The sequence below is a fragment of the Mixophyes fleayi genome, chromosome 1, assembly GCF_038048845.1.
Source record: "Mixophyes fleayi isolate aMixFle1 chromosome 1, aMixFle1.hap1, whole genome shotgun sequence".
Classification (NCBI taxonomy): Eukaryota; Metazoa; Chordata; class Amphibia; order Anura; family Limnodynastidae; genus Mixophyes; species Mixophyes fleayi.
The window spans coordinates 357031922-357174905 of NC_134402.1; the positions used below are offsets into that span (position 1 = coordinate 357031922).

At 40.7% G+C, this 142984-nt stretch overlaps 4 protein-coding genes across 17 annotated transcripts in view; 2 read left to right on the top strand and 2 right to left on the bottom strand.

The window, feature by feature from the left end:
• Window positions 1–8736: 8736 nt before the first annotated feature.
• On the bottom strand, window positions 8737–31019 carry TMEM120B (transmembrane protein 120B). The gene is made up of 12 exons (XM_075178090.1): window positions 30786–31019; window positions 26134–26252; window positions 22577–22693; window positions 21394–21453; window positions 20357–20452; window positions 17912–18001; window positions 15509–15574; window positions 13795–13856; window positions 12325–12417; window positions 11945–12009; window positions 11082–11150; window positions 8737–9454 (listed from the first exon to the last, which is right to left on the bottom strand). The coding sequence occupies exons 1-12, from the start codon at window positions 30846–30848 to the stop codon at window positions 9344–9346; spliced, it is 1011 nt and encodes a 336-aa protein (XP_075034191.1). The 5' UTR covers window positions 30849–31019; the 3' UTR covers window positions 8737–9343.
• MORN3 (MORN repeat containing 3) lies at window positions 30893–80563 on the top strand. 5 transcript variants are annotated; one of them, XM_075178155.1, is made up of 7 exons: window positions 30893–30969; window positions 34386–35073; window positions 65226–65381; window positions 69391–69548; window positions 71225–71384; window positions 75285–75469; window positions 79911–80563. In XM_075178155.1, the coding sequence occupies exons 3-7, from the start codon at window positions 65237–65239 to the stop codon at window positions 79977–79979; spliced, it is 717 nt and encodes a 238-aa protein (XP_075034256.1). In that variant the 5' UTR covers window positions 30893–30969; window positions 34386–35073; window positions 65226–65236; the 3' UTR covers window positions 79980–80563. The 5 variants fall into 5 exon arrangements, with proteins under 5 accessions (XP_075034256.1, XP_075034241.1, XP_075034266.1 ...); XM_075178140.1 differs by having other exon boundaries at window positions 30930–31166; XM_075178165.1 differs by having other exon boundaries at window positions 30938–30973.
• On the bottom strand, window positions 80476–97478 carry LOC142095215 (calcium release-activated calcium channel protein 1-like). Of its 3 annotated transcripts, none has more exons than XM_075178101.1 (2): window positions 97078–97478; window positions 80476–83946 (listed from the first exon to the last, which is right to left on the bottom strand). In XM_075178101.1, exons 1-2 carry the CDS (start codon window positions 97309–97311, stop codon window positions 83392–83394), a joined length of 789 nt encoding a protein of 262 aa, XP_075034202.1. In that variant the 5' UTR covers window positions 97312–97478; the 3' UTR covers window positions 80476–83391. The 3 variants fall into 3 exon arrangements, with proteins under 3 accessions (XP_075034202.1, XP_075034220.1, XP_075034211.1); XM_075178119.1 differs by lacking the exon at window positions 97078–97478 and adding an exon at window positions 96986–97053; XM_075178110.1 differs by lacking the exon at window positions 97078–97478 and adding an exon at window positions 96648–96976.
• Window positions 97479–108388: 10910 nt separating this feature from the next.
• Window positions 108389–142984, top strand: part of KDM2B (lysine demethylase 2B) — a 114905-nt gene continuing 80309 nt past the window's right edge. For 2 of the 8 annotated variants that reach the window (XM_075178178.1, XM_075178187.1), the window contains exons 1-7: window positions 108389–108685; window positions 109667–109811; window positions 111797–111875; window positions 115500–115546; window positions 122460–122638; window positions 124374–124480; window positions 138557–138650. In XM_075178178.1, coding sequence (XP_075034279.1) covers window positions 108503–108685; window positions 109667–109811; window positions 111797–111875; window positions 115500–115546; window positions 122460–122638; window positions 124374–124480; window positions 138557–138650 — 834 coding nt within the window. In that variant the 5' untranslated portion in view covers window positions 108389–108502. Of the gene's footprint in view, window positions 108774–108932; window positions 108957–109666; window positions 109812–110064; window positions 110183–111163; window positions 111181–111796; window positions 111876–115499; window positions 115547–122459; window positions 122639–124373; window positions 124481–134204; window positions 134293–138556; window positions 138651–142984 lie in introns of those variants that run through there. The other 6 variants (XM_075178197.1, XM_075178205.1, XM_075178213.1 and 3 more) reach the window with 5 other exon arrangements.

Here is a 142984-nt window from a genome sequence, read left to right on the forward strand (position 1 = left end):
CATGTGTCATGAGATCATTCAGAGAACATGCACAGAAGATTTGGGGACCACTATTTTAACTTGGAAGCACATCAAGCATAAAGTATAGGTATAATTGGTTCAAGGACGGAATTTTAAAATCTTCCTAATTTTTCATTTATTGTAAAACACATTGAAACATTATTTTAATTCATATGCAGAGTACTGACAGTGGTGTTAAAACAAACCAAAAAAGTGAATGATCTCATATTTATTGTAAATGGGCTTTTTATTAATAAAACTGGATAAATATTTCATGCTGGGATTTCCTTGAGAGCATGTGAACTATTTCTTATAGGTATAGTGAATAAGCTGTGCATAAGGAACACTATATAAATCTACATACATTGTGATTAGCTGATTGTGTGGTTCAGACAAACAGTGCAGCACTGATATGGGGCAAATCCTTTACAATTAAAATGTTACATTTGTTAGTTCATAATACAAACTCTTATCATGGCCTATGCAGATCAGGCCTGAGTCATTGAGGAAAGTAAGGCAAATAAAAGTAGTAGAGCTTCTCCTGGACAAACCATGTTACAATGCAAGGGGTGCAAATTAGTTTATTATTTTGCACAGAAGTTAAATACTGGCTGTTTTTCATCTAGCACACATATACTTGATATTATTATTATTAATTTTTATTTATAGGGCGCCACAAGGTGTCCGTAGCGCCGTACAGGGACAAACGAGTTACAGTACAAGGTGAGACAGTACAGTAAACAGTAAGCACAGTAACTCAGTAAGCTCAATGCACAGCTAGAGAGGGCAGGGGAAGGGGGAGGGAGGATCCGCAAACAACGGAGCCCAAGAAGGAGGGCGTGGGAGACAGGGAGACCACCAGAGGGGACGGGGGAAGGAGCGCGTGGGAGGAGGTAATAAGGGGGGAAGAGAGGCGACGGTCAGAGGCAGAACGGAGAGGGTGGGATGGAGTGTGAATAGAGAGGATAGAGATGTAGGGCGCAGTGGAGTTGGTGAGGGCCTTGTATGTGAGTGTGAGGAGTTTAAAGAGGATTCTGAAGGGGAATGGGAGCCAGTGAAGGGCTAGGTAGAGGGGGGAGACAGAAGAGGAGCGGCGAGAAAGGAAAATAAGTCTAGCAGCAGCGTTAAGAACAGATAGAAGGGGAGCGAGATGAGAGTGGGGGAGGCCAGTGAGGAGGATAGCTTTATTGTTACACTGAAATTTAAAGTTGGTCTAGGACATGTCCTATCCCAACTACAAATCTGTCCCCATATTTTAAATTTACCTCCCCCTCCAATGCAACATGGGTTTGCCCAGGTGCAAAGTTACCCCTTTTTATGCTTTGCTCTCCTTAATGACTCAGACCCATCATATCTTCTGCTCGCAACAATAGCAGACCAATGTCTGTCATCCTTCCCTGCTTTCTCAAGGTAAGTGGAAACGGGAGTTTATGGTGTCTGATTATAATGTCTCTGCTCTTGCTAGTAACTAATAAAGAAGATAATTTTTACTTGCTGTACAGGGCCTGATTAAGGGTTCAGGCCACCTTGGGCTAATTTGCTCATAGTGCCCCTTCACCTTCCATGACAGGATAATAGGCCATAGGCTAAAATGAACTTGTCCTTAATTTAAAATCCAGCTTCCTTCACATTCCCCCTACCAATGTTTATGTTCTGGTGTTTTTTCGAAACTCTGCTCCACTTGTAAAAGGATCACGGCAATCTTTGACATTTTCTGTACATTAAAATGAGAACTGTGTAGTAGAACGGAGGCATGAACGAGAGCTGCTGAAGATGTGACTGGGGAGGGGGTTGTCACACCTGCGCCTGTTGCCATCCTTGTCTCTCCTACTCACTTATCCTCATGCTCATTGTCTTCATCCTTTAAAGTAAAAAGACATGAAAGAAATACGTAGTATGGTTATAATCTTAATGTATTTCCATGGTAGAGAACAACTATTTTCTTATAGTTTAAAATTAATTTCCGTTTTTATAGCTCTGGTCCACAATTTTTCACCACCAAAATTTTTTGCACCACCCCAAAAGCCTCACACCCTAGGGCTGCAGCCTAGTCAGCCTCTTGCTTATCTGGCCTTGTCACTGTAAAATCTATTTCTTTGAGTACATTGTAAATTCCCACTTCGACCACTGCCATGGTTGTAAAGTGCTGGTAGGAAGTGAAGTGATTGGGCTTAGGCGGTCTCCAGAATCTTTAGGGATTTAGGTAGTGTGAAATTAATTTTAAATGCATTTCAACACTGATGCAAGGCTACCCCTTAAACGTTCCATAATGTCTCTTGTGTTTCTTCACCTCTTCTTTGTGTATCCCTTCTCCATACCATATCTTTTTCCTTTGTCTGACCACGCTCCCCATATGCCCATATCATCATTTATTTATATAGCGCCAGCAAATTCCGTAGCGCTTTACAATTGGGAACAAACATTGATAAGACAATACTGGGTAATACATACAGACAGAGAGGTAAGAGAACCCTGCTCGCAAGCTTACAATCTATATCTTCATCCTAAGTAACCCCCTTGCACCCTTTCCACCTGTTTCCAATGAGAGAAGCTGATGGTTACATTTTAAGAAAGGTTAAAGCCCATTTGAAGTAATCATTTATATAAAAATCAACACTTTAATTTCTACCAAAGTCTAAAATATATTGATGCAGAAAAAAAACTTTGTTGTACAGTATTGGTGTGTGCCACAGGTACATCTAATTATGAGACTCACTTACCCACCTGCTTTATGTAAGTTTAAGCAGTAGCCATTTGACTGCATAAATATAGCCACTATAATCACATTTGTGGCTCTGTAGGAAAAGTATTGAAAATCACATATACATATTTGCCAAGTAGCATGTATTAATTAGGAAAATAATCTCTTCTGCAATTTTTAATACATTTACTCCTGTCTCTCTAACGTGTAGCGCAGTAGGGTGTTTTACTGCCTAATATTTGAATTCCCCACACATTGCTGAATTGCAGAGAATCTGTCCTACAAGATGTACAGATGACACTGTGCGTTGCATCTGAAAATACGGTAGATGGTGTCAGGTAAAAGTGAAGATGGTGAAGTTTAAAATTAAAAGAAATTTGTGGGCACTTGGGAGAGCAGCAACAAGATACATAGGGGCATATTCAATTAGCTTTTGGATTTGCGGTAACGCGCGTTGCTGCGAAAAGTGCACGTTCTTGCGGGTATTACGGTACCGCATTAACGTTATTGCGGTACCGTGTATTATGTTTTGCGGCTGTTCTGGCGCGTTACCGCGAATCCAAAAGCTAATTGAATATGCCCCATAATGTCTAATATCGACCTATCCAACGATCGCCCAATCCTTACAATGTAGGACTCCTCATCTAGACGATATAATATCTCTAAGCACCCCGTGCCAGTCATTCCCCCGTTCAATTCTCTAGAATTCCTGCCGGATTCACTACCCTCAGTGGTTTCTGTCTGGCACATTTGGGGTGGCTGCTACCTAAGGGATTTATCACGTGCCACCCTCTTCCCACAATTCACTGGCATTCAATTGGTCCTAGGTATCTCAACTAAATCCTTTAACCAGTATCTCTAGATACGCTATTTCCATACTTCTGTCAAATTGCGCCTCACTGCGCAACCGCTCACCCCTATTGAGGTGCTGTGACTGCGCAATTCTGGCTCGAAGTTAAGAACCTAATTCAATACCTGATCCAAATTGAGGTCCCGTTCAATCCTAAATTTTCTTTCTTGCCCCTCGGATTTCCCGCTGTGACTCGTCACCAATAGAAACATGCACGTCCCCTAATCTCAGCTGCCACCTGCCAAATGACCATGGATTGGAAACGAACTGTGCCCCCCTCCCTCCCGGCTCTCATCAGCTGCACTGGGCATGTCCACCGTATGGAATTTATGATGCGCATCATTGATTCCTCCAAATTTTTCAATAAAATATGGGACCTTTGGTTGTCCTTTCAATACCGTTCTCCCTTCCTCTAACAAGATGTGTGCTATTGTCCTCTGAATATACCTAACATCCCGCCCCTTCCTTTTACCCTCCCTACACAATCTAAGCTATGCTGCCTACTATCCTCCTATTCTTTCTCATCTCTTTCTCTCCCCTAATTCTCTTTTTCTTTCAGCTTTTTTACTTTTTCATCTCCTCTCATTAATACCTTTAAAAACTATGGTCTATTCAATTTGTTTAACCTCTTCTCACACTTGAAAATTCAGTACATGTTGCTCCTACTGCCTTCGCAGCTGTTTACTTGTTGTAACATTATTTTGTTATCTTGCCTATGACCTTGAATAAACAAATATTTAAATATCTATAGTATCTAATAGTCCTAAATATCACAAAATAGGGGCATTAGAACCACCTGCTGCCAATATACCTCAAATTGATATAATAAATCCTCAGCAGTCCTACAACTTGACTGCTCCCTGGCAATGAAATCAGCAGTTCTCTTTGTATTCCTTATAGCACTAAGTATTCTATGAACTGCAGTGTAACCCGTACCCTGAACTACTGTAATCTATATTTGCAACAAGTTAACAAACAAAACAGGGGCAGAGGATGTATGGATGTTGTATATGCAGGGCCGCACTGGGACTCAAAATCAGCCCTGCCATTTAAAGCATACAGGCCCACGTGTTGTGGGCTCCATGCACTATAGTGTTGAACACTGACGCAGTACAACATGATGTAGTATAAGTGTAATGTAATGTTTAACCCTAAACATTACATTGTTAGCAGTCCCATTACATCAATAAATACCATGACAATACATTATTAGTACCCAAATTACAGCAATAAATAACCCATCACACACACTACAGCAATACCCTCTCCTACTTATTAGCAATACTAAGCCCCAAACACTACAACATTGCCACCACCACGCCACCCCATACTATAGCAATACCACCAACTATACAGGTGCCACTATAGGAAACCAATGTTTTGCTTTTTTTCAAATCTCACACAAAATAGCAACAACAGAATACTTACACACATATAATTAACTGGTAAATGGACTACAACCTGCAAGAGACCAGAAACCTCCATTCAGGTTGAGTGAAGTCTTTGCATTGGGGACATTGTCCCAACTTCTCCCATGTAGGCCCAGGCAGCAGGGGGCTGACTATGACTGGGAATCACTCTCCCCTTACCTTGCACACATGTCTCCAATGCCAGTCCTGGGGCCCTATAGCACAGGGATCCCAATCACTGTCCATGGTGGCAGTGTGTTATAGTAACATAAACAAAAATAATTTCAATATTTAAAATGCCTGCCTAGGGCAGCCAGAGAATATCAATTAACTCTGGCAGATACTTTGAAGAAAAAACCAAAACAATAAAAAACAAAACACTTAAGGTCCAGATAGGATACGAGAGTATAGAGGAGGAGTTTGGATATTTTAAAGCAAAATTTAAAGTGCTGAGCTTCTATAATCCAGTGTTCTCTACAGTATGTAAGAGAAATAAAAATGTAGGTGGAACACTTCTTCAAGAATCCCAAAGGGTCCATAGACAAGCGCATTGAAAAACAAAGCCTATTAAAATAATACACAAAACCTTGTACTTATTCTTACTTTAAGAAGTTAAAAGCATGTTCTCAAATCCTTTCTGCAGCATAGTATGCTATGTAGTTAATGATAGTTCCCATAGTACACCATTTTATCAGGTGTCAATGCTTGTCAGAAAATGTATTTGGCGTTAAATGTTACATTATTCATCAGAGATAAAGAGCATTTATCAAGTTTGTGCATTGAATGTGTAATATTAATGCCTGGGTGTACGAACCCTAAAATGTGATATGTTATGACCTAATGTAGAGGTTTTGTGTTTTTGAGCACACAAATCTATTAGAGAGTGTTCACATTGGCTTTTTCTCTGCATTGCTATTGTTGTACTACAAAACACACATTGGGTAAACTACCAAACCCAACACATTAAATGGACTGCAGTTATGCAACATTCATCTGAACAAACTGCAAAGATATTATTCTTGCCCAGCTTTAAATGGCTGGCGTTAAACATTGTAATAAAACATTGTATTTTGGGTAAATAGGGTCATGGTGGATGGGATAGAAATATGTATGCCTCTGTTATAATAACAGACATCATATTCTTCCCAGTACACAACTATACAATAGGATACATTCCCTAAACCCTGCTATTCATAACTACTGACCAGCATCTTCTATCCAACAGAATGAAAGTTGTCACTAATTCAGCCGTTATGCAGGAGTTAAATTATCGGTGGGTCAAAGACCCAGGAGTTAAACTTTAACATATGCAAATATGTTGCTCTCTTCCAAGAACAGAAGCAGGTTAAAAAGTGTATTTATGGCTTCCTGTCATACTGAACCACTACACTATTTTCGTTTACATACTTGTGACTTATTAAAATGAACATCCAAACGGCCCCAATAAAAGTGTCCATTTACAGTGCATGATTAGGGACTTTGGGACGGATTCATAAAAGAAAATAAGTAAAAAAAAAAAAAAATATGAGCAAGTTGTCTCCTGGATAAAACCATGTTACAGTGCAAGTGATCAGTTATTTTGCACAAAAGTTAAATACTGGCTGTTTTTTATGTAGCACACAAATACTTGATAGCTTTATGTTTACACTGAAATTTACAGTTGATCTAGGACATGTCCTAACTCAACTATAAATCCACCCCCACATTTTAAATTTACCACTCCCCCCCTCCATGATATCCTCTATAGCCGTAGGCATCAAGGAGGTCTAAAACTACCTCTTTTTTAGTGCTATTACCAGGCATCTATGCTCACCAGACTTCTGGAGTGGACTAGATTGGCGAAGAGCAACCAGTGGATCTTCATAGAGGGCCATGGGTTGCACACCTCAATAAATTTAGTACCATGGCTCCTGAACCTGTCAAAAATGGACCATTATACTATTGGTCCCACGCTAGTTTGTTGGTTGGGAATAAGGACAAGCAAAAATATTTCCACTATCCTCTCCCCATTGACCCCTTTCTTAGACAACCCAGATTTTCCTCTGGGGCTCCAGTCCAGACAGTTCTCTACATGGGTCAATGGAGGCATCTAAAGGTTAGGTAATCTGGTCAAATATTGCAAAATCTGCAAGTTTTCTGCACTCTAGTCCAAGTCCTCTCTCTCCTCCAAGTGAGTACTAGCGATACTTACAACTCCATTCTTTCATCTTAAAAAAAAAAAAAAAAAAAAAAAAGCGTGCTACCTGGGATTAAGAGCCAACTCACAGCCCTTGAAACCTTTTGTACCCTTGCGGATACGTCTAAACACACCATCTATAAAATAATTATAGGAGATAAATTTACTCATAAACCTTGTTTCACAGAGACTTTCGAGAGGGATTTACAAGACATTGTTGGACCTATCCAGTAGCTGAAAGCAGACGTGGCCACTTACACCTGATCCCATAATAAATTGGAAAACCAATATAAGATTTTACCCCGGTGGTACAGGTGTCCCGAGCTGTTAAATAAATTCTCTCCGAGAGCATTCCGCTTCTGTTGGAGATGGTAGTCATGTGGGTTCACAGCTGCACATATGGTGGACTTGTCCCAGGATCTTCCCCTACTGGAGTGAAATAATTCACCTCTCCAAAACCATCACAGGGGCGGATGTGCCGACTGATCCTCGTTTCTATCTTTGTTGAACTTTCCCATTTTGCCATTTAAAAAAATCTCCTCTTAAAACATGCAGCTAAGTCTTTGATTCCCCTTTCCTCCCACCATGAACGAGCGTTTTAAACGCACTGACTTTTATATATCTATGGATGACATATCCCTCTATGCGTCTGACCAATCATCTGAATATTCCTCGACCTGGTAGAATTGGCTGGAATTTAAAGAATCCAACGATTATCTATCCAGATTTGCCTTCTTTCCCCTACACAGTCAACACATTAGTCCTAAACAATACTCTAATGACCCTGCAACACTCTCTTTGCTTACGGTATTCATCCTCTGTTAATGTTCCTTTACCTAAAAGTACAGTGCAGTCGAACGCTGTCTGGCTACCTGGATTACCTCCTTTCATCTTAATCTGTTCTCTGCCCCCCTTCTTATTCCTTTCTCTTTATACCCTTGTCTGTCTGTATTAAAATAAATATATATCTTTCTCAAAGCGACTGCCATCACCAAACTTTAGTCATAATAACTGCTAAATGAGAGCCCATCACTGGTCCAGACGAGACTCACATTTTTTCACCATCCCATTAATTGTACATACTGTAAAGAGACATTCTTCATCCTATTAGAGGATATCCTCATGTTCATGGTATATTTACTTACAGAAATATAATTTATATGTAAATGTAAAGGAAATTATGCCATTAAGCTCTTATGTACACAAAGGATGTGAAGGATACTATGTCTACAGTTGATATGAATTGGAAGAGGTAAAAGTGATAAAATGTGTATACACTGCCACCACTTTCTAGTGCCCAGAGTGCAAAGAATAGTTTTCACCCCAACTTTACATCAATATATATATAAGACTTTGGCGTAAATTGGTCAGCTTAACATATATTGCAATATGTGGAACGAACATTCCCTGTTTTTACTATAGAACAGTACTTGGTACAGCATTAATTATGTGTTTGGAGAGTACAGAGTATCCCTGTTTTCATTATATATATATATATCTATCAACATGTTAACATAAAGCTATGTAGTATTTTTTGTTGTCAGCTGCTAACATGTAAACCACTTTATGTTTCAGCCAATACCACTGCACTAGTCAAAGGTTATTTTACATATTAATCTGCTTTATACTTTTGATTCATAAAACAGTGTAGTTAAAGTTTATTTTGCATCCTTTCCAGATATAACCATACATTTTCAATATCATGAACATGTATTGGATCTCAATGTAAACATTGTATTGATCATACAACCTATCAAAAGGCAAATTCCCTTTTCACATTATCTTTGTCAAGTATTCAAAATGCAAATTGCTTCAACAAAAGAAAAAAAACAAAACAAACAAAACCATAATGCAGATCTGCCTGCAAGGGCTGTTACAGGCAGGATTATTAGTCACTTGAAGGACTTTATAAAGACGGTCTGTCCAGATGCCGTGGTGTGCAGACTGGATTTCACAATTGTCAGTTATATGCAGCAAATACGCACATTGAAACCTTCAAGTGGTTCGAAGTGTGAGCAAATCATTGCGTTTGCCGCTTGTGGCATGTAAAGTGTTACACTCCTGTAAAAGCTTAGGTGTTTCTCTCCCAGAGAGAAGTAGGGAGCAGCATGTGAGGATTGCTTTCCTGTAGACGTGGCTTTCCATGATTTATTGTAGTGTAATTCATTGGCTATGTAACAGTCAACAAGTCCGGGGTCTAGTCATCATCAAGGCTTCTTCTTGTTCTTGTTTTTCTGAAACTTTGTGTGGACCACCTTTAAGGTCGTCAGGAAGTTACCCAGGAACAGTACCAGGAAAGTGAGGGCCAGCACAAACACCTACGGGATTTGTAAACAGAAACAATATTTAGCACACTTTTTGTTGTTTTCTTTTAAAATCGGAGAACAATGTACAAAATGACTCCGGTCGTGTACATTTTATTACGACATAACGGATCTTTGAGAGACTGTTAGAAATTACATAAAGATAATAAATAAATATAAAAAAAAGTAATGTTATGGTGAGTGTCACAAGAGAACTTTTAATAATACTGTATTTTTCCAGCCATTAAAAAAAAAAAAAAAAAAAAATGCTCAGAAATTTTAATAGCATCTTCCTTTTTTCTGCAGGCAGGGGGTAAGGAGGCTGGGCCTAATGCAGTCATTGTACTGCAGTCATTAAACCCCTCCTAAGTCAGTCACTAACAGGACATCACTGTGGGGAACAGGAAAGTCTAAGCGTTACTAATTAGTATCCGATTAATGTTAAATAAAAAAAAAGTTATCAGTTACAAACATGTATAGGAAAGAAAGAAACTGCATTTGTGATAGTTTAAACAAAACAAAAAACACAGAGGTAAGTTATTTATCTATATAGTGAAGTTGATACAAATAACAAATATTTGTACAACCAATATAATGGGGCGTATTCAATTGTGGGCGTTAACGCTGAAAAACGAGCGCTCGAAAAATATTACCATTTAAACGGTAATATTGCGCACGAAAAGCGTTAATACGGTAGTTTACTCACGGAATTTGAGCTAGCAGCTCAGGGAGCAGCGAGCTGAAATTCCGCGAGTAATTACCGTATTAACGCTAAGATTTTTCGAGCGCTCGTTTGTTAGCGTTAACGCTAACAATTGAATACGCCCCAATGAGTTTGATTAAAAATGGGTAGAAAGGGAGTGATGGGAGAGAGGTCTAATGTTCTTCCTGCGGTCTGAAGCACCGAGTCCCACACTGAAGGGGTGTATGGATAGAGAGATAGAGAGATAGAGATAGAAACCATGCAAAACAATTTGAAACAAGACATAAAACAATATTCATTAAAAAATATTTGTGCACCAAAGTGAACAACACAAAACAAGAATCTGATTAGGAGACAACAGTTCAATTGTGAGCTGTGATCGTATAATGAATCTATAATACCCGCTAGGTAATAAGCCCACTCACCACAAAAAGCCAATTTATATAGGGAATAATGTAAGTTACATCTGGATGTAGGTTTCACTCCATACAGCTGTAACAGCAAGGTGTCATCCTAGTGTGTTTGTTCTACCTAGGTGTGCCCACAGTACTCTCACACGCTGCTTCTGGGGCCTCAGACATACTCCACCCCTGACAAACTCACAAGACGCCAGATTTGCAGCAGCATAAGGAGAGATGATTCACAAAGCTCGGTGTTAAACGATTGTGCCTCTTCTGGAGGAAATCTGTGTGATGAATCACAGTCCTCGCCTCTTCCATCAAGTCAATAGACTCCCAAGTGATCTTCAGTTTGTATTACATGACAAACATTGAATCACAAATTATTTGAAGTACAACAAATAATTTTTTTTATAGCGCTACTTAAGAGTCTTTACAAATGTAATAATTTGTAAAAATAAATAATTCAGGAATGCGACAGGTTATAAAAAGATTAGTTTTCTGACACATTCTGTACAAAACATTAAGGTTTATACAATACCTGCCACTCCCTGCAAGCTTCATGTCTAGACAGTTCAAGAAGTGTGATAGAATTATACAACTGCCAAAACTAGGAGAGAGAGAGATAGAGAGAGGATTACAAATAGACACCGCTATAAATGTCATTATATCATGTACACACAACCTGGATAATCACGGGGTGAGGGGAAATAATAATAATAATGTGTTTCTGTGATGGTGCTGCATCCTTCTGCCCTAAATAAAGTATTGTCCTATCAAAGTCAGTAAACCTATTTGCTAACATTTTTGTACATGATATAAATACTGTATATCCCAGTTATGTCCAACAACCTGCCACTTTGTGAAAGGTGAATTTATGAGCATAACGGGCTCCATCAATAGATTGTTTTTTTCTATGTATTTGTCTAATGTAAAATATTAGGGATGGCTATATAAAAATATTCTTGTTATATAACGTTACCTAGTTTCTATGACCGCGCTAGCATGCCTGCAGATTTTACAATTGGGTACAGCTGCCACTGTTTGACTTCTCTTCCCCAGAATCCCTTTATCTCCTTCCTAAGCTCTTTTGTCAAACTTATTGATGTATGACAATCTTCTCAAAATGCATCAACATGTGACCTAGTTGCAAGGGTTATGTGATCATTTGGGTCTGGAAAGTGCTGAGAATATGACAGAGCTAAGGATAGCAGACAACGCAGGTAATACCTTCATCATGTACAGAAAAAAAAATAAAAAAAATTATTTATGGGTAATACAAGTTTATTTTGTGAATAACCCATATTTCAGCTGCTAAACAACCAGTACTAGTTATAAGTATCTTGTCTTTTCAATAAAGTCATTATTTAAAAAAACAAAACAAAGACAAAACAAGCAACTTACATGGCCAAAAAAGAGGGAGGGGAGTAAAAATGTGAGTCCTCGCCACATCCAAGACTGAAAACCCTCTAGAAAATGAGTAAGACCAGCCATAAATATTCAACTCCAGAATACACTACATTTGCTACTGTGCTCTAAGGCTGAAGAAACTGTAGTTATGAAGCAAAGCACATGGGGGCGCTGCATTTCTGGTGAACGGATTAGCTACATCAATTATTAGTGGGACTTGTAATCTCAAAACTATGCTTTAACATTTAAGCCATACATTACATGGAACTGCAAACCACAATCCAACCTCCTTTTCCATACTATATTTCTTATACTGGAACCTAAATGTACAGGCCTATAGTATATGTTAGCACTCCAAGAGTCCATGTACTTACCCACTGTAAGGTCTAAATGATTCCTCTCTCCTAATGCACGTAATCTGTATAGGCAACCACTTTGATAATAATATTGAAGAAACTGTACACAGCCTATAGACAAAACAGAAGCAATTAGATTTTTATTTAAAACAAAACATTTTCATAATTATTTATTTTTGTCCATACTCAGAGAGCAAGAAATGACCAGGAGTTGTAAAATACGTTAATTGTCTGGATTTCTGCTAAATGAAAGATATTCTTATAACAATCATCCGCTACCATGGAAAGAAATGGAAATAGAAGATTATATTCAACTGCTAATTTGCTCAAACTGAAATATAAAGGAGCTAGCTATGTACTAACAAAGTGCAAATGTGCAGTTATCCATAGCAGGCAATCAGCATTAAGGGCACACTTAAATCATAATGGAAAGATTAAAAAAAAAAAAAAAAAAATGCAAGTTGTATAAACATTTGCACATAAAGGCTTTTATTATATTTTCTATAACAGTCAGCTATAAATAGCAACTAAACTGCCCCTTAGAAGCACCATCATTGTTTTCGTTGTCTTTCCAGATAAAGCCTTCTACTATGCATGTGCTAAAATCTGCAGCCCTCACTGTTACCTGCACCACATCCCTTCTCAACTGCATGTATTAGTAATTACTTCTTTATTAGACATTGGAAAGCAGAGGAGGTAACAGAAGGGACTAGCAGAACCAGTAAATAGGTCTCTATCCAAAGATCCAACATACCAGACAGACAGAATTTTCACATTTACTTTCCCTTAAAAAAACTCAAAGAAATTTGCATTTTGCTCCCTGTAATGTAGAATATATCCAGTGCAAGTTAAACAATGAAACAACAAGCCTGATAGCGGTGTGTTACTACTACACATTTGTGTAGAGGCAATAATACAGGTGCAGGAGGAGTGTGTAACATTTATAACACCAATGAAGCATTTTTCAGAATTGATACCAGAGAATTACGACCACATTTTGGAAAAACAAAGTCTATAAAAGTTGTAATAGACAATGTTTTCCGAAGACACTGGGAATAGACTACTGTTCCCTGCTTGTCTAACTATTCCTCGTGAGCCGACTGGGAATTCTCTGGTTTGGATTACAAAGGGTGTTCAGTTTAAGGTTCAAAGTGTGTGTGTGTGTGTGTGTGTGTGTGTGTGTGTGTGTGTGTGTGTGTGTGTGTGTGTGTGTGGGCTTTTCAATGTGCTGAAATCTGTAAGTGTTATGTGAAACTCTTTTCTATACTTAAACAGGAAGTTACAGCCACAGATGTCGTCATGAGAGCATCAAATTATGCTTGAAATTTAATGTCAAATAGAAAAATTAGTGCCAATGATAGATCAAATACACTTTATTATGCTCTACTTTTAAGAGCATTTAATAACGCATTAAAGCATCTAAACAGTGGTCAGATGTGAATAAGCACTTAGATTTGGAGAATAGAGTGTTAGTGTAGTTATACTTACTTTGATATATTGAAAATGCAAGAAACTGATTTCGGAACATCTGATACACGAGCCCATTGGGCCTATATGGATAAGAGATAAACATATTAATAAAATACCAATCTCAATAAGCCAGTGCACTCCATACGGTCACATTTAAGATGTTACTCTATAACATGTAAACATTTGTATTGTTATTCACTCATGTTGGGAATTCTGTATTTATTTTGCATTATTATTATGCAGTTATTTTAGATGAACAATGATGATAATTACTCTTCCATGATTTAGACAGTAGGCTGTAAGCTGTCACCAGCAAGGCCTTCTCTACTCTCCATTTTACTTATAGCCTCTCCTTTGTCAACCTTGGATGTACTTGTTTGAATGGTTATACAGACTGTCCAGCGCTAGAGTTTTGTTTCCCGATATCTTTGAGAGAGCTGAGAACTGCTGGATCTCACCAAATTTTAATATAACATTTTAGTCCTGTTTGTCCCCCCAAATTACAATACTTTAAGCGGCTTGATTTTCCTTTCAAATAACAAGACAAAAAGTATTTGAGTATTTTCCTAATCAAAAGAGGAGAATCTGTGTACCAAAGAAAGTTGTCCTCACGTTGTTTTGCTTCAAAAGGGACTAAACACATGTATAGTTTTCTGGATTGGCTGTATCACACATACGTGAAGATGAATATCCTGTCTAGACTGCTGTATCTCTGCCGAACACTGCACGTCAGAGTCCCAGCTGTAGTCCCCTCTTCTCTTAAACAGTGGCTATGGCTTTTATCTGGGCTGGGAAGAAAACCCCACACTCAACATTGCATCCTTTGGAGACCCTTAGGAGCAGGTTGACTGGGCATTCCTAATTTCTGCAAATACTACCGCGCCGCCCACCTTGCCAATGTGTGCATTGGCACTCCCCTCCGAATTCCAGAGTCAGGGTTGCCAGAGTACAAAACTTTGGGCCCCCATCCCCATTAACGCATTGCTTTGCCCACGACCCAGAAACCTCCCTTCATCCGATGTCATCCATCTGGCTATATGGTCCAGCTGCAACATAGACCTACAAACTATCCCCACCCCCCCTCCCTCTGCTATAATTCCCATATGGGGCATTCCAACCTTGACTCCAAGTCTCTTACCCCAAATGACCATGACGTGGTCCAAGACATGTTTCCGGTTCACTATTGACTTCCTGAGGTCAGGAGTATTTCCCCAGTTCTCAGACATAAGTAATTGGCTTGACCTTTCAAAGGGACAGTTCCATCAATACCTGTAGATCATCTACCAACGTGTCCAAAATTGTATCACCAGTAGGCCTCTCGCCACAGTTATAAATCTGTCTCTGCACTGTCAGCTTACTCCTTTCTTATCTATCCCAGTCTGGCTCAGAGTAAAACTTTCGTGTTGTATTTTATTACCATTGTCAATTCCCTTTGTTTCTCTATTAAATATTGTTGACATTTCTTCAAATTGCCTGTGCCACCTTTGATGAACACTTTAATAAAAAAAAATGACAGCAGCGGTTTTGGAATAACTTTGCACTCTAACTCATAATTAATATATAATGGGTAATTTTGAAATGACAACATTATTGTAAGGACCACCAATATTGTAACAGAGGGTTACTCAACACTTTTGTATAATGTGCTACTCTGTTATTACCAAGTAGCCTTTACAAACATACATTTTTGAGAAAGTGATTCTATTGCCAAATTTAAGAGGGTTGCACTTACCACGTTAGCATCACCCCAGAAAGAAACGTGGATACATAATGGTGTGAAACCCACCATCCTTTTATTCTGTGTAGAAAAAGAAAAACAAGCAATGTTGGAAAATGAAAGACCACTCCAGCACCACCAAGACAGATTTACTAGAATATCAATTATAATGTTAACAGGTAATATCTGCTATTGTAATCAAATAGGTAACAAAATACAAAACAACAAGCATAGACTAATACCATGGAAATAAGTACATTTAATGTAGTACAAGTATGTAATATGGTATAGAATCTATATAAGGACAGTAAAAAAAAATCCACATATAAAGTAATATTTTGCCTAAATATAGTGAAAAGACACAATGTTAAAATGCATTTATTTCCCAATATGTTGGATGGGGGTCCCTCAAAATAGGGAATGTACATGTTTGAAGTTATGGTACTTTACACGCACACTACGGCATGTTAATTATTATTTGTTACGCTTTGTATCTAAATTTGGAATTCAGATTAGATACATACTTATGTATTCTCACAATCTTGGGTAATACTTATGGATTAAAATGTTGATGTCTTTGATCTAACAACTGATTGGTTTCCCTATATTATATCACTGCAGCTTTACGGCTTGAAAGCCCCACTGTGAACCAATTCACTCCTCTGGCCTCCACTGCCACGTTTACGCCAACCACTGCCACGTTTACGCCAACCACTGCCACTACTCTTCCTTCTCAACCATGTTGTGGGTTGAACTCTCTCCCATCTTCTCATGGATGTTCCAGCGCTAACTAAGTCTCAAACATGTAGAAATCTGAGCTTATCACCTGCAGTGTAGCTGGTGAGCAGAAGTTATAGGTAATGAGAACAGGAGGGAAGAGGGCTCTGCTCACTAGAGCTTACAATCAAAAGGGAAAGGGTCAGACAAAACTGTTACCACATGAGGGTGAGCCAATATAAGGGGATCTGAGGGCAAGGAGCAAAAGTAGGAGATGGAGAATGAAAAAGGTGAGGTGAGCTGCATAGTGGAATGGTTAAGCGAAGGAATGGTAGGTTTTTCTAAACAGGTGGGTTTTAAATGACCATTATACAGGCTAGGGGATAGTCTGATAGAACGAGGGGGGGTCGTTCCAGTGGCGGGGAGCAGCGCGGGATGAATCTTGGTGGTTACCAGAGCGAAGGAAAGCAGTCAGTCATTGGCCGGCCGCAGAGAGTAGGAGGCAGTATTTATGGAGATGAGGTTGGAGATGTAGGGAGCAGTACAGTTTGACAGGGCCTTGTGCCTTTAGATTGTAAGCTCTTAAAAGCAGAGCCCTCCATACAATTTGTTCTCCAATCCATGCCTTTTCTGTTCCTTACGTATGTTTTTGTTTAACCCACTCTTCAGCTCTGCAGAGTATTGTGGCAACCTACAAATGACCAAATAGTGTGCATAGCTTTCTTGATTGAATGTGATGTGAGAGGGCTCCTAATATAGCAGTCAGCCTGCAAAACACAGGTCTGAGAATACCAACTTTTCTCAGCCCCTGTAGTAGGGCGACTAACAGCACACACTTTCAATATCCTATCTTGAGCATAGAAGGTGCTAATTAATTTACCTCCAAGTCTGCTCGTGGACCTGTAAAACACACATTAGTATCTGTCACTGTGGACTGATGTGGAGATAAATGTCCCCTTACCAAGCGTAAGTAACAGCTGATTGTAAGCCAACAGCTCAGTGCCTAAGCTTGCTCTCCAAGATATCAAATGTGGTTTATACATAGATGAGCTCTCTAAACAAACTGACCCTTACATGCTTCAAGATACAAAGCTTCTCAGAGCAATGAATACATCATTAGACAATGATAATGCTGTCTTCTGTGTTTTCTGTCCAACATTCTTGAAGTACAAGTAAACAACAGGTATATTAAACAGGCCTTTAATAGTGACACACAAAGATAAGTGAAAGTCTCCCAGCTTACACATCACTGTTTCAGGGACAAAACACAAACTGTGTTTGTGTTGGAATAAATTATTTGTACGTGCTTTTGGAATCTTGCATTAGCTAAATCTGTGAAGGAGTTTTGGATGTGGTCTATATTTGCCTGCACCAGGGGAATGTGTGTTGCAATACAGAAGTACACTATAGTTTTCTACATAGCATCAGGAACCAGAGTGTCATTTACCAACATTTCTCACAGATGGAAATCTGCATTAAACTACAGCAAGTGCTCCACAATTATGTGTCTAGTGCAAGTTAGATAAAGAAAAGAGATGTGAAAATCTCTGCTAAACCATAGCAAGCAATTAGACCTTTGAGCAATGTTAGTAAATTACCTGAAGGAGAAAGGAGTTCTAGTGACATTTTGGCCATAAACCAATAAAAGATCTTCTTGCTTTACATACATTGAACACATTCTGCTGCAGTTGAAATACTTACCTTGATCCATTGCTAATGAGTATACTTTCTCTGATGGTCAGTGTGCAGTAATACCAGACCAGCAAGAAGTTAAATACTTCATCAGTCACTCTAGGAAAGAAACGTAAAGTCCATGAGTAAATATTATATGACGTGGAGTGAACAGAGGGAGAAGGCGACCAGAAATTATAAACCTACAAACTGAGGGGCATCATCCACCAAGTGAGCAGCAGGAGGCTGCAATTTGCCTTCATATCTGATAAGAACATAATGTAGAATCTGACATATAGACAAGAACCATTCAGCTTCACTTCACCACTTCATATAAGTACTCAGCCCAACTCAAACACACTTGTACTATACATAGCGTCATCTTTCTTCCTCCCCTTCTATTCAATAAGAGCATTTGTACATTTCCAAGGCAGAGTTGTTTATCACTATTTCCCTTTGGTATGACACAAGTCAGCTCTGTGGAGAGAAACGTATCCAATACAGAGCCGAGCGGAGTTGTAATGGGTTTGGTAAACAAAGGAAAACCAACACACAACAGCAAGACATAGAGGTAAAAAGTTACAGGAGGCCATGTGTAAAGCAATAAAGTAAAATTATCTGAAATATGAACACGCCATGTCATACGGGTGAGGTATTGCCGGCTGACAGGTTCATACCTGCCTAAATACATTCCTGGGTGTAAATGTGTTTCACCCAAAAGATCTGATTTTTAGTGGTGTATATAAAAGCAAATAACTGCCCTGAGGAGCACTGTGGCACCTTACAAATCTGTGATAACAATAACTGAAAGTAAAGCAACAATCCTTATTACCCAGGAATCACAACCCTAGAACAGCAGTTATTGATTGACCACAAAATCTTGCCGTTAGGCCTATGTGAAATAACATGGCCCTGTTACGCCATCAACCTCATCCACATTGTGGTGCTTGTCCATGGAAGACATCACTCAAAGACAAATGGGCACTTATGCATTAAAACTAATTTGTTATTTGAGGTCTTGAGTGGAGAATCCCTGTAAAAGCTTTTGCTGTAAGGGGATTCTGGGAATCTAGCAATGTAACGCACTTCCTATCACTTCTTGAAAATCTAAGTGTCAGCCCTGAATTCCAAAGCCTTAAGGCTCAGCTAAACTTAGAATATTAATCTATTATTCCTTCCCGTATTCACAAATATGTCAAAGTCTTCATAGCTTTACAGAGCTGGCAATATTTGACATTCTACAGCATTTACATTTGTCAAGCAACAAAGTAAAAGATATGGCTCTATGCCATCAGACAAACAGGTAGCCAAGAGTGGCTAAATGCAGTGGCAATGGACTCGTCAACACAAAGCATTCTGGGCATAGGAAATGATCGCCTATCTAAAATATCTTCTTTTCGGAAGAAACTCCTGCACATATTACATATATACTGGTTATTAATAACTCATTAATATTTAACTTACTTAGTTTAGGTTTAGTGGATCATAAAAAAAAAAATAAAAAAAAAAAATGCAAATTTTAAACAGAACAAACAAAAAAGTATAAAAACAAGTGGTCATACAATAAACATCATAACTTCTGCTACATTCCTTATTTAGAAGATATTCCCCCCCCCCCAGTTGCAAATTATTTTATAGGTGTGCTACTTCTGGCATGCTGTTATTGCTTAGTAATACTATACAAGTTTTATGTCACACCACTATCTACTGCTCTGTGACTATGCGGCTCAGACGACCCATTCGGACACGTTATACCACAAGTACATCTCTACTGATCTATAATATCATATGAAACTCTCATGTGCCACCCTATAATGTGCCGTGGCATCACAGGATGCTCTATGCCATGCTAAACTGCTCTGTTAAAGTATATAAATCTGGTGTGTGATCAAATTTTACACTGATTAAAAGTTATAATTTACATTTATTTAAGGTAGGTAAAGGTAGATAGGTTTTTCAGGTTTGTACATTATGAATTACTTTGCAGTGCCAAATCATCTGAGCCCAAAAGCTTTTAGGCCCAGACCTACATGTGGAGCCCAGGTTACTGCAGGGGATGGTGCACCGTTAACATTAAGTGGACAATCTTTGCCATTGTGTACAAGGTATGTTTGGGGTTTCCACTTGTCAGACATTGGATAAGAGCCATCAATATAGAACACCAGTGTACTTGGGAGATTATGGTATTTTTAAATGTAAACTAATTTCAATACTATAATCACATACAGTATATATTGCATTTAGTTTTTTCTTTACTTGTTCATTTATCACTGTATCTAACATTTCATTCTCATACTCTGTCAATTAAAAGCCATTTCTTTCTACATTGGCCTGGCTCATCACCTTGGGATTCTGGGCATTCTGACGTATGAGTGCGCAAACAGGTAATCAATCATTTAATTTACAAACTCAAATCCAAATACACCTTATAATTACATTAGTTCAAGTTTAGACAGAACAGAAAAAAAAACTCACCTGTAATGAAGAACAAACCTACAGGCTATAGCTCCAAACAACAAGATTATAGTCAAATAAAGCTTGAATTTTTCATATTCGTCCTTGTAAGCAAACCTGAAAATAGAACAAAAGAACGTGTGACGACTATTTTGCAGGTGGAGCCTGTATAGGTTGGGAGAGATTTAAATGTCAATTGCTGCCACTTCGAGCAGTGACAAGTGCTATTTTTTTGAAGATGCAAATCTGAGTACATTTAAAATGTATGAACATAAATATAGGATGTATTGCTTTTGACTGTATAATATGTAATCTTATGCTTGTTTTTTTTTTTTTTACTGCTGTAAGAGGCGGAAGCTCTGGGATTTTCCAATAGGCTACCACCACATAGCTAGCCGCTTATATTCCTAAGAATTTTCTCATATTTCACAATGCCCAGTGTCATCAACCACCACCACTGGTTACAGCTTTAAGCTGAAAGCTCAGCTGTAGCACTGGAAGCACAGCTTACTGGATGGATTTGTGGGCGGCTCTGATTCAAACCCTTTGTTTTTACCCATTGTAAAGGAAATATTTACAGATGAAAGCAAAATTCTAAGATAATAGAAAGATTTAGCTTCAACCATAGCTCTCCAGTCAATTTATGGTTAATAATGCTCTTGCTGTACAATAGTTTGGGTGTGCGATCCATTAGAAAGGCATGGGTATGACAACTGTTAGAGGGTAGGCAAAGAAGGAATAGACAACTCCCTAAATCTGATCATATCCTGGACAGAGGGATAGTACAATTAGTCAAATAACTTTTTGTATTCAGAGTGCCTTTAAATAATACTTGCCAAATAAAGTTTATATTAATGAAAGGAAGAATTGACAAAATCTACATATTATAGACCAATCTGTGCGAGAACAGAGGTGTTTCTATTCAACACGATAGTGGAATATGGATAACATTGTTATCATAGTGAAGGAGAAACAAGTGGTGGAGAATTATTAGTAGACTCTGCAGATAAGCCAAAATAGCAACGTTGAATTTGTCCTTCATTAAAATGCATACTTACTTTGCTTGGTTACTAAGGAGAGTGACATTCACATTCCCAAGTACCAGGTTTAAATATAAACTAAAAGAGGAGACAAAATGTTCATGTTAGAGACTTTCAGGTCACAAGTCTTTCTACTGATAGTTGTTCTCATATAACAAAACAGTAGCAGATAGCCATAGAATACATCAAAATATATTATACATAAAACTACCAGCTGATAGTCACTAAAACTGTATATCTAACAAATACTGCATGATTACATTTAGTGAGAACACTGAAGCGGACTCAGAGTGAATGTCTTTATGCTGAAGCCGCTAACTGGGATGCGCACTCTTCAAGAGACTGATGGCACAGCAGCGAGACGCTCTTAAATACCAGCAGTGGAGCTTATATTTTGCTTTCCTAGGAGACACTGGACGTACCCCTCACTGCTTAATAACCGCTATCGATATCGTTCCTGCAAAATTATATGATTAATTTGTGTCAAGCGTATTTTAGCATTGCATGCAGTATTTGTGATATATACAATTTTATTGAACACCAGCTGGTAGGTTGTGTATACTATATTTTGATGTAGTTATGTATTTTAATACATTAGTAAACTAAACTTTCCAAGATAAAGGGGACCTTTTTTTTTTTTGTTACATATATTATTTACGCGATAAATGCAGCCAGTTTTTTCGTTTCCTTTTTGTATATGATAATTGGAGTCTACAGTGTCTCTCTCTGGAAGCTGCAATCACTTGAATATATCAACATTCCATCCATTTATAGCGCTTGGGTGTGTTTTGACTTGGTTAAAACATTTATTAATTTTGAGCTATCCATAAATCTTATCTACTAAAACTTTGGTGTATAAAATTGTACAAAGTTCAGTATAGATCAGCTTATCTAATCCTGATTTTTCTTTGGCCTGCAACACCTGAAAATTACACAGCAGAACTTATTTTCCACAATCATTTTAAACCTTACATTAAATAAATTACTGCACTTAAATGACTAAACTGTAATCAAAGAACTTACTGCAAAGGATCGAACAGAATGCCCTAAAATACCCAGCATACCTTAACACTGCTGAAGTTGTCCTACATCACATGCAAATGTTGGAATCAATTGTTCTTTGGGGAGATAATATTTTACATTCCTAGAAGTTTGCAATCAAAGTATATGACTAAAAGGATAACAAGGATGTCAAACTTACCCATTTTTCTTTGGCAAATAGGCCTCCATGTCAAAAAACGCATTGTGCCTCTCTTTAAAGGTGCCATCTATCTGTTGGATGAGGTCCGTCTCTCCAAGGCTTGCAGACTGTTTATGCCTTGATGGGAAAAGTAAAAAACACACCATGCTAAAAACAGAGGCATATGAAATATAATACACCAGGCTGCAGAAGCGGGGAAACTAACAATTCAGTAATGAAATAAGCTGACATGCAAGATGTTGTATAATCAAACAGCACCAGTTCAACTGTTCCAATTTACCATAAAGCATAAATACATTTATCTATATAGATAAAGGAGACTCCTCCTGGGTATTGCCCTTAAATATGTGTAAAGTAAAAGGGGAACTTTCACACATAAGAAACTTGTTTCATGATAATCACCGTCATGTGTCATTAAAAATAATATAATGTGCCTTTCTTCAAAATCAATTCCATGTTCTGTGCACACTAACAGGGACAATCTACACATCATACAACCTAGGGTCCAAACCACACAATCCAGAACATGGGAAAGGGAAGAAGTTTTTGCATAAACCTTAGACCAGAAACATGGAGCATACAACCAAATCATATGGTATCACAGAGTGCATCTTTTAACTGAAGATTTGACAACTTAAGTGCATGACTGTGGAGAGATTAATCTGCTACAGTACTTTCTGTACTAGAGACAATTATGTATTCTCAGATAACAGCAGCTGTGACCTTTCTGTAAGCTGTAATTGTATGAGAACAGGTATGTACATGTAGAATTAATGCTCCAGAGAACACAAGTATCAACATGTGCAGGAGAGATAGAGGTACACACCGGCCTTCACAGATCTCCGTTATCTAGCTGTGTAAATCACATGTAGAATTTACTAATATTCAAATGTGCATGGTGTCAGTATTGAGTAGGAATATAATATTTCAGCAGTTTTATAATCTTGGTAACAATTCATAAAAGCTTCTAAATGTTGAACCACTATTTAATTTCTTACTGCCTATTGAAAATGGGGCTAAATACAGTTATTTCACTGCAATAGATGCCGACACTTTGTGTAACAATCAATCTTTTTAAGCTGTGTATGTGAAGGGATCATGCAGTTTCTAATTAATGAACACAACTCCTTTCAGTTCATACAGTGGTGCGCTGATAAGCACCGCAAAGCGAAACCATATACACTATATGGACAAAAGTATTTGACCACACCTGTTAATTATTGAATTGAGGTGTTTCAATCAGATCTGTTGCCAGAGGTGTATAAAATCAAGCACCTAGCTATGCAGTCTCCATTTGCAAACATTTGTGATACAAAATGGGTCGTACTGAAGAGCTCCGTGACTTCAAGCGTGGTACTGTGATAGGATGCTACCTTTGCAATAAGACGGTTCGTGAAATTTCAACCCTGCTGGATATTCCACTGTCAACTGTAAGTGATATTATTAGAAAGTGGAAGCGTTTAGGAACAACTACTCGGCCACGACGTGGAAGACCACGTAAAATCCCAGAACAGGGTCAAAAACTGCAAAGGCGCACGGTGCGTAAAAGTTGCCAACGCACTGCTGATTCCAGAGGTGAAGAGTTCCAAACTTCTACTGGCATTAATGTAAGCAGAAAAACTGTGCAGCAGGAGCTTAATTGAATGGGTTTCCATGGACGAGCCGCTGCATGCAAGCCTCACATCACCAAGACCAATGCAAAGCGTCAGATGGAGTGGTGTAAAGCACACTGAGTGGAAACGTGTTCTCTATTTGGCCAGATGGGTGACTCTGGGTTTGGCAGATGCCAGGAGAATGTTACCTACCCAACAGCATTATGCCAACTGGGAAGATTGGTAGAGGAGGGATAATGGTATGGGGCCTATTTTTCAGGGTTCGGACTATGCCCCTCACATCACCAAGACCAATGCCAAGCATTGGATGGACTCTCGTCATCAATGGGACTCTCCAATTCAGTGGATTCCTAATGAATTCATAAAAAGCATGTCAAACATGCCAGTACTTAATGCATTTTTACTTGTTTTTCATGTGCTGCGCAGGAATCCTTCACTGAATTGAATGGAGTTCTGGCCTAGACTTTTCTTCCTTCTACATTGCATACAGAGGAACCTGTAACTCGCCTTCTACATAACAGCAGGATTAAACATCCAACGTTTTAAATAACATTAAGTCATGTGTAGAAAATAGAGATAGCATTCCAACATTCCGAATGCACCCCCCCCCCCCTCCAGTCAGGAAATCATTGACTGAGAAGTTAGAAGTTTATATTATACAAAAGTACATTTTACAAAGACATAATGAAACGTTACTTCTCAAAACTACAAGTAGAGCTTTTGTTGCATAAAACAAGAGATCTCCCATGGTCAGAGGTACAAATCAATAACTTGTGGAAAAAGGCAAGACTAAGCATCAATTCTGACTGTGCCTATGACAATTTAGTCATTTAGTGGTAAACTCTTCCATTAAGGTGAACTGATGCTATTGCATTCAACTTATAGGATTTGGTTTTCTCCCTTTTAAAAAAAATAAATACATTTGTGTACATAAAGAGGAACACGTTATCGCATGATTTCCTCTAAATTAACATAAGGAAATAAATACTGATATGTACAATATATGGCCAAAAGTATGTGGACAACCCTACTAATTGGTGTGTTTGGCCAGTTCAGCCACACCAATTGCTGAGATTAATTGGAACGCAGAACCAGGCCTTATAGTCCAACATCAGTGCCTACATCACTAATGCTCGTGTCTGAATGGATGCAAATCCCCAAAGCCATGTTCCAATATCTAGTGATATAACAGCCCCCACTCTTCTGGGAAGATGTAACAGCAGGGGGTGGGGGTGGACAACCTCATATTAATGTCCATGTTTTTGGAATGTGATGTTCAAATGTCCACATACTTTTGTAGGGTCATCATGTGCTAGGTTTCAATTAAACATAGCACATTACAGAGTATCAGAGGGGCAGGAGAGCTGCATTTCATGACCTTATCTTTTGATAAATAGTATTCGACCTGCAAGCACAAGGTTGTAAAATAAATGCAGCCCTCATTGTGTAAATACTTAAACAGCACTGATATAGTATACATTGCATCATATCAGCTATATAACTCATGTAGACATTAAACCACAGCAGCAAGCTAGGGGCATGAGGACAAATCATGGACCCATTAGCATGTCCATGGATATTCCCTACCACTAAATCACTTATTTAACCTCCCTCCGTTGCAGGTACCTGCCTGTCTTAACCCTTTCTGTACTGCCAAACTGACGACAGCACAAAGGCAGCTCTCCCTTGTGGAGATGGAAACTCTGGCAAGAAAAACAAGTTCTATGGAAATCATCTAAATTGTCAAGAGTGAAGTCAGAGGGGTAAGTAAACATGGGTAGATCATTATGAACCGTCACCTCCAGTAATCAAGGTTGTAATGGTTTGACAGCCTACATTTTTTGCAATCCCCAAATATCCACATGTTCAAAATAATTACATCCACTTTATATTTTGTGCAGCCCATTTCCTTAATTTCCCAGAAAAATAAGGTAAAAAGATTACTTTTTCAAGCTGCATTTTAAATCCGCTAGACGCCGCTTATGCTTGTGTATATAACCGCTACACACGCTTTGGAGTGTGTTCAGTTCTTCCAGCTTCTGTTTGTATACTTTGTGTGTTTCCTAGTAAAGAGATACAAAAGAGAGAGATTGCAAATTAGTCAATTGCGCTACAAATTCAATTTAAAAGACTTACATACAGCTAACTATATAGGCCATTTAATTTTGTGATTACATTTTTTTAATTATTTTTTTTTTCAGTGTTGCCAGAACTTTCATAAATCTTACTGTTCCTCTTGCAGCTTCTTATTGCTTCTGTGGCCCTGACCATACACACATAGATGAACATATGGGGGTAAATGTATCAAGCTGAGAGTTTTCCGGCGGGTTTGAAAAACCAATCAGATTCTAGCTGTCATTTATTTAGTGCATTCTACAAAATGACAGCTAGAATCTGATTGGTTGCTATAGGCAACATCTCCACTTTTCAAACCCGCCGGCAAACTCTCAGCTTGATACATTTACCCCCTGGTGTTACTTTTTTTGCTTTACTATATTAGCGCCTTTACAATAAATGGCCCTTATCCAGGCAAACACCATTTGTTAACTACATAGTTCACAAGATAGTATGAAGTAAAACAGGAAAAAATACACTGTCATAGGACCTGGCGATTAAGTGCGGATACCACTGAACTAGCTAAAGATTTTATTTTTTTTATTTTCCTTTGCAAATATGTTACCTTTTAATTACTTTTCTTTTGTGCAGGATATTAGTTACCCGTCTTTTGCTTTGTGGCAAAGAAAAAGGCTGAGGTTTTTTTTTTGTCTCACATTATATATACTGCAGACAGCAATAAAATTAGACAACAGGGTGTTCTTGATTTAACCAGGAATAAATTACCAGTGAGTTACTGTTCAGAAAAGACAGGACACCAACGTCTTTTCTCTTCAGGGCTTTACAAGCAGACAAACAGGATCTGCATTCTTACAGTACAAGAAGAAAGAATGCTCAGGTCACAATGTAGAAGTGCTGCTTGCAACTGCAATCTCCACATACAGCTCCATGTTATCTGTAACCTTGATCTCTCTCCCCTGTGTTACTCAACCTGTATGTGGGACAGTGATCCAGCTCCTTGATGCTTTGTCAAACAATTTCACCTCCCAATGGGGTAGATCCTGTGTACATATTTGCAGAGCAAAGCTTTCAATTATGGAAAATTCCACTCCATTGTCTTGCGCACTAACAGCAGCATCTAAACACAAGCAATAGGCAGAGGCCTGGATTATCCGACTGCTTGTGTATCCCAAACCCTCTTAATACCTCCCCCTGCATCATTACCTTTTTGCCACCCAAAAAATTTCTATTATGACGTTGAAAAGATACAAGTAAAAAAAACAAAACACAAACACAAAGAAATGAGAAGCAGGCAATATACAGATATGGTATAAGTCAAATGTATTCAAGACGTCGAGAGACAAACTAAGCCTGACTAAGGTAGGAATATGTGGTCAGATCAGGTCTCAAATAGACAACGTTATTTTAATAGAGTAAATATTTAAAAAATAAAAAAAAGTAACACTTGTGACTCTAAAATATTATCTTCAGTAGCTATTTAACAAAAATAGACAGATTATCATAGCTAGAACCAATAAAAATGAATGTGTACTTCAGATAACCAAGTCCCTTTACACAATGCAAATATTTGTCTCTGGTTTAGTGAGAGTCCCCCTCCCCAAGTTACATCAGTCATCATGGTAAAAAAAAAAAAAACCAGGGAGGGGGATGTGGGTGAAATATTAATGATAGAACATCCAAATCTGGAGATGTAGATGGGATGACAAGTTGGGTGGAGTTGAATTCCTGCTGCTTTGGGTCCTCCTGAAGAGATTGACTGAAATATTTAGGGATTCTAAAATTTTACAGGTACAGTACTTGAAGGGTGGGGCACAACATGGAGCCGGGGATGTCGAAATGTGGACAAAACCTTTGAACACTTTTAATAGTTTATGTCATCGGTTATATGGAAGAAAATTGTTTAAACTGGCAATTATATATACACATTTGGGGTTTTTTAGCTAAATGTTGGTCATCACACCCTTCAAGCCTGTTTTTAATATCTGTGCTGCAGACACTAGCTACATGTCAACTATGAATACGGCCAATAACCATACTTATAAATAGGTCATTAAAACATAGAATTTGACAACACAAAATAAAAATCTGCTGGTCCATCTAGCCTGACCCTTTGTTTATATTTGGATTTTTCCCTTAACATTTTCTAAAATATAAAGAATAACAACCATGTTTATCCACTGTATTCATGAATTCTTTAAAGCGGCAATTTCATAAAAAAAAAAAAGTTGCTTTTGTTTTGTTTTTAAGATAATTCACTGTGGCAAGCTGTAAGAAGAATGTTGGTAGGTAACATTTTCCATTGGCTTGTTTCTTCAGGTCACTATTAATGATTTATAATTCTGCTCAGTGGCATGGACTACCATGGCAACCACAGACACATGATGTATGAAGTAGAGAGTCTGTGGAACGCCCTCTTTGTGGTGTTTGATCTGTGCAATGTAAGATATCCTCCCCCCGCCCCCCCCCCCCCGACGCCATCACATGATATGCTGAGAGCCCGAGTCTGTGGGCCATATTTTGTACCCTCCAAAGACATTTTGAAAAGGAGATAATGATTTGTATGGCAGCTAATAAAAATGACTCTCAGATGCATGCTTAAAAAACTTGCTATTGAAAATAAGTATCCTATGCTGGACTGCTGTTTTAACTGTATGAGTCATTACCACAACTGCTGGGGGATTGTTTCTGTATTCTGTCCCACATGCATTAGTATACATGTTTATGCATTAAAGATTTTACACTTTAGTCCATTATGCTATTTTCTCTAAATCACTACATATATTTTTTTTTCCTTGTGTGATATCAACCGTGTTATGACTCTTTATCAATCTATGTTTTTGTAGCAAGAGCAAATATATTGGTAAACTTTATATGAATGTTCCTTAAAAACCAACGCAGCTCTATGGAGACAGAAAATAATTTATAAGTTACTCAATGAATGTTTGTTCTCCATCCAAATTAGAGAAAAGAAATAAATGACCAAGTTAGCAGAAATTGATGTTTCAGCAGATTTTTAGACCTACTTTTCATAGTACTTAATGGGGTTGTCCACCTTAAAAATAAAAATGAATAATATATCCATCGCACGCACTAAGTAAGGGCGTGCGGTTTGAAAACACACCTGGGGCTGTAGCAGCAAGACTTTTTTTTTTTTTTTTATGTAAAGGTAGATATCTCCTTTAAAGTTAAAGGGGCAAGCATTTCCATCATAAGAGGGGTAATCCAGATGTTCAGCATCATAAAATCTTCATCACTGGTACCATGCAATTTATAGCTCTAGATGTTGCAATTAACAACTCTCTGTGCCATTTTCTTACTCCTCTCAATAAAACAGCTACTTCCATCAGCCCCACACACTGGACTGCTTACCTCAGTTCAAGTCCCCCATTTCTTCTTTTCTCCCGTCACCTACTGCCTAAACAATTTCTGATGTCATCTCTTATAATTAGAGTTCAAATGTCTACTTCAGTGTTCAGTAGGAAAACTTGTGAATTACAGGGAATAATACACCATTTAAAAGAAAGTACTATGGACTTTAAATGTTACCTCAGAAATCCATGACCTGCATAAATGCAGTCAGCCTGCGGCCTTGGGACTTTACATGGTCAGAGAACTGCTCGGTTACATCATTTACAATAGGGATTACATTACCCCCTATCACGTGCATGAATAGGTGTCTCCTACATGGACTTTTATAATGGCTGTTTTTAAATCCCATTATCATAGTCACCTTTTATTATTATAGAGGTTAGCCAGTTCTGCTCACTCATTGACAGCAGCTCTTAGTTTGACATTTTCCTGGGTACTTGTTTTATATATGTACTTTAGAACATTCTATTGTTGGTGCATCCTGAAGACGCATTTACCATACAGATCTCTATAACAGGACTCCTACTTCTGTTCCCCATATGGGGACACCACTTCAAATACGGGGGTAAAATGCTCGTTTATCAGTCAGTGTGTAGGAATTATAGGACCATTTGCTCCATGGACTCCACTAATAGACCTATAAGAGGCTCCCCACGTCCCACTGCTAATCATATAGCTGTAAAGTACCTTTATATAGGTGTATTTCACCAGCAAAGGCTGCATGCTTCCTTAGTAGACCAGAGGGACTGAAATAGTTGGGGGGGGGGGGACGCATAAAATCCCCCAGAAAGCATAACATTGGAAATGTGATCCCAGAATGTATTAGGATGAATAACATCTTCATTTACAGAAGTCACATGTGAAGGGGATGATTGCTAGGTACATTAACACTGCAAAATCTTATCTCCGCAGTATACAAACGGGATGGAAAAATTGTGCATGCACCAAGACACACAGGTACTACAAGGAGGGAGACTAGCATACAGCTCATTGCAATAGCCAGCCTGATATGCGACAGCATGATACTGTACAACAGAACAAAAGAACCGCATTATACCCAATCTCCCGGCATTATGCAGTAAGGACCATGGCTCAGAGCTAGGGAGGTCTACCTTCCGGGCATGTACACGTTATAACCGGCTCTGTCATACCTGCAGCTGCTTGAATTCCTTTTCCAGCTCTTCCCATTCTTCCTGGCACTTGTGCAAGGACATGTTGGAGCTCTAGACCGGCGTCCGCAGCCACGCTCGCAGCTGACGTCACCACCACAACTCCAGGACACAGCGAGGCGGAGCCAGCGCATGCGTAGTGCCCTCAGCCCGGCTGATCAGCGAGGTGGGTGAGTGGTCAGTGACTGCACGATAGCGGCTAAATCCCCTTCAGCTTAGGTACCTTCACATGTCACGATGACATCACAGGGCAGCGGTCACATGGTACACAGTGTGGGCGGCTGCTGGAATTCTATGGTAGTCAGTGCAGGAGCTGCAGCATTTCTTCTGTTCCTGGAGTCCCCCGTCCCCCATGTGGAAAAAGTAAGAGGAAGGGTTAATGTAATGGGGAGTTAGTGTGTGTGAGTCAAACTTGTGTGATTGAATCTGCAAGGCATAGGGGAACATGTGTGACTGAAGCTGCAGGGCATATGGGAACATGTGTGACTGAAGCTGCAGGGCAGAGGGGAACATGTGTGACTGAAGCTGCAGGGCATAGGGGAACATGTGTGACTGAAGCTGCAGGGCATAGGGGAACATGTGTGACTGAAGCTGCAGGGCAGAGGGGAACATGTGTGACTGAAGCTGCAGGGCATAGGGGAACATGTGTGACTGTAGCTGCAGGGCATAGGGGAACATGTGTGACTGAAGCTGCAGGGCAGAGAGGGGCATGTGTGACTGAAGCTGCAGGGCAGAGAGGGGCATGTGTGACTGAAGCTGCAGGGCAGAGAGGGGCATGTGTGACTGAAGCTGCAGGGCAGAGAGGGGCATGTGTGACAAACTGCAGGGCAGAGAGGGGCATGTGTGACAAACTGCAGGGCAGAGAGGGGCATGTGTGACTGAAGCTGCATGGCAGAGAGGGGCATGTGTGACTGAAGGTGCTGGGCAGAGAGGGGGAATGTGTGACTGAAGCTGCAGGGCAGAGAGGGGCATGTGTGACAAACTGCAGGGCAGAGAGGGGCATGTGTGACTGAAGTTGCAGGGCAGAGGGGAGCATGTGTGACTGAAGCTGCAGGGCAGAGAGGGGCATGTGTGACTGAAGCTGCAGGGCAGAGAGGGGCATGTGTGACTGAAGCTGCAGGGCAGAGAGGGGCATGTGTGACTGAAGCTGCAGGGCAGAGAGGGGCATGTGTTACTGAAGCTGCAGGGCAGAGAGGGGCATGTGTGACTGAAGCTGCAGGGCAGAGAGGGGCATGTGTGACTGAAGCTGCAGGGCAGAGGGGAGCATGTGTAACTGAAGCTGCAGGGCAGAGAGGGGAATGTGTGACTGAAGCTGCAGGGCAGAGGGGAGCATGTGTGACTAAAGCTGCAGGGCAGAGGGGGCATGTGTGATGGAAGCTGCAGGGCAGAGAGGGGCATGTGTGATGGAAGCTGCAGGGCAGAGAGGGGCATGTGTGATGGAAGCTGCAGGGCAGAGAGGGGCATGTGTGATGGAAGCTGCAGGGCAGAGAGGGGCATGTGTGATGGAAGCTGCAGGGCAGAGAGGGGCATGTGTGATGGAAGCTGCAGGGCAGAGAGGGGCATGTGTGATGGAAGCTGCAGGGCAGAGAGGGGCATGTGTGATGGAAGCTGCAGGGCAGAGAGGGGCATGTGTGATGGAAGCTGCAGGGCAGAGAGGGGCATGTGTGATGGAAGCTGCAGGGCAGAGAGGGGCATGTGTGATGGAAGCTGCAGGGCAGAGAGGGGCATGTGTGATGGAATCTGCAGGGCAGAGAGGGGCATGTGTGATGGAATCTGCAGGGCAGAGAGGGGCATGTGTGATGGAAGCTGCAGGGCAGAGAGGGGCATGTGTGATGGAAGCTGCAGGGCAGAGAGGGGCATGTGTGATGGAAGCTGCAGGGCAGAGAGGGGCATGTGTTACTGAAGCTGCAGGGCAGAGAGGGGCATGTGTGACTGAAGCTGCAGGGCAGAGGGGAGCATGTGTAACTGAAGCTGCAGGGCAGAGAGGGGAATGTGTGACTGAAGCTGCAGGGCAGAGGGGAGCATGTGTGACTAAAGCTGCAGGGCAGAGGGGGCATGTGTGATGGAAGCTGCAGGGCAGAGAGGGGCATGTGTGATGGAAGCTGCAGGGCAGAGAGGGGCATGTGTGATGGAAGCTGCAGGGCAGAGAGGGGCATGTGTGATGGAAGCTGCAGGGCAGAGAGGGGCATGTGTGATGGAAGCTGCAGGGCAGAGAGGGGCATGTGTGATGGAAGCTGCAGGGCAGAGAGGGGCATGTGTGATGGAAGCTGCAGGGCAGAGAGGGGCATGTGTGATGGAAGCTGCAGGGCAGAGAGGGGCATGTGTGATGGAAGCTGCAGGGCAGAGAGGGGCATGTGTGATGGAAGCTGCAGGGCAGAGAGGGGCATGTGTGATGGAAGCTGCAGGGCAGAGAGGGGCATGTGTGATGGAAGCTGCAGGGCAGAGAGGGGCATGTGTGATGGAAGCTGCAGGGCAGAGAGGGGCATGTGTGATGGAAGCTGCAGGGCAGAGAGGGGCATGTGTGATGGAAGCTGCAGGGCAGAGAGGGGCATGTGTGATGGAAGCTGCAGGGCAGAGAGGGGCATGTGTGATGGAAGCTGCAGGGCAGAGAGGGGCATGTGTGATGGAAGCTGCAGGGCAGAGAGGGGCATGTGTGATGGAAGCTGCAGGGCAGAGAGGGGCATGTGTGATGGAAGCTGCAGGGCAGAGAGGGGCATGTGTGATGGAAGCTGCAGGGCAGAGAGGGGCATGTGTGATGGAAGTTGCAGACAGATTGGGGTATGTGTGATGGAAGCTGCAGGGCAGAGAGGGGCATGTGTGATGGAAGCTGCATGGTAGAGAGGGGCATGCGAGATCGAAGCTGCATGGCAGAGAGGGGCATCCGGGATTGAAGCAGCAGGGCATAGGGGAGGCATGTGTAAAGGTGCTGGGCAGAGAGACGGGCATGTGTGAGTAAAGTATGTGGGCAGAGAGATGGGCATGTGTGAGTAAAGCATGTGGGCAGAGAGGGGGGCGTGTGAGTAAAGCATGTGGGCAGAGAGGGGGGCATGTGGGGGAGAAGCCTCTTCCTCACACTGCCCCTCCTCAACCAACAATACCCTGGCAACACTCACCAGCTTTTCTCTGATATTCCCCATGACACATGCTCATTATCTTTTCCCTCACAGGCCCCCTGCCCACAACTGTGTCTCACTGTTGCCCACCAGCTTTTCTCTCACATGCCCTGCTGCCTCAATCCCAATACCTCTCTTACTTTAAAATGAAAAGAGGCACTTTATAGTTGAAAGAGGAGTAGAGCCTTACCAGCAAAGGAAGATAATAATGCAGAGACGGTTATTGCCATAGGTGTTGTGGTTTTGGTTTTTTTTTTAGAAATACTGTATCTAGTCACATTTTACTCAGATGATATTATCATTAGAGGCCATGAATATAATTGCTTTTGTCACAACACCGTACATAAAAGACTTTTCTCAATTATCTCACAAAAATAACAATGCATCCAGTTTTCTACGCACTTTTTTTTAGGTGGCATACTTCAGCTTTCTCACTTATCCATAACTTTTACATTTTGATGTTTTTCAGGCATTCATTGTGGGACACCAGGAACCATTGGAGGATTGTTTTGGGACTAGGCGAGAGGACAATTTAAGACATACTAGAAGTTCACTGACACTCCTCCTGCTCTATACCCCTCTCCTGTTAGGCCTTCTTTAGATTAATTGCCCAGTGTGGCAGGGCATCTTTTTTATTACTGGAGTGGTCTCCAAAGTCTGCGACTTTAGTGTCACAGCACAGGTGACTGTAACGCTCTGAGCAGGAGATCGGAGGTAATGAGGTGGTGCTTACGCTAATGCCCCCACTCACAATGCTGGTTTCCTCTGCTGGACCTGGCCATAGTCGCTACAGAGGTACCCAGGCAGTGATTGCAGGAATGGCAGGCTCTGTAGGACGGCATAACTTTCCCACCACAATGCTGGAAGATAGGTTTAGCAAGTTGCTGTGGGCCACAGGAATGGGTACCTCGTAAAGTTGGGGCAGGCTTCATGTTTCCTTAAGGGGCCTAGGTCAGGTGGGGGATACTGGGTATATGCTAGGCACTGGACTGGTGGATGGTGCGTCCTTTTGAACAGCTACCAATGCATTTCTGGGGGGAGGTGCTTCTTTCCCTTCTCTGAACTTTCTCTCCAGTGGTCTGTCACTCCACCTGTGCAGTCACCAGAACAGCAGCCATCTTGGATCAACAGCACTCCTTTCCTCTGTTCCTCTTAAGGTAATAGGGTTTTTGCATTTTACCAAGTGGTTAGTCCCAAAGATTTATTGGGCTGTAGGGCTGACTTGTAGGCTCACTTTTTTTGTGTGTGATTGTGTGCTGCTTCTGTCTGTTCTTGTATTTTTTCTTCTATCTGTGCTTATGTCAGATTGGGGGTTGATCCTCCAGGGCTATGGCTGGGATAACTTATATGACGAAGTTTAGCCATCTCTATGGCTTAGATTGCTCAGCTGGTCATTTCCCTTTGGCTCTTCAGGGAGACTGGCTTTTTCGGTGTCTGTATTGTTGGGCCAAGGTCCTGCAGCCTGTTGTTGTTTTTTTCCATTTTGAAGATGATGTTGGAATGTTGGAAGTGTAAGTGCAGGAGGGTGGTGACACTCCAACCTGAGAATGAGCCAGACTTAAACTTAACAATGGCCTTAAACCACCTAAGGTAACAGTGGTGTTAATGAACTCTACTGTGGCAAGATGTTGTCATCAGCCTCATCCTCACACATTATTAATTCATCACCGCTGGAATCCACCATTACAGAAGTCTCAGCATTTTGAAGTATATGGCGGGAAAGGCCTTCCTCGTGGAACTTGAAGTTCATTTTTATGAACATCATCTTATCCATAACTTTTACATTTTGATGTTTTTCAGGCATGTCCAGATATTTTATGGGCCACAGACAACATCTCCTACACGTCCCTGTCATTTTTTAAAAAGCTCTGCACCACCAAGTTTATTGTGTGAGAAAAACAGGGAATGTGATGGAATTTACCCAGCTGTAATGCTCTGACAATATTGGTGGCATTATCAGAAATGACATATCCTGAGGAGAGTCCACGCGGGATAAGCCATGTTGCAATGACATCCCTTAGTTTTTGTAACAGATTGTCAGCTGTATGCCTGTTAGTGAAGCTGGTGATGCACAGAGTAACCTGCCTCTTGACAAATGTGACGTACTTGGGTACATGCTGCTGTTCCTGCTGGTGAAGACGAAACACCAACCCAGTGGGCTGTCACAGTCATATAATCATTAGTTTGCCCAGTTCTGCTTGTCCACATATCTATGGTTAAGTGTACAGTTGGTAGAATGGCATTTTGCAGCCCAATAATAAAATTTTTACGAACCTTCCGGTAGAGGTGAGGAATAGATTTTCTACTGAAATGGTGTCGTGATGGAATTTGGTAACGGGGACACGACCTCAAGTAATTGTCTAAAACCAGCTGCATCAATAGTGGATATTGGACGCAGATTTAATACAAGCATAGTCGCATGGCGTCTGTGATCCTCTTTGCAAATGGGTGACAGCTTTCATACTTGCTACCTCTTGCAAAGGATTGTTTAATAGTCAATTGTTGTAAACTACTAGTAGTCTTCTTCTTGGTCTGCTTCTGGGATGAAGATTCACCCCCAGCAGCAGCAGCAGCAGCAGTGGGACTAACGCTTAAGAATTCTTCAGAGGAATCAAGAATAGTGCAGGAGTCATCTAGCCTTACCAATTTGGATGCAGGACTAACTCCTATCGCTACTGAGGATATTGATGAAGACTGTTGTTGGTGTAGATTGCAGGCATCGGGATGTAGGTGAGAGAAGGGTCCTAGCTACTGAGGGATTGCTTGTTGTTACTTTTTTACCATAACTTTCTGATTTTCCCAACAACTTGCCATGAACTCCCGTCAAATGAAGTAACATGGATTAGGGTCCTAGATGGTTAAGGTCCCTCCCTCGACTTACTGTGGCTTTACATACACTAGAAATGGCTAGACAACTGTTGTCAGGATTTCGATAGAAATAATTCCACACATAAGACCAAAAAAGCCACTTATGTCCAGGCATGACAATGGCCTTCTTGTTATCACTTGCCAGAACTTTTTCCACTGGTGCAGGACTCGCACAAACAACATTATCCTCATCAACATTTTCATTAGCTTCTGGTCAGCTACACAAATATCCCACTCATCCTGTTGCAATATCAAAGTGGCATCCTCACTTGGTGTATCACCGGCTACACTCGGCCTGTTTAGGCACACATCAGCAGAAATGCTGAAAGGGTCCTTCTTTATGGGTACACTATCAGAATGGTCACAATTACACATAGCACTTGTGGATGGACTCTCCTCAGGGATTGGTGTAATTTCTGATTCTGAGCATACATTTTCCTCTAATGCCTTACTGTTTTCTTCCAGCTTGGCTTTTACATGTAAAAGTATTTGGGCACCACTTTTGGAGTCCGAATTACTTGGTATTGCTTGGTCAAGAGTAGATATTTGTTTCCCGGACTTAAAAAGAGTATGTACTTTTTTCATAGGCTTTACCAGATGACTTACAGGGATTACTATCATCCGGACTGGTGGCAGCAGCTGCTTGCTGCTCCTGCTCTTCTGTGTACTGCTGTGAATCCATTTGGATAACACTGTACACTTTTTGGCGCAAATTCAGAAAAAAAAGCCTGCTAGTATTTGTATTTCAGCAATGACAATTGGCAACGCAGCTCTCCTTTTTGTGTTACCTATATAACATAGTAGAATTGGACTGCAGAATTACACCAACCCTGCCAGCAGCACTAGTATTTGTATTTTTCTGCAGTGAGATTTAACACTGGAGCTATGGAGCTCTCCTGAATGTCACTGGTTACTTTCTTCAACACTGCTACCACCCTCCTCTTTCTAACTGCCCAACTGCTCTACACTCTATGCTACCCCTTCTGTATCCCTCTCTCAAATGGTGCTAAATTGCCGTGGAGGGCGGTATTTGTAGATTCCAAAACTCCCGAGATCCGACGACGTCACAATGACGTTTTGCCTCGTTTTCTAATGCGAAAAAGCGCGAAAGTACCGAGCCCGCTCGGCTCGGTACTTGGATCCCCTAAGTTCGGGTGTATTCGGTTTCCAAGGAACCGAGCCTGAGCATCTCTAGCTGTTACATATTACAGACAGCTGAACTTTGTAATATACTGTATATTTGAATATTTTGTAATAAATACATAATGTGATGTAAACAAAACCTACTGAAAGCAGCCATTTTGTATATTTGAGAGGTAAGGATTGTAATAAACTAGTTATTTCTTTAACCATTAAAATTACTGCATCTTTATTGTTGTCAAAGTCAGCAAATTGGATAAAGTCATTTCAATTAATATCGAGCAAACTTGGTTGTCTTTGTCTGAAAAGATGCGTAGAGCACGCTACGGCGTGGAAGGGCGTACGCAACACGTGCCAATAACAGTTTTTACACATTTACACAAATACGCACATTTGTAAATAGTACACATTAATTGTAGTTGCAACCCATAGTTATTTATATCGAAATATAGTAGTATTCATGTTTAATATTATAAGTTATATGCATGTTAGTAAAACATATTGTTCAGGTTGAAGGAAATGTTTCATGTCTGGTATCATTTTAATCTCCTATTCATCAGCAGTTGTCCTGTTCCTTCACCGAAGAGATCGCATACTCTAGTTAGTGATGTTCGGGAATAAACCTTTAAAGTGATACTGATTATAAAATTCTAATAGACTAGTTGAGACTGGATTCTTGGCTGGAAAGTCGGAGCACATCCCCTGGAGAGATGACACCCACCTTTGGATATTTTGGTTTGAACTAGCCTATGATCTGCAACACCCTGGACCCTCCTGAAACCTGGACCAATAGAAGCAAGCCACGTCATCTGCATTGTTCAACTGTATTCTTGACTGCATATAAGCAGGAGCTTTTCATCTAGTGGGCAGTCATCTTTGACCACATACTTCAGACCTGAATGACTGTTCACTGGATCCAGAGCACCTGCTATAAGTAACGGCTGTACTTATTATTATTTCGCTTGAATTATTCTGCTACCTTTTGAGAATAAATATTTGTGCGTTGGAAACAAATCGAGATTCGACAGTCGTTATTGGATAGCGATAAAAGGTGCATAACATTGTTTTGCCTGCTTTACTTTCTCAAAAACATCTCAATTTTTACTATATCAAGGCTATACTTTACCTGTAATTGCTATGCTAACCAAGGTTTTCCCCCTAGCAATGGAGGATCCAGGAGGGGCTAACTAATGCAGGCAGCTGGCCGGACCAGCACTCTCATGGGGGTATATTAAACTGCAGCTTTGAAAAAGTGGATGTGTTGTCTATAGCAACCAATCAGATTCTAGATATCATTTATTTAATACATTCTACAAAATGACAGCTAGATTCTGATTGGTTGCTATATGCAACTTCTCCACTTTTCAAACCTGCCGGAAACTAGCAGCTTGATACATTTGCCCCTTGTTAGAAGTTTGAGTAGAAATAAGAGATTGGAAGTATTCTTAACAAAGTACACTGTTTACAATGCATTTTGGTAGGAGTAGTAAATAATATATTTGAGGAAGTCATCATATGTATGAAACTTTCGCTAATGACATTCTACTCTGCTGGAGAGTTTTTGAAAGCCCTGCATTCAGTATATGTGCCACAGCTGAGGTCATGGTCGACTCTGGGAAGAAAGAGTACCTGTAGCCACTTAATATATATTAATATATATCAAAGGCTGTATATTACCGATTTGAAAAGTGTGTGTATATACTTTATTAAACATGTTTATCATGCTCTCTTTCACCCCTCTGGCACAGGTTGCCAGTTTAGGGGGAGGTGCACCTTTAGTTTAGCGGAAGAGATTTGTGATACAGTCTTGGCAGAAATGCACTATTTACAAAGTGATGTCACAGCAACTCAAATGACTGCAGTCTCAGCTTTTTGGCCTACATCATAACCCATCAGAACACTGTCCTAAAGATGTGGGATGAGCTTCAGCTATCTGTAGAGAAATGGTTAGCTAATACTTTACTTTTTAACAGAGCTTCAATAGAATGATAGCATGGAAGGGTGAAGATCTGCCACATGTGAGGAATTGGTTAAGTCCTCATGGAGTCTGGTAGTGCCACCCCTTCTTATATAACGGCGCGATTATGTCTTTTATAAGGCATGACAACCCAGTCTAAGAGGTATGCGGGACAGCTGTCGTCAATATTTCTGTTCGCACCAACACATTTAAATATGGGTATCTGGGGAAAAACAAGCAACTATAATAACCATACGGTCCAATATTCAGCTTTACAAAAGGCTCGTAGATGATATATTGATCATTTGGAATGGTGGTGAGGACGGATTTTATGCTTTTGTATCCGTTATTTATATTAGTGATTGGAATTTGAAATTTACTTCCCAATACGGGAAGATCTTATTTTTTAGTTTTAAATAGAAAAGACCAACCTATAATGCCTATGAGAGAGGCCTTTTGGGTATATAGTCTTTCCTGTTTACTTTTCATTTTCCACTTATTCTCTATAATTTGTTACATTTATTCAGAATCATGTCTTGATTCTCTCGTTTGCTTAGATTTCTGCATACAGTTCTCAATACATCTCTATTTTTGAGTTTTTCTATATGTATATTGGAGCCCTTATTGTTAGAATCTGGAAAGTTACTATGATATTACAACCTCTGCTGCTACCATTTGCACTGATCAATGTAGTTATGTATTATTTGGGGGAGATTGAATTGCTGGCGAGTGGTGCGTGAACATCACAGCGATGTCCTGTTGCGCACTCTGCCAGCCATGGCGGCAGGAATCGCCTCTCATTTTTCTGTGCACCTCTATGGACGAGAGAAGATTCCTTCCTTAACATCGGCGCAATATGTCTCCATGGACATTCCAGAGACACAATACGCTGAATTTAATCTTCTTTAAAGTATCTTTATATCCTTTTTGTCTTAATTATATTAACCTAGGTTGTTTCATGCCTGCACCACTCACATACACATTTTTATATAATCATTATCTTTTCTATACATCCCAAATAATCTGTTAACGTGTTAGATTCAAAATTTAACATTTATTAGTAACATTTAATAATATGCATTCTGATATTTTCAATTATTTTAAGTATCAAGGAGACTATATTTTAAGTTGTTTATATTTAATATTATACGTGAATATATTTGACATTTTTACAGCTGGTGATTACTGAATGACACCAATGAATTGGATGCTATGAGTTTAAATATCTCTACTGAGCCTCTGCCATTCAACCTGCTAACCTGTTCCACTGCAGAGAAACACGTTAAGGATGAAAATCACTGGGACAGCACATATCTAAAATTTGAGAAGTGGAAAAGTGGATTTTTAATTTGCTGGAGACGAGAACTCATTGTCGTATGGCATTAGCTTCATAGCTAATATACCAGAGGGACATTTGATTGTTCCAAATGTTAAATATCACCCGAGTACTGATTTTAGGAATACTCCTGTCCTTCTAACATCTTCTATCACACTGGGTTTTGTATTCCTGATTTATGTTATTTATATCCATAATATTATTATTTCTATGCTTCCATACATATGCTAGCCTTGGTTGTGGGAGTTTATTGGTGGCTCATTGAAGTCATTGATCACATGATTGTTAACCATACATAATCAGTGTATAGTGGCTGCAAGTCAGTGTTGGCTGCATAGGCAGTGTTTTAGTTCAAAGTGTGTAAATTACAAGTAGATTAGGATTAATATAGCATTATTCAGAGTTATACCACAGTTCAACAGGTGAAAAAAAAGAATACTCTACTTGATACCACTGCTACAGGAGGACAATACCCAACACTACTGGGATTGCTGTTACCCTCCACCTCAAGAACCTGCCTTGGACACTCCTTACTAATCTGCTAGCATTGGGGATAAGACCATGTCTGATTTAATAAACCACTTGCAATCCTTTGTCTCTCATCTATATTATCAGTCCATTGTCCAATCTGTTCATCTGTATTACCATGTTTTACCTACACTATGCTAACTGCTTTCCATATCTATCAATACTGCACCATCTTCCTCTTCACGCTCCCATTCTTCCTCTCTTCCTCATCTCCAAGCCCAATATCCTCGCTACTTCAACCTACTCTATCACTTCCACCGACCCTCCTGACAATTCCATTTGTGTAGCCTCCACCTCCTCTGCTTCCCACCTGGATTGCTAATTGTAATGTCCCTTTAGTTCCTATTGTTTCTCCTCTTTCACCTCCCTCTAGAATGTAAGCTCTCACGGGCAGGCGACTCTACCCAATGTCTCGTGTGCATCTAGTCTGTCTTTCTCGTTTGTCCCTGTCATGTCTGATGCTGAACTGTTTCTGTATGTCATGCGATTTGTTCTGTTAACTAAATACATGCATTTATTATTCTGCTCTCTACCCATGTACTTGTTATTTCTGTTTTCATGTACGTCATAATTGTACTGTTATGTCAGGCGCTACGGAATCTGTGACACCATATAAATAGATAATAATATGCTCATGATGATTTTATATTAACTACTCTGCTTTTTTTAAATAATTACCTGCTTGATTCATACACATAATTTTAAATACTGTGCAACATTATATGTATCAATTGATTTCTGTGATAATTTTTCAATATAGGAGAATAGCGCTGCTTTATTTCCTTTTTTTAATCAGTATTCTTCAGTTTAGTTTTACACAGTAATACATATGTTACAACCCAGGTAATATATACCTATACACATATAAATCAAGTTTATTGCAACAGCTGTCTGCAATACTCAAGCTGACGTTTAGACGGCTGGAAGAACAACATACCATTCTCAAACTTCACTAGACTGTTGTGCAACTGTGTAAGTAGGAAGTATTTCAAAGACAATTGAAGAATACAAAGAGACATTTGAACAACAAGAACATCCTGCACAAATACTTAATAGCTTTGTTAGAGCGAGAAATTTTAGATCGGTTGCCCTCCTGAATTGTAGAGATTGAGAAACAGATGTTGTTGAAACATATTCTTGACAGATTAGTACATAGTTTATTAGAAACCTATTTTAGTTTTGTGCAGCCAGTACACTCTGACTTTAACAAACACTATTATTCAAACATATAATGTAAAGACGGTGGTGAATGTTGGTTGTTCGCAAAATGATTTTATGTGATATGGCTTCAATTTTGATGTTTTTTTTTTTATTTCTGCAATAAAATGAGTGGTAAGAATAGGACCACATGTGTTACTTTTACAGCTTACTTTTAGATATGTCACTGCTGAACAAGTAATTTTCTATCTTGTGAGATTGGTCTAATGGTATAGTCCTCTGATGTGGACTCACTAGGAGGTCTGTTCCTACCATAATACCAGCTTTGATAATTTCTTACAATGTGATATCTTTAACGATTTTATCAACGATTAAAAAAATAAAAAGTCCTGACCAGCAGCCGATTCATGTGCAGACACTAAACACATTTTACATGATTTACCTTCAGATCTGTGCTCTTCATCTGTCATAATCATTGGGTGAAAAGATCCTGACTCTGCACACGCCATAGAGATCTATGGACACTGCTGGTCACGAGTGCATACACAGTGCAGAATTGGAACAACATCGTTCCATCGTTGAACAAGATTTTTCATTCGGTTTAAAAATCCTATGAAATGATACGATGAGCTTTGAAACAATAGTTGTTCATCGTTTGAGTGTACACACTTGATACGATATCAGGCCGATCGGTTGTTTATTGTTTAATTGGCTGAAAACACTGTAGTATGTACCCAGTTTTAGTCTGCAGCGGTTTTCTGTGTATTCCATCATGAGGGGCTGACAACCAGTGACTGGAGGCTGTTGTCAGGAACAACATAACGGAGAACTATAGTTGCCAAATGGTTTTAATTATCAGGAACAGTCCCAGATTTTAACTATTTGTCCTTGAACGTGTTGTACGCATATGTCAGTCTAGATCAGTGTTTGATAACCCGTGACACTCCAGGTGTTGTGAAACTACAAGTCCCAGCATGCTTTGCCAATATATAGCAGCTTATTGCTGGAAGGATATGCTGGGACTTGTAGTTTCACAACACCTGGAGTGTCACAGGTTAGCCAACACTGGTCTAGATAGTAGTGCTATTAATGTGATCTGTTCGGCAACGAATTATCCATTAAATTACTTTAAAGCTTGGCAAGTACAGCTTGCACTTTTTTCAAAGAACTCCCAATTTCCTCTAAACATGGCCAACCGTATTTGTTCTTCACAATGGTTTCTGTGTTAATATACAGAACCTTTGGGGGGCGTGGCTTGGACACCACGCTGGTAAGACGTGTTTGGACTGAGCTCCTCTGCCAAATTGCTAAAAACCCGGCTCCACTGAGAAATTTTAGGCAACTCACACCTTTGTTGGCATCGGAGGCACAACAAGAACCCCTGGCACCGTAAGGGATCTGCTCCGGGCACGCAGCTTGGTTGTACGCCCGAAACATCGGAGTGTGGCCTGGCCACACGTGGTAAGGCGGCTGCCTCTTCAGCGCCCTTGTGTCAGAGATTATCTGAGAGATCCTCGCGGAGACCAGCCGTGGCAAGATCGCTTTGGCCAGACTGACGGAAGGAGATAGCGGGAGACCCGGGGCATCCATCGGCTGCACGCTCACCCGCCGGGCACGTTGGATCATACCTGACCGTGCAAAGCGGCCCGGAAGATGCGGACTTGAAGGGGATCCCTTGGAGTCGGTTGGGCAGTGAGTACACGTGTATACTGGCCCCTTGTCAGCCCGTCCGGGCGTTGTTTACCGAGACCCTGCACAGCGCTGAAACCCAGCAAGTGACAGTCTCAGAGCGCCTATTCTATTCTAAACGAAGTTTAGCACTATTCCCTGCTATCGATTGTGCTACAGATCTGCTGCCTTCAGCTGCTCAGCCACATCTACCCTGCTCTACCTCTCCATGACCCACCTCACTCTGTACAGAAATTGTTAAAAAATTATCACCTCGGGGGCGTGGCCTGGCAGCCAAAATGGACGGTCACACTTCCTAACGTCTCCTGCCACAACAAGAAGGAAAGCGCTTAAATTTTGTCTCTGACAAAGCTAATCTGACCAAAAGCCGCTCATCCGGTCTTGAGACACTAAGGGCTTCTGCCCGACACCTTTATCGGGACACCACACTAGTCCCGCTGCCCGCACTTAGCTTTTGGCGCGAACCGCGCAACTCTCATTGACCCTGCAGCTCGCAATGGCGGTGCGGCTGTAACCGCCGACGGAACACACACACAGTGCCAGCATCGTTTCCCCTTGGATACACCAGCTGGGGCTGGAGCACAGTAGTGCCCGCTAAGTGCTCTTATCCCCACTCACTGACCCTCCGTGAACGGCATCACCACCCCACCCCCTCTCCCGCTCTTACCCCCGCAGCTGAGATGCAACTGAGACCCTCACCAGCAGCCCTGTGCTAGCGCTGACACCAGGGGGACATTCAGGCAGCTCACTGACAGCAGCGCTTAAGACACGGACACCACCAGCAACAACTCACCTGATTTGTCAGTCGGTGTCCGGCAGAACAGCCCGGCGTTTCACTGCTGGCTCCCTTCAGTAGATCCCCGTCTTGACTGGGCTGGGACTCCCTCCTGCGTGAAATTCTGGCTGTTCCGTGCAGTGAACTGTGAGTCAACAACCTGATTGCACAGACTAGATCGAATACAAACTTCCAGTGTGGGAAACTACTGCCACCCTGTGGCCGTTCAAGCAAACTACACCGTCCTTATATCCTAATATATTTTCAACTGTATTATTAATAACAGTTACATGCTGGTGTGCTAAGTATTGCTGCTACATCTCAGCAGTCAGAAATCCGATGTAAACCCTCACCTGGTCTCGGAGCCTGAGGGGTCAACTGCTGCCCCATTGTGTCGTTTCTGTGCCACTACACCTGTAACATAAAATCAACCTCCCCCATTGGAGACCACAGTTTCTACGTGCACCCAAATATATTGACTGTCCTTGTGAGATCTAATCCTGACGGATGTGGTGACCAGTCGTATCCTCAGAGTGCCCTCTTGGAGTCAATCCCCATACGAGCAAAACGCTCTCTACCATTATTATTGCCCGTGACCGGTTGATTATTATTCGAAACCAGCCTTTCAAGTGCCTTGATTCGTCTGTTCATCATTACACCCACGGCTAGTATGTGAACTTTACTATGCTGCCCGATCCCGGGTAGGACCCCTCTCAACTGAACCGAGTTCGGTGTGCACCCTCCTCTCCCTCTCCCTCTCTTTACCTGACCTTGGCCTTGTTATCCCATCCAACGGCCAGATCGGCTCGCCTGAGGGCACCATGGCTTCCAAACCAAAGAAAGTGACAGCAGGAACCTCTGCAAATTTCTTTGGATCAAAAGCAAAGCCCCCCTCTCCACAAGCTGATCGCCAGGGGGCGTCGGGATCTTCATCGTCTGAAGTTGAACTTGACCCTCAGATTCAAGCGGTAATGACCAGTCTCTTGGAGGGGGTGAAAACTACTTTCTATCAGGAAATGACAAAAGTGGTCAGCGAGCTCAGAACAGAGTTGAACGCGCTGGGAAACAGGACAGACGCCCTAGAATCAAAAACTGACGACATTTGCCGATCCAACACTGCAACTGATAAGGAACTCTCCCGCCTCCGTGACGAAGTTGAAATCTTGAAAGAGAAGCAAGAGGATTCTGAGAACCGATCTCGCCGTAATAATGTCCGCATCAGAAATGTGCCTGAGGAAATCGGTAACGCAGACCTTCAAGCCTTCCTCATGGCCCTCTTTCTTCACCTCCTCCCGGACATCTCTGAGACTGACTGTCTTTTGGATCGGGCTCACCGTGCCCTGAGAGCCAAACCCCCAAACAGCCAACCTCCTCGGGATATCATTGTCCGTCTACATTATTTCCGGACCAGAGATCGTATTCTTTCCGCTACCAGGGACCGACCAGTAATTACATTTCGGGACATGGACATCCAGCTATTCCAGGACTTGGCTCCTTCCACGATACAAAAGCGGAGGGATCTTCAGCCAGTCACAAGGATTCTTCGACAACACAACCTCCGCTACCGCTGGTGCTTCCCTTTCCAGCTTCAAGTATTTGCTGACAACTCCTCCCACTTTGTCAAATCGCTGGAACAGGGTCAGAGCCTCTTGGATAAGCTGGGCATTCTTCCCGAGCCGTCAGCCCCTCAGGCTACTCCTTCCCAGACCCAGCGCCCGGCGCTTCCTCAGCCTGATTGGTCCCGGTCTTCGAGACGACGTCCGCGGGATGCAGATCCTCCCTGATTTGTCTATTGTTGTACTAATGGTCCTATCTGTGTCTGTTTTTGTTTTCTTCCTGTTTTAACTCTCCCTTGTTTTTAGGGGGACTTTCATCGTCAGTTGGTAGCGGTTACTACCCTACACTCTCAAGTAGTTTACATAATATGTTTTATTGCTTTTTGTTTTGGTGGTTGCTCTTTTTCTTGTTTCTACCAATAGTTCTATTGCTGGCCTCCAGACCCCTCATGCTTCTTCTCTTTGTGTAATATTATGGCTGTTTGTAATATGGCCTTTTCCCTGCTGTTGGAGGGGGGAGCAGCTTGCCTTTCCCGTGTCCCTTCCTCCTCCCTCTCCCCTCTTTCCTACCCTCCCTTCCCTCCCCCCTCCACTTCCCTAACCCCCTCCCCCTTTTTTTTTTTTTTTTTTTCTTCCTTAAACTGTTATAAATATTTACTGTACAAGTTTTATTTACCTTGCACACCGTTCCATGGTTTGATTTTGAATTTTTCAATTAATGTACTCTATTTGTGGGTCTCCCGAGGCTCTGGCAGCTGTCGATGCCGTGCGAGCCTAAGGACCACCCCCCGTGCACCCTTTGACATTGTTAATTTTACTGCGCTCTAGCTTATAATAATGTCTTTGAATCCGCTTAGGATTCCTTTTACTCAGGGTTTTCGCCCAATTGGGCTTCTTCTTTTTCTATCTCTTTTCTCTTCTTCTTGTGACTTTGATCCACTCTCTAATTGGCTCTTCAAACTTCTGTTCCACCCACAAACTAACAGGTTTTGTTCCCTATCTAACTGTTTAGACCTATTTCCAGACTTTGGCTCCTCGCGACTGCCATGGCTTTGAAGATTTTTTCCGTCAACGTGAATGGCCTCAACTCTCCTCATAAACGTACGATTCTCTTGGGTGCCTGTAGGAGAGAAAACGCAGACATTGTTCTTCTTCAGGAGACTCATCTCACAGGTGCCCATACTCGGCTCCAGGGTAAGCAATTTTCCCAGACCTTTTTTGCCTCAGCAGACTGCAAGAAACGGGGCGTTGCTGTTTTAATCCATAGTAAAGTCCCCTTTCTTCACTCCAAGACCCATGCTGACCCAGAAGGCCGCTTTCTTTTGGTGAGCGGCACTCTCCGGTCTACTCCCGTCACTCTGGTCTCAGTTTATGCCCCGAATCAGAGGCAAAAGCCTTTCTTTACAAAGCTCTTTAAGCAAGTTGAGCGGTTGGCGCAGGGCCATGTTATCATGGGAGGTGACTTTAACGTTACTCTCGACCCGGCTCTCGATAGGTCTCCCCCCTCCTCTCCTCGGCGGGGTATTTCCTCCTCCTCTGAATCCGCCACCTTGTCCACACTCCTTATACACCATCATTTATATGACTCCTGGAGACTATGTAACTCAGACGCCAAGGATTATACTCACTTCTCAGCCCCACATCAACTATACACGCGCATAGATATGTTACACATCTCACACTCACTCACTCATCATGTGACGCGGGCAGACATTACCCCCCTCTCTTGGACAGACCATTCGGGTGTTTCCCTCGTACTAGATCTCCTCAAACCGCCCCCCCAGCGCAGTAGATGGCGCCTAGACGACGCACTTTTACTTAATAGATCTATCTGCCTAGACATTAAGACCTCCATTACCAATTACTTTCAGGAAAATTCAACCCCTGATGTTGCCCCCGGAATTGTTTGGGAGGCTCACAAGGCTACCATCCGAGGCCAATTAATTAGTCAGTCAGCTGCAGCTAGAAAGAAAGCAGCTGAGGAAATCTTATCCCTGGAAAGTGGGTTAGCTTCACTCCTTACTCAGCATCAATCTCACCACGACCCGACCCTACTTCCCAAGATTGCGTCAATGAAGGGCCAACTAAATACCATCCTCTCCCGTAGAGCAGCTGTCACGATGCAGAAGCTCCAACAACGGTATTATGATAAGGCGGATAAAGCTGATTCCGTATTAGCTAGAAAGCTCCGGAAAAAAATAGCCTTGCAACATATTGATAAAATTCGACAGTCTCCTTCTCGAGATGTAACTTATGACCCAACAGGGATAGTTAGAGAATTCAGGGACTTCTATTCTTCCCTCTATAACCTCGATGCTCCCTCCCCTCGTCGGGACCCCCAGCCTCCCACCCTGTCCGATTTACCTTTTATCTACACCCATCCCTAAAATTACTACCACACAACAATCTGTCCTGAATGAAGACATTACTCTTATCGGAGGTATTGACAGCAGTTAAGTCCCTGAAATATACAGAACCTTTTTTTTATTCTGGATTTAATTCTGTATACCAATTAACATCACAAAATGATAAGTGGCTTTGACAAATTTATTAAAACGCTAGACTTGATATTTGATAGCACAGACTCTGGTCAAACTAACTGCCATCAACCACTTCCCATAGTCATGGAATGGCCGTACCTTGTGTTGTACCTTGTGTCTGCGGGTAAGCTTCAGTCATTCTCCACCATTTGGACATTGATTTGTACATCTCTCGCTAGAATTTTCTGTAGAAGATAAAGGAGTATCTCTATGGGGCGCAAGCAAAAGTGACGGAAAAGTTTCACTAAAAAAAAAAGATTTTTTTTTTTTTTTTTTTTTTTGAGAATTGAATCTGTACCTAAGTGTGACAACATTTTGTATCACTACTGTATGTATTTTTTTTTCTCTTAAATTAATTTTAACTTTTATGAGTAATTGTAGTTATACTAATATGACAATGCACATAAACAATCAAATTATCAATAAAAACGCTAACATTTGTCAGTGTAGACTACGAAATAAAAGAAAAAGTTATTCCCTTTGAAACTAGCACTTCTACGCATGAAATGTAGTCATCATGGGCACTAAGACAATTAAAGTATAAAGTTCCATGCTCATTAAAGTATACCTCCTGTTCCACCCACAAATGCTCAAATGACTGTAAAACTAATTTTTTTGTTAAGCCCCAACCCTTTTGCAGCCCACTAATCCCGGATGTTCCCCTAAAATCAGGACAGTTGGGAGGTATGTTAATGGGTTAATCAGAGCTAGCAAATAGACAGGCAGGTCAGGTGCTTTCATCATACACACACTTAATACAAAACAGATACATATTACTAAAATAAGTGAGCCAGTAGTTTATCTAATAACTGTGCATACAGCATTGTGAAGAGCCATCCATAGTAAATGTCCTATCTGGTGCAAACACACAATCACATTGCAGTTTATACTCACTGTTTAATGTATTCTGTTTTGATGTGTCAAATAGTCTCTGTAGTCACTGACCCTAGTTCAGGAGAGATGTGTGGTCTGAGCATGATCAACGGAAAGGTCTGATGATTTGCTTAGGTCACTGACTGTGGGGCAGATCTAACATGGACTGACATCATTTTATGGGAAGGAAAATGAAACTGAACCTAAAAATAACAAACATTAACTAATTTAAGTAAGATAATTAATATAGTACAACTTTATTTAAGGGTTTAGATAATTTTGTATACCTTCCAAAATTTAGAATACTGAAATCAGGACAAATAAGCCCCTCCCCATTCCAATCAAACCCCACCCACTAATGAGTAAAATTACATAAAACACCACCCACTTTTTGTTAAGTCCCGTCCATTTTGCGGACCATGAAAAGGGACAGTTGGGAGATATGATTTTGAGCGCATCATGAAGTGGCACCACAGAAGCAACACAAAGGAGACAGAACCTCAGATAATGTTTTAAGAAAGCAGATTATTAACATGGATGGAGGAAAAGTCCTTCTTTCCCCCTTCCCCTTCTATGATCATCATCTGGTTTGCTAAAAACATTGTCATCATTGATTTAAACTGCATGTGTGCACATACCAAACGGCCAAACATCAAACTCCCATCTACATATGTGTATAACCCCCAAGCAGAGGCTGGCAAATTGTAGCCTGGAGGCGAGACTTGGCTCAGCAGAATATTAGGAACATTTTACAGGGAAAAAACCCAGCCCTAGGTAGCGGTAAAAGGATCCCGGGGTTACCCCTAAATGCGCACTCTATCCTCCTATTCTGTTCTCAGATACTCGTTACGCAATTTTATGCACTTTTCCTTAAACAGTGCTGCCTTACTCAGTCTTTTAACCACACTAAATAACACTTAAGCTTTACAGAATTATTTATCCAATAACCACTGTATCTCAGCAGTACTTTTCAGTATATATTCGTTATAAATAACCAATACTCACAACATATGTATGTATTCAAATCAAAGTATTTTACTGTTAACACAGAAAACCCTGCATTCACAGTTCACACATATATCATAACATTGTTCAACATAACATAGTATATCAATATAAAATTAACCCTAGGTTCACCACCGTTATTCCTGATCCTTGCACTATTTTCTTTACCTATGTATCTTGAATAAGAATTAGTAGTTAAATCAATATTATAAATATCACATATATCAAACAATAGCTACACAGTTATATGTATATAAATAGTTAAATCAACATTACAAACACCTACGGCTTTATAGATATATATTATCAATGATTCTTATCTAATCCTTGTACCCTGGATCCAATACTTTGTCTGCAGTGTAGGGAACGTTCCTGTAGTATAGAAACATTTTCTGTATCGTAGTATATATTTTCTGTAGTGTATTGTTTCCCTATAAAATAGTGTATGCCTATAGTACTGTAGTGTATCTTTTCTGTAGTGCAGTGCTAGTTGTCCAGGGGCATGTAGGCAGTAGAGAGAGCGAGGGGGAGTCCTGGGTTTGGCTTTTATAGTCCAGACTCGGAAACTCCCAGCCTCCCCAGTGGCAACATGTGTGTGTGTGTGGTGATTTGCCACACACACGTGGACATTGTGTGTCATCACCCCTGACGTCTCTCCCTAACTGTGTACATGCCAACTTGAGTCGGCACACACAGTGGGGTTCTGTTACGTAGAAACATTACAACTGCCCGCGATGTGCTCGGGCGTGACGAACGCACGTACACACATACATGGTTGCACTGCAACTGCGCATGCGCCGTCGGCACAAATGCAGTGCAGCCATGTTTGTACTGCGCATGCTCGAGTTGCGCATGCATAGTTGAACTATGTATGTGCGTACGAGCGCTCATCATGCGCGTGTGCACACTGTGGGCCCCCCTTCAGAGTAGCCCACTATGGGACATGTCGAGCAGATGTCCTCCTGCTCCCCAACCCTGCCAGCCCCTGCCCCCAAGTCACATTCTGAAATATCAAGTCCCCTAACTAATTTATCTACTCTACCCTGGGTATGAACCAGAAATGATTGTCCAACACTGATGTCCATGTTTCTCATTGAATAACCCTTTCATATGTGACACAATCATATTCATGTCTTCTCAGGCAATCCTTTATTATTATAAACTCCAAATAAACATTCCAATGTCTTCTATTGTCTGATAGAGCTGTGCAGTTCTACACAATGCGCTGTAATGTCTTTATAGATGCACTCACATCGGTTGTGCTGTTTGTTTTACATACATGACTTCAGCACAGATAAAGGAAATCTTATCCTGGCACATTCATTCACACCGTCTAAAAATATACAATCATGTTATTAGATATGACAGGTCTGCGTTCTCTAATCACTTTTTTTAGCCGGGTAATTTTCCACTGAAAACAAGACTGAATTGCACATGAAACATACTTATTGCTAAGTATTGCAGTATAATAACCATACTTTGTTATAAGGCAGTGCACTGTATTTTTAACATTTATATTGTTTTAGTTTAATGCTCACTCGTTGTGACTAAAATACACCCACTATATTATAGACTAATCATTCTCTTTGTGAGCAGCTACAGCAGAAGTGTTACATGCCCTCGGCATACTAATAGAATATAAATATAGCTACCGGTTATTTTTTAAAATGATTATTTATCTTTCCACATTATAACGACAGTCATCATCAAATTGATAATGATTACCATATGTACCACATGATATGCATTTCATGTAGTATGCTAGGTTGCACTTATTTTTACATACGTGTAACTCTGCACACACTGGTAAAGGCATCTTTTTATGGGACACAATTTATGTCTACATTTTTATATAAATTGCTTCCAATCCAGACCCTGTGTCAGCAAGAGCAAGGACAGTGCAGAAGGTATTACTGGATTCTCATCTCTTCTGTCATTATTATTTTTTAGACCGCACACCGACAACTAGTCACTACCCTCCTTGATTATTATTCTCCTCTCTGGTTTGTATGACAAACATCTGTCCCCACTGAAATCTGTGCTGAATGCAGCGTTGCGACTAATCTTCCTCTTCCGCTGTGCGTCTCTGCAAAGCCCTCTATTATCTCCCCATTCCCTCCAGAATACAATTCAAGTTGCTTACCCTCACTTATAAACCCTCTATAACTCCTCCCCTCCTTGTCAACAAATAGTCCCCTACCTGCCCGCTATGTTCTGTCAATGACCTTCATCTCTCTTCTTCACCTGTCAGCACCTCACACTCGCGCCTTCAGGACTTTGCCTGTGCTGCTCCCAACATTTGGAGCTACCTACCTGACCAGACTCGCCCCCAACCTCAAATCTCAAACACGCCCTCAAAACTCACCTTTTCACACTACCTACACCCGCTTCATCCTAGGACAATTCCCTCCTCACGCTCCACCTGCCCCTTCCTCACTTCCCTCCACCTCTATTATCTCTATTTGTTACCCCGCCCCATCTGAACAACTGCCTCCTCGCACTCCACCTACCTCTCGCTTCACTCCACCCCTATTATCTTCATGTGCTACCCCATCCTAAACAACTGCCTCCTCATGCTCCACCTACCTCTCCCTCTCGCTTCCCTCTACCCCTATTATCTTCATGTGTTACCCCATCCTAAACAACTGCCTCCTCATGCTCCACCTACCTCTCCCTCTCGCTTCCCTCCACCCCTATTCTCTTCATTTGTTACCCCATCCTAAACAACTGCCTCCTCATGCTCCACCTACCTCTCCCTCTCGCTTCCCTCCACCCCTATTCTCTTCATTTGTTACCCCATCCTAAACTACTGCCTCCTCACACTCCACCTACCTCTCCCTCTCACTTCCCTCCACCTCTATTATCTCTATTAATTACATCCCCTCATCCTAAACAAATGCCTCCTCATGCTCAACCTACCTCTCCCTCTTGCTTCCCTCCACCTCTATTATCTCTATTAATTACATCCCCTCATCCTAAACAAACGCCTCCTCATGCTCAACCTACCTCTCCCTCTTGCTTCCCTCCACCTCTATCATCTACATTTACTTCCCTAATCCTCTTCAATGTTAACGCTCACACATTTGGCCCTATCTCCTCATCCACTTCATGTTTCCTTTTTTCTACTTGTGTCCTCCTATGTAGTGACTTTCTGCATTGTGTATTGAATTGATTTTTACTGATACTATTGTTTCTCTTGTCCCTACTTATCTGTATTTTGTTTTATTTATATTTTATTGATTGTGCGGTGCTGTGGATTCTATGGTGCCATAGAAATAAAATATGATGATAAGTGTTAAATGGAACCTTCATCCTGAAATGACAGTGGGTGTGTGAAGGCAATTCTTATTGATAGATAGAGATAGAGATATTATGTAACCGTTATTTCATGCCTACGGCCTATAGTGGAGAGACAGCTAAATTATTTTTGCCTAAGCTCTGTGTGCATAGGTTATTGATTCCAATCAGCTGCCTTGTTGGGTCCATACACACTGCTATTTGTGCCCAGAAGGTCTAAAGTCTCGTTGGCTGTCAAAGTAGCAGCATGTGTGGGCAGATTCAGGTTCTAATAACAATATTGTTACTTAACACATCTTGTTGGAATTTTTGTGCACATAAAACTCTACTAATATTTGGCTTGATTCAGAGCGAGACATACACACGTATGTGTAGTGTATCTTCGCATGCTCAGAAAGTGAGCGTACACAACAATGACTATTCAGACCTGCACTGATAAAAAACATTTTTTTACACATGACAGGAATTTGATACTGATGTATTAGCTGGGTTATTTGAGTTTAAATGATGCTTCATCACCATTTCACCATATAGAGCCACCAAATCCAAGAACAGAGAGTAATTGTCACTCACCTCAGTCCCTGCCCCATACAGTCTAAATTCCCTAACATACACACAGACAGACATGGTATAATTTTGTTAGCAGCCATGCAAACACGAGGAGAACATACAAACTCCACAGATAGCACCCTGACCTATCAAACTCATTGTGAGACAGAAGTGCTAACCATTAAGCCACCATGCTGGCCATTGCTTCATAGCAATTGCCCTTGTAACATATAAAATAAAAGGATTTGTACATATTAGCAAGTTGGGTGGAAGTGTCTGAGGGGTGTCTGCTGTCAAACGGATGCATCTGTTACTCATTCAGACCTGGACACAACAACTCTGAATACAGCGTACATACACTTATTGTGCAACTTTTTCAATTGCAAGTTACATTTGTACTTGAATTCCACTCTGATTTAGGACAATTTTTGTCAAATTTAAGCAAAATTAACGAAAAGCAGTTATTTTGCGAAACAAAATTAACACTGGGGCACAAATCAAATATTGGAAAGCTGCATTCAAATAAATAAATAAGTACAATTACCTGAACTCACTTGCGTAACTAATTTGAACTAGTTAGTTGGCTTTTATTGTATTATTGATATTGATGAACAAGAGTGTCTAAGAAAAAGGTTTAAGCGAGAGGCAACTGGTAATTAACCTTTACTATGGAAGACAGCTACTACAAGAGTTCAGCACACTTACTAAAATTCCTAAATCTGCTGTAGGGAATATTGTAATGCATTTTAAAGTGACCAAACTGAAAATCAACCAGGAAGGGGGTGCACACAAAATTTCTCAAATTAGCAATGTCAGACATATGAAGCATTTTCTCAGCGCACCAAGGGGTATATTTACTAAACTGCAGGTTTGAAAAAATGGGGATGTTGCCTATAGAGACCAATCAGATTCTAGCTGTCATTTTGTAGGATGTACTAAATAAATGACAGCTAGAATCTGATTGGTTGCTATAGGCAACATCTCCACTTGTTCAAACCCGCAGTTTAGTAAATATACCCCCAAGAGTGGATAGTGGACTACAAGTCTGAGTTACATCTCAGCGTGGTGTAATTAGCCCTAGTAGGCAGCCTAATTAATAAATCTACTGTGCACGCGCCCGGATGCCGCCAGTTGCCAGGACACAGCGCTAATTAGAAAAGTTTTCTTGTGAAGACTAGGACATAGAAAATGGAAGTGACGTCCCTGCTGTTGCCATGACGCAGCCGGAGCTCGGAACACCCATTACATTTTTCATTCACTTCTAAATTTCCACTTCGACCACTGGGCATCAGCATATATTTATATCCAATTGTAAAGCACTATGGAGTATGTTAGCACTATATAAATGTTAATGATAGTACCTACAATACCTGTATAGATGCACTGTTTTTATATATGCAGTCATTCTTTTTATTTTGCTAAACCGCTCATACAACTTCATTATTGCTTCTCTGGAGCCATTATGTGTAAATAGAAACCAAATGATCTGATAAATATTAGCTAAGGGTGCATTCAACATAAAATTGCAGGCCACCATTATGCACCAGAATACAGTCATGAAAGATGTTTATTATTATTCATTACTTATGTTATTAGTTTGCCAATGTATGTTGTGCCTGTCAATCCAAGTAAGTGAGATAACATTACTAGGTTTTCTCTATCGGACTTTATCGCACTTGGGCTAGGTACACACTGCAGGAAAATTCTAAGGGGGTATTCAATTGTTCCTCCGAGCGCCGCCGGAACGAGCGCGTTAAAACTATTACCGTTTATACGGTAATTACTCGCTGAATTTCATCTCGCAGCTCCCTGAGCTGCGAGATGAAATTCAGCGAGTAAACTACCGTATTAACGGTTTTTACGCGCAAGTTTACCGTATAAACGGTAATAGTTTTAACGCGCTCGTTCTGGCGGCGCCCGGAGGAACAATTGAATACCCCCCTAACGATGCAAAAGTTTTAGCAATTTTACCAACGACAGGGGGGAATAAAAAGTCCCGATAAGCATGCTGCTTCATGTGTACACACTATACACCCAGCATAACTGTTCCCTCTACTTCTTATTCTCACTGTGTACAGTTATTCATAGCTCAGATCCACCTGCAGTGTGTGAGCAAGTAGTGAGTGCATACACACTGCAGAACTGGAACAACATGTTCCATTGTTGAATGAGAATTTTAGTTCACTTTGAAAATCTCAACGATTCGATGTGCTTTGGAACGATAATCGTCAGGGCCGTCTTTCCCATTGGGCACAATGGGCAGGTGCCGGGGGCCCTGCAGCCCAGGGGGTCCCGTCGGAGGCAGCAAAAAAAAAAAAAAACTTGAAAAAAAAGAAGAAAATACTTACCTTGCGGTCAGCTGGCGATCCATCTCCCTCCCTGGTCTCCTCCTCTGTCGAGCTCCGCAATGGATGTCAGGCGGGCGTGATGACGTCCCGCCCGACATGCACTGCGAGCGCCGCACGGAGGAGGAGACCAGGGAGGGAGCCGGATCGCCAGCTGACCGCAAGGTAAGTATTTTCTTCTTTTTTTCAGGTTTTTTTTTTTTTTTTGCTGCCTCTGACGGGCCCCCCTGGGCTGCAGGGCCCATATATATAATTTTTTTATTTTTTTTTGTATATATAGGGGCCCCGGTGCACTGCTGTGCCCGGGGGCCCAAGATGTTCTTAAGAGGGCCCTGATAATCGTTCATCCTGGCAGGGTGCACACTACTGTGATATCGGGTCCACCAGTCATTTATCGTCTGATTGGCTGGATAATCAACTAAAAACACTGTAGATGAATGATTTAATAATCATCACTGTGCACTTATTCTGGAGGAGCACGGAAACAAAACAGTTATAGGCTATGGGGTTATTATAGTGCAGATTTTGGTTTGAGGTCCAAATTATTCAAGTGCCCATTTCCCGTTCTGGCATTCCAATAAGTCTTGAACATTCATGGACACAAGTCAAAGCATTACATACGTGTGTGTTTGTTCACTATAGAGCCTGTCCTATACCCAATACGCATAAATGTACCTGAAAACAAAAGAAAAGCTAGTCCGGTGCTAGGTGTCTTGGCGCCCTAGGTAAAGTTTCAAACTAATCGTCGTCCCCCCCCCCCACCCAACACACACCAAATACCCACTTCCCAGACCCTCACAAACCTCATTTTTGTAAAAAAAAAAAAAAGAAGATAAGCCTTCCCTCCACCAGTGGTCCAGATGCAGTGATGTTTCATGCAGGACACTGTCCAGACTCCACTGCTGCCCAGTGGCAAGCATAGGATTTCTAGAGGAGAGGTATACAGGTGTTCGATTTTGGAACAAAAAGCTTGACACAAAAAGCCGATAACAGATAATTTTTCATCACATCACAATGTGGCCCCCATAGCACTCCCCTGGCTGACAATACCCCCCCCCCCCCGCCCCAAGACACCACCCCCCCTGGTTAACAATGCCCCCCCCCCTGTGCAGCACACCGACCCTCCCCTGCTTAACAATGTCCCCCCTTGCAGCACACCAGCCCTCCCCACTTAACAATGTCCCCTCCGCAGCACACCACACCCACCCTGCTCAACATTGTCCCCCCCCGCTAAATGCCCCCCCAGCTGAACAATGTCCCCCCCTGCTCAACAATGTCCACCATGATAAACAATGCACCCCCCACAGCACACCACCCCAACTCTGCTCAACAATATCCCCCCTGCTAAACAATGATCCCCCCATAGCACAATGCCCCCCGTAGCACAATGCTCCCAACCTGCTTAAAAATGTCCTCCCCCGGGGAAGTACAAAGCCCCCACCCTTCTTCAAAATGTCCCCGTCCCCCCACAGCACACCGCTCTCCCGTACACCCGTATTTTTTTTACTTACCTGCTGGACCTTTTCTTCATACTGCTGCTCTTCTCTGCCGGCTGCTCACTGACTGTCGGGACGTGAAGATGACGTCACTCCCAACAGTCAGTGAGGGGAGAGGGACGGGAGGCACTGTGCGTCCCATTGTTAGTGGGGGGTGGGGGGCGGCGATCACTCACCCCACCCCCGCCATGGATCTGAAGCTGTGCGGCAGCCATGGAAGGTAAACTCAGTGGCTGCCGCACAGCATTTCAAAATGTGAAGTATTTCATTGGCGCCCCCCAGAGCCCGGCGCCCTAGGCAGCTGCCTAATGGTAGCGCCGGGCCTGTCCAGTGCTCTAAAACAAACAATATATAATTCACTATGAGTCAGCATATACAAAATTGGAGAATTGTGTGCACAATATAGCTTTATTGGAATAAGCTTACCTGCCAACGTCAAGGCATCGCCTGTACTTGTACCTGTTATGTACTGTTATACATGTTTGTCTATTTTTTTTAAAGTACATCTATGCAGGGCCACATATCATGCTTTATTTTATGTAAATGTTTAGTTATTTCAGATACGTTTAATATGTAAATATGTTATATAAGTACACCTGCCCTTAAATTAAATTGAAATTACATTATAAGCAACACAGCATGAATTAGAAAGGAAGCAATAAGTACTGGTCATATTGGTTTCTTTTCAACTGTACCAGGAAAACTTTTCAATTTCCGTGATAACAGAATGATTGCATTGTTTTTACTTTTATACTTGTGTAATAGCGCCATCTAGTGTATATTAATGTAAGTTTTGTAATGCACAATGATTTGACAAATCAGACTTCATTCTTTATTAATTAAAGGATAATATCTGTAAAAACAATTCACTAGAATGCACTCTGTATTATATATCATTTCCTAGAATAGAGATCCCTAGGATGCTCTCTGTATTTTATATCAGTCACTAGGTCATTGAATGGTATCCAAATTGCATTTTGGTCATTAGCATGCTCTCTGTATTGTACAGAGATAACTGGGATGCTTTCTGTACAGAAGTCTGTAAAATGCATTCTGCATTGTATAACAGTCATTTGAATTCCCTCTGAATTGTGCGGAGTTCAGTAGAAAACTCTCTGCATTGTATATTTGTCCCTAAAATGCTAAACTGTATTGTATAGTGATTACTAGAATAACTTTATTATTGCATGGAAGTCATTAGACTGCTCTCTATATTGTGTATATAGCTCACTATAATACTTTCTATTGTATAGAGTTTAGTGAAATGCTCTCTGCGTTGTATATCAGTCACTACAATGCTCTGTTTTATATTGTATTATCGTAGAGAAGTACATACAAATAAGAACAGTTTGTGCAGATAAGCAGAATAATAAATGCATAGATGCAATTAGCAAACAAATCAAATGACAAAAAAAAAACAATTCAGTATAGGACAAAACAGAGACAGCAATGAAGACTGAGAGTGGGCAGGCATGAGGCACAGGGTGCAGAGATGAGACCTAGGGTAGAGGACTCTGCCCATGAGAGCTTACATTCTTAAGGGAGGGGGGTAATGAGAGACAAAAGGAGCACAATAGGCCTAGTGCGGTTCACTGTGGTGCAGAGGTCATGATGGGTGGTAAGTGTGGCATGACAGAGGCCTTGTGATAAAATGGCAAGGCAATACTATGGCAAAACAGTATTTTGGCACAGCAATGTTATGGTAGAGTAATAGTATGGTAGAACAATAAAATGGCAAAGTCAATGCAGTACAATAATGTCAGAACTGGTAAGAACTGTAAATATAAAAGAAATAGGGAAATAGTGTAGCAGGAGAGCAGTGAAGAGACAGGGGCAGGAGATCAGGGGTGAGAAAGTAGAGGTGAGCGAGTTTGTGAAAAGCAGAAGTAGTAAGTGAAAGCCGGGTAGGGGTTAGATAGAGAGAGGAGATGGGTTGAGCAGCTGGATGGTGTGAGTGAGGTGGGGAAACAAAATAGAGAAAAACAAATATTTAATCACCAAATTATAATGTCCAGGACAGGGAAATGAGAAGTGCAGTACCAGGCTGCAGCCAGTGAAGTTTGTACTGTCTCTGTTTATTCAACTGTGCATTTACTAAGACTTTGTGAGGAAACCCCATGTCTCCCATTAGAGTAAAACGTCAGCTGAACCAAAGGAATTCTATTGGTCTTTGGCTAGATGAGCGCCAAAGCCAGAATGGTGTCATAAAATATGCTGCACTAATCAGCAGTCTAACACAGGTTATAACAATAGGTTTAGATTAGGAGAGCATGAGAGTTGTAGCAGATATCTGTAATTATAATATTCTGAATTGTATAACGTTCAATAAAATGCTCTCTGCATTGCATACAATGCTATAGACTTCTGCATAATGTTCTCTGTATTGTATATCAGTCAGTAGAGTGATTTCTGCATTGTGGATTGCCACTAACATGTAATAAGCTGTGAATTAAACACTGTTTTTTTTTTCAGTTTTTTTTTTTTTCTTTTTTATTTTGGAGTTGGGGGGGAGGCATTTTCAAGCTTTGCCCTGGGAGGCAGTTTGGCTATATTTGCGCTGGCAGACACATTTTATAGGGTAATGACATACAAATACAAACAAAACTGCGATTGAATTCATGGTCAATATAAAATGGATGTTGATTAATTATGGAGTTAATTCCCAATTCTCCAACTCATAACCAACTGTAGATCTGAGCAATCCAGCATAGCAGATGGGTCATTCCGGCTGCTGTAGAACTAGATCTTCGAGCAGATTTTGCAACTATTGCTGCAAGGCCTGCTGGGACATGTAGTTCTACAGCAACTAAAGTCACTTTGGACGTTGTAGTGGCTTGTCAGCAGCAGCACCACCACCACCACAGCAGTCACTCGTTAAACCTGTTAGATTTGGTTTTCAGAGTAGAAGTGACATCTCCATACAGACATGTGAAACAGCACAGTGGGCGTGGCTGAGGCCTGGGCTGCATAGCGTCCCGTTGCTATAGTTACCTCAGTGATTGATGCATTGTGAGTGTTCTGAGTGTTCTGTGTGTGGCTTGTTGTATTCCGGATGCTTCTTGTGTTGGTTTCTCCGCGCTGAAAATCCTTTAGCTCCTTGGAGAAAACAGGTCTGTGTTCATTTGATTTTGTGATTAGTAACATTAATCTCACGTATTGCCACTTCTGTTTCCATTATTTTGTAAAATCTGAATATGTTTCTGAGTAATGATTATTGTGGAGAGTTTGTGAGCAGACCGCTGCATTTGGCATAGTATATAATTATTACAGCCAGAGAATATGACTAAGCCTTTTTTAATGTTATGCTCCTGACCCATGAAACCCATAATCTGGTGCACTGAATAAGGCAGTTTGACGCAGTACACTGTAAAACATAATAATTCATACATTTTAGTACAATACAAGGCATAAAGTACAAGATATAACATACTACACTATACATCGAGTACTGCCAGGCGCAAGCTGGCAGATTTCAGCCCAGGGGGCGCACAGGCGGCCGCATCATTGAAAAATCAGGCTATGTTGCGTCCGGGGGGCGGCTGGCCAGCCCTAACAGCAGTGAGACTGAGCGGCCCGGGGGGCCGATGCCCGCCCCTGAGTACTGCACTAACCAGACAAACTTTAACAATATAACATTTAAAAAAAACAATGGATGTGAGGGGACGGTAGGTGAGAGGGGTAGGGTGTAGAAGTCACGAACCTGAAGCTTTATTGAGGACAGACACAAAAATAGAGAAGGGTGCATAAATAAGGCATGACATTCAATAACACTTCAAACTGTGATAGCGCAGAGCTGTAACTTAAAATTCTAGCGCCCGGGGCGAATAAGACAAATGCCGCCCCCTAGCCCTCAACTTTAACCAAATTAACCTAAAATATTCCTAAATTGCGCCCCCCTTTAGCGTTGCGCCCTGGGCGGTCGCCCCTGTCGCACAGCCCTAGTTACGGCCCTGGGGATAGGGGAGTGGTTTGGAGAGAGAAAAGGAAGGGGGCACAAATCAAAAGTTTTAATTATAAAAAACACATGGGGGAGAAGGAGAAGAAGGAGACAGCAATCAATCATCTTCCTCTTCCTCAGGACTGTCAAGGGTGTTATAGTCTCTTAGCAGGCTGTGGATCAGCCTGCGACAGTCCTGGATGGTCATCTGTTCCCGCTTCAAAATGAGGCAATTCCTAGTAAGCCACATAGCGTCCTTAAAATAGTTCATAAGCCGCCAGGCCTCCTGGATTGTCCCTATGGTGTGGGTCCCAGGAAATAACCCATAAAATACCGAATTGACTTTGTGTTTACAGACCTCTCTCTTCCAGCTCATCGAAAAGGCAGATGTCGGGCAGCTGCAGGAATTCGTCCACCTCCAACTCCTCCTCCGTTTCAGAATCCTGAGCTGCTCGGATTTGACCAAACATATACATGACCATGTATGTGAATACACATATACACACAGTGGTCACTTTATTTGGTACACTTTTCTAGTATGCCCCATTTGCCCCCAGGAAAGCATGAATTCTTTGTGGTATTGATTCAACAAGGTGCTGGAACCATTCCTTAGAGATTCTGGTTCCATGATGACATTATAGCATCATGCAGTTGCTGCAGGTTTGTAGGCTGCCCATTAATTCATGCAAATCTCCCATCACATCCCAAAGGCTCTATTAGACTGAGATCTGATGACTGGAGGCCATTTGAGTACATTGAACTCCTTGTCATGTTCTTGGAACCAGCTTGAGATGACGTTGCTTTGTGACATGGCACGTTATCATGCTGGAAGTAGCCATTAGACGATGGGGAGACTGTGGGTGTTAAGGGATGCACATGGTCAGCCACAATACTCAGGTAGGCAGTGGCATTTAAACAATGCACTACTGGTATTTAGGGGCTTAATGTGTGCCAAGAAAACATTCCCCACACTATTACCACCACCACCACCACCAGTCTGAACCATTGACACCAGGCAGATGGATCTATGGATTTATGTTGTTTATGCCAAATTCTTACCCTACCTTCTGCATGTCACAGCAGAAATCGAGATTCATCAGACCAGGCAACATTTTTCCAATCTGACCATTTTTGGTGAGCCTGGGACCACTGTAGCCTCAGTTTCCTGTTCTTAACTGAGAGGATATGCTCTACTGCATACCAGTATTGTAACATATTTGAGTTACTGTTGCCTTCCTCTCATCTTGAATCAGTCTGCCCATTTGCATCTGACCTCCCTAATTAATAAGGTGTTTTCGCCCACAGAACTGAGTTTTTTGTTTTCTGCACCATTCTCTGTAAACTCTAGAGACTGCAGATCACCCCATCTGACACCAATCGTTCCATGGTCAAAGTCACTTAGATCTCTTGCCCATTCTGGTGTTTGGTCTGAACAACAACTGAACCTCTTGACCATATCTGCACGCTTTATACATTCATAAGTTGCTGCCACATGATTGGCTGATTAGAAAAGCGCTATTGCCAGTGAAAACCCAAATTTTGTCCTATACTTCAAGTTGTCAACCCCCCACCAGTGATCAGATTCACCGGGTATCACCGGAGATAGCTTCCTTCCTATTTAACAAGCATTGCACGGTACATGTGTCATGCATATCCCCCAATACTTGCTCAGTGAAGTGGTAAATGAATCCTGACTGCTCCAGGCTAGTATTGACGAGAGAGCATTTCTCAGTTGCCCGGCAATATTTTACTGATAAATTGTGGTGTTAGGTGATTTTCTTCTGCAAAATAAGTGGTAATAAAACTTTATTGCCTTATACTGATAAATGGCCCCCTGTGATTGCACACTCAAATGCAGTTATTACCTGACCATATTTACCATCTGTCCTGGTCAAAATGTAAATGTCCACATTTTTCTATACACTAATATATGCCTTAAAACTAGTTACACGTGTTGAAAACCAATCAACATGAACAGCTGGTTGTCATATTGTTTACTATGTCTGCTATCGACGCCAATAAGCACAGAGGACAATTGTTAAAACTGCTTATTCAGACCTGAATATTCTTTATCATATCAATGCTTCAGAAATATAAATATAAAAATATATATAAAAACTTTTACGGTAACTAGTCCAAGTAAATCATGACATTTGTTTGATACATGGGTAGAACAGAACTAGCCCTATGTAATTATATGGCAAAAGTAGTTAACACATTCCAAAATCTATGCCAAAATGTGTTGTGTTTATGATTACAGGTGTTGAGGACATGCCTTTATTAAAGCACCCCAGGCAGACAGTGGTCCTGTGGAGAGAATGGGACAGAAAAGCACAGAAGTCAGGCCTGAGGCATACAATTTACAATGTAAATAGGGATCAGTATACCGGAGAATGGTTAAACAACTTGAAACACGGTAAGAATGGAAATTTGTGTCACCTTTCAATGTATAGTTTCCTTGTAGGCAAGGTGAAAATACCATAGTAACTCTTCTACAGCTGCTTTTAAATCAAACATGTGGATCGCAGACAATTTATCAATTACTCTAGCTTACTGAACCTACCGCTAGTTATCAGGCTTTGGCGGGTGTCATAGTAGCCAATCTGTAATTGGTAAACAGTGTAGGCTGCTTTCTATTGGTTTGTATGACTGCAGTCATGGACTGATCAGTAGATGAAGCGTCAGTTAGCTGGAGGAAGTGAGAACTTGTCTACACTGCTTATGGAATACAAGCCACAACATAGGCAGGCACAAGCGAGAGTCACTTTATAGACCATAAATTCAGTTTCATATGTAAAGACTGTTTCACTTCCATTTCTAGCTCTATACAACCACTTGTGCTGGCCCCTTTTAGTACGAAATATAGATATTTAATATTGCTATATACTGTATACAGAATTTTTGAGCATATACATAGATTATTAATATTTTGGTGAAGACCAAGGTGGAAACCCACCTGGGCGTGGATAGACCCTCTCTCTTCCTTGTTGCAGCCTAGCCTGAAACTAACCATTATGTGGTAAGAACCATGCAATCAGAGAGCCCCAAGTGACACATGTTGGAAGCAGTGGCGGATCCAGGGGGGGGCGATCGGGGCGATCGCCCCCCCTAGCAGGGGCTTGCTGCCGGCGGCTGCATACTATGTGCAGGTTCGTTCGGCAGTGACAGGCAGGGACAGTGTGCTGCCCGGCTGCTCTGATTGTGTTTTAAACACAATCAGAGCATCCGGGCAGCACACTGTCACTACCTGTCACTGCTGAACGGACCTGCACATAGTATGCAGCCGCCGGCAGCCTCAGATGTAAAAAGGGGGCGGGGCCTAAATTGCCCCCCCTAAATCGCCTCGGGTAGAAGAATTCTCTAGATCCGCCCCTAGTTGGAAGGGCACATCCTTCAGTGAGAGTTATGATCAACAGCTCTCCCTCTGATACCATCTGCATCAATAATGGTACGCGCCAGGGCTGCCCCTCTCCCCTCTGATCTTTGCCCTAGTTATAGAGCCCCTGGCAGCAACCATCTGAGCCTGCCTGACATAGGGGGTGTGTAGACTGGAGACCTTGAGAGCAAGTTATCTCTTTTTGCAGATGATGTCCTCAACCCTCCAGCATTCTAGAACATATTTCCCCAGCCTGTTCAGGATTCTGGCTCTTTATGGCAGTCTCTCAGCTACAAAATTAATATTTAAAATTCTGCGGCTATGCTGCTCAACCTACCTAGCCGAGATGGTCAGGTTCTCACCTCCCAATTCAATTTTAAATGGTAAAAAAAGAAAATTAAATACCTACGTGTATATATCACCAGCTCCTATGGATCCCTGTACCAGGAGAACTATCCAGGTCTCTTTGCTAAAACTAAATCAGTTTTGTTCTCTTGGCACTTCGTCATAACTCCATGGCTTTATTACTTCCAAACTCTTCCCACCAGGATCCCTCTATCCGAACTTGTTTCCATCCAAATACCTACTTATATGCAGGGATAGAGGATTTTCAGATCCTAAGACTTACTACTGGGCTGCCCACTTGTGTCAAATTGTAGCCTTGTTTGCCTCCCCATCCTCTTTATCTTGGGTAGCCATCAAGACTAATTATCTCACTCTGTCTTCTCTCTCCTGCATATGGGGCCTGCGTAAACATACTAGATCTACTCTCATCTCACTGGCCCACCGGGGGGCCAGGCTATCCCCCGATAGGCCCCGACCCTGATCGCTCCCCTCTTTGTTGGTGGGGGAAGGGGGTAACTTTTAAAAGAAATACTCACGTGACCGCTGCGCTCCTCGACTCTTCTCTGCTCCGTTCGCACTGAATGTTGGGCGTGACGTCATCACGCCTGACGTTCAGTGAGGAGCGGAGCAGACAGAAGTCAACAAGAAGAGAGAAGACAGAATAAGAGAAGAAAGAAGCTGATAGAAAAGGTAAGTGCAAGAACGGAAGCAAGGTGGAGTAAAGGCAGCATGGCAGAGAGTGAAGGGGGGGCCAAAGCAGCATGGCAGAGTGTGAAGGGGGGCCAAAGCAGCATGGCAGAGTGTGAAGGGGGGGCCAAAGCAGCATGGCACAGGGTGATGAAGGGCAGTGGCGCACGCAGGGGGGGGTTTCTGAGTCTCCAGAAACCCCCCCTGCGCTAACTAAGTGGCCGCTATAGCTGCACTGTCCTATACAGCAGCCGCGGCGCTGTCAAAGAAGCATCCGCCGCGGATGCTTCTTAGACAGCGCCGCGGCTGCTATATAGGACAGCGCTGAAGAAACGGACGTAGCAGCTCTCGCGGGGGGTGTTTTTTTTGGGGGTCCCCCCCCGACAATCCTCCATTCGCCCCTGAATGGGGGAGCAAAAGCAGCATGGAGGGCGCAGTGTGATCATAAGGAGGCACAGCATGGTGATGAAGGGGCACAGTAATGTGTGTGTGATGGCTCAGCGGGCTTGTGGCAATGTAATGTGTGTGTGGTAGGTGGTGGCTAACTAATGGATGCTATTTTGTTTGTGGGGTGAAGGTGGGGCAATTTAATTTTATAGTGGGGACTATTACTTTAAGATGGAGTGGTTTGGGCGCTATTAATTGAGTATGGGGCTGAGTTTCAGGAGCATGAGGTCTATTTATTAAATGTGAATATGAATTATTTAATGGCAGTGACGGTTGCGGGAAATAGGTAGATTTATTATCTGTAAATGCTATTAATTTATTGCTGGGGCTGTCTATTAAATTGGAATACTATTACTTTCATTTTTGGGCTGGAGGAAGGCCTAAATATTAATTGTGGGTCCTATTGATTTAACGCCGCGACTGGTTGGAATTTTCTAAATATACCCATTTTTTTTTTCCAAAATAAGGCCCCCAACATTCCAGGATCCAGACAAGCCGCAACTAAAGAAACCAGCAGCCACAGGTGGTGAAAGTGACAAAAACTGGTAGGACAGTCTGTGAAATGTTCAGATTCTAGTAGGACAATCTCGATTTTTGGTGACTGTTCTGCCCAATCTACGGGGCAGGTCAAGACTGTATATTCTTTATATACACACCAACATTCTTTATATACTACACTATGGTGCTAGCTGTCCTTCGTGGGCTGACCCCTCCCCCTCTAGTGTCTGGTCTCGCTTCTTTGATGGCTGGCCACACCCCCTCTGGTGGGCCCCTAGCGTAGCAGTCCCTCGGTTGGCACTTCATGCCCCAGTCCGACACTGAGCGTGCCCCACCCTGAGTTTTTTGACAAAGATCTGGCATTCGGTCTGTGGGTGACCTTCTCCACCACAGTGCTTTTCTAAGCCGCCTACCCCTCTCAACTTGTGTCCCCGTTTGTGCAGTTATGTATCTCCTCACCCCTTCAAAGGGGTATGCTTTTTTATTATATTTCGACTCCTAGGTACAGACATACCTGCTAACATTTTACAAAGATTTTGAGACCAAATAAGTCCGTCCAAGACCCACCCACATTCTTTTAAAAGGTATGCTCACTTTCTGATAGGCTGTTTTGGGATCCGAGAATCTGGACGGTCTTTGCAAATTCTGGGGCTATGCACTATGTAAATACCCAATTATCCCAATTGTGACAGGTTCACTTAAAAAAAAACAAAAAAACATCTCTTCTACTCCCAACTAGCCCTCCAATGCTCGGGATCACGGTTGTTTAGGAGAAACTCATCTCTGACAGCAGTACTACGATGCTCCAGGACTCACGGGCTGGTATTTGAGTGTAAACTCCTGCAGATGCAACGGTCAATGTCGTTAATTAGCAGCGCCAACAACCTGCACCTGCAGCTGTTTACTTTCATATTCCAGACTGTGAGCCCTGGAGCATTATGGGACTACAAGTACCTGCAAGTACTTACAGGAAGCCATAGGGGATACTAGCTGTAGCTAGATTGTGCAAAAATAAACATTGTCCATGGAACCCTTCATGAACTAATATTTTCTTTTAATTGTAATATTTCAGGCAAAGGAACTTACTTGTGGAAAAACACAAACTCTATTTATGAAGGTGAATGGATATGTGATAAAAGGAGTGGTTTTGGGACATACAGCGTACAAGACCCCAGTACTGGCGAATATGTCAAGGTTTATTCTGGGTCCTGGAAGAATGACAAGAAACATGTATGTTGTACCTTTATGTACACCAATAGATGCTTGTAATTAGCTACTTTTGTAACTCAGAATAGTTTTATTTTTATGAACTAACCGATACTTACCAACATAGTTTTATAGGTGGGATACGATTGGCTCAGTTGTTGTTGTAGGTGGTGGGGTAGAATATGAAGACCACTTTTTGGGTCAGTTAACAGCTTTGGGGGGTGCAAGATGTGAAGCAGATGACATAACTCATACTTGGCAACCCTTGGAAACTTAATTCCGGGAGATCCCGGGCAGGGGGGCGAGGTTGGAGGGCAGGAGGGGCGGGGCATGGCGAAAAGTGTCATTTTGGCCCAGTCCCCACGACAAAATGCCGTTTTTGTCGTGGGGGCGGGGCCAAAATGACGCGATTCACCGCAAATCGCGTCATTTTGAGGAGCAAGTTGCCGTATGCGGGATACTTGCCTACCTGAATTTTGGGAGTCTCCCGGACATTCCGGGAGAGTTGGCAAGTATGACATATAAATTTATATTGGTTTTATTTGTGTGAGGATCATGATTGCCATAGACTTGCCCAAGTATTTTATTTTACTTTTGGGAAAATACATCTGGCCTTTTGGAAAGAAAAAAAAATAAAGCATTTAAAGCTTCATCGCAATGTGACACCGTATGTTACTGTAGCACAGGTGGCTTTAAAGGATCTAGAGCAGAACTATACATTATCCTTTCATCCTGTGTAGTCTAAATCAAGCCCAACAAACAGTAGGAAAGTAAACATCTATTGGTAGACAGGGTGGATGTTGGCCAGGGATAAACAATTTTTAGTCTTGTGACTATACATCATCTTTTGTCATGTTTTTCTGCAGTTACGTATCTGACGTCGCTGCACTGCAAATGTAATACCTATTCATATGAATGCATGTGATTAGTCACATGAGACTGGTACATTTACATTAAATTGCAGCACACTGCAGTGCTCTCAGCCCGTTGTACATTTAACAAGCGCTTGTGAGCGGCAATATGCAATTAATTGCAGAAGAATGCAGACCTAGTGATCGCTGGACATCCTGGCCATGTTTGTAGTGGCAACAAAAAGGTTTGAAAGTTGTGATCGTAAAAGGCACAGGGGCGAGAGAGATGTGCAGACCTGTTGACAGCATGCTGGTTGTCTGGGAGTTGAACTGCAATGGGGAAAAATGTAGCGGTAACAAGTTAGATGAAAGACATGGGAAGGCAGTACGACCATATGGACTGGAGGCAAACTAAAATGACACACTAAATGGTTTGCATGGATACACAATGTATAGACCTTAATATCACTGACCATCCTGTACTGGTGCTGGGGTTATAAAATTTACACATATAGCTTACCAGTTTATTTCAGCTTATGTATACATTCTTGTCACATTCATTTCCATTGTTCATTATAGGGAAAATTTAATATAAATTTTAATATGTCTTCTTACCCAGTAGAGTATTTCTTCCATAGGCTTCAGACACAATAATTAAGCTCCATTGCATTTTCTGTATTTACTTGGAGGTAGATTTACTAAGACGTCTAAGAAGGACGTCACATGTACGTTACCAGTAACGTACATGTGGCATATTCACCTTGAGAAACATGTTGTATAGGCAATGTAAGCTCATTTATTCATATTGTACAATGACGTATGGAATTGTTGTTTTTAATTTCTGTATAGGGATATGGGACTTATTTCTATGCAGACACAGAGTATTATGAAGGAGATTGGGAGGCCGGACAACGAAGTGGCTGGGGTAGAATGTACTTTGCTAATGGCGATATGTATGAAGGAGAATGGCTGGAAGATAAACACTGTGGTCAAGGGATGCTGATCTTAGGTAGGGGTTATTGTTAATATTATAATATGTAACCATTTATTGCATGTAACCATTTTACACCTACAACCGTCTTGAGCATTTTATGCAACAATATTGCCACTTAAATGCCACTTAAATGAATACTGTGTTGACCCATCTAGTAGATTGGAGAAAGTGACCCTTGCTGGAAAATACAACCACACATCAAGGTATATGAGGTTACTGTGCTGGGTTGACATAATTATTATCATTGTGTATATGGCACCACATGCAGCATCGTACATAAGAGAAATACAGCATAATACTGTACATAAGACATAATGGGTAAGGTACATAACAAACAAGAGTCGTACAGAACATGTAAGAGGCATGGTACAAGGATTCTGCTCGTTCAGGAGTAGTCACTAATCAAATAACAGAAACCCGCAATCATACAAGAAATACATTCACACTATTTCAGTGTGCTGGAAACTTATTACTAAAAATACATTCATTTTTGGAATTTTGCATGCAAACTGGGGCCTCCAAAAACAGTCCAATGTCTGCAGAATGCAGGACTTGAATTTCAGCCCCAACATACACTATATAGACAAAAGTATTTGGCCACATCTGTTAATTATTGAATTAAGGTGTTTCAATCAGACCTGTTGCCAGAGGTGTATAAAATCAAGACCCTAGTCATGCAGTCTCCATTTGCAAACATTTATGATACAAAATGGGTTGTTCTGAAGAGCTCAGTGACTTCCAGTGTGGTGCTGTGATAGGATGCCAACTTGTAATAAGGCGATAAGTGAAATTTCATCTCTGCTGGATATTCCATGGTCAACTGTAAGTGATATTATTAGAAGTCAAAGCGTTTACAAACAACAGCAAATCAACCACAAAGCGGAAGACCACATAAAATCAGAGCTGGGTCAATGACTGCTAAGGCGCATGGTGCATAAATGTTGCCAACACTCTGTTGATTCCATAGCTGAAGAGTTCCGACCTTCCACTGGCATTAATGTAAGCATAAAAACTGTGCGGTGGGAGCTTAATGGAATGGGTTTCCATGGCCGAGCAGCTGCCTACAAGCCTCACATCACTGTGTGGAGCATTGGAAACGTGTTCTGTGGAGTGACGAATCACGCTTCTCTGTTTGGCAGTCAGATGGGCGAGTCTGGGTTTGGCGGATGCCGGGAGACCGTTACCTACCTGACTGCATTATGCCAACTATGAATTTTGGTGGAGGTGGGATAATTGTTTGGGACTGTTTTTCAGGGTTTGGGCTAGGCCCCTTATCGCCAGTGAAGGGTGATCTTAATGCTTCAGCATACAAAGTCATTTTGGACAATGCTATTCTTTCAACTTTGTGGCAACAGTTTGGTAAAGGCCCTTTTCTATTCCAACATGACCGCAGTGCACAAAGCAAGGACTACAAAGACATGGTTTGAGGAGTTTGGTGTGGAAGAACTTGACTGGCTCGCACAGAGCCCTGACCTCAACCCCATCAAACATCTTTGATATGAAATAGAACGGAGATTGCGAGCCAGGCCTTCTCGTCCAACATCAGTGCCTGACCTCATAAATGCTCTACAGAATGAATGGGCACAAATTCCCACAGAAACACTCCAACATCTTGTGGAAAACCTTCCAAGAAGAGTGGAAGCTGCTATCACTGCAAAAGGGGGACCAACTCCATATTAAAGTATATGTATTTAAATACAATGTCATTACAGTCCCTGTTGGTGTAATGGTCAATCGTCCAAATACCTTTGTCCATATTGTGTATGTAACAGATGCACAAATCAATCTTCCAATTTATTTTGCTAAGTACTCCGTGGATCATCAGCACAAGCCAAAAAAAATAAAAAGGTTTAGAAACCGAATTCACAAAAGGTGAACAGACATCAATTTTGTCTTGGGTAAAACACTTCTGTGCAAAGCTGGGTTTGAATCAGTTCAACCTTTCCCAGAGTCCATCTGTGACTGTGGGTAAAAATAGACCAGGTAATGTCCTAGTAAGAGGTTTCTGTTTTGGTCTGTATGGGTCCAGTTACAGTGTCCCTGAAGCACAAATCTGAGTGGCGAAGGATCTCTACAGTATATTTTCATTATTAGAGAGATAGAAATAGAATTACAGAGAGTAAGTGAATGAGAGAGTTGCTCACATAGCACAGGCATCGAAACAGTAACAGCAGCACAAACTAGTAATGTGACTATCCTTCCAAATTTGTGGGGGGGAAATTGGGGTATAAACTATGTGCAGCTTTAGCACACAAAAAAATCAAGTTCATGTTAGAGACTGTACAAAGAAGGGCAACTAAAATAGTGCATTGCCTACAGCACAAAGCTTACCTGGAAAGACTCAAGGATCTTAGTATGTATAGTTGGGAGCACATAAGGGAAAGGGGGGACACGATAGAAACGTTCAAATATATCAAGGGTTTGAACAAGGTACATTCTGCAAAGGAAGAGAAGTACTAGAACATGAGGACATGCACTGAAACTGGAGGAAAGTAGGTTCAGAGGAAATTTGGGGAAAAAAAAACTACTTCACAAAAAGGTCAGTGGATAAGTGGAATAGCCTTCCATCAGAGGTGGTAGAGGCTAATACAGTAGAGCAGTTTAAACATGCTTGGGATAGACATAAGGATATCCTTACACAGATTTAAGGACCAAATAGGGTTTGAGGTTACAATAGGTTAATAAAACAATGGGCAGATTAGATGGGCCAAGCGGTTCTTATCTGCCGTTATATTCTATGTTGTATTGTACAGAAATAAAACAAAATGGTGAAAGGAAAAAAAAAAAAAGTATATTTCCACGTCCTAGGTACAGATAGGGAAAGGAAATTTTGGAGCTTAATGTGCCTTTAAGAAGGTTTGTACTGCAGATTATGAATGCAGATAAATTACTTTCTTTTTGACTATACAATTACCTAAAATGATGGTGTGGTGGCCTCTTAACTGACACACACACACACACACACACACACATTATATAAATATATTTTTCCCACACATATATATACTTTCTGGATAACAGATTTTTAGATATATGAGTGCATTTCATATCCAGGAGACTTCATCAGGGATTATTTCCTAGACAAAGTCTCCAATGATTTGAAATGCGTCAGGTTTGTTTCTCACCAGTTCCTGCTGTGCTTTGAAGTTTTATGTTAGCAACACTGACTCCAGTGTCTGTTTTGCTAAATCGAAAACAGCTGACAATGTTGATAGGTTTTTGTTCGGCTGACTCTCCCTTGCAGTACTCTCTGCTGATTAATTCTTGGTTTGACATGTTATCATTATTATGGAATGTGGCCGTATTATATGTCATGAATTGCTACTGTGGTTATAATATAGTTATATAGACGTGTTGACCTTTCTTTGATTTATAACTTTTTTTTTCCGGTTTGTGAATTAGAGCTTTAAGTGTTTTTAGATTTTCATGATATGTCATTCATTGTTGTATAAGTTTTTATATATACTGTATTTTATTCGCTTGCACTCTCTTTTTCAGAAGTCAATAATTGTTGTAATTAATAATGTTCCATATAGTTGTGGTTTTTAAGGGTAGCTGCACCAATTAATTAACATATCAACATAGTAATCATTAAGTTATAGTATTTATTATAGTGGGTTTTGTGTGATTGTGTGATTGCATAAAAGGTTGTTGTATTTTTATGTACACACACACGTACGTACTGGTTTTGCGCCATGTAGCTTCAACAACTGTGAAAATAGCGACCACTGCTGATGTCTAACGATTAGGTCAGTACACAGCTGGCCACAGCTTGAATTGAATATACCACAGTGCAAAATAAGCACCCATAGATATATACCCTAAACAAACCATATTCTTTCAGCAAGGGCCCCAAAGTGACGTGTAGACAATTTTAAGGAGTGATGTACTCTAATGCTTTGAATCCCTTAACAGCAAATGAAAATCGGTATGAAGGTTTCTGGAAGGGTGGAAAGAAGCATGGACCCGGACAGTTTTATTACCTTGATAAAGGCCAACTCTATGATGGAATATGGGTAGAAGATATCCCAAAGTGTGGAACAATTGTGGACTTTGGACGTGCAGAAGCATCTTCTCCAACAAAGTATCCTATTCCAGAGGTAAAGCAATTTAAACATTTAAACCTGGCTAACAATTGCTCTACACATATCACCTGATGTTTAGTTCCAGTCTGACTGTAGCTACAGTACAGAGGCAGTCAACATAAATCCTTTGTGCCCATCAGCATACCAAGGGACACCCCTAAAGGCTTGCCTACTCCACCCCTCTCTTTTTTCAATTCTCTATCTCCACAAAATGAAAAACTTGTTTTTATACTGTTCTGCAAAAGTATGCCTACTCCTTACTTAAAGTACACCCTTGCTCTCCCAACTTCTCCCCTTGGCTTGTGGAAATGTGTGCTCATCCACAAATGCTGCCATATTGCTCCACAAATGATTTTTGGTGGAAATCGAGATGGACGGATAGACCAAAGTCAATTCTGACCTTCATAAATTAACTCTTATTTCCTATATACAGTCATATAAGCTTCTGAACATGTGCCACTAAACAACGTTGTCAAATGTAGGTCAAACATCAATTATGAACAGAGATAGTCTCCATATGCTTCTCTATAGTAGAACTTATGATCTTCCAAATATTACAGCCAGGTCAATAGGCTCAGACAGGATGTGACCGTTTAAGATCTTGTTTTATTATGTAGACATGTAAGGAATAGCAATAACCCATCTATCAACCTAAGCACATAATTTGCAGAGCAGGATATCAAATTGTTCACTGGTAGCCAAAACCAATGTAGAATTCAGGAGACACTGTTAAATATAGGAGGCAGCTTGATATATTAAAGTGCTAACAAAGAAATGCATCCACTGACATCAATAGAGGTGACCAAGGTTAGGGGCACGCAGTATTTTTTTTTTGTTCGGTACATTGGCTACCTGGCATTTGCCCAGCCTGAGATGGATCTCCCCATTGATTTGGTCATGGATACCATTACATTGGCAGTGCTCCCAGATAATGTACCTTCTGCACAGTGCAGGCCAGGATATGACATCCACTTGTTGGATGACTGCTTGAACTACATTCTTACCACATAGGTAGACACTGCTTTGTTGGGCTCTGACCAGGGAACCTGGAACTCTGTACAGAGCTACCCCATCTACACTTATGTTGGGGGTCAAGGCAATCATGCACCTTCCATTGTTCCCACTATTTGATAAACCCCATCATATCACTGTTATATTGCAAGGTAAAATACAAAAGTAGATTCACCCCTTGAGCAATAGTACTGACAATGTGCCACAAATATATGCATTGCCACAACTAGAAATGACTTAGCTTTGTAAGAAAACATAAAGTCACTCTCACCAACTGCAAGTCTTTTAATAATTAAATATGAAAAAAATATTAAGATTAAAGATCAACTATGTTCTAAAGTGTTTTCCCAACCAAGCTTATAACCAGGCTAGTACACCAGCAAGGGCTTCCTTCTTTGAGCCCTTGCCAGCCACAGGGAACACTGCAGAGGAGCTATGTGACACGGCCTACCACATGCTATTGTTAAGTGTTCCTGGAGTGTATAGTCATCCCATCAAGGGGATACTGTACCAAACTCCCCGTTAAAACAGAAAACCCCTCCCACTATCAGAACTAATCAGGTTATTATTTTGTGCTGTAGGTGGGTTTCACTTCCTCTTGTGTGCTGGCATTAGGTCTTTTGATAATAAATAAATAAAAAAAAAAAAAAAAAAAAAAAAAAAAAAAGCACACAGCAACACCTACTGGTTGAAACTGCACTCCAATTAAATAGAATAAATTATTCTCTCCAATAAGTATCAGCCGATGGACTATAGTTTTTAGGGGGAAAAAACAAATTCTCACAAACTATATGGCGAATATGAATGATAATTCACTTGACAACGTGTGACAATTGTGTTAAATGTGGTTTCAAATAGCAGAGGATGTTGACATACAAAACACATACCATCCTTAACTTCACTGACATTCTAATAGTGTATTCATGGGAATTATGACAACATGTATTTTACAATTCTAAAGAACGGTGTCAAAGATACCATCTGCTTCCTCCAGTCTAGTGTACGCATCCTGTTTCCACCAATACACACAATATTTTAAAAGCATACCAGTAATTTGCAGTGTTACTTTGCCGAGAAAGACAAAGAGGGGGGAAGAAAGCTGGTCAGAAAAGCCTATAGGAAATGTGAGACAAAAGTTATAATTTACAAAATAAGAAGCCCAGACCAAAAAGAGCATTACAGAAGAAATCAACTATACAATAAAGTAAGAATGTAAAAGGAAAGTTTAGGTAAGACAATGAAAAATATCCTGGAATTTTAAAAATCAGAGGAAAGCTCCTTAGCAATGCTTCCAGGCACTTAACTGGAACTTGATAGATGAGCAGCTGATTATCTTCATATTTGCAGCAGTGTAGGTGATCATGTGAAAATGTGTAATGATTAAAGGGTATGTCCACACAGGGGCTACTTTGCAAGTAAAACTAATTCATTATCTTAAACTGTTGATCAGATATTCTAGTAATGTATAAACCAGGTACCTGAAAAAAAATCTAAGGCAGATTCAACTATCAGAGATGTTCCTGTTTCCCGTAGTTTATTACTGTTTATAAGGTAAAAAGAAACACTTACTTTTGCTCGCATCTCTATGGGGCCTGAGCAAAAGTGAGCAATATTTTCACACACACAAAATAATAATTAGCTGCATAGTGTTTCGCGTCCATTCCGGGACACTACACGGCGATGTTTTTAGAATTGAATCTGCCCCCAAGGGTCTTCTTCATGTGGCAGAAAAATAGAATATAGGATGACCCCGTGATCAGGCTTTCATCAGCTGGACTGAAGTGTACAGAGCCTCTATTACATTTTAATATGAAAAATAAAATGAAAAGATGGCTGTCCCTGGCCAATTTGCATTATTTAATGCAGGGTAATACATTGCAATTGACCTAGTGTGTTAAGTAATGCAGTTCATCCAGAACCCTGTTTTTGTTTAAATAACTTTATTTCAAGAAAATCAAAATAACAAACTTAATAAAGAATATTTTGAGCATATTTGTATTCCTTCTATATTATCGAATTTATAAAATAGTATAATGGGCATTAAGAAAGTGTAGAAAAATAAAACAAATAATAAAAAGATAGGGAAGGGTAACCCGGGGTATATAGAAAGGGACATTTAATCAGAAAGAATACAACATACCCAGCGCATAGTTAAAGAAAAGTATCATGTTGTTGAGGGGGTCATTTTCAAGTAGCAATATTTAATATGATGGTTTTTGGGTCTTATTCTCCAAGGCGTATTAATTATGAAGCACTTCCATCTTCTGAAGTATAAGTACACCACTTACACCATTATCTGGCTGAACTTGTCTCATTTACTATATATGTAGTGGGTCATTTTTTTTCCATTCAACCTGTGAACATCATTTTGATTTTGGGCCGTGATCATGTGATTCCCTACAATGAAGGCATATAAGATGTAGCAGTCTGCCTACATTACTATTCCCCAGACTGACGCTATCCAGAGATTATACTGCATGAGCCTCTTGGAGCATATACATGAATATGGCTATAGACAGAAGCACAATGATATATATAACACAATAAGTGCATTTTTTTTTTGCATCATTTCCATCTTGTGCCTGTTCAGGTCCATCTAACAATCAGCACATTCTCTTACCAAATAAAGAGATTTTTGTGGCTGTTTTGCTCTGTACAACCAGCTACATCACTGCTGTCACCAGGCCATAGCATTTTGATTACTTCCCTAGATAGTCACTCAGCAACACTACAGCTGACAAAATAACAAACATTCATTGCACTTAAATGTTCCTTACTGCTGACCAAGCGTTTCACTCGCTGGCCTGTATTATATAGGTTACAGAGCTGCATGTTTGAATGGTTCTTAATGATTTTGATGGGCAAATACAACTCTGTCAAGTAAAACATCAGCTGGCTCCGAAAGACTACTGTTCTGCGCAGGAAGGCTGAGGGCTGCATATAGTCCACTCAGTAGTATATGGCTAATGGACATAGAACCTATGTGGCCAATTGTTGGATACCACTGGCCCTTATGAACGGGCAGATCAGATTTCATTACAAGGCCTGTAATAATTCCCGTTGCTGAAACATCAGAGCTGGCTCTCACCGTATACCTCTATTACTGGATGTGTAGGTGGTGCTGCACTGCCATGCACCCCTTCTACTTGCCCCAGGCTAAGTGCTGCCAGGGCACCTTTGTAGTCTATTATTTTCTTACACTAACAGCAAGATGAGGAGCTTGCACTTTCCTCAATGCAGAGCAAATCTTTAGAACAGTTCCAACAGACCATGATACAGCTCACAGATCGTGATGTACACGTTGTATCGGGCAGCTACATTCATGCTGGGTATCTATTATACACTTCTTGCAGGAAATCAGCAGCAATCTGAATTGTTTGTACAAGAGAACCAGGTAATTGTGTCTCGGGTGTCAACCTAACTTTTGTTGTTTTTTTTTGTACAGGTGAAAATAGTGGACCTGAAAGGCGTTTTAGAAGTTTCCAGAGCATCATTTCTTGAAAAACAAGAATGACATCAATTTCGATGGAAACGTTGGCGATAAAGATTATATGGAACATGTACTATGGTATCATTTAATAAAATAGCATTTATAAGCCATTGTCCAATTATCACATATAGCCAATCACTGCGTAGTAAAGGGCTGGATAGATTCTCAGGAGCCAGTTAACCAAGGCTGTTGGGTGGCTACTACAGATTTCCTATTTTTGTCCATGTCTGGGGGAGTGGTGCATTGTAAACATTACTTTATAGACTTTCCATATTAACAGGTGGGGTTTAATGTTAATGGAGAACACTACTGACCCCCAATGCATTCACTTGTAATAAACTCAAGTAATTGGATATACAGCTCCCAAAAACTGCTGCACAAATGCTACTTACCACAAGTGCAATGTATTTTGAAGCCAATGGCCAAGAGGCCTTAGAAAACATGTCCCTATGTGTAGAAACTGTAAATGATCTTTTAATTTGGTTGGTGCCAATGTAGCTTTAAGAACACACACAATATCCCCATATTAAAGCTATCCTTTTTATTTTATAGGATCAATAGTATAAATAATCTTTACACAGCAGAATTACATTCTGCAAAAGTTTTATTTCTAACAGTGCTTGAGCTCCAGTGAACAGAAATAACCCTTGTTTCATTATGTAGTCATCTTAAATACTGTTCCAGTACAGAATGACAAACCAACAAAATTGTGCATTACAATATCATGTGGCAGAACCGCTATATTTAGGGTAAAAAGTGTTTATCCTGTTCCCTTTTCTTACTTCACATTTACTAAGCATTCGTTACACAAATATTACAACAACCTGAATACATACTGCAGGAAACGTGCAGGTTATTGCTGGTAATCTTACATGTTCAAAGTTATTTTTTTTACATTGAACATACATCTAATATGTATAAAAAAAACAGAACCATTACCTTGAAGTTGTAGAAGACCTTTTGGTACATTATGTTAAAGGAAAACTTTACCCAAAACTAATTTTCTAATAGAATTGTGCATTTTCCAATGGTTGCCCAATTGTGTATATATTTATACAAAAATTATATAAAAAAAAGTTACAATAAAAGTTTAATGTTTCCAAAACTTTTAAATTTCATTCATCACTTGTCACCCAGGTTTCATGCAGTTTTGTTACATGAAAACCAGCTGAAATGATAGTAAGGGTTATTTACCAATATGCATGAAAGACAATATGCATACAGATTCCAAACACATAGTGTGAACAAGCTCTTTGTGCAAATTGATTCAAAAAAGTGATAGCGTTTACACAAAGCTAAATAATCTAACTAATAAAACTTCTATTAAAATTGGTAAAATAGGGAGAAAAATAAATGGTAAAACTAATAATTTTGCACTTCATACAATGACAGTTGTGGTTTTGTACGGTCACATTTTACTTAAGAATGTGATGCTTACATACACTTTGTACGGTGTTCTGTTACACAGGACTACCAGATGCACTAGACCAGTGATGGGCAACATGCAGCCCTCCGAGCCGCTACCTGAAGCCCCTGCCTGCTTTATTGTCAGATGTGTGTGTTATAGCTTATAACACTTGTTTACACACACTTGCTGATAGATCTGTATTTGATTAAATGATGAATGTTAGAAGGAGGCACCAACTGGCCTCTGAAGTGCATCAGGTTGCCCATCGCTGCACTAGACCCTTAAGCTTGTGTGTTCCTTATTACAAACTGAAATTGATTTATGTTCTGCTGGTAATGGTGTAGTAAAGGTGGTGTTTCCCATAGCAACCAATTGTTTGCTTTCTTTTACTGTACTGGAAAAAAAAAAAGTGTGGTGCTATGGCCAGCACCTCCTTTTCTGCGTGGCCACCTGCTGTGGCTTAATAGTATTCTTGGCAACAAGTCTGTTCTACACAGGAAACCAATTTTCTCTATGATCACACAGTTATCTCAGGTTCTGATAAACTCCTGCCACTTTTACATTAATTTCATTTTAGGTTTAGGGGTCCTTGAAACCTTTGGCCCTTTGCGTCCTAGAAACGGTTGCAAGTTTTAAAGTTTCAAATCTGTGCTGGCTTTGCATACATAAAAATCAAGTGCTATGATATAGTGTGGCGTTTCTAAGCCACTGGTACTTCTTCCTGCACATATCTCTTAAAACAAGGGATTTCTATTAAGTATAAAGTATTAAAATACTGCAAAAAACAAAAGCTATGGGTATGTTTTCTGTAGTTCCATGTGACCTAGGTAAACTTAGTATAGGCTAGGTAAAGATTTGAAAAAGCAAAATATAAACCAAAAACAAAAAAAAAACCCAAAACAAAACAGCTCTTTTCCACCCCCACCAAGAGTTTAGGTCTGTATCTGTGCCTGTGCTATAGTTTCCCTTTCTGTGCCAACATGAACATAACGCAGTAGCAATGTTTTTGAACTATACAAATGTTATATATATGTACACACTTTTTTTTTATTAAACTATTGAAATATTTGCATTAACAAAACCGGAGACAAAACAATTTGCCTCAGTATACAGAGTTCTCTCAAAGAAGAGCAGAATGCACCTGCTTTCATGCAGGCAGAGAGGCCAACGTTAAATATTATCTTCAACCATAAGGCCCAATTCATTGCAGCTGGGTCCTACCAGAGTAAAGACGTTAAGAAGAGGTTCATCTGATTAATATAATGTAAGTCCATACTGGTACAAAAAATGTAACAGGTCAAAGAGACATTGGCAATGCACCTCTGATGATGCATAGGAGGCACTTAAAGCGACATGGACAATTTAAAATGTTAGCAAATGCTGTAAAAAATTATGTTGATTGGGATCAACTATTAAGAGTCTTTGCATATATACATAAACACTATGTTTAGCATTCAAAGCAATCCAATGGCTCACACAAAAAAGGAGATTGTGGCATGCATTACAACACTTCTCTGCCAGCTGAACTACATACAGCCGACCACTTCCAGTGCCACCCACAGCGGTCACCCACACGGTACTCCAAAGGAGCGAGGCAGCAGTGTGCTTTATCACAATCACATACGTGAGGAGGGGGAACAACCATGCATGCTGCAGTAACAGTGAGATCTGAGGAGGTCTAATTTGGGAATGGTCCACAATGGTTATTCAAATCAAAATAATAAAAAAAAGTATGGAGATTTTTCCAAGCAGCTTGTTTTTGGGGGCAGACTTTTGCACACAGACCATGCAAAGTCCACATTCTGCTCTTAGAGCCAGATCTTACGCACACCGAGAAGAGTATAGATCACATTGGCGGATGGACATAAAGACCTGAATAAGCTGCAGCATAAACGTCTGCCTCACCCTTTACTGCAACGTGCATTCTTATTATAAAGGTATTACCCATTCCTGAGTAACAACACTCCTCACACATGTACCCAAAACAGCATAAGACAGGAACATTTAACCTTTTAATGGGAGTTAGGTTTAAGGATAATGAGCAGTCCCTTGGACAGAGTCCCCTCTGTGGTCCAATTGGTCCTGAAGTTGAGCCAGTTCAGCAAGTTCGTTCAACTCCTGGAACTGTCGGTCTGTTTTGTGACTGACCAGTGACCTGTAGAAATGAACAGCAAACACTATGAAGATTATTCCAAATGGCACCATTATGCATGTTGAAGCGATGGCTGCTTCTTTCCCAGGACTAATGTAAGTTGCATTCACGGATAACGTTGGATTGTTCACTGGGAGAAACTTCACCCAACAAAGCAGCACAACTTCAGCCAGGAACAGGAGCGTCCCAATAACCGTGGAGAAAGCCCAGGCTAGTTCAATGTGCCGATGCATCCTTTCATGAGGGGACTCTTTCACAGAGTTGAGATTATGGACGTTGCTCACTGCTTCTATATTGGGCAGGATACAGGTGCTGACCATCAGTGCAAATAAATGTACCGCAACCAGAACAGTAGTACAAGCACTGAAAGCTATCAGGAGGCCAGCTGGGTAGGCATGGTTTGCATCTAGTTGGACTTCTACCATTGCAACCTATCAAATCAAAGAAAAAACAATAAATAAATGGAGTACAAACAAAAAATTCAAAAGATGTAATAAAAAAAAATACAAGAAAAAGAAAAGTTTCACATTATTGGTAAAAACAGTAGCTATTCCGAACCGATCTATTTTATTCCCCCCACTACACTATACACCCACCCGCCATACAAATTCTTCAATACACTCCTGGGGTGGCACTACGTTTTACATTCAATAATAGGTATGATTTCATTCTAATATGTACATCTGTTAGTTTGAAAAGTTTTATAAAGGAATAATAAATAAATCTCTATGTGTTGTACTGTGCAACAGAGCTACATACTAGCACAGTGTTGGCCAACCTGTGACACTCCAGGTGTTGTGAAACTACACGTCCCAGCATACCCTTCCAGCAATAAGCTGCTATACATTGGCAAAGCATGCTGGGACTTGTGAAACTACAAGTCCCAGCATGCTTTGCCAATGTATAGCAGCTTATTGCTGGAAGGGTATGCTGGGACGTGTAGTTTCACAACACCTGGAGTGTCACAGGTTAGCCAACACTGTACTAGCACCTGCCTTATTTTCATTCTGTACCTCTTCTCCCATTTTAAAATTTCAATAAAATGTATTTAAAACACATAAAAAAGAACAAAAAAAACCAAAAACGCGGCAGGAGTATTCGACATATTCACAAAAACACAAAGCCAAAAATATATGTGCAACATGTTTTTGAAAGAGGATCACTAGCCAGTGTTTTGCAATATCTAAACAGCTTTTGTCATCTATGTATGTCCCAGGTCCAGGTAGGTGCTCAGCACTGAGCAAACAGTCCACTTGGCCATGTATGAGATCATTTCCTGTGCGGTCATCTCCCAATCGTAATTATGAACATGCCCAATAATTAGCCTATTGATTTGTAATAAATCATCATCATTGGACATCATGGTTTTCAGGTCATAAAAAGGAAAAATGAGGAAAAATAAGAATTTGTTGTTTGATTCCAGTGGCAATGATATGCAAATGATGAGCAGGAGATTTTAAGAAGTTAACATATTGCAACTGTTCTTTGAGAGGAAGTTTACAACCATACATTGTGATGAACGCCATTCAACTCAAGAATTTGTAGTCTAACAATTTCTCTTTGTAGGCTTGCTCAGCTCGATATGCAAATAAGATCTACTAGCTGACAGTGGGTGAGTGAATGTTCATGGACTGTACATGACGTTGTAGACAAAGTTTAGATTTCAACTAGGCCATATATATATATTTATTAAGAAAGCAGGTGAGCAGCTTTATTCTATGCGCACCACAAGACGACAAAAAAGCAATGTGTAATTCTAGGAAGACCAGATAATCTGACAAAGTTGTACGTCGTCTATTGTGGTACACTGTACACATTGTGAATACATACAGTAGTAATGACCAGTCAGCCTAATGAGACTGGTGTTGGCTCTAATAATATTTTTTCATGTTGAGTATCAACAACATTAACATAACTGCTAATTTAAGAATAATATGGATTCTTAAATGTGCAAAGAGTTAGAGTCTGCACAGTGTGTGCAATTTGCTGTAGAGGAAGCATCAACTCAAATACTTGATATCAACTTACAACTTAATAACATGTTAGTGCAGTCCTGTGAAGTAATTGTATATTAAAGTGTAAAGCGCTATGGAATTTGCTGGCGCTATATAAATAAATGTTGATGAAGATGAAGTGGAAGAAAGTAGAATAAATCACACCTTCACTGCTGCTTGCGGCTGACTAGAACACACCACTTTTTGTGGACACTTATTCTGTAACCATGGCAATACTTAACATCCCCTTCTTATTGGAAATCCATAATGTAATGCATTGCATACGAAAGAAGCCGTTTTATGGTTTAACTTGTATCTGAAAATGTATAAATAAAAGTTGATGGAACAACGATAAGTTTTTTTTGCTAGATGAATCTAAGCTGCTGCTGCATTGCTGCCACTGGGAGCCCATACACAGCAACCTTAACTAGAGCTCTGTAACTGCAGCTATTGTGGGGATTTATGGTCATATTTAAGGGATTAGGTGGTATTAATGGGAGATTTACGGGAACATAACCATGGAGATGTCAGGCTTTCCATGTAATGAAATCTAAATAGCTTTTGGTTTTGCAAAAACCCCACCAGTTTTAATTATATTTCTGTGTGATCCTGGACAAGTTATTTATGCTTCCATTAATACCTTAAAAAAGGATTTTATACTTAACTGTACATGGACTCTACATAAACAATTCCAATTAATGTTGTTTAAAAACTACCACAAACCCTTCTGGCCAACTCCTTTCATTCCTTCTCCTCCCTATATCTCCAACACCGTTTCTTCCCGTTCCCCCATAAACCCCAAAAATTGGTCAGCTGTAATGAGGACTACTGTTTTGTTTGTTTATATGCTCAACTGTTAGTCTTGTAAATTTTGTATAAGCTCTGTTATACTTTGCTATGTTTCATGATGGTGCATTGTATGTGTGTGTGTGTAACTGGATGGTGCAGTGTGTGTGTGTGTGTGTGTGTGTGTGTGTGTGTGTGTGTGTAACTGGCTGACCTTCAATGACTACAAAAAAAAAACAAAAAAACACAATAAAATGGATAAATATTAAATGAGTATTAATGGAAGGCTGAGCACAGAACACACAGGTCCAGGAGTTTATTTTTAATAAAAACAAATCTTCACTAAAACATAATATAAATTTAACAATTTGATGTCTAAAGCCAGGAAATGTCCCTCCTAGCACAATTGTACATTACATAATGGACAATGTGTCACTGCCAGCCCAGAACAGGATCCCTCCAGGGTAAGGAATAATGCTTACAGCAAAACCCAATTAATATTAATCAGAAAAACAGTAATTGCTTGGTTTCCCACTGGTCAACTAACAGGAACATGTTATAACTTCACGGGTACTTTGCTTAGAAAATTACTGATGGTGCATAAATTGTGAAAATGATTTCTATTGAGGTCAATGTGTGCACATTTTCCTTGGCTCCTAAATCCTTTTTTTATCCCCAAACCTAGTTAAGAATTATAAGTGTACCACTTTTAAGATATTTCATCCACAACCTAGTTTAACAGATACATTAGAAAGAAAATATTTGATAATAATGTGATGCACATGATACCAAGTGTCTCTTCTTACAGTTACTATTAAAATAATGTGGAGGGTAATGCAAGAGGCAGTGTGGAGGAAGACAGGGGCAAGTTTTAGATGCAATTCAGCATATTTTTGGTATGGTGCTCCAAGTTACAAACAATCCCCAAGCATGTAATGATCATACAACTCAAGCAGCTCAGATTGGTATGATCGTTTATATTTATAGATTACGCCAAGTACTCTCACAGCCAGAGAATGTGACCGTTTATTGTAACACTGCGGAGAAAATGGAATTTAGCAATAGTTTTCCACAGAAATAATGTTATTACGCAATAATGTGGCAGAAAAAATTATTATGGGAAAATTTGAACCCAAATGTCCGACTCATCTAAACCTTTTAATGGCACTTATTATCCTGGATGGTCATGCACTTCTTTTCAACAAATACAGTGCACTATGGTTTGTGTTCAATAAAGCCATGAAGGGGTGGTTTGTTTGCTCAAAATAGCTTATTAGGACTCTGGGCATGATCTCTTTAAGCCAAGGTAATGTAGTTAGACAAACTTTCTTATGAATGTTTCATTGTAATGGAAATACCCCTTTCCCCAAGGAGGTATTTCTGGGACATAAAAAGGTTTTAAAAGAACACGAACACACACACACACACACACACACACACACACACACACACACTAGGAGACCTTGACAGAACATTAAATGTGTTTGTAGTAGTGAAACTCTGTTGAAAACTTGTGGTGATCTCTTCATTTCCTTAAAAGAGGAAGTGTGTATGGACAGATAACATTTTTAGCACACTTGGACAGCTACAAATTTTTGTATTTAAACATGCGATTTTTTTTGTGTGCGTCTGTATAACCATAGTGAGTCAGGGTCTCTGGGGAAATGTATCAAACCTTCTAAAATCAGATTCTAATCATTTAACTCATGCATTTAAGCAAAGGAGGTAGTTGGAGGATTCTATGTATAAGTCAACAGTGTTGTGAAAGGAAAATGTGACTGTGTGACAAGAGGGGCAAGATTGAGGTTTATAGTTTGCATGGAAATAGGACTATGTGATCGGAATCTGTGTATCTAGAACATGTTTAATGAATAAAAATATAAAATTGTGTGTGTGGGGGGGGGATATTTACTATCCTGCCCCTGGTTTTAGTAATGAGAAAAAGGAAAAGGACGGGGACAATGACATCGGGTTCTGTTGACTGCAGGCTGTAGCCATTTTGGGTAGCATCACACAGACCACAAGTACATGCGTTTCTGGATGCGTTTTAAGTCTGCTCCTAGAACACAGCAGCGGGCAAACCCATTCAATTGTGGTCAGGGTCCTCCCCCCATCTGCTGGATCATGCTCACTAGCCTCCCATAAGAATAGGTTATGCTTGCCCTTTAGATAGTGTAGATGGGGTATGTCCTTTAAGTTCCGCTACGTATGCACACAGAGAGTTAAATGATTCAACAATTTATTTTGCTTATCAGCGTCGAATAATAAGAGGTGTGTAAGTATATTGTCAATGTACTAAAAACCGAATTATACAGTAGTTTACCTTGACTTAACATAGGTAACACATCTGTTCTCTTAAGTTGTTTACCATCATATACTGCACAACATATTTTTAAAATAAAGGCTACAGTCAGATTGCTCTATGGTGAATTCATCTGTAGTTCACTGTAAATAAAAGGAATCTTTGATCATTCAATATTTTAATATGACAATATAAGAGAAGTAACCATCCCTTATAGAGATTTTAAGAAACAGGAGGATATTGGTCCCAGACTACAGCTAGGTACACACTACAGCAAAAATAAACTATGAGCGATTTTTCAACTACATGAAAAACAAAATCCCGATCAGCCGGCCGATTTATGTGTACACACTGTACAATTACCTCCACATGTCTGCTCTTTGTCCCATAACAATGTCTGAATGGTGACCGCAATTCCTGTCTAGAATGACAGGTTGTAAAACAGGCTGCACACGGGAGAGAGAAGAGGAGAGGTACTGGGGAGGGAAGCTCCTGCAATTACATTATCATAATTACTCGTTCAAACTTTTGTGCACCTTTCTTGTTAGCAACTCTCCTTCAAGGCTGACAGTGAGAGGTTTCCCTGCACATGTCTCTCCCCACTAAACCCCCCCTCTCTCTCTCCTGATGGGCTGAACCATTGTGCTTCAGTAAAGTCACCCCTCTCTGAAAAGCAGTGGTGCTACCCACACAGCACTGGCCCAGCACACAGGGCAGCATTAACCCTGCCTGCACCTCACAAAGCATGGACAATCTCCATAGGCCGGACACCAGCTATCAAATGTCAGGTATATAGCTAGATTATCGTTCCATTTCAGCACAGTGCATACACACTGCAGAATTGGACAGACATTATTTATAACTGAAAGACATTTTCTAAACAGTACTACCAATCAAATGATGATCTATGTTTTGGAACCATGATCGTTCATGGTTCCAGGGTACACACTACTGTGATATCGGCCAGTCGTTTATTGTCTGATTGGCCCAATAATTGAAAACAGTGTAGCGTTTACCTAGCCTTAGGCATACCTCTGGGGAAAGGTATGAGCCCATAGAGGGTCGGAGAGATAAGGAAATAAGCATTTCCTTTTATTACCCACTGTTTTAAAGGTCACTTTCAGCATAGGAGTAGGGGGCCTGTCCAATACTTCACAAATAGCACTATCTGTGCTAATGAGAAGCTGGAGAAAAGAAGAAGAAATGGAACAAAATGTCCCTGTGACTCCATTCCATTTGCTAGTCTCAGTATTTCACCACTGAAAATACCTAAAATGGTAGTCAGATTCATCATTTCTGAATGGGTATCATCCATCGTATAAAACTTGGATTATTTGTTTGGTGTTGCGTCGGATCCTCTGAATACTTACACCGTTCTGTACCTTCCTCAGCTTTTGCATAGATCAGTGTTCCCCTGGCTTCTGAAGAGAGGGGCAGGACACATGCATTTGTTTCTTTAGCTGTACAAATTGATGCACTAGCAATTTAGAGTGGATTTATAGTCAAATATAATAGAAGTCTATTTGGCAAGTTGAGACTCCGTCCAACACCACAAAAGCCGTATGGTACATATCAACAGGGAACAGATCATTGGCAAATGACCTGAGGTACAGCATATAAAGGCCGTTACCACAAATATGGCATAAATAGAGGTGTTTCCCATAATATCTGCAGTAGAAATGTGGCGTCATCTTTCCGCCAATACGAACCTCCACACAGACAAGGTATTAGTTTCAGCTATGTTTGGAGCGTTTTTCCCCAGCAACTTAATTTAGCTTGTAGTAAGTCTGATACAATAATTTTATTCAGGCCACTTTTTGGGGTGGTGAGGATTGAGAATTTGGGAAGTAGAATGCCCAATAATGGGGGTTTGCAAGTTAGAAAAGAAAGAAAGATAGGACATGAGGGTGCAGACTTGGATATCTGCATTATTTACCCCACACTGTATTTTCAGGATTTCATTAAGCTCAGGGACAATGGTTTCACCTCCTTATTGATACCAATTCACATGTGTAATGGGCAGAGAAGAGAACAGGTGTTTAATCCACTAGTAGGTTATTTGGTCTGCACGGACTCAGCTGTATGACCTGGGTTCAACTTAACCTTTGGACATGAGATTTTAGGAATATCCAGACGGTTATAAGACTTTAGGACATGTGGGCAGGAATTGTGCCACGGTGGGCTTGGCAGTGTGGCATTTCAATGAAATGCCTTGGATAACAATTAAAAACTAACAAGTGTCTACACCGGTTTGCTTAAATTAGGGTCTGGTTGATAGACATTCATTGTTAGATGGAGACACTTGCCTCACTGGGTGGGATGGGATGTGGGATCAGAAATATTTAATTTTATCAGGCAAACCCTGTAGATAACACTGTGTGTGGAGGGGATACAGGATAGAGGAGTCCTTGGCAGCAAGTAAAATAGGATCAAGTCCTTATTGCTGGATAGTTTACAACACGAGCGCTTATATAGAGCGATGGTCTCTGAAAAATATTTAAAAACTTGTGTGTATTAAATCTCCCTTGAATACCCACCAAACCTGGCTAGTACTTTTGAGACCAAGGTCTGGTATGTGTTAGAACTTATGGCAATTTTTAGCATAGTGATTTGTTATTGTTGGTATGCTGCAATAGAATGCAGTGGACATTACATTGTCATCAGAAAGTGTGTCACCGTGGGTTTATGTCTAGGCTTAAGCTGACGTTTGTCCTTGCCATGTATTTTATAGAACAGAACCAAAAGACAGCATGTACCGCAGGCTGACAATCTAAATCAGAACACTGAACCTTACATCAGGATCTCTTTACATTCTTGTGCTTAGCAAATTCATTTAAACATGAAAGTGGCAAATTTGATTCCACACCGGCCATTTGCAGGTTTTAGAGGAGAATATACCAAACACAGAGAGGCACAATGCAGGCTAAACAAGCATAACTGTAGCACAACAACTGTGTGTTATAGTCAGCTATGAAAGTGTTACCTTGATAAAATACCTATATGCCCATTATATAACAGATATTATGTAACATTACTTATGTACTGTAGGACAAGAAAGTTACACTGTTGTAATCTTACTGCTCCAGTGAACTATTAGCAGATTTCTAGATTCTATTTCCATAAATAGAACATTTCTGGTTTACTTTGCAGGTGCAAAACAACAAAACAGTTGTGATGTAACGTGGACAACTTACTATCTTGTATCAACAGACAAACTACAGCTTCATTGTTTAACGCTGACATAGGATTTATTTGTGCATTCATATTGCTGCTCTACAAACATACAGGATATTTCAGAGTAACAGGGCTGTCCAAATGGCAGCTTTTCAAGAGCTTCCTGCAAGCCCCAACACAGCAAAAAATAAAAGATTTTTTTATACAATACAGACGCACAATTTATAAATGGATATACTCAGTGAAACATATGCACGCATTACATAGTGATGTTGAGGGGGAAACAAATCAAAAAAATCCAATGTTCATCATATTGAACCTATTCTGTAGTATGTACCCTTCCAGATGAAAGCAAAACCATAATTCCAAATGAAACAAATGCCATTCTAGCTCACTTGTGGGTATTTTGACCACATTTTGGCAATTTTATGCATTCCCTGAATCAATTAAACCAACCACTTAATTAGTTACGACTGCATTTACAATTCCTTGTAGGAAAGGCATCATACCCAGTTATATATCATGCCAAAACTGCCTAAGTCCACAGCCAGACCACCCTAAAGATGACTGCAGACAGGATTTATATCCTATGCTCATGTCACATGCCGCCTCTCTTGATATACAGAAGGTGTACTGTTGAAATAGGGATTATTGATCCCCAAAATAAACAGCAACTTCTATGCACATCGGTGTCTTCACATAGCAGGGAACAAACGTGGACACAATAGAAAGACCCACAGTAAGCCTGATATCAGTTCATTGTAGCCAGACTAAAGTAATCCGATTGGTTGTTAGCAGTTACAGCAAATCATTGCGGCATGGGGATTACATAAGCCCTTATATGCCGTCCGTGTTCTCCAGCATAACAGTTTTAAAATACTAGATTTCAAGTAACTCCTAATCTCATGAAAGTAAGTTATAAGCACAAAAGCAAGAACGGTTTTTAGCGGTGGGGCCTGTACACAAGGGACCACAAAGATGCTTCAATGTCAACGTTCAAGAAAGTGTGTGTAATGAGCAGCCCATAGGTAATAATGTGTTCTAGTTTTCGGACACTTACAAGGCATGGGAACAAATCAGAAATGGAAAATAAAGAACATTCATACAAATGCAAGATAAAAGTTTTGGTATGTAAGAGAGCTCTTTACTTGCCATATTTTGCGTTATCTCAATATGTTCTCATTTTAGCAGTTTCTAGAGACAAATACACTACAATCCTGGGAGTTGAAGGAATAAATATAATGATAGCATTAGAAAATACACTGCTGTATAGAGAATATTACACATTCGGAAGCATGCACTGAACACAAACTGCTGTAACATGTCACTTGTAGAATAATACCCCCTCCCCCTTTGAAGACACTAGGTCCCATTTTTAGATTTCTCCTATCTTGGAATGCAATACTGATATCCTGGATCTCATTAAATGTGCAATCAGGGACAGCCTAGCCCAGGCCAACATAAAGACACAAAGACACATGCTGGAACAGCTGCCGGTTACTTCCAAGGTTGTCAAAGTACAAGGCCCTTACCCTTATGTTTTTACAACATGGCAATAGTAACCATTAAGAAAACCTTGTGTTGCATTCTGCTATCACCACCATTTATTTATATAGCGTCACTAATTCTGCAACGCTGTACAGAGAACAGTCTAAATTGCCTGACACACACACACACACACACACACACACACACACACACACACACACACACACACTAGGGTCAATGTGTTAGCAGCCAATTAACTTACCAGTATGTTTTTGGAGTGTTTTCTATATCACCCATTTATTTATAATGTTGGGCACTCATTGGTTTCTTGATAATGCTCTATATATTAATCAATGTGCATCAACGTGATGATTATACATATTGATCAGTATATACATATTCATCGGTAACCAAGGTAAAAAATATATCTAAAAAAAATTGTCAGAATATAAATAGAAATATAAACATCAAGCTAAAACAAGCACATCAATAGATAAAAACCAACAATACCAATTTGTACAAAATAAAACTATACCACATGAATCACTTGTACAAATTGGTATTGTTGTTTTTTATCTCTCTATTGATATGCTTGTAATAATATATAGGGGCATATTCAATTGACGGCGGGATCGCCGAAAATATTACCATTATTACGGTAATATCTCACTGGATTTCAGCTCGCAGCATCCAGCTAGTAAATTACCGTATTAACGGTTTTCCCCATGCAGGATTACCGTAATAACGGTAATATTTTTGGAGCGCGGGATTTTCGGTGATCCCGCCGTCAATTGAATATGCCTCATAGAGCATTTATCAAGAAGCCAATGAGCGCCCAACATTATAAATATTTGGCTTTTACTGTAAGGGAGGGATACCCTTAGTTGGTGCAGCTCTTGCAACATTTAGGACGAGAGCGCGATTCCGTCCCCCTTTTTTTCAATCATATCACCCATTACAAACATAGGCAGGCTGCCTCGGCTATATGTTCTCTGTCACAACAAGAACAACCAAATGAATTCTAAATGGGTAAATGAGTATAGAGCGAGCCAAGCCATACAGAATTGGAAACAGGAAACAAGTAGACTAGTAGCAGGTCATCTATAGTGTTCAACAACCCCCCTGCCCAATAGGCTCAGTAAATAAGCCCAGGACATCACATTGTAATGGTATAGGGAAATCATGTTATTTTAGGGGTTTGTTCACACGGAGGTTTCATACAGCAGGTGTGGTCCATCACATCATAAAGTCACAAGGATAGAGTGTTTCTTCTCACAGACACAAGATAGCCATAAGTGACAACACTGTATTATTGGGTTAAACTGTTGGTGACTTTAAATAGAAAAAAAAAATAATCTATACAGTAAAACAAAGGTTAAGTAGAGAAGATATACAGATTATGCTTATCTGATCAAATATATCCAGTCTACCTGTATGTGTACATTTGTTTTACTTTTGCATTACTGCACCCTTGTAATAACATACAAGAGGGAAATAAACCTAATATACTGCACAATAATACAAAATACTGTACCAGATAATGTCTGTGCTGTAAAATGCAGGAAACTGTGGTGAAAAGAAAGGGAAACTGGCCCAATGAACTGCATTAGAAGAGGGGACCATATGTCACATGAAGACTGTGTAGCAACCTGAAAGTTACATATTCGTGTATTTATATTTTTAAGGGTAATTTTCAGTCAAATGTAGCACTCCAGTAACTGCTAGTCGGACAAAAAAACAAAAATGTTTGACCACAATATTTTACTAGGCACAGAGGAAGTGTGGTTCAGGCTGAGTTTTCAGTACCTGATAAAAGGACATGCATACTTCCATAGGGTAGTGCTGAGTATATGACATAACTATTAAAAAAAAAAAAAAAAAAAGACGCTAAGGCAATATACACAGTGGGGTATGATGACATGGGTTAAAAGAGGGAAAATATATAAAGTTGCCTTGCGCTTTTATGTGTTTAATCGGTTTTATTAAACATGCGTCTCTGACAAGACAGGAAGTTTTTATCCTGTTCAAACCAAATGCATTAACGCATCTCATTGTGTTTAAAATGAGCTCCCACTTTGATTAACTGAAGTTTTTAAACTACGTTGCCACAAAATTAGCAGCAAAAAAATAGAAGCTTTAAATAGAAAATAAGACGCACTGCGGGGTATCACAACTTGACGCACACATACAAACGCATATGTGTGCAGTCTCTGGTCTTATTTTTTATTTTCACAGCTGTTTACATGACCTTAGCTTGTGTTATGTTATTCTTAAACACAGAATTTTAACATAATTGCGTACACAGTCTATCAGTGGTGCAAAAAAAAAATGATTTTATTGTTCACGAAGGATATCCTGTTTAGAACAAAAATGAAAAAGTTACTTCTGAGAAGCAGCCAATTGTTACACTACTCTAACAGTAAAAATACAAGCTTAAAACAGTATTTGAAAAGAGAAATTTTTAATCATGGCAACTTTGAGTGGAAGTGTACATCAGCTTGGGGAAGTCATTCTGTATCACAACTTTAAAATAATGCATTTTGCATATCCTAAAATGCTTTTTTTTGCCATCCTGTTTTTTAATCATTAACTTTATAATGAAAATATATTAATTTTTTTTTTTTTTTTTTTACATTTCAGTCTAACTCTTACTATGAAAAGCTAGAGCTGAACAAGACTGTGGAAACATCCTAGTACATTAATACTTGCACTTCATAATCCCAAACTATGCAGAGGCTTAACAGCAAGAATTGGGTAGAGGACACCAAGCCAAACTAAGAAATAAAGGAGAAAGAGAGAAGGAAAGGAAGATAGGAAGAATTTAAACAAATCAAACAAGTAAAAATATTTGTTAAAAAACAAAGAGTAAGGTTTTGTTTTTTAACATACCATGAAATGCGCTCTGCTCCCAATTCCCCAAATCATATAATAAACTTTCAAAATTACAATGTTGTGTTCTTTATATAGTTTGTTAATTCACGTATTACTGTTATACCATCGAGCATTCTACTTTGCTATTTCTATTATTTGCACATGCAGTCATTTCAAAATAATTTTAATTTTAAATATAGAGGATGAAAACAAATGTACTGTATTCCATTTCCATATTTAGGGAAATTAAAGTTCATTAGTACAGATATAAAACTTAAACTGTGAACAGAGTAAAAACAAATAAATAATAATATGACATGAATAACAAACAAGTTATTTTGCCTATGGAGCCTCTATAATACAAAGGCACAAAATAAATGTGCATGAATCCAAGTGGGCACAAATGAAAATAGTCCACAAACAGTAGTAAGAATGGGTAAGTTTAGTTTACATATATAATGCATATGGTCATCTCGGAAGCCACTTAATAAAAGATATGCAGATACACAGCTCTTACCATTATGCAGTTAGTACACAGTAGTATGTGCAGTAACAGTAATCACCCTACTACTGAGACATGATGAGCACCATAGCATCCATACAGCACATGTGGGGGTCACAGGAGACCACAAACAGTACTAAGGCAATGGATTGAAGTTTCCACCTAACAGTAAATCTATATAGTCAGAAATGTGACATGTGCATGCATCAGTGAGTGTCTGTCACCCTCCTGAGCACAGCACAGATGCACCATATCAGTGATCACCAGCCAGTGAACCCCATCTTTACAGCCCCTCATGCCTCTTGTGCAGTAATAAAGCAGTGAGGTCACTGCACAGTGCTGATGATCAGTACCGTGTGTGGAAGAGCAGACACTGCGGCCGGGGCACATGTACAGCGTGACAGCGGTAACCTTGAGCCCGGCTTTGCACGGCGGATCCTCTTACCATGGCGAATCCGGAGAGCAGCGCCGAGGTGCGGCTGGAGGCTTTGAGCTTGGCCCGGCTCAGGTAGAGCTTCCTCCAGGACAGCGCCTGCATCGAGTGCTCGTTCAGACTCATGAGCTCCACGTAGCTCCGGCTAATCCACTCCGGGTAGGACAACTCCTCCTCCTTCACCTCCTGCTGCTGCTGGGGACGCGGGCGGGATTTCTGTGGCACTGGACTGCGCTCCGAGAACATTTGCCCACAGCCTAGTAATACAAGTGCACCCGGCTCATCTTACGCAGCGGGAAACGAGAGAGCCTCCTGGGGAGAAAACTGCTCCGAGCACCACGGGTGTGTGAGCGAGAGAGGGCGTCACCCGCCCTTCCCCACAATACTGCAACTTGTCATCTTACTCCTGCCAACCAGCGCCCATGTTGTTCTTACTTCCGCCAACCAGTGATGTTATTAGCATCACTCACACTACTCCCAGTCACTGGAGTCAGTCCAACTGTTATGTAGGTCCTCCTTCCTCACACATCCTATGGTCAGGTGATGTGGGTGGAGAATGTAGAGTATGGGCCACTCTAAAATGTTAAGTTTGTTGATGAAACGCATTAGTCTTCTAAAACATTAGGGGTTATTTATCATAGACTTTGGGTACGTTGTTCTGTCACAAATTGTAATACAACTATTTGTGCTACTAAATAAAGCGTGTTTGTGTGACATTCATGGTGCAGATATGATCCCCACTTATTGTTGCTGTACCACATTCTGTGGCGTCATAATGGGGCATATTCAATAGTCGGCGGAAACGCCAAAAACCTCGCGCTGAAATCCAGCTAACTATTACCGTAATAACGGTAGTAGTTTTAACACGGTGGGGAATCGGAAGAATTGAATATTCAATTGTTAGTTTTCCGCGCCGCGGAAAAACTAGTACAGTTAATACGGTAATATGTAACTGGATTTCAGCTCGCGGTTTAGGGAGCTGTGAGCTGAAATCCAGCGAGTAAATTACCGTATTAACTGTTTTTCCGCGCACATTAACCGTAATAATGGTAATCGTGCGTGGGCCGCGAGATTTTTGGCGTTTCTGCCGAGAATTGAATATGCTCCATAGAGTCAGATGTAAGTCTGACTTGTATGCGTCAAAAGCCCTTAGAGGTGCAAGGTAAAATGAGTGGAGATTTCTACCATAATTGCCGGAAATGTGCGCTACGCGATGTCAGTGCGTCACATTGCCGTCAATTGAATCTCCCCCTTAGACTGAAATGTATCTCCCCATTGTATCTATATACACTTAGAGAGACATAATGGGGGAGGGAGTGGGCAGGCATAGCATAGTGAGGGCGTGTTAACATTATTTACGTACCGTTGAGGGTGAAGTAGCCACAGTTACAGGGGCGGACCTAGACTTTTTTTAAGGCATGCGATTTAGCATAGCCCCATTCCTCCTTCACCCCTCTTTCATTTTGTTCGGACCTGGCAGCTGAGAAAAACGCAGTGGATGCTACGCAGCTGCTCTGTGTTTAAAACATAATTGGAGCAGCTGAGCAGGATCCTCTGCCTGCCTCTCGGCCACTATGCAAATGTATGTAGTGTGCTGTTAGGAAGGATGATTGCTCCCCTCGGGATGTGCTGATGCACAGATACCCCTGTGTTTGGGCTGCTTTCTCCCTGGTGCTAGATCCATGCTGATGATGATGATGACCATCAGCACGAAACTTGCTGTGTTTAAATAAAAAAAAAAAACCAGCATATTGCTCCCCAATAGCCTAACCAGCTGCCAGCGTAAGCTGGTACTGCCGAAATCAGGGGGACAAAAATTGTGAGGTCCTCTGCCATAGTGCCAAACCAGCCCTAGGTCAGACAATGCAGGGCTGGATTTCCAAGGGGATTGGGCTGCAAACAAAAATTTTAAACTATTCATTTAATGGCTTTACTAAGCTGTTACACATTTTGCATAGCATTACGCGTTGTGTGGTGCAGAATATGGAGTAAAGTATGGAATGTAATTTTCACTTACATAAGTGCAAACTGCGTTCAAATCTAAATAAGGCTTTCAATGTCTAAGCAACTCCTTAAAACTAAAAAATAATGTTGATTAAATATGAGACTGTACTACAATCTTCACCTCATATTTTCAAACATACATAAAAATGTGGATTTTCTAAATATCCACACTTTAACATTTTGCACTTGTTACGATGAGAAACCATTGTGTTAGATTTTAGGTACATCGGTCACTGTAATGTAAGTGCATTTTTATTAAGATTTGTCCTTGTAAAAATATGATTTACACACTTTCCAATGCTTGTATGATAGGGCTCTAAATATTATTGTCTCAATTCTTCTGCTCTGTTGCCACCTCCAGGTGATAGATGGAACATTATAGTATTGTAATCTGTAGCTTTCCCTCTTGTTATTCTTGCTTTGGACAATATAACAGGTAGCTAGTAAAAACAAAGTAGTAAGAAAAAAAAAATAATAGGAAAAAAATAAACTCAACCATTTCTATTATGCCATCCTGAACATTGTTACCCTAAGCATATGCCTAGGTTATCTGTATAATTTATAGTTTCTAAATATTACAACATTTTACAGACGGACTAAAACTATCTAGGCAACTATTGAGCCTACTGAGTGAAGAGATTACTATGGAAGACATAGATCTATGAAAGAACAGAAAGTGAATAAAGCACCAGGCCAGACGGGTTCTCCGATTCATATTGTAAAAAGATTCTCCCAAATGTTATCCCCACATCTGCACACTTTCTATAATAAGGTTCTCCAAAGAGATGCTGGAGGTCAGGATTCACAAGCAGGACAAAGACCCTCATAGCTGTGCCAGTTATAGGTGAATATTTTTTCTTAATAACGACATCAAGGTATTTGCTAAAATATTAGCTACACGCCTGAAGTTGCTCTAGATGCTGAAAAAGCATTCAATAGGATCTGTTGGAACTTCATGAAACACACTCTTAGGGCCAGGGCTATAGCTTGACATAGATTATTTTAGAAGAAGGGAACCTCATAGAATTTGATGAAGAACATAGTCCAGTTTATTAACTCTAGTGTACACGGACCATCGATTCTAATCAAATCAGAAGGTAGTGATAATACATTTATACATATACGTTTTATAAACAATAATCTTGCCACCCTTAAGCAGAGGGATGTTTAGCTTGGCATTTACAGTGATTGGCAAATTATATCGTATCCCTATTGATATAATATATCACTGTTGGTACGACTGAGGAAAAAAGTCCCAGTAGCAGTTATCATCTCACAATGTGAGGTGTGTATCCACGTTGACTTACAGCATCATGGTGGCTATGTGGTTAGCACTTCTGCCTTACAGCACAGCGGTCATGAGTTCAATTCCTGACCATGGCCTTTTCTGTTAGGAGTTTGTATGTTCTCCCCATGTTTGCGTGGGTTTCCTCCCACATTTCAAGAACATACTGGTAGGTTAATTGGCTGCTATCAAAATTGTCCCTATTCTGTGTGTGTGTGTTAGGGAATTTAGACTGTAAGCCCCAATGGGGCAGGGACTGATGTGAGTGAGTTCTCTGTACAGCTCTGCGGAACTAGTGGCGCTATATAAATAGATGATGATGATGACTTCTCTCCCACCTTGACTGAAGTTGAGGAAGTCAGGAGAACTTGTTAAGGACCTTCTTACTGATCAGACAGTCCTCCTATGCTTACGAACCCCTTTATCATCACCTGATAACCTGAATTTAGATCCTGACATTTATCAAAATCAGGCGGATGAGTAGAATGCAGTGCTATTATGGATCTGCCTTATTTGTCTGCTCATTTGAGCCAAGTACATAATAGTCAAGTCTTTTCCTGTAGATAAGTCTGGCAAAGGACAACATCATGGAGTTTCCCAACAAGAGTTTCATAAGGAGAAATATGCAAGGGTCCTCTGGGTGTGACCCTCATGCTATGTAAGTCCAGTTTCCTTCATAATTTTAGTCAATTTAGGCTTTATAGACTGGTTATACCGTTCAACCTTTTCACTTGCATATGGATGGTACGAGGGGGGGGGGGGGGGGGGGTGTGGGGGGAGGTGTGACTATTGTTTTATGCCCATTAGACTACACATCAGTTTAAATATTTTGGGCCTGAATCATTAAGGAGAGGCAAAAAAATGAGTAAGTTTTCTCCTGGACAAAACCATGTTATAATGCAAGGGGGTGCATATTGGTTTATTATTTTGCACATAAGATAAATACTGACTGTTCTTTCATGTAGCGCACAAATACTTGATAGCTGTATTTTTATACTGAAGTTTAAAGTTGATCTAGAACATGCCCTATCCCAAATATAAATCAGTACCCACATTTTAAATTTAGCTCCCCATCCAATGCAGCATGGTTTTGCCAAGGTGCAAAGTTACTTTTTTTTTTTTTTACTTTTCTTAATGAATTATACACTTTATCTGTGAAATGCGTACCTTGGTCTGAGGATATCACTTGTTTTATCTCATACCTGCATGCAAATTCCTGAACTATCTTCTTTGCAGTTATATTTACTGTGGATGTGATTATTGGGCCAAGCTTCTAACCACCCACAGAATAAATTGATACAAACCAAAACATATTGCAACCTCCTTATCCTTGGGAGTTGAATAAAGTCAATCTGGATTATCTGTAAACTGGGAGGTGTGCTGGTTCTGTAGAAACAATGCATCCAGGTTAGACAGCTAGCACAGTGTATAGTGACTAGTTTAAAGAATCCTGGAGCACACCAATAGGAAATTGAGCCATAGCAGTCTTTTATATTTAAAACCATGACTAAGTTCTGCCAAAGAAAGGTACAAACTTCTAGGTGCCACATGCTTACCATCTTTACTGCACCACAGACCTGTGTGGTCAGGATCACATCCTCCCTGCTGCCAGCGGAGACCACCTGTGGAGAACAAGCTTTTTGCATAGCAATTAATATTTGCTCATCAGGAATTACAGTAACAGTAATTATTTCACATTTCTGGTGTGAGGATTCTTACCTTCTCCACGCTCCTGTTCTGACAGCCGCACGGCACTTCCAGTTTCGCAGCGGAGCCGGTCACATGATCCCGCAGCGGGAAGTTTGAAATTCCTTCCTGTATAGAGAGGCTCTGATGCTAAACCTGTGTCAGAGCAACAGGTTACTTACCTTCTGACTCCAGTGAGTTCTGTTTGTCCTTGTGATTCTAGTCTGCTGATTCCATCCTGTGTACCAGACCCGGCTTGCCTGCTGTTAAACTCCCCTCGGATCTCCCTTCTGCTGTTCAGTCATCTGACCTGTGTACTGAACCTGGCTACCCTTCTGACTATTCTCTTGCTCCATCCCTATGGGAAGTCGGCCATCTGAATCGTGTACCGGACCCAGCTAGTTTTCTGACTACCCCATCTGGATCTCCTCTCGGCAGAGTGTCAGCTGTACCGCTCATCTCTCCACTCCAGCATCTCCTAAGATACTATCTTTATTTGCTTTGTTGACAATTCTCCTGTCCCTCTCACGTCTAGGGACCAAACCAAGGGCCACGACCTGCAGTCTCCTAGCAGCTAAACCCATCTCACCTTGCGGTCGTTCTTGGAGAAGACCTAGGCCTGTGTAAATCTAAACTAAGAGAACACTCTTGAGCATAACATCTGGTCTTTTAAGCCATATTCTGATGCTTATTTTCCTGTTTTGTCAGCTTTCTCCAAAGGTAATCTTTGCACATCCGTGTGTGTGGTGTGTGCTTGGTATTTCATAAATCTTACAGCTTTTGGTAGCATTAGTGCATTCAACAGTTCTTGTACTACCTTAGCATGTGCAATACGTGTTCGTGACCATGACTGCATGCCTGGAGTCTGCATATATATTTAGTTTTTGTTTTTAGCAAGGCTCTAGTGAGTGCTATAAGTTCTGCCAACTGTGCTGAGTGTGGAGGTATTAATGCCTAAGCTTCCATTACCTCATTGCCAGTGACTACTGCATATCCTGACTGTAAAAAACCTTGCTCAGATCTTTTGCTACAAAGTAGGATCAGGGTTATCCAAGGGGGTGTCCACAAGATCTGGCCTTTGAAAACACATTTTGTTGAACAATTTGTAAACAATCATATATACTCGCAACTCCCATCCTCTGAGATTTGAAACTCTCACCCTCAGGGAGGGGCATAGTGTAGCAGGATTAACTACTGCACCTCTTTGCAAAATTATGTTAGAGAGAACAGCAAGCTGACTTCCCATTTTGTAAGCCTGGCAGGAGAAATTTGCTGTGTCGGTTTACAATTTAGCAATGCTTGTACTGCATGTGGAACATACTAAGGCTAGGTACACACTAAAGAATTTTCCAACCGACCTGTTATCTACAACGACTTTACCTTCGACTGAAGGTCCAATCGCTTGGACAAATAATGCGTACACACTAATCACGTTTTAGATGATTAATGAAAGACCGACCGTCCCGGCAGCGACTTTTCACAGCATTAGTGTCGTGAACAAAGATTAAAATTTTGTACACACCGAAACGACTTATGAGGTCCACGTAACGATAAGACAATTGTAACAATAACAATAAAACATAACAATAAGTCCAAGAACAATGTCTGCAGACTTTTCAATTAGCAGTGCAGCTGCTGCTACAGCTCTAAAACACACTGACGGAGCCTAAGCAACTAGAGGGGCACTGCAGTATGCCTCCTTATCTCTGTGAGAGAACCTCTGACGCATGTCCTAACTGCTCATGTATGAAAAGAAATAATGCTTTGTCATGTGTTGGGATACCTGGTACAGGTGAACTAGATAGTGCTTGTTTAAATGTAGCAAAACGTTCCTGTTTCTGTAGTGTATATGACTGGATCTGGGGCTGTGCTCTTTGTGAGGTCATACAGTGAGGTGTCAATAACCAGGTGAAAGGCAATGACCAATGTATTCAACCTTTTTCTGGTACATTGCATTTTGTCTTTAGAGACCTTGTGACATTTGCGTGCCAGGAATGTGAGCAGTCCTTGAGCATCTGTAAAAGAAATGTCAAAATTAGGTGAACAAAGTTGAAGGTCACCCACATACAGAATCAGGATTGAACCACCTTTGGGAGAAAAGAAAAAACACAGTTGTCAGTTACATTTTGATTAAAAAATGATGGACTATAGGTGAATCCTTGAAAAGGTTTGACTCAAGCACATTACAAAACCCTTGTAAATGAAGACAGATAAGTCTTGACTCTCTGTATCTATGAGAATACAGAAAAATGCATAAATTAACAACAGAAATATATGCACTTAGGTGGTATTTGTAGAAGCATAGTGGCTTGGAACTTCAGTATACTGTGATCGGGATATAGAAGTAATCTTTATCTTATATAGTAACATACCCACACAGTAACTTACCCAAAAAATAAACCACTTACACACAGCTACAATAGAACCAAGCATTCTAGCACTTAAATCTTGAATCCCAGCACTGTATCACAGGTCAAATCACTAAGGAAAATTGATTCAGATTGATATCTAGAACTGTATTAAATTATACTCATACAAGTATAGAATGTAGACAATTACAGTCATGGCCAAAACTTTTGAGAATGACACAAGTATTGGTTTTCACAAAGTTTGCTGCTCCAGTGTTTTTAGATTTTTTTTGTCAGATGTTGCTATGGTATACTGAAGTAAACTTACAAGCATTTCATAAGTGTCAAAGGCTTTTATTGACAATTACATTAAGTTTATGCAAATAGTGAATATTTGCAGTGTTGAGCCTTCTTTTTGGAGACTTCTGCAACTCACCCTGGCATGCTGTCAATCAGCTTCTGGGCCACATACTGACTGATTGGATGGTTGGGAGAAGTTGCTTTTGGAGGATGTTTTGGTACCTTTCTTTATTCATGGCTGTGTTCTTAGGCAAAATTGTGAGTGAGCTCACACCCTTGGCTGAGAAGCACATGAATGGTCTCAGGGTGCTTTACTGTTGGCATGACACAGGACTGATGGTAGCGCTCACCTGTCCTTCTTTGGGCAAGCATTTTTCCAGCCTGAAACAATCTGAAAGGGGATTCATCAGAGAAAATGACTTTACCCCAGTCCTCAACAGCCCAATCCCTGTATCTTTTGCAGAATATCAGTATGTCCCTGATGTTTATCCGGGAGAGAAGTGGCTTCTTTGCTGGCCTTCTTGACGAGAGGCCATCCTCGTGTCAAGAAGGCCAGCAAAGAAGGTCATCCTCGCCAAACTATGTGCAGATACATTCACACCTGCCTGCTGCCATTCCTGAGCAAGCTCTGCACTGGTGGTGCCCTGATCCCGCAGCTGAATCAACATTAGGAGACGGTCCTGGCTCTTGCTGGACGTTCTTGGGCACCCTCAAGCCTTCTTTACAACTATTTAACCTTTCTTCTTAAAGTTCTTGATGTACCGATAAATGGTTGATTTAGGTGCAATCTTGCTAGCAGCAATATCCTTGCCTGTAAAGCCCTTTTTGTACAAAGCAATGATGACTGCACGTATTTCCTTGAAGATAACCATGGTTAACAGAGGAAGAACAATGATTTCAAGCACCACCCTCCTTTTAAAGCTTCCAGTCTGTTATTCTAATTCTATCAGCATGACAGAGTGATCACCAGCCTTGTCCTCGCCAACACTCTCACCTGTGTCTCGTTATTTAATAGACATACCTCATATAATTATATTTGTTCTTGTTCGTTTTAATCATAATGTTTGACTTAAAAAAATTGTGTTTATTATGCTTTGATTGGTTTCTCATAATTATTATCTAGTAAGAACCTTTTACCAAGAGTTTGAAAGGCATTTTGTTGTAATGAGGTCAAATGAACCTACATTACTTCTGTTGGCAATCTAATTTATCTCTGAATAATGCAGTTCAATGTTGAAGTTGCCATTTTTCAATTGTGACTGAAGAGCTACCTCCCCATTTTACCAAAGAGTTCGTAGGCCACAGAGCAAAATGTAAACCGATGGGTGGAAAAAAAACACATATGCACATGACAGGGTAGACAAAAATAAGACAAAAAAATATAAAGACAAAAAAATAAATAAAATAAAACCAAAAATAAAAATCAAATCCAAAAAAAACACAAAGATCAGCCACTGATTAGTCCCAAACTAATCATGTAAGGTCAATCAAAACAAAATACAAAAATCATCACTTAGTGAAGCAAAGAAGGAATTGATGCAATTGTCCCATAAGAAAAAAGTGAGTTCTTAAGAGTCCAAAAATAAATTGCAGGAAAGCGGGGTCCAGTACTAGTAATTCCACCAACCTGGCCGTCAGATGTGAGCGGAATCCAGCCTCAAATCCAGCGGTAGATGGTGCAGGGATCCCTGTTGTGAACAGCGCTCTCGACAATCCTAGGTTGCCGACAGGCCTGTTTATGGCACTTGTGTGCTGCAAATTTACAGTAAAGTTTTGGTTTAATTTACATATCCGAAGACATTCTCTATCATGAGGAACATTAATAACAACAGGTTGACGGATAGAAAACTATGAAATTGCACTGCACTTGTTCCAGCCTTATTACATTGTGACCTAACTTTCCAAAGGTGGTGAAAAATCTGGTCACCCAGAAGTCACTTGGAATTGTCCGAATTTCTTTATGTACAGTAGCTTGTAACAGTTATCTTACATTAAAATACCAGCAGATAAGTTATTACAGAATGGTGTCTCTTTCTTTCAATAAATGTATTGTCTTACTTTATGACTGATAGTAAGAGTAATGTGTGTGGCTTTTGAATATTAGAGAGGAACCATGGGACCCGAGAGGGAAGGGGGGCGGGTACACAGCACCAGGGCCAGCCTGTGTAGTGTGTGTTGTGTCACATCTCAGTGGTCGGGACGCAGCTGGCTGTATTGTCGGGAGGTCACAGCTAAATGGAGGAGGCCGCAAGTAAGCTGCTGGCTGTGCTTATTGCAGTCCTTTAATTGCATTTCTTAGTTACAGTTTGAGCTGTGGGTTGATCTACCTCCTGTGTGCAAGAGATTACAGACAGGAAGACTGGAAGATGCACAGACACTGAACAAAGACACAGCACAGAGAAAGGTGCTTGGAGACTCCAGGTGGAAATGAAGAGATGCATTTATACATGATCATTCCAAATAGGACATGATGAGCAATTGATATGGCGGCAAGACATTCACCATGCATTTAACAACTTTTTGCCCACCTAGATCCACTGCTCCTCAGCACAGATCTGGGGAAAACAAGGAAACTAGAAGTGGCATAACAGTTCTTAACATTTTATATGAAATTAGTTTGAGTAGGTTACAGATGCAGACATATACGCACACCCCTTGTATTGTGGTGTGCCGAAATACATGATATATGGTATGGGGGTGTTTTAGTTATTTTCAGAATCCAGGTTAGGGAACAGTGCAATATTTTGTTCTGCTTACCTCAATTAGAAAATAAGGAAAATATTGTCTGTCTGTGTGTATGTAGTTGCGTATTGCAGAGTGGCAGTAAGCAGGTATTGAATACACCTGTCAATGCTGTTTGCAGCAATGCTGTGTTTTATTAGTAGGGGGCGTGATGTGGCCATGAACTATATTGTATGCATCTATGGAGGGGGCCACAATAAGTTGCTGTACTGGGGTCAGAAATTCCTGATTGTGGCCATGAGTCCCATGATGTGTATAAGGTTTCCTATCAATGTCATAGCACCTGCTACTATGGTAGTTACACCTTTGGCTGTTCTGTTCTGAAGAAATATCAAGTGCAGGAGTGGGTGAGGGGGTCTGCTAAATTGTGGGGTCTGGTATGGAGAAGGAGATTACAAGGGGAGAAGGAGGAAAAAATTGGAGGATGATGCATTAAAAATTTTTTTTTTTACTGTAATTCCTATTTAAGTATAATAATATATAACACAAATATAGCAACTGTTAGAAAGTGACACCTTTTTAGAATAGCCACTTATTCATTGAGTAGTACATATTGTTATCGATTACTAATTTTAATGAAAGATTCGTCATCTGCTAATATCAAGCACGTAAGTGGTTAATATGAAAATCCTTTCAGTAATAAAATATACTAGAAACACAAACACAGTTGGATACCACACTCTGTTCTTTTACAGTCAGCTCTGTCATCTCTTTAAAGGAAAACGATCGGAGAGAAAAAAAAAAAAAAAAAGCAACAACACATGCAGGGGTGTGTGACCAGATACAATACCACTGAAAGCCCCACCTACCCGAACCGTATCACTGGTGTGGAAACTACTGCTTAAAAGTACAGACTTCAAGCACCAGTCATAACAAATAAAGCAGCGAGCTTGCACGGCGCCTGCGTACATGCCAGCCCCCGTGACCGACCAAAATATCAATATGAAAGGCTCCCGAATGTCAGGAAATGTCTGATTCACTGTTACCAGCAACAACCCACGCGTGTTCGCAGCAAAGTTCTAAGTCATGTGGCCCCCGATGCGCCTGGACACATTGTTACCTTCCTTAGATTATGACGTCACCGAGCCTACTACTACACAGCCAGCAATGCTTCCTGGTACTTTGTAGAGCGGACCAGGAGATTGTTTCTCGAGCGTTAACTTTTTTTTTTTTTTTTTTATGCTTATTTTTGTGTTGCCGTCTTACACACGGACCTATCCCCTCTCAGCACAATGCAAAGCAGGCTACCGATTCTGTAAGTGAGGAGCCCTCCTCTGCAACAACCACTCTTTACCCCTTCACACACAAAAATGGAAGCAAAGAAAGCATCTGGAAGAAGATTGGTGTGTAGATGTTCGTGGATCTATTGTAGATGCAGTTTGTCTGGGGGGTGGGCTGGCTACAGACAGGGGGAGGTGGATACTCTGTGTGTTTCACAGTTACCTGATGGTAAACAATGTGCAGGTCTTGTGGAAGGAAGGTTGTGTTAATGGTGTTGTCCTTTGTACAGATGGCACATGTGGGAGGTGAGGGCTCCCTGGAGTGGGCTCGGCTTTGTTATTATGTTCCTGCTAGCAGCTCTGTGGTGTGAACGTGCTGCTCTCTGTGTCCCTGCTGGCTGCCTGAGCAACAACTTCTCGCTTCCTCTTTGGGAGGAAACAATCTGATCATGGCTCTTGCCTGCGAGAGATACACAGGCCCAGAGCACACAGCTCCCCCCTCCCTCAATAAACAAATCCATGTCACCCCCCCCAAGGGGGGCATCGTTAGACAATAAAATGCTCCCCCTGATTAAAGTGATCACAATACACCGTGTCTTAAAATACATATACAGCCCCCCCCGCCCCGACCAGCCCAGCCTTGTTTATATACAAAGCGCGCACATGGCTCTTCCATGTCCTGCGTGGGGGGTTCATTAACCACTGCAGTGCTGGCGTGGTCTGTGTGTACTCCTGGTGCAGATGGCAATACCACTTATAGGTGAAATAGAACAACTGCTTATCTAGCTATTAGTCTGCTATTAATGGGAACATACATCAAATTACATTGTAAGTTAATGTGCAATTTTAGCATATATATATATATATATATATATATATATATATATATAGTATAACTATACACATTGCCTTGGCTCGGGATGTGTGTGCTGGAGCCATCACGTAAATGGCAGGAGGTGGTGCGTGTAGCCAATGGCTAGCAGGCCTGAGCTCACCCTGTGTGTTCTCCCATCTAGCGCACCGTCGGACGCACTCGCTACGCGGAGCACGAAGACGTGTCAGACGTGGAGGAGATGGTCAGCATCCGCAGCTTCAACCTGGAGCAGAAGGTCACCAGCAACAGCTACAGAGGAGACTACGTGCAGTACATGGAGGGCAAAGGTAGTTGTGATTGGTGACTGTGTGAGGTGACCGTTGTGTGCGATAGTAAAACCCAATCGCTGCGCTTCACTGACACAGCTGCCTGCACGTGCTGGGCTGTAACGCGTTTGAATTTCCCGCCAGTCTCCATGGTTGTCATGACGTTCCCGGGCAGCGCAGACTCTGTGCAGGGCCCACACACACACGGCATTGCCATTGTAGTGTGTATCAGACTGTACCTGGCTTAGGTGGAGATAGTAACACCTGTATTGTGGTAGAACATTTATACTAGGTCCCTGAGTGTGGTAATGTTTAGTAGCCAGTAGGGGTTATATATTATACACTTTGGTGTTGATAGTATCATGTGAAAAACCTGACACAAACTACTGCTGGTCAGTGTGTAGTGGCGCACACCATGCTTGTTAGAGTGTGAATAATTATCCTGTCAGTTCTAGCATTGTTTAGTGTAAGAGACGGGCAACCTCCTGTTGTCCAACACATTTATAGAGATAATTTGGTGTAAATGTAGTGTGGGGTATTTCCATATCCATTGTTTCCATAGTAGCAGATGTTACTATGAAAGGTCATTTAGTCACAACATCTCTTATTGAATAGCAGTAACAGTGTGATTCTTAGTCTTCTACAGCCAATTTCAGGCATAAAGTATATTTGAAGTATTGTAGCACCCATCACAATGACTTTAACTTTCTTTGCTGGGTCTCTTTTGGCTGCTATCCGCTTGTCAAGCATAGGTTGGTTACAATACTACAGATTCACTTAATAAACTTATTTGAGCAAAGTTACCCTTTTATGTGTGAAAAATGGAGTTGAGCAGTATGTTCTAGAAAAAAACAACCATTGGCTAGTATGGACACCCAGCCTGGTTATCATAGATAATCTAATCGTGCTTGCCTTTCCATTGCAAGCCCTGCTGTCCTTTGGTCCACACTCACCCAAATACCCAGGTTAATCGTTTTACACATACAAGCAATGAACGTGTAATCTCCAATTAAGTCCCAGTCCCACCTCTTTTATCCATTCTTCCTCATACTTCATGCTGATTTTTCACCAGAAAATCTCCAGTCTGGTAAAGCAACCTCTGCTTTTCTGCCCAGGGAGATTGTAGATTCTGATTAGTCAAACATAAAAACCCCATACAGTTACCAAGAGAAATGGGTTAGGGAACCCTGTATATATCTATCCTCTTCAAATTACCTTCCTAACCACCTGCAAATTACAACCAGAGACTATGGTTGGAAACTTGACAGGTGGCAATCTAAAGTTTAATGACGTGAACACTGGTTTAAACTCCATGCAGGTCCCACAAAGAAGCTGCTCTGCTGGACACTTCCAAGGTTGTTGTTTTTAAATGAAACTTACCTGTTTGTAGGTGAGGAGGGAGTTATAAAGGGTATGGTGGTATAAGGAAGGAGCACTTATGTATTATAATATAATTTGTCAGCTATGACCCAGCAAGTGTAAAGTCTACTGTGGTAGGGTTCAGGTTGGCTGAAGCTGATGAGATAAGGGTGTGGCTGGTTGATGAGGTACTCCCTAAAGAAAGGCGGCATAAAGTCAAAATACATTTAAGATGGATAACTCCTTCCAATTACATATCCTACTTATGCAAACATAGGTCACCTGTAATTTGATCTTAAGTTTTATTATATGGTTATTATCTGGTATGTTTATGTTCCCAGAAATATTTTGCTTTGCTGGGTCTCTTTTGGCTGCTATCTCCTTGTCAAGCATAGGTTGGTTACAATACTACAGATTCACTTAATAAACTTATCTTTTACATTTCCTTATTTTATATTCTTTTTTTTTTTTTTTCTTAAATGTGCTGGAGAATTTGTGTATAGCAATACCCTTCTTACAGACGTAGAGCCGTATATCCAACTTTTATCCAGCTGTTTTGTTCTTCCAGTATTTTGTCATCACTGCATGTTAGGACTCAGTGTACAGTAAAACTAATTTTGACATTTTGTTTATATTATTTTCTACAGACTTTACGTATGAATATGTTCAAAGAGAAGCTCTCAGAGTCCCTCTTATTTTCCATACCAAGGAAGGATTGGGTATTAAGTAAGTACAAGCATTAATTATTAACTATTTTCAAATCGCTGTGCACTTCCATGGATGGTTTATTCCACGAAAATTGTTTTAGTTTTTTCGGCTTACACATAAGTTTACAATTGAAATGTCACTATATGCCAGTAAGACCACTATGGGTAACAATATTCAATCAGAAAATTATGTAAATGATATATTCAAACCTTCTTTATGACATGCCAGAAGAATAAAAAGATAATGAACATGCAGGCTCCAACTAAAGCTGGGTACACACTACAGAAATTTCAACCAACTTTTTATGCCAAACGATTTTACATGCGATCGATGGTCCGATCGCTCGGTCCATGGACTGCATACACACTAGCCTTGTTTAGGACGATAAAGGGAAGAGCGGACGTCCCTTTAGAGACTTTTTACAGCCATATTGTCATGAGCAATGACTGTAATTTCATACTCACTGTTGTGGATCTGTCGGAAGTTTATACACACTACACAACGGAAACGAGATTGGAACGAAAATATTTGACGGTACGACCAACCAAATGAGGCGACAATCGTCCATTTGGGCAGACTTTCGACCATCGTGTCACTGCACACACTGACCCGACTTTTGAACGAGCTGTCATATGTCAGCTGATTTAGCCGATTATTGGATGAAAACTGTGTAGCTTATCAAGAAAATTCCAAACGGAATGACTCAATGTTATAAATCCCATACTAATAAAGTGTCAGGTTCTGTGACGGGTGTAACAAGTGACACTGTAGTCAGTGAGGCACTGGGACGTCAGTCTTGTCTAAGATGAACTATTTCTCTAACATTAATGTTGCTTCTGACCAAGGGGTGCTGATCCTGATCTTTACCATTCTGTGTATTAGCAGGTCTCCTCATATTATATGGGTGTATAATATATCCCTGTTGTCTGTTATTTATACATATAATAAACATTGAAATGTAGTTTGTTTATTCTTCGTTATTTAATGTTCCATGATCTATACTTTTAGCATTTCTGCAGTGCTATCCTATTACCTGGACCAGTGTTCCCAAACTTTTGCAGTTAGATTCTCCATAATTTCCACCCCTCCAAAATAATTACTGAGCGGTTCCGTTTTATAAATAGTTGGGGCAAAAAAACGTAATAAGTATTTAGTTGTATGCAAAAATAATACATATAAATCCAATGGAAAAAAATATTTGATATATCTTTATCAATTAGATTTCTGTCAGTAATTTACAGCTAACTCACACTGTGCCCTTCTTCATCTCCACACACTTGTGGCCCTCCTTCATTCTTTAGTCCCTGCATTGCTGATCCCTATCACCATTCCCCTCCATTTCTTTACTTACCATACTTGATCTTCTTTCTTCTATCTTTTCTTCTCTTACCAATTCGGCGGTGCCTGGGATCCAGCATCCTCTCTCCTGCCGCTTGTCACTGAATGTCGGGTGTGATGACGTCACGCACGACATTCAGTGAGGAGGGAGAAGGATGCTGTCACCGTAGCGACACCCCTGGGAGCCGCGGCGCACTCTTTGGGAACTTAGGACCTAGACCATGATTATTATCAGCTTGAATATTGACATTTCTCCTTTCTTAATCTGTCTTAATGCTGGTCAGTGCAGTCTCCATAGACTACTATGGGAACTGGGATGTGACCCAATTTTAACAACCTTAAAAAAAAACAACTAATGCTATCTTAAGATGATGGCGTTGGCTTACCTTCTAAATGGAGTCCAATGACTCCATCATCGCTGGAGAAGTCTTTATTTGTCCAGTGCTGGGTCATATCGCAATGTGCGTGCCTGACCTTAGCCGTGTAAGTGCAGCAGCCACTGAGGTCAGACAATCCATTCACCGGCTCACTTAGTTTAAATGAGGGGGTTCGCCAGGGCTTGCCAATGATCCCTGCTTTGATAAATTCAAGCGGCTGGACATTTTGAATCACTGCGGTATGCAGCGATACATAATTAATCTTGCTGCTGCCCACTGAGCACAAATGTTAAACAAACCCCATAGAATAATAAACTAGCTAAATTCTACATTTGTTTTGCTATATATACACATTTCAAATGGTTTGTTATGAACCCAACTATAAGGTAGTTAAGAATAGTTTTGAGGCTTTACGGCATATCCCAAATCATGTGTCATTGTTTTGTGTATTTGGCCCTTAATCCTCCCAATTACCCCAGACACAGTAATTTTGTCCCATAAATTCATGCTCTTACACTTAAAAAATGGAGTTACACAAAAGCAGGTGCATGTCATCACAACATTTGCGGTATGGATTTGCATTTTTATAAATGGTCCTTACTGACGGCTAAATAAATGTAATTAATCATATAAACTGAAACATTGGTGTTGTACTACATAAACAAAGTAGTATGCCTAAAACAGTTTAATTTAAAAACATGTTAAATATGAAATAATGCTTAATGAAAATAGAATACCAACCTATGTGAACTGCATAAAGCTTCTACATACACCAATCAGCCACGACATTAAAACCACCTGCCTAATATTGCATAGGCCCCCCTCATGCTGCCAAAACAGCTCTGTTAGCAGCAGATCCTTTAAGTCCTGTAAGTTGTTAGCTGGGGCCTCCATGGCTCTGACTTGTTTTTTTCAGCACATCCAACAGATGCTCAGTCGCATTGAGATCTGGGGAATTTGGAAGCCAAGTCAACACTTTGAACTCTTTGTCATGTTCCTCAAACCATTCCTGAACAATTTTTGCAGTGTGGCAGAGCACATTATCCTGCTGAAAGATGCCACTTCCTAAGGGAATACCGATGCTATGAAGGAGTGTACTTTGTCTGCAACAATCTTTAGGTAGATGGTACGTGTCAAAGTAACATTCATATGAATGCTAATGTTCAAGGTTTCCCAGCAGAACATTGCCCAGAGCATCACACTGCCTATGGCAGCTTGCCTTCCTCCCATAGTGCATCCTGGTACCATCTCTTCCCCAAGTAAAGACGCACCCGGCTGTTCATATGATATAAAAGAAAACGCGATTCATCAGACCAGTCCACCTTCTTACACTTCTCCATTGTCCAGTTCTGGAGCTCACGTGCCCATTATAGGCTGTGTGTTCTAACACCTTCCTATCATAGCCAGCATTACCTTTGTCAGCAATTTGTGCTACAGTTGCTTTTCTGTGTGATTGAACCAGACGGGCTAGTCTTCGCTCCCCATGACCCACGAGCCCTGGGCGCCCATGACCCTGTCACTGGTTCATCGGTTGTCCTTTCTTGGACCACTTTTGGTAAGTATACCGTAAACAGCCCACAAGACCTGCTGTTTTAGAAATGCATTGATGCAGTCGTTTGGCCATCACAATTTGGCTCTTGTCAAAGTCGCTCAGATACTTATGCTTGCCCATTTCTCCTGCTTCCAATACATCAATTCAAGAACTGACTGTTCACTTGTTGCCTAATATATCCCACTCCTTGACAGGTGCCATTGTAACAAGATAATCAGTGTTATTCACTTCCCTAGTGGTTTTAATGTTGTGTTTGATCGTTGTATAACATGCATTTATAGATAGAGATATATACACACACACACACACACACACACACACACACACACACACACACACACATTGTATAACTCTTTTCTTTTCTATCTATTGTAGAATGCCAGAACAAGATTTCACTGTTCGAGATGTGAAACTACTAGTGGGTAAGTAGTTTCTATGTCAGAATGTGTGTGAAATAACTGTAGATATGGCAAATGGGCTGATATTGGGGACGTCTGATCAGGAGTAACATTGCTGCATCAATATACTTCCATGAGCAATCAGAGGAACTGCTGCTCCAGTAAAAATGGGATCAGGGGTGTAGTAAAGTCCAGTCAGGTGCTAGTTGTAGAGATTCAGTTATTATGAGGCCAAATGGGTTAATCTGTTGCCCAAATAGCTTATTGCCTCCTAATTACTCTGGTTCTGCATTCATGAATCAGATCAATAAATTGATAGGAGGGGCTGAGAAGGACCCAGCAGTCATGGTACATACAATACAAAGTAAGAGGTACATGGATGCTCACCAAAACTATTTTAGTGAATTAGGCTGTAAATTTGGACCTACTAGTTGGCATTTTCTGAAATGCCATATCCTACACAGGAGCATAGGAAAATAAATTAGTGGCTGAGAAGTTTGTGTAGGAAGGAGGGTTTGGGGTAATTGGAAAACTGTGATGATTCTTCTCTTGGTTGCGAGCTGTACAGTAGGATCCGACTGCACCTCAATGAGGAGCATTTAATTGTACTTGGGAGAAGATGGTTAGAAGGTTGGTGGAGATTTTAAGGGGCAGATTCAATTCCTTGCGTCGTTCTTTAGAACAGCGTGGGATGCGCATCATTACCGTTAGTATGGAAGTTTTAACACCTTTTTTTTTACTTGCGTAATTATCACCATTCATCATCGTCATTTATTTATATAGCACAACTGATTTCGCAGTGCTGCACAGAGAACTCATTCACATCGGTCCATGCACCATTGGAGCTTACAGTCTAAATTCCCTAACATACACACACACACACACACACACACAGACAGAGAGAGACTAAGGTTAATTTTGATAGCAGCCAATAACCTACTAGTATGTTTTTGGAGTGTGGGAGGAAACCCACGCAAACACAGGGAGAATATACAAACTCCACACAGATAAGGCCATGGTTGGGAATTGAACTCATGACCCCAGCGGTGTGAGGCAGAAGTGCTAACCACTTACCCACCGTGCTAACAGTAATGATGTGTGCACAACTCAGGGAATTGAATCTGCCCCTAAAGTAGAAACTGGGAGGGGGGTGGGGTGAAGATAGAAGCAGTGTGTAATATTCCGTAGACGGGAACACTGCTTAGACATGGGAAATTTGGGAGAGGGTTTAGAAGAGACAATAAGGAAGTGTGTAAAGTAAAAATTGCAGTAAATATGACATGTATAGTAACAAATGCTAGGAGTCTTTGAAATGAAATGGAAATACTAGAATTAATGATGAGGTAGTGGCTGAAAATTGGACTTGACTGGATGAAAGTTATGACTGAGCGGTGAATTGAGAAAGTAGGAAAGGTTAGGAAGGGGCGGTGTTTGTGTATATGTTTCAAACCTGTTAAGATTGATAAAATCAATATTTATATAGCTAGAGATACATGCAGAAAATGACACTAGTAAAGTACTGTTTCTGGTTCGCTATAATAATTACTATAAATTGAAAAGGCAGCAAAGAAAAATGAGGTCCTTCTCAGGGTGATTTATTAACTTAACAGATTTAAATTAGGACAACAAAACTTGTGCAAAGGACAATGATTTTTATTTATTTCAAAAGATCACTGCCTTTTGCAAGTGGTACAAAACATAGCTAGAGGTTAAGCTCTGCTGTATTTGATACCAGAGGCTGGCTGGCAAATTTTAGCCAAAAGGATGGCTCGGCAGCCTATTAGGAATATTTTAAAGGAAAAAAATGCAGGTAACCCAGCACAGCCAGCCCATGTGATTGTAATTGGCAGCGTGCACATTGCTGCCAATTACAGTAGTAATCTCCACTCATTTAATGAAGGGGGGTTGTATAAAGTTGAAGACATCTGTTAAGCATAGTCCACTAGAATGGGCTCAGTTTTTACTAATAAAAGGATAAATCCATCTGGAACAGGTAGACTTCATACTGGGTCACCAGGTTGCAGATAATACTAGATAGTAGGACGAATTGACCTCTACTATAATCTGTCCACCTCAACCTCTGACAATGGTTTCTCTACATCCCCATTCCAAATCACAAATGGTACGCATCTATAGTTGTCCTCTCCCCCTATTTTGCCCTTGTCATAATGCCTCCTTTATCTGGGTGGGAAAGAAACTACGGGTGAGATTGTGATATTTGCATCTCCATACAAAAGACAGTGGGTTGAGCTTTCTCGATTTGAAAAAATACTACCTGGCTTCCAATTTGACGGATTATATATCCAAATACATTATCTCTCTGGGGCCCAACTCTGTCTTGAAATATAACCTGCTGCCTTGAATATCAACGTATACTTATCTACGACTCCTTAAAGCTGGGTACACACTACACTGTTTTCGTCCAATAATCGGCTCAAACTGCCGACATACGAAAGCACGTGGGTTATTACCCTTTGGATGTATGTTGGCATTCAATTGTCATTTAACCTCTATAAAGTTTCAAAACTATGACAGTTATGAAAGCCATAATAACGTTTATTATAGAATGGATATGCCACAATTTACATTACAAGTTGGAGCAGTTCCTGAAAAGTTGAATCATTCATACGAAGAAAATTCTTGAAATCATCTGGGTTGTTGTCCCGTATCTCCTGCAGCAGGGGCATATGGCAGAACGTGTCTCTCCTCTTGAACCACTCTTTGCTCCAAAAAGATCTATTCTTTCTCCTTCTTTCTCGTCGGTTCCGTACCATCATTCTTCTTGCCACAGTAAGCATGAGAAGTGTGGCTGCTTGTTCTTGTTCTGTAGCCATTGTACGTTTACAAATGGGAATGAATGAAGGGACAGTGTAGCCTTGTTTTTAAGCTGTTTTGGGAGTTAACTATCGTGCAGGGTCCGCCCCTCTATGCTAATGTGTCCGGTTTCTCGTACATTTCCTCGAAAATGTCGCTGCAGTGTGTACGAAATTAAAATCATTGCCCACGACAATATGGCTGTAAAAAGTCGCTAAAGGGACGTCCGCTCTTCCCTTTATCATCCTAAACAAGGCTAGTGTGTATGCAGTCCATGGACCGAGCGATCGGACCATCGAACGCATGTAAAATTGCTCGGCATAAAAAGTTGGTCGAAATTTCTGTAGTGTGTACCCAGCTTAAGAATGAGACATGCTATCGTAAAAGAACAGTCTACCATAACCTCCTGTCACAGTCATGTTTTGGACATTGCTACTAAGCAGTATTCACGTCTTCTTTTTATCCCCTGTTGAACAATCTGCAATTTCCGCTGGTTTTGACTCCCAAGAGTTCATTGACATTTTTTTTTTTTTGTTTGTTTCTCTTTTGCATTAACGGTGTTGTCCACTTTGGGATATGGCTTTTTTTTTTTTTCCTTCACCACCCGACTGCCCACTTCACCTCTAGCCTCAGATTGTAATGGTGTGTTGGGGAGTATTTCAGGACATTAGTGTTCATGTGCTGATTTTGTCGGAAGGCAGTGACTTGTCCACTTGTATGATTGTGTCAGGACAGAGGTGCATGTAACCAGGGTACAGTCATGATTTGGGTAAGGGGACTGGGAGCAAGTTAGATAGTGGACTGAGCAGGAATCGCCAACCGTACAGTACTGAAGTGAGCTTTTTGTTAAACTGGTGCAGGAAGATTATGCTATAAAATGCACCTCTATTTGGAATGATAACTTCGTACATACAGCATATTGCATTTTACAAGAGCTCATAGTGGAGACAGCACCAGGACATTATATAGAAAACATTCTAAATAAGTGAGGAGTAATTCTGCTGAAAAAACTGGGACCAGACATATTTCATGCTGTAATTAATTTAATATCTGGGCAGGTTTTGACAAGCGGGGTCACTTGGCGTTGCAGGAGTCCCATTTGTAATATGTAGCAGTTTTATATTTTTATATATATATATCAAATTAGGAGGATATCTTGCTCCATTGCTGACTTCATCCTCTTTAAATTCATCCTTTCTTCCTACTACTCTGCCCTCTCTCTTGCCAAACCTATTTCACATCCCTCATCTCCTCCCTATCCAATAAACCCCGATGCCTCTTTGCTACCATTAATTCTCTACTGTGTCCTCCTCCCCCCTTGTCCATCACCACTCTTGACTTTGCCACCTACTTTAAAAACAAAATTGATTCTATCCACAATGATATCTGTTCTCGTCAGATGGGCGGAGGCAAGTCTGACGAGAACAGATGTCATCCTCTCTATCACTCACTCTGCCACCCTTGGCTCCTACCCTCCTGTAACTGTGCCTGAGATCCTCTTTCTTCTCTCCTCCTCATCTTCTACAACCTGTCCTTTCGATCCTTTCCCCTCCAAGATCCTCTGCTCCCACTGCCTGTTGTCACCTTGCTCACCTCTTTAAATGCTCTCTCTTCACTGGTACCTTCCCCTCGGCCTTCAAGTATGCTCTCATCTCCTATTCTCAAGAAACCTTCCCTTGTCCCATCCTCTCTCTCCAACTATCGCCCCATGTATCTGCTTCTCTTCTAAAATTTTGAAACAACTTGTTTTCAATCGTCTCACCCACTTCCTCTCTTTACTCTTTTTTTTTGACCCTTTCCAGTCTGGCTTCCATGCCCTTCACTCAAATGATCCTGCCCTTACTAAAGTAACAAAGGACTTACTTTCAGTCTAAAGGACACTTCTCTCTTCTCGTCCTCCTAAACCTTTCTGCTGCCTTTGACACCATCTCCTCAACAACCTTCAGTCCCTAGGTCTTCGTAAAACAGCTCTCTTTTGGTTTGCCTCCTACCTCTCTAGCCACTTTTTTAATGTGTCTGCTTCTGAGACTTCCACCCCTAAACCACTTAACCTTTTTATTGGAGTCCCACAAGGCTCTGTCCTTGGTCCTTTGCTTTTCTCTCTCTCTACACCACCTTTTTCTGTGAACTCATTCAATCATTTGTCTTCAAATACCACTTCTATGCTGATGACACACAACTCCTATCTTTCCTCCCGACCTTGCTCCTGCTGTCCTATCGAGCTGTCTTTCTGTTGTAACTACCTGGATGCTGCATCGCTTCCTGAAACTCAACATCTCAAATCCAAGCTCATCATCTTTTCTCCTGCCAATGTTGCTATCCCTCCCAATATCTCCCTCTTGGTTGACAACATCACTCTTTCTCCTGTCACCCAAGCCCGATGCCTTGGAGTCACCTTTGACTCGGCCCTCAGATTTACCCCTCATATCCAGTCCTTCACCAAATCCTGCCACTTCTGCCTCCGTAACATTACGAAAATCTGTCCCTTCCTCTCTCAGGAAGCAACCAAAATCCTGGTCCATTCACTTATCATTTCTCGTCTCGACAATTGCAACCTCCTTCTCAGTGGCCTTCTTTGCTCTTGCAATTCTGACCTTCAAACCATAGAGATTGCTGCGGCTAGGCTCATCTTCCTCTCTCACTGCACCTCTTCTGATTCTCCTCTGCGTAAATCCCTTCATTGGCTCCCTTATACGTTTCAGAATTCAGTTCGAGCTCCTTATCCTCACTTACAAAAGCCCTTACCAACACTTTCACCCCTACATCTCTGACCTTGTCTTGAGGTACATACCTACCTGGTCGCTCCGCCTCTGACTTTCGCCTCAATTCACCTTTTATTACCTCCTCCCATGCTCGCTTCCAAAACTTCTGCCATGCACTTCTACCTCACAGCACTGGGGTCATGAGTTCAATTCCCTACCATGGCCTTATCTGCATGGAGTTTGTATGTTCTCCCCGTGTTTGCATGGATTTTCTCCAGGTGCTCCGGTCCAATGTAGACTGTAAGCTCCAATGGGGCAGGGACTAATGTGAATGTGTTCTCTGTACAGCGCTGCGGAATCGGTGGCGCTATATAAATAAATGGTGATGATGGAGATGAATCTTTGGAACTCTCTACCTCGCCTCATTTGACTCTTCCCCCAATCTTCAGCCCTTCAAACACTGACTCAAAACCCACCTTTTCAAGTTCGCTTATGATACTGTCTCTCACCACCCCTCCCTTTAGAATGTAAGCCCTCTCAGGCAGGTCCTTTCTACCTATTGTCCCACGTTTGTCTACTGTCGCTCGCACGTCCTGTCGCGTCTTTTGCTGCACTCTATGTGAGTCCCCATAGCATTACTCACGCTCATCTGTGCTACTTACATGTATTACCTCATTGATTTGTTACTTGCTTTTGTATCCAGCGCTATGTACTATGTAAGATTTGCCAGCTTTACTTTGAGAGCTGTGGAAGATACTCGCCAACAAAGAAAGAAACTTCTTCTTTTATATATTTAGAAAGATTAGAATAAATTCATTTTAATTTAATGGACATTATAGAGGAGGAAACAGAAAAAAAGTGTACCAATGTTTTAAGTACTTTTTCTAGTGCAGTTTAAAAAATAAAATCGAACATATGGCCATCAGCACTTTGTTTTTCCTTTGACTAGTTGTCATAAATATACCTGAAAAGTGCATTGCTGAATGTCCACCAGCTCCCTCCTGCAGACGAACATTGTGATGCAGTTTGTCTCCACTACATTATATAAAAATAGGTTATTCTCCATCAACGTAAGATGTAAACTCTGGTGAGTGTGTGCATGATAACTAGTTGATTTAATACCATATACAGATTTTTCTTTTTCTGCAACAGTTTAAGACCCCATTAGAACTAAAATGTTCCTTGTTTGAGGACATGATACATGAGCATTATGAATAGTTACATGGGAAAAGTGCTTTACAGATAATAGTTTGTAATACCTTTTTTGATGGCTGCCAGCTTTTACTTAGTCATAGAAACTAAACTGTATTGTACAGTGTCCGGTCATGATTAATCACCCAGTCAGTTTAGTATCTGGATGAAATAATGCCTTTCCCTACTCTGTGACATAGCGCTAGTATCTAATGTCTCTTCTCCTGCAGGAAGCCGGCGTGTAGTGGATGTGATGGATGTGAACACACAGAAGGGTACTGACATGAGTATGTCACAGTTTGTCCGATACTACGAAACACCAGAAACTGAAAGGGAAAAACTGTACAATGTGATCAGCCTGGAGTTCAGCCACACCAAGCTAGAGAAAGTAGTCAAGCGACCTACTGTGGTATGATTATCTAATGGAGTTTATGTTTTGGAATTTGGGTGGTTTTATAAATAATACAGGCAATTTCTAATTTCAAACAAGTTATCTTCACTACATTATGTGATCTACTTAGAAGTGTTAATTCTGCAGAGCCATAATTAAAGGGGAACTAAACAGTGTTTTTATTTTTATTCAGTACCCTTTTTATTTTTTTCTGCATTTTATTTTTTTACACTGCAGTTCACTTTCAGCTTTTTGGTCACCATCTTTCTCTACCCAAACATGTTTTCCCGCTATGGCTACTCTCTGAAAACCCTATAATCAACTGTTTAGACATTCCAGTCAGATTGACAGTGCTATCAGTCCTATCTGCTGCTGTTAATTCTATTTTTATAACTATATTTATGGGGCCATTAAATAATGGCTTTGATTTTCAATATACAGTATGAAAAAATCAAGAGCCTATTCACAAATGGTCTTTCTGAGCTGCATTGTATGTGCTATGTGTTTTTATTGGGAGCAGCTTTTGTGAAAAGCTGTCCATTGTCTGTGTTGAGAGACACAATGCAGAAATTCCAGCCAGATCTTTTGGTTATAAAGGCATTTTAAATAAAAAAAACGATGGTGTGTGTTTATACTGTGTAACAATTGCCAGGGACATTTATAAAAGCTGGTGCACTAGAAAAAAAAGTTCTGTAACCCATAGCAACTAATCAGACATTTGCTTTAATTTTCTAAACCGTACTAAAAAGAATGGCAGAATGTTATTGGTTGCTACATTTCTTGTTCACCAGTTTTCAAAAGAACTCCCAGTTTGTCGGACATGGACCAGAGGACCTTTTCTATTTCCTTTTGAACTATCAAAACAAATATCTTATCTCTTCCTTTTTTGTGTTCATTAATTACATTTGTTCTGAACATTTACTGTACACTTTCATATTTTCTTTTTAATTGTATGCCTGTTTGCATTCTTTTTATGATAGATTTCATCTGAATTTCCTGTGTTTAGTTCCCCTTTAATAATCACCACTGGTGGTCATACATGGGCAGGTCCGACCAGTATGATTTGACCACTTGAACAAAGCCCGAGGGCAGAGGGAAGATGCCTGCACACACAGTGAGATAACAGTTATCTTACAACTATATTTTCTTCCAGTTCCAACTGACTTCTGGACGTTATTGATCAGAATTGATAGTGACCAGCAGTCAGGTTGTGGCCACATAATGCTGCAGTTATATGTCTCTTAGCTCAGAAGCAGTCTAATTGCCTGTAAACATTGCAACTTGTTTACAGGCCATTAGACTGTTTTCAGGACGATTCTTGTAACAAGGAAATGAAGACACCAAACGCTTCACATTTTGTGAATTGCTCGACAAAAACTGTTTTTCTCCAGTGTGTGGCTATAAAGATATTATTGAAAATACGAAATGCATTTCTGTTTCTTTAGAATGTTGAATAATAGTTGCATTGTGCATTTTTCCATGTGTTCTTATTGTACATGTCCCTTTATCAATTTATTACACTAAATAAATATGCTTTATTGATGTGTTGAAATGAAAAGCAAACTCTTAGGAGGTATACTTTTATAATGCTATTGCCTCCAATATTATCTTTAGCCCAACAAAATCTTGTTTAAATATGAAACTTAGTTCCTGTATTGTGTAATTGTTTCTGTATTAGAGAATATTACTGATTTTTTTTTTTGATTTTTTTTTTTATATAATGTGCATTCATTGGTTGGTTTGTTTTGTGTAGGTAGATGCAGTGGATTGGGTGGATAATATGTGGCCTCCACATTTAAAGGAAAAGCAGAAGGATGCTACAAATGTGATATCTGAAATGAAATATCCTAAAGTGAAAAAGTAAGTAACTAACTATACTATAGGGAACCTATTTATCCTCCTTTATTTTATGACCTTTTTATTTCCTGACTGTTATCACCACCTGTAATAATGAACTCTTACACTGATATATTATATATTTATTATGAGTTGATAATAAAAAAAATGGTTTCACATTGTTGTACACTTTATTTCAGTTACTGTATATCCAGTGCAAGCATGCCTAGTGATTGTTTAAGGGAATGTCAGGTGTAATGTTGTGCGGATGAGTGTGTAACTTTTTTTTTTCTTTGTTTGTTTGTAACTGGGGAAATCCAGTAGCTGCCTATGGGTTTATTTACATTGAACTCTGGCCAATGGAGTTTTAGTTTCAGCCAAAGTGTCTTTAAATCACTTGTTCCCTGACGACTGCTCTGTCCACAGTTTAGCGTGTATTGTCCACTAGTGCTATATGGAGATTGTCCACCACTTTCGGGTTTGAAGCACATTCAGCTGTGAAATGCTAGAGCAGTTGTCATAGTTGGCAATGGTCCATAACAATAGCATTTTATAAGCTGTTTTTTTGCTTTATATTTACTTTAGGTAACTGTAAATGGAAATTAATTTTCTTGCTTGAAAGAGTTGCCGTTGCTTTCTTAAAAATGTTCACATAGCTTTATAATATGCAAGCTGCTGGAGTATTACATATACCTTTACACAAACCTTATTTGATACTGGCGGTAATGCAGGCCCCCCATTTATCCCATACTTCCCTTTAAAACAAATAATTCAAAGCATTTGTAGTAACACATTTACATTCTAATGCCGTTTAACCTTGGTATATTACTAATCTTATAGGGAAACCATCAACATCCGCTATTTATATAGTGCCACTAATTCCGCAGCACTGTACAGAAAATTCACTTGCATCAGTCCCTGCCCCATTGGTGCTTACAATCTAAATTCCCTAACATACAAACACACACACAGACAGAGTTAGAGAGAGAGACTAAAGTCAATTTTGATGGCAGCCAATTAACCTACTAGAAAGAAAAAATAGAGAGCGCTGTATGCAGCCACAAATTTATAATTAAACAATATAGTTAAAAATACTTAATATTCAAAACTTGCAGCACATTATGGGTAGACATCCAGAATTAGATATCAATAAAAAAATCACTTATCTTATAGCAACAATAATATCTATAGGTTATTAATTAAACAAAGGCGTTTTCAATATATTTGAGGAATACATTTCAGGAGCTTGTTTAGATATTATTGTTTCTACAAGATAAGTGATTTTTGATTGATATCTAATTCTGAATGTCTACCAATAATGTGCTGCAAGTTTTTAATATTAAGTATTTTTAATTATATTGTTTAATTATAAATTTGTTGCTGGATACAGCGCTCTCTATTTTCTCTTTCTTGTTTGTACACAGATACAGAGTCCTGTGTTTGGGAGCTGCGTTCCAGACACATATGCTGTCTATGATTTATTCTTCGTGCTTGATATTATTTTTATTTATTTATTTTTTCAAATTTTATTTTTGCAAGGTCAAACTGTAGTACAATCCACGCATGAAAAAGACAAAAAGAAGTAAACGTGCATTTACAACAAGAGAGAACCTGAGTTACGTCCAGCGTACCAACATATATAAACAATGCAATGGTGTCAAGTTTAATGTGTTTGAGAGTGACCAGAGAAAGTTTTTTTGTATTTTTTTAAAAGGAGGAGAAAGAAGAATGTTGTGAAAGAGAGAAAAAGAGAGCAGGGAATGAGGAAAAGACTAGCATATAGTAGAGAGGGGGAGTGAACAATAAGGGGAGAGATAAGATTGGTAGAAAGAGGAAGGGCTAGAGGAGGTATGACGTCAAATGAAAGGGGAATAAGCCTGAAAATGCGAGAGCCATGGGTCCCACACCTTAGTGAACGATCTAGAGGACCTATTAATGATGCTAGTCATATACTCCAACCGTTGAACCTGCTAAACTCTATTAATAATAGCCTGGAGCGATGGTGGAGTCTGCTGCCGCCAGTCTGCTGCGATTTGGCAGGTAGCTGCCGACAGGATGTGTCTAATCAGCTTATTCTGGTGTCGAGTCGCCGTGGACGCCCCCAAGGGCAGGAGGAAAAATTTAGGTTCTAGTGGTACATCTATATGTAGTACCGATTGGATCAAGTGTTTAATATCCGCCCAAAAATTTGTCAGTTTGGGGCAGGTCCACCATATATGGATAAAGTTACCCTCATGGGAGCACTCCTGCCAACAACGATCAGGAGAGTCTGGGAGAATTTTGTGAATCCGGGAGGGAACATAATACCATCGGTACAGCACCTTGTAGACATTCTCTTTAATTTTAACGCAGATTGAACTGGAGGCAGCATTCTCGTATATCTCTGACCATTCCTCGCTCCCAGGCCAGTTCATGTGAATCTCCAATATCGGAAGTAGGCGGGGCAAGTTCGTGGTACAGTGTTGAGATAAGGCCAATTGTAGAAGACTGGCGGAGGCACAAGTTTTAAACGTGGTAAGGGGACGGGAAGAAAGGCGAATTTTAGCTGTGTGGTGATAGTGACGGAGCTGGAGAAATTGGTAGAAGAATTTAGAGGGAATGTCCAATCGGGATTGTATATCAGCAAATGAAGGGAACACTGCTGTGGAGGTGAGGTCGTTCAAAAAACGAACCCCTTGTGAGGTCCAAGAGGAAAACACTTTGGGAGAAAGGCCTGGGGCAAAGTCAGAAGAGTTAAATAGTGGTATTAGCGGAGAGGGATGAGGGGAAAGGCCGAATTTCTGAGAAGATTAGTCCCAGATCGCCAGGGAGTGTGATATAACCGGATAGAGTAAGGCACGTTTTGGGCGACGGGCCCTTGGGAGCCATAGGAGAGTGGATAAGGATAGCATGCCCAGACTTTCAGCCTCAATCTCGACCCAGACCCTAGAGGGTGCTGCACTATACCAGAGAACGCATTGAGCAAGTTAGGCGGAGAGGTAATAGCGTCGTAAATCAGGGATTCCCAATCCTCCTCCCCGCGGGGACCTCTGTAGTAGCTTAAAACGAACTCGGGGGCGCTTACCAGACCAAATGAATTTAGAGACATGAAAATGGAGAAACTTAAAAACATGCGGGGGAACACAGATGGGGAGGGTTTGAAAAAGATAGAGGAGCCTAAGGAGTACATTCATCTTAACCGCGATATTATTTTTATTTTAATTAACCTACTAGTATGTTTTTGAAGTGTGGGAGAACACGGAGTGAACATTTAAACTTCACACAGATAAGCCCATGGGTGAGAATTGAACTCATGACCCCAGTGCGGTGAGGCTGAAGTGCTAACCACTAAGCCACCGTGCTGCCCTACAATAGTGTCAATATCAGCTAGCCTACTATTTCCGAAAATGGTTTCACATGAGCTGTCATACAAAAGTATATTAAAAAACTAAATAGGACCTTGTTTGCACTTTGACTAATTCCTAATAATATTTAGGGGCATCACAGTAGGCAATTCTGGCTTTTTTTCATCTACCTTTGGGTGTAAGGTAAGTATTAAGGTGTAATGAAATGGAGTATTACAAATTATGTTAAAATATTTGCATAAACTACTAATGATCTTAATGAAAAATAACTTCAGATCAAAATGGAAAATGATTATAGGGATGTACACATGGCCAGCTTAGATAGTATGTGTTTCTTTATACTGATTAATTATCTTCCCGGCATCCCAATGCAGAAAAGAACAGAACATGGGTGGACCAGAACCTCACTTGTGCACATCCTTGTACATGTACCTGCTGGATGTACAGCAATGAGTGAGTTCTGTAAACTGTAGCTTGGTTACATTTCTATATTCCTAAGAACCCTTTGGTTTCCTGACCATTACAGCATTCGGCATTATGTCACTCTTCTGGATTAAAGTTGTGAAATATTGCAGTCAATAGTAGTAAAATAATGTCTGTAAATTTGCTTATTTAATTCTTATTATGCAAATGTTGTGCTTCATGGAATTCTAATTGAAAATAGTGATAGACCTATTGTATTTAAAATACCAACATTTAACCATGATCACCTTTACTATCACCGATAATGATATGTGGCATAAATAAAACATTAATTTACATGCAGCTCCTTTCAGGATCCAACCACAAGCAATGGTCCAACTATTGAATATATGGCATGAGAGAGAGAGTGCTATAGTTTATTAATGTATATTAGAAGAATCATCCCATGATACATGAGCTTACATTAAATGGACAATCTGTTAAACTCAAAGGGGCATATTCAATTCTCGGCGTTATTACGGTAATCGTGCGTGGAAAAAAACGTTAATACGGTAATTTACTCGCTGGATTTCAGCTCGCAGCCGCGAGCTGAAATCCAGCTATCTATTACCATATTAACGGTAATAGTTTTTCCGCGGCACGGAAAACTAACAATTGAATATGCCCCATAGATTGTTGAACAAACCTTTTACCCCACCACTCCTCCACCTAAACAGCATGTGGTACCTTATACTGTTTTATTAGATCACTGTCTCTAGCTGTTCAGTGCAACTGTTTGTACACTAGACTTACCTTCTGCACCTAAGAATGTAAAGCATAATTATCTGGTCCAATGAATCAGTTTCGGGTAGTTGTGATCATCCACTTTCTAAGCTCCCGAGAACTTCTATAAACCGAAAGCTCTAGTCGCCAAAAATCTATTTAAAAAAAAAAAAAAGTATAATCGTAAAGTACCGTATATACTTGTGTATAAGCTGAGTTTTTCAGCACATTTTTTAGGCTGAAAAAGCCCCCCCTCGGCTTATACTCCAGTCAATAAGTTTTCCCAGTTTTTTGTGGTAAAATTAGGCGACTCGGCTTATATTCGGGTCGGCTTATACTCTAGTATATACTGTATATGAAAATTAGTGTTTCCAGTGTCTGAATTGCTCAGACCCATATATATATATATATATATATATATATATATATATATATATATATATATATATATATATATATATATATATATATATATATATATATATATATCCGCTTCATACTGTATATCGCAGTGGAGGACCTCTGTATGTAGCTCTCATATGGCCAGTAAATAACTATGTTGTCATACTCCACTAGGCTTGTGTAATTTTTTTTCAACAATATTTTTATTAGAAGCATTTTGTACATGCACATATCATGCCATCAATCTTGCAGCCTACAGTGGTGCAAAAGAAATAAAAATGTCAGTGTAAACACAGAAAGTTATTAACCTAGTCAAACCATCATTAGGCTTGTATAATTAAATGCATCCATTCTGGTGACCACTAGAAAGCAGAGATCTGGTGATAAATATGCAAAGCTGAAACATGTTCTACTACTCGCCGACCCACACTAAAAACTCTTACTAGCCATTCTAGGTGGTGGCCTAGTTTACTGTCATGTACTAAACTTCGACAAAATTCAACTTTATCAGCCAGTGAAAGGATGAGTGGATAACTGATCTGGATCCTGGTGAGTGGGATCATTGTAACAGGAATGAAATGTTGAGGGGGGGATTCTAGAGAGCTATACGCACCAGTAGCCATATTTTGGTGACTTGGGTCCAGGATTTGTTAAGGTGTTTAGTTGCTACCATTCTACAGCATTTACTGTGTGGAAGAAGATCATGGAAACATAAAAATATGTTATTGTCGCAAAATAGTACAATTTTTATATGTTAGAATAATATTGCTGGAAATGTATTTATTTCTTATCTATAAATTCTGCTTCCCCAACTAATGCAGGGTTGCAGTTAGATGATTGTAAGTGCAGTTGTAGACTATTATGGTTTGTCCAATCGGCTGCATCTATTGGGCACTTTCAAACTTCTCTTGGCATTTATAATAAACCAGAAGTCTTTCGCCTATAGATGATCAGCTCATGAAGTTTGTCATTTTTCAAGTGTGTGTGTGTGTGTAGAGGGGTGTGGGGGTGTTGGGAATTAACACACTGAAAACATGGCTGATTGTGCTCTACTTCTTTCTGGTTGGTCACTGTCACCAACCTTCATAAACTGTCATGAAACAAAACAGTTTATATACTATGCTGTATATGCTCCTTCTTTCATATGTACTATGATAGTAGGGGCATATACAGCATAGGTGTACTATGCACACCTCTCTCTTACTTTTTACATGGTTGATCATCCTTTTCTTCTGCACACCCTTAACTCCCTTGGCCTAAGGGACTTCTTTCTTTCCTGGTTCATTTTCTACTTATCAGACTGATTGTTTAATATCTACCTCTGGCACATCCTCTCCTCCACTCCCACAATCTGTTTGGTCCCATAAGACTCTGTTCTTGGTCATCTGCTTTTATCGCTTTATACCTTTTCTCTTTGGGAACTAATTCATTCAGTCAACCTCCAGTACCGTCTCAACATTGATGACACCCAAATCTACCTCTGCTCCACCGACCTCTCCTCGTCTGTACTATATTGTGTAAACCGTCACCGTCAACAGCACCACCATCTCTTCTGTCACCCAACTTCGCTGCCTGGGCGTTACCTTCGACTCCTCTCTCTCTTTTGCACCCCACATTCAATCCCTCGCCCAAGCCTGTCGCTTCCAGCTTCGAAATGTTGCCCGCATCCGGCCCTTCCTCTCTCGGGATGCCACCAAAATCATCATCCACGCACTCATTATCTCCCGCCTCGATTATTGCAACCTCCTCCTCTCCGGCCTCCCCCTCTGCCACCTTGCCCCCCCTCAGCTCTATTCTCAATGCGGCTGCAAGACTCATCTTCCTCTCTCGCCGCTCCTCCTCCGCATCCCCCCTCTGCCTTGCCCTTCACTGGCTCCCCATCCCCTACAGAATCCTTTTCAAACTCCTTGACCACCACGTTCAAGGCTCTTTCCCAGTCCACTCCCCCCTATATCTCTAACCTCCTCTCCATTCACACTCCTGCCCGCTCCCTGCGCTCGGCCAATGACCGTCGTCTCTCCTCCACCCTGGTCACCTCTTCCCACTCCAGAATCCAGGACTTCTCCCGTGCAGCCCCCCTTCACTGGAACAACCTCCCTTGCTCCATCCGTCTCTCTCCCAATCTAAGCTCCTTCAAACGAGCACTTAAAACTCACCTGTTCCTTAAAGCCTACCATCCTTCCACCTAACCCATATTCCCCTCTCTCCTCCCGGTCCCTTCTCCCTCCCATATGCATCAACTGACTCCCTTTGTGCCTGAATCTTCTTCACCCTCCCTTAGGATGTAAGCTCACTTGAGCAGGGCCCTCTTCCCTTCTGTATCCATACCTGTTCTTCTGCTCCGTCCTTACTGCATTAGCCTGCCTGGAGCCTCTGAAGTTTGGTATTTATTGTTTATTGTTCAGTAATGTCTTACTCTGTATAGTCTACTGTTTTGTACAGTGTATGGCGCTGCGGAACCCTTGTGGCGCCAAACAAATAAAGGATAATGATAATAAACAACTGTCACAATGCTGCCTAAAGCTCAAAATGTCCCAAACAGAGTGTTTGGGACATTGAGTATGTTCCATCTTCCCAGAGTCACCACCTCCCTCAAATCATCTTCATCGTCAATATCTCCACAATTTCTTTATCTCCCTTGTCGTCACGCTTTCTTCCTCACATCCAGTCTCACTCAGTCCTGTCGCCTCCACCTTAGGAATGTTGCCAGAATACTCCTTTTTCTTATCCAAGATGCTACCAAAATTCTTATCCATTCTTTCATTACCTCCTGACTTGAGTTCTGCAACGTACTGATGTCTGGCATTCCCCTCACCCCCTATACCCACTTTAAACTATCTTAAATTCTGCAGCTAATATGGTCCCTCTTAGATGTACATCTGATCTGCGTCTCGTCTCAACTTTGGTAACTACTCTCTCTTCCATTTTACAAGACTTATCCTTTGCAGCTACCCAATTGTGGAATTGCCTACCATGCCTGATCAGCCACAGCATCCAAATATTTAAATGTACTCTGCAATCCAGCTCTTTATTAGAGCTTTTCTAGCACACACTAATGCAACCTGCTACCTGTGCCATCTCCACTCTGAGCCACACTCGCTCCTCTTGTTTCAGCTTTACCCTCTGACAATTAGTATGTAAGCTCTTATGAGCAGGGGTCTCCCTACTCTTTGTTTTCATGTCTACATTTTATTTATTTTATCTACCGTTAAGATCCTTTTATGTATGTCCTGTATTCCTTGCTGTAATGATGATGATAATAATAATGTTAGAATGGTGTTATGAAGGGAGCTTGGGAGGAAATTCCCATTAGACAGAAGGTCAGTTCATTAGAAGTGACATCACTGAGGCCAATTGTGAGGTCATTAATTCTGGGTGACTTAATAATCTAGAATCTTATTAATTTTGAATTGACATAATTTGCAGATATCTGTATGTGTAGCCATCCATCAGTAGAATATCCTAGTTTGCTATGGTCTGAGCACTTCATACCACTACTCCAATGACATAAACGTCATCCTGTCACTACATATTGCTATGAAGAAGGCGTATTGTGAATCAGTATAGCAGGTGGCATTTAGGAGAAGGTAAGATGATGATGGGACCAACTTGTGGGAAAAGTGACAACCTTAACACTTAGGACAGATTTTATAACCCCTTTATAGAAAGCTGGAACTTTTGTGACAGGAAAATGATTTCACTTCATATCTGCCTTAATCTCCTTCAATGATACTTTAATTAGGTCTGAATGAGCAATTATGTAGTATATACAGGTGCATATACAGAGTACAGCCTGTAACTCTCCATTGTACAGCAATTCATCCTATTTTGCATATATAGATATTCTTTTCCAATTGCGTGCCAGGAATTTTTTACACGAATTTACCAAACCCTACACCTGCTTTTAGGACATGGAGCATTTGTTTGCTGGTCTACAGTGTTTCCTGAGGTTATGAGGGGGACAGTCTCCACTTCCCCTTTTTTTTTTTATACAGGTAAGAGGGTCCAAAACCTATTTTATTTCAGATTTAGATTTCACACTGCTTTGAGGTGATGGCTGAGTTACAATTGGTTATATTCATCCTGTTACAGTGCAGTTCTGGTGTTGAGATCCAAAACAGTTTGGCTATGGAAGGTAGTAACATTTTGCCATGAGCCAGAACAAAAAACTATTAATGTGACATTGAATTATTATTCTCAAATTTATTACTACAACCAAATCTTGTATGGCAGCTACTAGCTAAGGTGTCACTACACAAAGAGAGAAGAGACAAATGTTGACATGTCAACTTTAGCAGCAAAGTACACATACATTCAAACACTTAATAAAACAGTCCTTTTGGGAAACTGTTGGTTGGAGCTGCTGTAAAGAACATACTGCTGTATAATTTATTACTACTGAGATTATTTCTCCTACAATACATTACGGAATTATCATACAGAAGAAAACTCTTCCTTCTTCTGGGTCATCTCATATTACATTTATTCACGTGTGCAATAAAATGACCAGGTGGTTTCCAGTAGAAGTAAACGGTTGTAGAATTTATGTGTTCCCTGTAGCACGTGTGTGACTTTGTTGTAATCCCAGATGTGTGTTATACCTGTTCTATCTGTGAAGGGTGGAGACCGCCATAGGGGTTCCTGAAACTCTCAGATCGTCCTCCTGACAGCATTGCGTCTCATTCCGTCACCCCAGCCCTGGATGTGGTTGCTAGGCAGCCAGCGCTGATGTACTGAGAGCTGTCTCTGCTTTGCGCCAGCCTCTTGTTTCCAGAGGACATGCACGCCGCCTGCATTCTGCTGACATCCTTCAGCTCGGCGTGTTTAGGGAGGAGGGGGAAAGACATTGCTAACTGAATTCTTTCCGATGCGTTTGTGACCAATCGTTGTTTCTGCTGCAGAGAGGTAATGGAGACTCAGTAGGACTAATCCTTACGTGTTAATTTAGTGGTGTTGCGGGGGAGGGGTGTAAGGATGTTGCCGTAGTTGGTTTCTAATTGGGATTGATGGTTGGAGACCAGACTTAATCATCCTGGCTTTGCATTCCATGTGAAATGGAGATCGTATTTCTAGGTGCTTTTTTTTTTTTTTTTTCTTTTCTCTTTCTCTAGAAATGAGTTGGTTTTCTTTATCTGCCTCACAGTTCGGAACACGGCAGACAATTTTGCAATGAATAATAAGGACATTTCTGATTTAACAATTCCAAATCAGTGTATTTCTATTTGGTTTGCAAGTATTTTGGTATCTTCAGTTTTTGAAATTGTTGGTCAAGTGTGTTAGATGATAGATTTGTAATGCTCTGTTATTTCAAGGTCACTAAAATAGATGTCATAACGATTTGTTTATTAAGGCCCTCCCGAACACTGTATAATATCATCCACTGCAACATGTTGCTGCTTTTCTTTCTGCATTGAATGGACAATGGCAATAATTGTGCTATGATGTCATTTGGTTTGCTCTGTGAGCTGCAAAAAGGAACCAAAGACAAAGTTGTTCTATGGAGGACTGAAGTTATGTCGGACAGAGAAAAATAAATTTCATGTTTTATATATATAAATAGCTGATGATGATGTTTTATATGAATATTGCCGCAAATTAAAGTGATCTGTCATAGTACACTACTTTTTTTTTTGTTTCGGAGTATCAATTTAATATACATGGATATTCACATCTTAATTATAGTTTTGTGGCACACATACTGATTTATGTGTTGCTATTCTTTTCTTATACTGTTATTTATTATTTTGTAAACAAATTTTTGTTGAGGAAGTTCAGACAATTACAAAGGAGAAACAAAGAAGGTACACATGAATAAGATCATGGTTATCAAGACAAGTGGGTATGTTTACTAAACTGCAGGTTTGAAAAAGTGGAGATGTTGCCTATAGCAACCAATCATATTCTTGCTGTCATTTTGTACAATATACTAAATAAATGATAACTAGAATCTGGTTGCTATAGACAACATCTCCACGTTTTCAAGCCCACAGTTTAATAAACATACCCCAAGGTGTTTGATAGTTGCTGGTACAGTTTCAGTGTTGTAGATATATATATATTTGTAATTGCACATGGTACAGTGGGTATAAAGATTTAAACCTTCAACCAGAATAATTGCATTCATTATATAACAGCTATAACATTATTTGTATCTGTTTGTATTAAATATGGTCTTTTCATTTACTGAAACACCCCCCAATATCCATAGCATACATATACTTTAGTGGTTTCAAATCAAAGGTCAATTTTAAAGCTACTGTAACTAAGGCATTACAAAAAAACATTTCTGCCTTGCTATGCATGGGCAATTAGAAAAAAGTTTATTTTTATAATTTAAGTCGCCAATCAGAATAAACAAAAAGACCCCCCCCCCCCCCCAATCCTTACATTAAACCTCTCTCCTCCATCCTTTTTTCCCACCCTATGTATGTTGTTTTAGGACCCCATCATTGTAAAATTTGGGTTGAATTTTTGTTAATGTTTATTGATTCCTGACACCGTACCCTCAATGACTCTTAAAGGTTGATCTAATTTGTTGTTTTTTCTGTATCTATGCAATATTACTTCTGTGTGTTCTGACCCTTTAAAATAAAGATTTTGAGGATAAACTAAAGGACCTACCAACCTCACATTAAAAAACATACGTATGTATCAGAGGGACCCATGTTGAATATCAATATGTAAATATAATAGTGGATTTAACAGTTAAATGTAGTGTCTGTTAGGCTGGTAACATACAGAATTTCTCTACCAATGTTTTATTTTACAGCGATTTGTACCAGTGGAATAAAAAAAAAGCCCCGATCAGCATGCCGATTCATGCGTACACACTATACATGTTTTAAAAGATTTACCCTCGCATCTGTTCTCTTCATCTGTCATAACTTTCGGCTAAAAAGATCATGACTCTGTAAACTCTATGGAGATCCTGACCGTGAGTGCATACACACTGCCGGATTGGAATAACATTGGCAACAGATTTATAGTTCTGCTGAAGAATCAAATGTAACGACGATCCGTACTTTGGAACTTTGTATACACACTAATGCGATATTGGCCCGAACGGTCGTTTATTGCTCAATTGTCCCAATAGTCGGCTTAAAAACCTGTAGTGCGTATCCAGCCTTAAAGAGGTTTTATATACTTTAGTAGATCTGTGAAAATGGAAGGAACAGATCATTGCCATAAAGGGGTTTTAGGGGTTGTGATTCATTAGCAACCAACAGTACCTGTAACGAAGTACAGGGAAGTCAGGGAATGGAATTTACAGATAAGGGGGTAAATGTATCAATCTACGGTTTCTTCAACTCGCGGGAGTTCGGCGAGAGGACAGCTAAAATTTAAAGCGGCACTGCCTTGTAAAGGAAAACTTTCCTTTACAAGGCAGCGCCGCTTTAAATTTTAGCTGTCATCTCGCCGAACTCCCGCGAGTTGAAGAAACCGGAGATTGATACATTTACCCCCAGGAGTGTGTAAAGGTATGTAATCTATCTATTCTGCATTTTAGAGTCCTGTGCTTAACATGTACTAAATAACAAGTAAAAATTGTACTTCTCTTTCTGCCTAATTAATAGTTTAGCCAGGCTCCTCAAATAGACAGCATGTGGAAACTACGTGTTCGTGTCTTTGTGTATGACATTATCACAGACCAGCAGCAATTATCTATTTATTTATGGTTTTTGGAATGTACTGGATAGCTTGTTTCTTGATGTAAGATCTCATTTGTATGGTCTTTGAAATAATTTATACATTAAACTCCTTAAATCTGTATTTCCACCTTCCTTAGTATCTGTATGTGGTTTCCAGTGTTGTGTTATGCTTGCTGAAACATGTTTTGTAATACAGCTTTAGTTATTCTTGAGCATTTCTAGAGGTGAGTTATACTACTCCTATCTCTATAACTAACTAATTTTGACATTTTCATTTCAAAAGGCAAATCAATAAAGCATATTCAGATTCTATTACTTGTTCTGAAATAACCAAGGTCAATGACATATAAATTGTACCATGGCATTTCTGATGAGTTCTGCATTTAACTGGTAACTATGTAATCGTGTCCTACATGTGACTTCACATAGCAAGTAGTTCTGTATAGCAATTTTCTGCATCTTTATTAAGTTTATATACAGCATGCATATTACACAGCACTTTACAGAGAATATTTAATCATTCACATCTGTCCCTTACGGCATTTGGCGGTATATAAGTAACTATAATATACACTATATTGTTTTTGTTTGATTTATTTTTATATGCTCAAATGTTTATGTGTAGCTGACCATTCTACATTAAATGTATTAGTTCTGTGACATCTGCCATCTGGAACTTGACTGGGGCATACTGGAGCATGCATACAAATGGGCTACATGGTCTTTGTCAGTTACTTGCAGATGCCCCCCCGACCCCCAGCCTAGCCTGCCCTTAGTGGTTATGAGGTCAAAGTAAGTAAGAAGACATTATGGGCAGAAGACTTGAGTGTGGAGGGGGAAGCAGAGACGCAGGTAAACAAGTTATCAGGAAGTTGCTGTAGCCCGGGCAGGATAGAAACACGGCAAACATTTTTTAGCTGGCGCTGAGAAAATGTCAGATTTTGCAATATTCTGATTGAAGAAATGGCAGGTTTTGAAAACAAAACTTGTATAAAAATGAAAAGAGAGAAACACTTGCATCAAAAGTAACCAAGGCAGAAGGCATCTATATTGGTCAGATACACCAATTGTAACCTTGATATCCGATGTTAGTCCAGATATAGGTGGAGAAGTGACAAGATATGTTTTGCACAAATTGATTTTACATTTGTATTGGACCTTCTATAGTAAAAGAACCTCTATGGAGTGATTCAGTTCAAAATCAATCGGAGCAGCACTAATGATAAGGGATGTTGGAGGACTGAGTGTGTGCACAGAAAGATCATTGGACTAAACAAGTCCAACCAGTGTCCCTAAACTTTTGGAAAAATCTTAACAAAATTAGGACACAAATCTCAGATATTTCCACAAAATTTAGCTGTAGAAGTTTAGTAGTTTACAATGAATGTACTGCTTTGTGTAATATGTATATGTTATATTGCTTGGTTGTTTGAAGCAGCAAAATGCACTTTTGCATTTTTATTTATATTTAGCAAAACATTCTGATGATACTTAATTTGAACAACTGATGTATTTCACAGGTATTGTTTGATGAGCGTTAAGGGCTGTTTCACAGACTTTCATATTGATTTTGGAGGGACATCCGTTTGGTACCATGTTTTTCGTGGTGGAAAGGCAAGTCCATTATTGTTCTAATGTTTGGTTTTCTTCTTTGGCACAATATAATACAATACAATATAAATGTCTGTATGCACAATACAACGGAATTAAAATTTCATGATAGAGGCATGAAATGAATCGTTAACTTTTCTACACCTTTAGTGTTTGCTGACTGGGGGCTGATGATCTCTCTGTGTAGTCGCTGATGAAAATGTTATATTCAAGAGATCACAATATCCACAGGGAATGTAAATAGGATTTTATTTAGTTAGCACACCTTTTTGTCTTGAAGGGCACAACATTTTGAGAGATGGATGCATCTACCTAGCAAAAAGGCAGAACTAATTGTTTGTGCAGATGAAAATGTAATTCTGCTAATATATATATATATATATATATAATATATATATATAATATATATATATATATATATATATATATATATATATATATATATATATATTTATATATTATTACAATGTTCTAGTTTAATGGTAGCTCCAATTTTAAGACACAACAAGGTGACCCATCCCCTTCCTTGTAATTATTATTTTTTATTTATATGGCTCCACAAGGGTTCTGTAGCGCCGTACATAGTGATTATAATTGGAACACAGGTATTTTTAAGTGCCAACCTACGGGTATGGTTTAGGATTATTTGTTGATATACTCCTGTTCACATTTTTGATATCACCTAACACCTCCCCAGATGAAACATACACTCAATCACAGCAAATTACTAAATTGTTTAATAAACAGGAGCAAGGATGAGTTGAGTTAGTCGTGTGTGTGTATAGATGTGTGTGTGTGTGTGTGGTTATAGATGTGTGGGTATAGATGTGTGTGTGGTTATAGATGTGTGGGTATAGATGTGTGTGTGGGTATAGATGTGTGGGTATAGATGTGTGGGTATAGATGTGTGTGTGGGTATAGATGTGTGTGTGGGTATAGATGTGTGTGTGTGTGTGGGTATAGATGTGTGTGTGTGTGGGTATAGATGTGTGTGTGGGTATAGATGTGTGTGTGTGTGTGTATAGATGTGTGTATAGATGTGTGGGTATAGATGTGTGTGTGGGTATAGATGTGTGTGTGGTTATAGATGTGTGGGTATAGATGTGTGTGTGGGTATAGATGTGTGTGTATAGATGTGTGTGTGTGTGTGTGTGTGTGTGTGTGTATGTGTATAGATGTGTGGGTATAGATGTGTGTGTGGGTATAGATGTGTGTGTGTGGGTATAGATGTGGGTATAGATGTGTGTGTGTGTGGGTATAGATGTGTGTGGGTATAGATGTGTGTGTGTGTGGGTATAGATGTGTGTGGGTATAGATGTGTGTGTGTGTGTGTGTGTGTGTGTGTGGGTATAGATGTGTGGGTATAGATGTGTGGGTATAGATGTGTGTGGGTATAGATGTGTGGGTATAGATGTGTGTGGGTATAGGTGTGTGTGTGGGTATAGATGTGTGTGTGTGGGTATAGATGTGTGTGTGTGGGTATAGATGTGTGTGTGTGGGTATAGATGTGTGTGTGTGTGGGTATAGGTGTGTGTGTGTGTGTGGGTATAGATGTGTGTGTGTGTGTGTGTGGGTATAGATGTGTGTGTGTGTGGGTATAGGTGTGTGTGTGTGTGTGGGTATAGATGTGTGTGTGTGTGTGGGTATAGATGTGTGTGTGTGGGTATAGATGTGTGTGTGTGTGTGTGTGTGTGTGTGTGTGTATAGATGTGTGTGTGTGTGTGGGTATAGATGTGTGTGTGTGTGTATAGATGTGTGTGTGTGTGGGTATAGGTGTGTGTGTGTGTGTGGGTATAGATGTGTGTGTGTGTGTGGGTATAGATGTGTGTGTGTGGGTATAGATGTGTGTGTGTGTGTGTGTATAGATGTGTGTGTGTGTGTGGGGGTATAGATGTGTGTGTGTGTGTGTGGGGGTATAGATGTGTGTGTGTGTGTGTGGGGGTATAGATGTGTGTGTGTGTGTGTGGGGGGGTATAGATGTGTGTGTGGGTATAGGTGTGTGTGTGTGTGTGTGTGTGTGGGTATAGATGTGTGTGTGGGTATAGGTGTGTGTGTGTGTGTGTGTGGGTATAGATGTGTGTGGGTATAGATTGTGTGTGTGTGTGGGTATAGATGTGTGTGGGTATAGATGTGTGGGTATAGATGTGTGTGTGTGGGTATAGATGTGTGTGTGTGTGTATAGATGTGTGTGTGTGTGTGTGTGTGTGTGTGTGTGTATAGATGTGTGTGTGTGTGTGGGGGTATAGATGTGTGTGTGTGTGGGGGTATAGATGTGTGTGTGTGTGGGGGTATAGATGTGTGTGTGGGTATAGATGTGTGTGTGGGTATAGATGTGTGTGTGTGTGTGTGGGTATAGATGTGTGTGGGTATAGATTGTGTGTGTGTGTGTGTGTGTGTGTGTGTGTGGGTATAGATGTGTGTGTGTGTGTATAGATGTGTGTGTGTGTGTGTGTGTGTGTGTGTGTGTGTGTGTGTATAGATGTGTGTGTGTGGGTATAGATGTGTGTGTGTGGGTATATAGATGTGTGTGTGTGGGTATATAGATGTGTGTGTGGGTATAGATGTGTGTGGGTATAGATGTGTGTGTGTGTGTGTGTGTGTATAGATGTGTGTGTGTGTGTATAGATGTGTGTGTGTGTGTATAGATGTGTGTGTATAGATGTGGGTATAGATGTGTGTGGGTATAGATGTGTGTGGGTATAGATGTGTGTGTGGGTATAGATGTGTGTGTGGGTATAGATGTGTGTGTGGGTATAGATGTGTGTGTGGGTATAGATGTGTGTGTGGGTATAGATGTGTGTGTGGGTATAGATGTGTGGGTATAGGTGTGTGTGGGTATAGGTGTGTGTGGGGGGGTATAGGTGTGTGTGTGTGTGTGTGTGTGTATAGATGTGTGTGTGTGTGTGTGTGTGTGTGTATAGATGTGTGTGTGTGGGTATAGGTGTGTGTGTATAGATGTGTGTGTGTGGGTATAGATGTGTGTGGGTATAGATGTGTGTGGGTATAGATGTGTGTGGGTATAGATGTGTGTGGGTATAGATGTGTGTGTGTGTGTATTGTGTGTGTATTGTGTGTGTGTGTGTGTGTGTGTGTGTGTGTGTGGGTATAGATGTGTGTGTGTGTGTGTGGGTATAGATGTGTGTGTGTGTGTGTGGGTATAGATGTGTGTGTGTGTGGGTATAGATGTGTGTGTGTGTGGGTATAGATGTGTGTGTGTGTGGGTATAGATGTGTGTGTGTGTGGGTATAGATGTGTGTGTGTGTGTGGGTATAGATGTGTGTGTGTGGGTATATAGATGTGTGTGTGTGTGGGTATATAGATGTGTGTGTGTGTGGGTATATAGATGTGTGTGTGTGTGGGTATATAGATGTGTGTGTGTGTGGGTATATAGATGTGTGTGTGTGTGGGTATATAGATGTGTGTGTGTGTGGGTATATAGATGTGTGTGGGTATAGATGTGTGTGTGTGTGTGTGTGTGTGGGTATAGATGTGTGTGTGTGTGTGTGTGTGGGTATAGGTGTGTGTGTGGGGGTATAGATGTGTATGTGTGGGTATAGGTGTGTGTGTGTGTGGGTATAGGTGTGTGTGTGGGGGTATAGATGTGTGTGGGGGTATAGGTGTGTGTGTGTGTGTGTGTGGGTATAGATGTGTGTGTGTGTGTGTGTGGGTATAGATGTGTGTGTGTGTGTGTGGGTATAGATGTGTGTGTGTGTGTATATAGATGTGTGTGTGGGTATAGATGTGGGTATAGGTGTGTGTGTGTGTGTGTGTGTGTGTGTGTGTGTGTGTATAGATGTGTGTGTGGGTATAGATGTGTGTGTGGGTATAGATGTGTGTGTGTGTGTGTGTGTGTGTATAGATGTGTGTGTGTGTGTGTGGGTATAGATGTGTGTGGGTATAGATGTGTGTGTGGGTATAGATGTGTGTGTGTGGGTATAGATGTGTGTGTGTGGGTATAGATGTGTGTGTGTGTGTGTGTGTGGGTATAGGGGTGTAGGGGTGTGTGTGTGTGTGGGTATAGGTGTGTGTGTGGGTATAGGTGTGTGTGTGGGTATAGGTGTGTGTGTGGGTATAGATGTGTGTGGGTATAGATGTGTGTGTGTATAGGTGTGTGTGTGTGTGTATAGGTGTGTGTATAGGTGTGTGTGTATATAGGGGTGTGTGTGTGGGTATAGGTGTGTGTGTGGGTATAGGTGTGTGTGTGGGTATAGGTGTGTGTGTGTGTGTGTGTGTGTGGGTATAGGTGTGTGTGTGTGTGGGTATAGGTGTGTGTGTGTGTGTGTGTGTGTGTGGGTATAGATGTGTGTGTGTGTGTGTGTGGGTATAGATGTGTGTGA

Excerpts from the sequence above, each read along its gene's own strand:
- TMEM120B (XM_075178090.1), bottom strand. The coding sequence starts at position 30,848 with ATGTCCTTGCACAAGTGCCAGGAAGAATGGGAAGAGCTGGAAAAGGAA. Across the intron at positions 18,002-20,356 it reads AGGTTTGTTCTTCATTACAG|AGTGACTGATGAAGTATTTA; the intron begins GTGAGTTTTTTT and ends TTTCTTTCCTAG. Across the intron at positions 12,010-12,324 it reads TCATTTAGACCTTACAGTGG|AGGGTTTTCAGTCTTGGATG; the intron begins GTAAGTACATGG and ends CTCATTTTCTAG.
- MORN3 (XM_075178131.1), top strand. Across the intron at positions 65,382-69,390 it reads GTTAAACAACTTGAAACACG|GCAAAGGAACTTACTTGTGG; the intron begins GTAAGAATGGAA and ends GTAATATTTCAG. Across the intron at positions 75,470-79,910 it reads CAAAGTATCCTATTCCAGAG|GTGAAAATAGTGGACCTGAA; the intron begins GTAAAGCAATTT and ends TTTTTTGTACAG.
- LOC142095215 (XM_075178101.1), bottom strand. The coding sequence starts at position 97,311 with ATGTTCTCGGAGCGCAGTCCAGTGCCACAGAAATCCCGCCCGCGTCCC. Across the intron at positions 83,947-97,077 it reads TGCTCTCCGGATTCGCCATG|GTTGCAATGGTAGAAGTCCA; the intron begins GTAAGAGGATCC and ends TTGATTTGATAG.